The 111,209-nt window shown below is 39.8% G+C and overlaps 4 protein-coding genes across 4 annotated transcripts; 3 read left to right on the top strand and 1 right to left on the bottom strand.

The window, feature by feature from the left end:
• Positions 1-14,029: 14,029 nt before the first annotated feature.
• bcl9l (bcl9 like) lies at positions 14,030-38,729 on the top strand. The gene is made up of 9 exons (XM_038693220.1): positions 14,030-14,660; positions 29,814-29,887; positions 30,146-30,558; positions 32,759-32,881; positions 33,235-33,409; positions 33,564-33,648; positions 33,989-36,398; positions 36,489-36,743; positions 36,981-38,729. The coding sequence occupies exons 3-9, from the start codon at positions 30,234-30,236 to the stop codon at positions 38,171-38,173; spliced, it is 4,566 nt and encodes a 1,521-aa protein (XP_038549148.1). The 5' UTR covers positions 14,030-14,660; positions 29,814-29,887; positions 30,146-30,233; the 3' UTR covers positions 38,174-38,729.
• A 62-nt stretch (positions 38,730-38,791) lies between these two features.
• On the bottom strand, positions 38,792-42,148 carry LOC119882892 (C-X-C chemokine receptor type 5). Its single transcript, XM_038693224.1, has 2 exons — positions 41,594-42,148; positions 38,792-40,120 (listed from the first exon to the last, which is right to left on the bottom strand). Exons 1-2 carry the CDS (start codon positions 41,753-41,755, stop codon positions 39,062-39,064), a joined length of 1,221 nt encoding a protein of 406 aa, XP_038549152.1. The 5' UTR covers positions 41,756-42,148; the 3' UTR covers positions 38,792-39,061.
• Positions 42,149-42,641: 493 nt separating this feature from the next.
• Positions 42,642-57,608, top strand: ddx6 (DEAD (Asp-Glu-Ala-Asp) box helicase 6). Its single transcript, XM_038693223.1, has 14 exons — positions 42,642-42,785; positions 43,576-44,153; positions 44,274-44,337; positions 44,861-44,965; positions 46,484-46,613; positions 47,732-47,878; positions 48,370-48,464; positions 48,795-48,917; positions 49,055-49,183; positions 49,458-49,574; positions 50,169-50,232; positions 51,680-51,781; positions 51,883-52,062; positions 54,434-57,608. The coding sequence occupies exons 2-13, from the start codon at positions 43,960-43,962 to the stop codon at positions 52,056-52,058; spliced, it is 1,446 nt and encodes a 481-aa protein (XP_038549151.1). The 5' UTR covers positions 42,642-42,785; positions 43,576-43,959; the 3' UTR covers positions 52,059-52,062; positions 54,434-57,608.
• Positions 57,609-57,644: 36 nt separating this feature from the next.
• treh (trehalase (brush-border membrane glycoprotein)) lies at positions 57,645-64,313 on the top strand. Its single transcript, XM_038693222.1, has 15 exons — positions 57,645-57,869; positions 58,225-58,325; positions 58,415-58,562; positions 58,652-58,739; positions 59,134-59,234; positions 59,375-59,467; positions 59,666-59,782; positions 60,052-60,174; positions 60,269-60,318; positions 60,899-61,099; positions 61,206-61,423; positions 62,002-62,113; positions 63,050-63,162; positions 63,252-63,305; positions 63,645-64,313. Exons 1-15 carry the CDS (start codon positions 57,787-57,789, stop codon positions 63,780-63,782), a joined length of 1,740 nt encoding a protein of 579 aa, XP_038549150.1. The 5' UTR covers positions 57,645-57,786; the 3' UTR covers positions 63,783-64,313.
• Positions 64,314-111,209: the final 46,896 nt, after the last annotated feature.

Below are 111,209 nucleotides of genomic sequence, written 5' to 3'. Positions count from 1 at the left end.
CCTAAAATCCTTAAATGCTTGGTCACGCAAGTATCTTTGTTGTAACAAAGAAAGGCTATATTTAGACTAGATTTAGGAGGAGACAAACAGTGGGGAGTCTCCCAGAGCCTCTGGCTGATGTTTGGGCCTGCAGCTGCAACAGAAGAGGCTGAAGCGGTACTGCCCTGCAAGCAGCCTATAAACCTGCTCTCACTGGAGGCAGCCCCAGACTGAGGAGAAGGCTCTAATTAGTAAGGACTTAGTGTTCAGCTCTTTTAGGGGAAGAGGAGGACTATATTTAGAAGACTGCTGGAAGACAGACAGATGTAATAAAAATGCAGTATAAAACAACATGGTTTCTGAGGGCAGAGTGGACTGGCAGATGAAGTTCAAAGATGTGTCTGAAAAACACTGACAAGCTAGTAAACATATTGCACAATGATGTAAATGATGAAATTGCCAAAAAAGTATTTTTCAATTGAAAATACTGACGATTATAAACAAAAGATCACATTGTTTGCAAATGAGCAGCAACAAGAGAAGAAGACAGGAAATGGGAGGTGGTCAGGAGTGTGCTGTATTATGTGCAGGCAAACAAGACATGATACACACTCTTTGGACTTCCACACTGGTATGAACTACTTTTAACCTCCTAACAAAGAAAGACATCATGTTTATGTTTTATTTTGGAAAGCGCTATCAATTTGTTGCATAGCAGTTTTAAGTAATTTGCACTGGACTGGCATGTACCCAGCCTACAGTCTGCCAGAAATCCATTAGAAATGCTTTAAAATAATGTCTCATCTTTATAACTTTAAAACAGTGTGAACAGTGTTTACAATCAAAATTAAGGGAAGTAACTTCTTCTTCTTTGTTACGTCTTATGGCGGGTGGCAACCAGCGTTAAGGAGCATTACCGCCACCTACTATGTTGGAGTGTGGACCAGAGTTTCTATCCCTTGATAAATAAATAAATAAAACAAACAAACAAAACAAAACACACCAAAGCAAAAAAAAAAAAAAACACATAAAAAAAAAGAAAGATGAATGGGAAGTAACTTTATACCACAACCACCTGTTATCATGTGGTCGAGGTCATGTGATGACACCTGAGCAAGTTCCATTCGCTGAAATGTGCTGTGGGATATGGTTGACCAAATTCTTTACCGGTGAAGCACAAGCTTTCTAAGAACTCCTGTCCTGCACACAACACACACATCTACTGGCTTCCTGTCTGATCTGCTGCCTGGCTGTTTGCAACATTTTTAAAAAAACTGGAAAGGACCAGGCGACTGGAAAATGTGAGTTGTTGAAAAACAAAATTTGAATCGTAGTTGGTGTGGAGGGAGTTGGCGACAAAGGGAAGGTTGAATCTTATCTGGACTCTTTTAGCCCTGTAAAAGCTTTCAGGTGCAGTGCCCCATTGAGGGGATCTGGCCAGGCCAAGCTTGAGCAACGTGTTTTTTTTGTTCTTGGCAGCAGATGAGAGAACAGAATCAGACCCAGATAGCTGGGACTATATAGGGATCTGGGTAACACATTACTGCCACCCCAACATGTGCCACCCGCCCAGACTGTGAGCGCTTGGCAACACTGCACTTTATGTGAGAGCAAAGCTGGCAAAACAGGTGGGTTCTGTGAGCGTGCCCTATGATTAGATCAGTCATTACCACTGGCATTGTTGAAAACAAAGCTAACCTCTCATTTCAGAGGACCACCTGCATTGGAATGTGTTACTTAAGCTTAACAGCAGATGATTCAATCTCTGGATGAGAAAAATAGTCTGTGTTGGCCCAAAGTGAGGATGTGTGTTTCTAATTATCCTCTAATGAGATTCTGACTTTTGTTTCTTTTGCTATTTTCACAGTGCTGTACAGCCACTGTGTGTTTTTCCTCAGGTTTGTTGACTTCCTCTTATTTGTACATAAGTGCAGCTGTCCTCTATGCCCCGCCATCCTTAGATTTGAGTCCCATTCATCTAATGCTTACTGCAACTGGGAGGTTTCCTCCTCCTCGCTCCTTTTTCTTCAGTTGACAGTTGTGTCAAGGACCACACATTGAGGAGGTGGAGCGATGCTGTTGTACTATTCTGGTGGACAGGCTAACATATATTAGCTAGCCTAACTGCTTGATCATCATTTATCTACCAGGCAGGCAGAACGGAGGTAAGCAAGGCTGTGAGAGGCTCATAAAGCACAGGGGCCCAACCCCATGACCTCCATTTCCCTCCTGGCTCACTCATCTCACAGCCTCAGACCTCGCCATGCTGGCCTGCTCTGCAGAGGGCTCCCTGTTGGGCCTCTACCTGAATCACAGAGCAGAGCACAGCCACAGCTGACTGGCCTTGGGACAAGGGAAGCAGGAAGGGGCCTCTCTCCTCAACTGAGCCCCAGGAGCCCACAGGCACAAAATATTGCTTTACAGCAAAACTATGGATAACCTTTGCAGTCCTGCAGAAATGCAGAAATAGTTTTCTTTATAATATAGGTTTAATGTTCTGCTAGAACCAAGTTTTCTTACAAGTGACAAAAAGGACAGTGGTGGTGAGATAATTCCATTTTGTACTTACTACGTTTTCAAATACATAGAAAATGTTGAATTAATATTATGTAATAATGATTACCTAATAATGATTTGCCTCAGAAACAAGTATCAAAAGTAGAGCAGACATTACACACCCATTACATTTTAAGCAATAGAAAGACATTTTGGGAAATACACTTAATCACTTTCTTGTTTAGAGTTAAGTTAAGAGTTTAATGAAAAGATTGATACCTCTTTCTGGTTAGCTTAGCTTTGCCAAGACTGGAAACGAGGACACAGCACGCCTGGCTCTGTCCAAAAGTAAAAACTTATTGCTTTAAGGCAAAAAAAAGATGGGTGTGTGAGTGCTTTATGTTTCGAATGAGGAAATGCATAATTCTTCTTTTAATTAGTCCCCAAAACTAGTGTGTTGAGATGGACAAACTTAAATGAAAAGCCAAAAATTTTACAGACTTCAAACAATCTTCAGTGCTGTGGATAGACAAAGTGAACGAATGATGGACATTGCCATCCTAAGTAGAAGATTCAACTCTTAATAATCTCTAAATAAACTCTTCATCTATTACATGCCTTTGTGATAACCAAGACTTGTTCTGCTTTTAATGGATGGGCTGAAAGGGCTGTAGAACAATTACTTTGCTCTCATAGCCAAACTGGAATGGATTTGATGATCATTTGCGCTGCATAAAACTTACATCATAGCAAGTCCTTTAGTTTAATATTTAGTGGTGACATCTTGTTTTTCCTCCAAACAAGAAGGAAAGTCTGTCATTGGGGTAAGATTATTTAACTTGTTCCCAATTAAAATCAACTTGTGTAAACAATTCACTTGAATCAAGTGTTATTCTCTTGAGACTAGTGGAAAGATCTGCTTATGCTGCCATGTTTCAAGATGTTTACACTCACAGGGTCCTCTAACAAGAGAACCCACACTGGATCGAACAGGAGTTGTCTCACCCCACTGACAGAAGGTTTATTTTGGTTTCGGAAGGATACAATGTTAAGACTTAGTGTAATGCTAAATAGAGTCTGGCTGTGGTCATTTTTTACAGCGTGCTGGTTCTGAGTGGAGCTTGCGACATGCTAGGTTGCGTACGTAAACCACAGGAGTGCAGAGGGCCTGGCACTCTCTCCTCTTGTTAAGCAGAAAGCATGTCCACGTCAGGGAACGTGTGTGAAGTCCAGGGCGAGCTGACCTGGAAAGAGCCTGATGGGGATTGGGGTTTAAGCACCATAAAGGACTTCTGCAAATAACACATGGAAAGGCTTTGGCGGCTAATGTAGCGTGGAGTATTTATGTACTGAGCGCAGATTTGACCACTGTCCATCAGGATTCGGGAAGCAGATATGCTACATACAGCCACAACCAAGACCAACTCAAGACCCTGCCCCCACCGCCCCTTTCTCCAGCCCTTCTCCCCACGGGACCCTCACACTGCTCCTGGTTCAGCTGTTTAGTGTACAGTAGCTGATATCCCACAATCCTCTCTGGGCAGGTGGTCTGTCACAGGCCTCTTTGTTTTCCAGAGTCTCACATGGCAGCTGAGGGCAAAGAACAAGAGGAAGATGCCATTATCCAGCCCTTTGGGCCTTCTTTGGCTGCATTGTCTCTAGTTTATTTCATTTAGTCTGAATATCATATCAGACTGGGAGAGTGAGTTTGTCACAGTGCTTTGCTCAATGAATGTTCATGTGGTTGTTTTACAAACTGTTTTAGCCTATAGGGCCGTATTGAAGGCAACAGTGACTGCAGCAAGTTCTACTTTGATGTTACTACAACAAAATGAATTGTTATATTGTAAAAATATAACTTATTTAATCATGTTCCTGTTGATCTTTAAAACTGCTGAGCATGTAACCATCAAGTCGGTGAGAAGTTCTAAAAACTCAGAAACCAAATACCTGTGCATGTTCACAAGATTTTAAGAATCAGACGAATGCATGATTTAGATGATTAGGCCTACCTGTCAGTTGTGTTTTTTTCTTTTTTTGTCATAAATGTTTTCATATGTTAATGTTATGTGTTTGTGCCAAACCAGAACCTGTATGAATACTGCCCATGAAGACTTATTTTGTGAAAAATGAAATGCCTACGTGTAATCTCAATGACAAGAAATGCGCAGGTTGACACAAAAAGTACTCATTATTGCTAATTTATAGCAGTTTATGGTGAAGCACATTGACAGGGAACTGTCTTGAGACTGGTGGACATGTGAAGGACCATACTATTGTTGTTGTATGTTTTAAAGGAAGAATTCAACATTTTGGGAAATATACATACACTTTCGATACCTCTCAAGTACGCGCAGCTGGTTAGCCTAGATTAGCATAAAGACTGGAAATGGGGAAACAACTAACCTGTGTCTATCCAAAGGTAAAACAAATACCTACTAGCACCTCTAAAGCACAGTAATGAGGCTAACATGTTATATCTTGTTTGTTTTAGTCTGTAGGATATAAAAGCCGAAGTGTAAAAAACAACATTGTTTTACGGGTTTATCTGCTGGAATGGTTCTTTTTGTCTTTCCAGACATTCATTGCCATACTTCATGAAAGTCTACACAGATTGAGAATAACACTATTGACACAAGAGACTTGAATCTTTCCCAACAATAACATTTTTGATGTCATCCAACTCTTGTCCCTAGAATGAAAAATGCTGTTAGGCCTACTGTGAGTCCCTTTTACAACAGCGTCTGCTAAATGAATGTGATGTAATCTATAAGGTTTTGTTTTGGGGGTTTTTAAGTGATTGTGATGATCAGGGACGTGCGCAGGGGGGTTGCTCTGGTTGCCCGGGCAACTGCCCGTTTGCCTTTCCTGACTCAAGTTGCCCTTCCGACTCGCCCTTCCGAGAAAAAAAAAAAAAATTAAAAAATAATCGCTATCGCAAAGCCTCATTCACTTCCATTCGGGCACCGAAAGTGAAAGTCAGTAGGGGAAGGGCAAACTCTGTTTAAGTGGCTGCACTGCTGCAGCGCTGCCTGCACGTCAGTCGATTCTGTTCCCTACCGGAATTCCTGTTTCCTTCCTTTATGCAATCATACTACAACAAATCATGCGTAGTTTTGCCCAGTTACCATACGTGATACGTACCAACAGAAGTGAATACGAGCTAGAAGCGCAACTGAATGTACGGGAAGCCAAAAGGTTAAAAAAGGATTGTATTTTTTTCCGAAATCTAAGCGTTTTTTTATTTAATATTTTATTAGAAGCGAGTTTTCCCCATCTGTCAATTCAATCTAGATTATTTATTTTCAAATAAAAAAAAAAAAGGAAAAAAAATAAAAAATAATAATGATTAAAAAAAACAATAAACAATAATATAAGGAACTCTTTTTCTCATATGTATTTTGGTGACATTTATATTGTTAATACATTTTGGATACTGTGTTTAGTGCCTTTTTTCAGGTCAGAGCAACTGCCCTTCAAAATTCCTGTGCACGTCCCTGGTGATGATGTGTGTAATGCAGTGGTTTTCAGTCAGTCTGCCTTTACCCCAGCATTTACCCCAGCATTAACATCCAACAGTGTGACAATATAAATTGACATATTGTTCACTATGATGGATTAAAACAAAGTGAATGACTGTGCTCTGATATGAATGGAACTAATGGGAATACCTGGAAGTTGGTAAAAACACAGTTCAAAAACGTGGTTTGTAGTGATATTAAGTGTGTGGTGTGTAGTAAACTGGCTATACCATGCGGAAAGAACACAGGTGTTTAATTAGCTTTGGGCACAAGCAAACTTCATTTTTTTTCCTTCAGTGTTTGGCGACATATTTCAGTGTCACTGTGACCCTTGTTTTCTTGTTCAAATTGTTTATACTGCAGCATTTGAGGAACACTTTGTATTATTATCCAATTTATCACCAGATGTACGGCAGTAAATTATCAGACTCCCTCACCAGAAGCCAAGGCTGTGGCATGTTGACAATTTAAATGTTGAGACATTTCCCTAAAACCAAAAATTAGCTTCAAAAATGCTTCAAACATGACAGTGAAATTACTATTTTGTTTCCACTGGTGTAATGGAGTTGTCAAACATGTTTTAACTCCTTCGTCGAGGAGAAAAATACATCCTGTGTGTAATTTAGGAGCGAACCACTAATTTGTGCAAGTGGGATTGTGAACATGCGTGTTGCTGGTTGGCACTCGTTGATTCAAGAGTGGCATCTGAAAATCGGAAATCTAAAAAGAGTTCATTCAAATAATGTGATGTTTATCATTTATAACAAAAAATAAGACTTCAAATGCAGCAAAAAAATAAAAATATTACTAACTTCTTCAATTCCCTCCAATGGAATTAGTGGGCTACCACTAATACCACTACCACTGTTCATTTCAATTTCTGGACCTAACAACATGTTTTCAGGCTTAATAAACATATCTCTATAAAGTAGTGACTACATAGGACCAATGATCTCAGCTAACCTCAATTCAGTTCATAGCAGCCAATATCTAATCTCTCCAGCATTCTGGATATGAGGAGCTTGTGTTCCATTGATTTCATTTCAAACTGATACATAATGTAGAAAAACATTATTCTATTCTATTTAAGCAGTGTTGGAGTTTCAGATTGGCGTGTTTTTAACACTGGCCAACAGGGGTGCTCAACTTGTTAGTGACTCAGGCAGACAAATTACATGGAGGTGCCCATAATTGTGGTGCTGTGCTTTATAATTGTACTGTAGCTAACATTATAAACTATGAAATTATAAAAAAAGAGGCTGCATGGCTTATTGCAGTATTTTATCAATTTGCATGCTTTATATATGCTAGCTTAAATGTAGCTAACAGCTTATCATTTTAAATTACAGTAAGATGCTAAAAGTTTCTATTTTTAATAAATATTGTCTATTTGTGTTTCACTTTTGCTCAAGACCAATACACAATGAAACATGTCTTAAAGTATAGGCCTGCACAGGCCTGTGAATAATTTTATGTATGCGTCCATGTATGGGTGTTTATACATTTTAATGAAGAAAAAACTTTATTGTAAACCTTAATGATTTGGCCCGACAGTTCCTTTCTTGTAATCTCAATGTAACATGTAACAAAGGTAAAACCCTCCTTCAGCGAGAGACTAATTCCTTTTGTCTTTCTGTTCCCTTCAGCTACTTTACAAGCTTCTAAATGGATACTTGCTCACGCTAAAGTGGTTTCTGCCATTTAAATGAAGGAGATCATGGGAGCTTTTTGGGTGGGAAAGGTGACTGTAAAGTGGGCAGTAATTTTAAAGCTGTTGTTTTTGTTCTCATTATTTGGACCCTATGAACATAGAAAGAGACTTGCATCATCACAGTTGGAAAATAAAATTTCTTGTATATTCTTTTATTTTGTACACTGGAAGAATAGGTGTGTGCAGAACAATTTTCAGGAACAACAGCATCTTACTTTTTTGTTTAATGTGCCCTAAAGATGAAAAAAAGGAAATCTGAATAGATGTGGAGATTGCGTACTCAGGAAATCTGTCCTGTTCCACAAGCTCATACCTTTTCCATGACATTAAACCACTGAGTCTGTCATCACTGGCGTACAATGGTATGCTTCCATTCCCACATACAGTAGCTGCATAAACAAACACCAACAAAGGTAAACAACAAACGATCTACAATACATGGCCTATGAATGAGTGACACAACTCTGTGACAAGCTGTATCACACTCATGTAGTTTTCTCCTCTTGCTGCATGGTTTTTGTAAGGTAAAGCCATTAAAGCATTACATTTTTTTAAAAAACAAACTTGAACCCTGGAGTGCCTTCCCCATCTGGAAGCAGTAGAGGGCTTGTCTAAAAGATAAAAACGATATGAATCGCTGCTGGCAACTCAAATGTCCAGTCTGGGATCAATTACACAGACAGGATTCAGAGAGAGAGGAGGGGAGCGCAGATTCTATATCATAGTCTGGTCCAGCATAGGCATGTAGTCCACTGACTCACAAACATACACACACACACACACACACACACACACACACACACACACACTAAACAAACTGCTCTGTGACCTGCAGCTTGTGAGCACAGTTCCCAGTGTCTGGTTATGGATTGGCTGAGACCGCATGCTGCCATTTCCCGCCCCACTCGTACACTGCATTTAACAAGCGACTGATGGCAGTTCCAGATGAGGCCACTCTCAGCCAGCTGCTCTGTCATGTGGGTTGGGTCAAGGATTTCTGCTAGGATCAATAAAATAAGCTGGTTGTCTCTTTTACGGCTCTGTATAGTTTTACTGAACAAAACAATCTCATACAAACATGTTGATTATTCAATTTTAAGCATTCATTTCCAGCTTTATATTCAATGTCCAAGTTTGTCTAACATTTCTGTGCCCATAATCCATATGGTTCAGCACCATGAAAACATCTGCCTAGCAGTCTCTGTGAAATGCATTGTGGGATGCTTAAGATGGAGGGGAGGAGGGTTGTAATGGAATGAATATGAATAACACAAAGTAAAAACAGACAGCACAACCAGGAGGGGAGAATGGGAGAAAGACAAAAGGATTTAATAGGATCCAGACTGTTATGAGCTCTCACTGTTTCAAAGGGAGATGCTGCCATATGTACGTTACACTCACTGTGTTTGTTGGCGACCTGAGCAGGCAGGGCTGGGGCATTTAGAGCTTTGCAAAGGTCACAGCAAAACCTCAAGTCCCCATAACCTTTTTAGGGTCAAGCTTAAATTCACAAATAGTGCAGGACCTCACCTCATGTGGCCCCATTAAACTGTATAGGCATGGCCTGCTCTGTGTCTCACATTACCCTTACAAATGTAAATACACACAGTTGCGACTGGTTGGACATCATTATATAGAGATATTTTGTTTTGTAGGGCTCTTACTTGTAGTTAAAATAAAACACAATTTGTTAGTGTAATTATTCAACATAAAACAAAATTATACTTACAAAGCAACTATTCACGCCATTAAATAGAGATTAAATAGCGAAGTCTTCTGTGCACTAATCAAGACTAAACAATTGTGTGCAGTTGGATTGTGTTGCAGAGGCTTAGGAATTCTAAGCCAACATGGCACCCAAATGTTTATATAAAATCTGAGAAAATTCTGGATTTGCCAGCTTTTGAAAGACATCTGGAGACTCATGTGAATATTCTTCATCTATTGCTTTTTCTTCTTTTGCTTTTCAGTGAGTCATAGGAGTGTTTGTGCTTGGCAAAGCTGTCACTAAAGGAAGGAACAGTGAATGACCATGACTGTGATTAAAATTCATCAGAGTAGCTCTGCTGCCATCTACTGTCTGCTCTGGTTTTCCACAATGAAGAGTGTACACATTTTCTATTGTGTAGTGGAGCTTCATGTCATAGCTTGAGCAGGAGGAGATTACTCCGACCACCAGTGTGATAAAAGAAGAGCAGCAGTTTTCTGAAACTATTTAATTATTTTGAATTGACTGCAATGATAATGAAGAGTGTAGTAGTTTTTGTCCAAACTTGGAGTAAACCTGAAATTTTCTGCAGTTCAACCAGAAGACAAACCTCTCTGAGAACAATGTGGTCGATAGGGACTTCCACTGATTCAAAGAACATCTGAAAACCATCTAAATTGTGTTAACCATCCCATTCAATCCTATTCCCAATGAGGGAGTCAAAATTTGAACCTTTGTGTTATTGATGACCATTCTGGGATCAGTGTGATTATCACTGAAATCAACTACCCAAACATTACCTTCTCAAGGGAAGTTTAAAAACAAAGGACTGGACATGATTGAGGATACATGAAGATGACTGAAGATGCTCAAGAAGCCTATTGGATGAGAGGAGGAACATGTCTTCAACAAAGTCCACCTGCCCTTGATTTTAACCTTCCTTGGATATTACCTGGATGACTGAGAATATTCACATTTCTACCTAATTCTCCTACCAATCCAAGAAAACATGGTAGCCATCTACTGCAGAAAATTTGCCACATGGATGTTTAGGTGTGCCAACAACCTTGATCAAAACACAAACATGACTGTGGAGATTAGATTGACGTCACCAAGAACCCAGGCGCTCATCACCCCTTGTTAATAATACAGTTATAATAAGCTGTGCACACAGTCGAGTCGATTAAATACATTAAAACCCTCAGATCGGACAAGGACATTTCCTGTCTCAACACTGGCTGCTCCAACACATCACAGCAAATTTGAGTCGAAATTCTTATCATTGAAAATCTGCTCAGCATCCATCACTGCTAGGTCTGTCTCCTCCTCTTCTGAGCAGTTTGTCATTTCTGTGTCTGCTGGCTGCTCTCCATCAAAGACCCGTGTGATTTTAAAGTAAGGGCAGGAGGAAAACATGATTGTTTTTGACTTTGCCCATCTGGGAAACCACCTGTTTGAGATACTGTTCCTGTGCATGAATGCCTGCACCAGCCACCACAGCAACCGCTTTAGTCCAATCACAATTACGCTCTCACCACACAAACACACACACCACTGTCAAACTGACTGAACAAACAAACAAATCTGCACATGGCTGCTAGTTATTAGATTATTCAAGCTATTTATCAATGTCAGCCACTGATGTATCATTGCCACTTTGTTTTGTGCTTCACTGCACTCTCAAGTTGATCCTTTTCTGTTTGCAGTATTTAGTTATTTAGGATTAAGATTGATCTATTATGGTCAAGTCCTGTATTTGATATGCACCTACTGTGTAATTTCTTTTCTTTGTTACATGTAATTTCTTGTATACATAAATTAACTAATAATAAATGCACAGCCCTATTATTGGTGACGATCAGCATGAAAATACAATGTACAATATTGTACCTTGTGCAGAAACACATGTACTGCATAAAGAATAGTTTAATTTATGTGAATTTAATGAGAAAACAATGTGAAGATGAATTATTCTTTTGTACAAGAGCACACACACGCTATTGTCTGTTGAGGACATGGTGTTCTCAGATGTACTCAGTGGTAGAGATTGTAGGTGACGGACTTCCTACATCTCTACACACAATGGCAGGGGTAGTGTTTGTCACCAAGGAAACCATCCGTTTCTTGGCAACATTTCTATCATCTCTAGCCGACTCTAAAATCAAATCTAATGATGGGATTCCAGCAGTCGAGTGAAAGAAGAATGTCTGAGAGCAAAGTGCTGGCAAAAGCTTTGGCAGTGTTAAAAAAACACATAGATGAGTGGGAAAATAATAATGAGGTACAGAAAACTTTAGTTTTTTTGGTCCCTACCCAATGGGTCCACACATACTTCTTGCAGCTGCTGACAGGTGGCTTTCTAAAGATGAAAACCAGACATTTAGGCATGAATCCTGTCCTCCACCAAATGTTTTTGAACAATAAGCACGAGAGGGCTAACATGCATCTCCATCACTAAATGTCAGCCTGTTAAAATAAAATAACATTCCCGGCATGCAGTTGTTAGCCATGCGTTGAGTTGTTTATTCACATTAGTAATTCACCCTCTCAGACTGACCTCTGCACCTCCCAAACTGTTAAATTTTTAATCAGTCATTTGTAAGTAACTGCTCAGCCTGAAGAGATGAGCGATGACCCTCTGAACTACCACAGTCTCCATCTACTATCTATAGATACCTGGAGTCAATACATTAAGCCTCTCCATTTAGATATTTTTGTCATCATCATTACTATTATAAATTTATTTTAGTTTAAAATCTCTTTATTTGCATATGATGCTACGAAAGGTCCTCTCTTAAATACATCTTGCTTATTTCTTCCCTGTAGCACCATCACATTCCCTAAGGGTAAACCAATTTACATTCTTGTTTTGCTCCTCAGATCCATGCCAGTTTCCATGACAACATAGTTTCACTTTCTCATCCTCTCTGTCTCACTCTCTCTATCTCCCTCCTCTCCCTCTCCTGTTCGTTCATCTCATTCCCCACTGCTTCTTTCTTATGTTCTCTTGACCTTCCTCCAATGTTTCATTTTCTTTCTCTACAAATACCGGGGTCCAAATTCCTCTTCTCCTCTCATTTCCTCACCTAATTGAGCTCATTCCTCTGCTTGCCATATACCAGCAGAGAATAATGGAGTCAGATAAAACATATCCCGGGGGGTGGCAGTGAGATAGAATTCACAGCATCTTTTTGCATTTTCATCATAAAATACAAATGCAGCATACTCTGTCTTCGGGCTGTTTTATTAATTCTTATATATCCCTGGGCTGGTCTATTTGGCAGGAGTGATGCCTAGAGCCTAAAATTATTGAATCACAACAATTTGCAGCAGAGTATTCGTCCCTTTGATTAAAACAACACTCTTTGTTTGGCAATTAGTGTGTCTACACAATTGCATACACAAGTCAAATTGGGAAAAGAACAATGAGAAAAACAATAATTAGATGCAATAATCATATGAGTATACATTTAATTTAGTTATTTAAACAGGAAGAAAAAAAAGCTTTCATCCTAAAACATGTCTGATCTCCATTCTAATTTGGCATATAACAACAGAGTGCAGATCTCTACTCAATGGCATAATTAAAATCTCAAGCTATTTAATTACTCAGTGATTAAAAAAGTCTGATGCCAACAGGTGTGATGGCACTTCCTCGGCTGATTAATGCGAGTCCTTTCTGTCTCGTCTGGAAGGAGAAGGTCATGAAGAAGGTGGTCGGTCTCCAGTACGACTTTGACCAGTCTGCCTGCTCTCACTCCACGTCTGCAGGTCAGGGAGTTGCAGCAGGCCACCTATGTGGTTTATGATTATTTTCACTGCTCCATTCTGACCCATTGCCACTGCAGATTTATGTTTTATTTATCTCCTTCTCATTAGAAATAATTGCATCTGCCTCCTCGTAAATTTAGCCTTTTACTGTATGTTTCCTTCTCTAATATTCAACTGGTAAGTAAGGTGTTTTATTCATACTTTCAGCAAAAAAAGAGAACAAAATCCCTGTAATGTGGGTGGTCTAGAAACTACACCCTAGAGGTTAGAGAAGCAGCTGTTGCAGGTGCAAATCCTTGTATCTGGACAATGAAAGAATATAAGGTGTGCTCTCCTCCTAAGCAATGTCTCTCATGTTCCCATGATTATGGCAATTACTGTAGTAGCCAGTAACTGGAAGGTATAACTGTCTTATGCTGCTCCTAGATATAGCCTACTGTACGTTTTAACTGTAGGCCTATAATTGTGAAACCAGGAATTGCTGCAGTAAACACATGTAGCCTACTGTGTCAGCCTTTCATATTTAACACATTGTATGAAACATTACTTGATCTCCCATCTCAATTTAAAAACACAATCTGTATTTTTGCAAGAAATGCTTTAATCCCAAGTTCACTTGGGGGTATATTGCCAAGCCTACTTCTGCTACCCATACCACCAGAGGGAGTATTCAACTGAAAAAAGAGCAAACAGTGCAACAACTGGATCTTCACTCTGAGTAACTTTATAATGGTTCCCCCAAACCTGAAGTGTCTGAGCTCAGTTTACAGTGTTTCTGATTTATTTCTACTTCAAAATCACACTGTCCTCTACCGCAGGGTGGTCTCCATTAGAAATGTGATCTGAGATGGAAAAGGTGATTTGCTGGATCAGATAGGCCTAATCAGATGGAAAGAAATGACGCACTATCCGCTGTTTGATTGATTGATTCTCCCACGTTTAGGGAAATGGAACCCACAGTGCATTTTTAGGTCTGCAAGAAAAAAATAATAATTTCAGGGTGTTGGCATCACCATCATCTGAAATTAAACAACTATGATTATTTTGAAGAGAATGAAAAAAAAAAAATCCGACTCTCAACCAGCACAAAAGTCCAGCATGACATATCAGTACAGTGACATACGGATGCCCGTGTGGCCACACTAATTATTGTCAGCGGCTGGGAGTGATATGGACTCGCTGAGAAATGCAACGTCCTGCCCTTCTACATCTTGAATAGTGGGAGTCATGAACCGCTGCAAGGTGACGCGTCTTCTGATTTCAACCGAAACTTCAACCTAGACACGCCGTGTTATTTATCACCCTCTAAACCTCCGTCAAACTGCACCAGCTCCTTTCTTATCAAACATCGGGATCATCTTGCGCAGTGGTACGGCGAACGGAGCAAGCGGTGGCGGCGGCGGCGGCGGCCACTCCGGGGAATGTCGACTGGCCGTCAGTCCTGACATCGGCCTCTTCTGATCTCAAACACCAGGTACAGTACACAGCATTTCAAAACACTGTCACTGCCCAAGCATGCTAGCTGTTCCGATATTTCGGAGCCGTCTTCCTTATGCGTGGACTCGCGTAACTTTCTCTTCTTTTTACGAAGTCTCCGGGCTCGCTAGCAAGCCGATAACAAAGTTCAAATCCCGTTAGCTAGCATAGGTTCGCTTGCAGATGTGTGCTACGGCAACGACAGTTTACAAGCAAGTAGCCTAGCGAAGACATGAATTAGCATGCTAAGTTAGCCCGCGGACCTGGCTGGCGCAGCAAGTCTCCACTCATGAGCGCTGGGGTTCACACCAGGGGCATGTGTCCTTAAATCCTCCTAACAAGAATGCGGTGCTTGCTCAACTTTGTGTTTTCGCGTTCTCAGTCTGCCGATAAGCACACCTCAGTCCAGATGTTTTAAATTACTAATATTAGCTTGTCAGTAAGCTAATCTGACAGACGCAGCCAAAGCAGCATTTGATTGGTTTTGTGCTAAGCGGCTAAACTGTGTTCAATAGGTGACAGACTGCGTAACGATACCTGTCACTTCAAAACAGACTCAGTGTAGAGACCAACATGCAGCTAATACTGCTGCTGCTTAACACCGTCTGCCACTGAACTGTTCACCGTGGTCAACGCTACCTTTTTAATGTAGAAAAAAAGATTTCTGTGTTGTACAAAATACTTTAATTTTAAGAGGCGCTTCCTGCCCCGCTGTGACTCAGTTACACACAGACAAGTTTTCTGTGTAGGTGCACGTCAAGCTGAATTTATTCCTGACAACTTAAACGTTAAGTTGGTTAAAGTTGTCGCAATTAAAATGTTGTAATAGTTCGTACCACATTGTAATCTAAAGCTAAATGCAGTCATATGGCCTGTGTAAATGGGTGTTCTGTCCCACGCACTAATTTCTCTGTGTGTGTGTGTGTGTGGTCTCAGTCGAGTAAACTTATACTGACCTATGACCCTGCTAGTTCAGCCTGTTGAATATGGTGTGATATTGCTGCACTTAAACCTGCTCAGGGAGTGAGATACTACAGCTTTTCTCTTTCCCTGTCTGTGTGTGTGCACACACAGGCACTTCATGCTGTTTGTGTATCTACAATATCCTGGTGAGCTATATATAGCACCTAACAGAGTTTGCAACTTGATCCGAATTGTCTTTCAGAGCCACAGTACACTGTGCGTTACTTTCCACTGGAAATTAAATATCTATTAGTTAAGAGCATCTTTTCCTTTACTGACTTTTTTCTAAGGTCAGTCTGCTGCCTACCTGTAGGCCTTCATGAAAGCCTGTTTTATTTTGTGCTTTTGTTTTTGTTTTTTGTTCCTCTAAGTGAGGATGCAGTAGATGATAATGGACACTTTGTGAGACAATTACAGTGACAATCTAGAGTGCTTGGACTTAATAGACCAGATATTTTTTTGTTTTTATTTCACAAACTCCATAAATATTTTAGTAAGTAATTGTGTACATTTCTGTACATTTACCTTGAATAATGAACAGGTGATGATGAAACAGTCTTCCTGTGACAAAAACAAGGCTAATGTATCTGTAATTGTACAGTAAGTCCCTGCCGGTTTTGTTTGTTGTTGAGCCACTGCATGTCCACACAGACTGCTCCAGTGCAAGCAGAGACAGATTTGGTGAGCTGCTGACAAAGTGTTTCTTATCTGGTTAGGTGATCTGAGAACTTTGGGGTGAGTTACAGGGAGCATTGCAAAGGTGAGCTATGAAAGAATAATGTGATACTGAGAACATTTCCACACGACAGAATATACTAAGATGCTTAAGTACTGGACTCTATAGGCCTAGTGAAGGTCCCAGTCTTATCCCTAAATAGAAAGCAATTAGGCTAAGCATTTTTATCACTCTTATAGTATAGTTCACATTAATGTTACAGCGTCTGTTGTGGTTCTTTACCTATCTGTGTCCTTGTCTTTTGCATATTTTTGCATACGGTCTTTGTAGACAAATGTACTCTATCCACACTGCTGCTGCTCCTCAACCTTTGAAATTACATTCATATATTTAGGCACACTTATGCCAGGCATAGTCAGAACAATGTGTTGAGGCTCTTTAACTGAAGTTTGTTAGGTCAAGTGAGAACAATGCCATTTGAACTCAGGTGTGCACCAGATAACCACACTCAGACCTTGTGAGCATGCAGGTCTTGGTCCTTTTTACAAGCAAACTGTGGATTGCTTGTTAGAAGTGAAAATGTAATATGAACCAACCACAGGATTTAACCTGAAGAGGACAGATGTTCACATTTGTTCAGCACTTCTGCTTTGAAAGTATTGTGTAACAAATTGAGTGTCAGTGGATGCTTAAATTATTTCTTATATTAATATTTCTTCATGCCGTGTTCAAAATTGATGTGAACACAAGAAAAATGTAAAATTTTTGTAAAGAGCACAGCGTGTATTCTGCATGGTTACAGTTACAGGGAGGTGAATCAGCCAAACTGTCCTAATGTCCAGTATATTTTTGGGTCTGTGTGACTTTTTTTCTTTTTGAGCATAGCAAAGACATGAATTGGTATGCTGTGTTAAACTAGATGACTCAAACAGGAAAATGCATCAGAGTAAAACTTTACAGCTATAATAAAGCAACTGCAGTTGTGATCACAGGTTTGATGACCAATGAGCCCACTTTCCTCCTTCACCATGAGGCCTGAACACTGATCAGATATAACCAATCATCAAAGCTTCTTAGCAATATTACAAACAGAGTAAATGAGCGACGTAAAGCTAAGTCTGCTCTATGAAAGAAAAATGTGGGAACTAAGGACTGCATCTCTCATGTTTGAGATAATAAACACAAGAATTATTGAGGATGTAGCAGATCTCATGCTTTCTGTGACTGCATGTCAAATTGTGCTTTAAAGTGATAAGGCACTTTAATGTCAAAATACTTAAATAAGGTTACATAAATTTAGTGTTGAATCATTATAACATAATATCACTTAGATTTCCATCACCTAGTCTTAAAATCATGATTGAAATCAAAAGCTGATTGGAAGCAGACATATTTTACAAATATTTTAGGCCCCATTGGGCGTGTTTGCTCTGTGCAAACCCCAGTGTTTGCACAGAGCAACTGACAGCGCCGTTCATATAATCCTTAGCAGGGTTAAAATGCTTGTAGCAAAGAAATTGACACATTCTGGTGATAAAAGTGTGCAGGACCTCTCGGGGTGAAGGGGCGGGGTTTGTCCAAGTTTTGTACAAGAGTGTTTGATACTAGTTTGACTTTGCCAATTTTTTGGTTAAAAAAAGGATAACAAAGTGCTGTTGGCGAATTGATGCGCAACATTTTAATTCATGCGCTGCAGAAAATCACCTGGTTACTTCCTGGTATGTGAATGCTGAACTCTTCATGAGTTGGTAGATGATTGTTTGACGGCCTGGTGTTTGAATTCAGTTAGTATTTTATTATTTCTGCGGGTCTCATGGAGCTCTGTGTGGCTTTATCACTGTGTACACCGTTATTCCCTTTTAAGTAATGTGTATTGCAAATAACATTTTTTACAAATGCACAGAAAACAGGCTGTAACTGATTCTGCATCCGGATGCTGTGTCTGTCGCCACCTCTGGGGGTTTGCAGTGAGTAAAATAAAAAAAACAAAAACAGTTTTATTCACTGGGTCTATCGTAAAGCTTAGATTTCTGTCTTTTCAGCAGTATTCGCTATTTTACGATATGTGTTACGACATAGCAAAAGGCATTTCCGGCCAGGAGAAGTAGGGTAGGTTTTATTTTGTGTGATTGTTACAACAAAATGTGGCAATTAAACAAAATGTTCTCAATAAATATGAATGTTTAAAGTTTATACAGCTAGGCGGACTCCGTACGCTCACGTACAATACACCATTCTAAGAAAACTGAGACTATAATGTACAAAAACAATTTTATAAAATTTTTTGCATACATCTATTTAAGGAAACTTACAATATACTATACTGAAAAACTTTCTCCCCTTCAGTTCAGGATATGTTTAGGCTAAAGTTTGGTCACTGTTCATGGGTATTTCACTGTTGTCGGCAAAACCGTTGTTTTCCTATGGTACGGCATGCTGGGCTCCTCTCTAGCGTGTCATATTTTTCTAGCGGCTCGTCAGTGTCACACATCAAATCCAGCAAGACGCGGGCTTTAGTACTTAACCGCTTTCTTCCTGTTTTGATGCCGGTCGATGTGGAACAGCAGGACAATGGTAAATGCAAACGAGAGGTTGAGATTGGCTGTATTTAATTACAATTAACTATATAATTCAAGGTCACTGCCAATATTCAAATACTAGTCATCAAACATATGCATGGAGTTGCTTGAGCAGTCAGGTGAATCTGGTTAGTAGGGATGGGCATTTCAAGCAAAAGTACTATTTAATGGTCACAAGGAACTCATGTACACACAAAGAAAAGTACAGTGAGGGTGCTTTGCTTTCAAATTACTGTGAGTAGTTGTTGTAGACTTGAAATATGCTAGGTTTTTTTGCCTGTAGTTGGGAGCTCACTGGTTTAGCCTGGCTTGTAGCTGGTAATCTCCACACTTCGTTTTAGCGCTGTGACAGCGCCGGAGAGAGTAGCAAAGTACATAGTTGGTAAATGCTGATAAAGGATGGTTGCGAGACATTGTGGTGGCTCTCTGTATACTGTAAACAGAAACTCTATTTCCTCTGCAGCAGAACACAATGCACGACCTTAACACTATTAGGCTGCAACCTGAGCATACAGCCCATCTCACAGCGCTGTAGCCTAACTGAAAGTGCCATACACACGTTTTACAGACACCTGATAGTGACTCGTTACTACCAGGCGCCCTAAAAATCAAAGGAAAATGTATTTTTTTAAGACCAGACAATAATTACATAAACTATTAGATTTTCTATAATGACAATTTGTAAATCATTACCCATCCCTTCTGGTGATTATAATATTCTTTACTATACAATAAATAGGCTAGCTGTTGGACTAAAGAGCAAGGCCGCACGCAGCCATCGCTCCAAAGTCACAACAGCTGTTTTAGCCCAACCTGAACAGCCCCTTACATTTCTATTTGGGTAATTCACCAAATCTGAAAAAGGTCAGATGTAAAAAAATGTATTTGACAAACCCTCAATTTGTGTGAACCATGTGTGGAGTGCATTCTTACTCATTTTCAATCATGATCTTTGACTTGTGGGGAAAACTAGACACTGTATCTGATTGGATGGACTGGTCGTCCTGTCTTGTGCAGACTGGTAGGTGTTTGTTCAGCTTGACAGTGAATGGCTTCTGTCCATCAGCCTTCCGTTTTCGAACTGCTTCTGTGCCGTAATGCTCGCCTTCTGTCTGTACTGAGGCTGCTTTTGGTCTTTTTCTTACTCTAGTTGGCTTTTTTCCCAGAATGTGTTGGAAAGGATACAACCCTTGACCCTCTGTACAAAATGAGCCCAGTACTTCGCTGTCCCTGAGCTGAGGCTAAACCATGGACTAGGTGCCTACAGTCTGTCTTACCACTTAATTTCCAGCATGTTACGAAGATCTTTATCAGTGTTTGTCTGGAATAGCAAACAAATCCTGTGTAGATTTCCATTCCACATTTCCATGCCTTCTGCAAAATTCCCCCAGTCCAGCACACACATGAGACAAATGTGTGCACAACCCACCCTGATTGTAGCACACATAAATCAGAGGAAATCCTGGCTTCATTTAATCAGTTAATATTTTAGCTAAAATATCCTTTTACTTTTTGTACGGTTCATAATATTTTCCCTTGGTGTAAAAAGGAAGGTACATCTTAGGTCATCTCTTTTGTCACCGTTGCGCAGTGAGGCCTGTTTACATCAAAAGACAGCGATGCTTTGAGATCTTCACAAATGTCTCTGTTTTCCTCTTTTCCCGTGGCCTTTCCTGTGTTGCAGGCCCTTCTCTCTGCACATCGCATACTGGTTAGCCTATATTTACTCAGCCCTGTGACATGTTATGTTGTCACAGCAACCTGCCACAACCCCCCTAGTGTGCTGATTTTTTTTATTTTTTTGTTGGCTGTCACCTGTGTACTGTCCCACAATGCACTGCAGTTTACCCCCAACAAGTACTGTGAGCAGACTCAGAACTGAGAGTGCAGAGAGGGAAGCTATTCAGATCACAGACATCACATTAACTTACCCAAATACCTTTTTTTTTTAATTTTTTTTTTTTTTTTTTTTAAATCTAAGGTTTAACATGATAGATCATTGTACCAACTGAATCCTTCAAATTTTTAGATGTTTATTCAAATGGATGCTGACCTGCAGTAACCTCTCGTTATGCTTCTGGACTAATCCATTCCTACAACACCAAGCTGCACAAAAACAAAGTGCATTTTGGGAAAAGCATGTGATCTAAGAAAAGAGGGAGGAAAAAGGACAAAAAATAAATATGGTCAATAATCTATGAACAGGGTTTCCCCGCCTGTAAGACTTTTAGCAAGCCCACTTGAGTGCTCTGACCAAAAAATGCCAAACATGCAGTATGCTTTATTTTTATTTTTTTCCTCCTGCAAGACTTTTTGTTCCAGTTCCAGTTGTGTCCTTTCCTTGCCTACAGCCTCTGACAGCTTACAAATATAGTCTCCTCTCTACTTAAAAGTTATGAGTTTTGAATCTACTGCTTCTGTTTAAGAAACATTCACACTGGCTGCATCAACACCAAATCATTTCTCCAAGATGGGTAGTTTCTCAGTTGATAATTTGGAATCAATCGTGTGTCCGATGAGGGAAATGTTTTTCACACATTGGTTGTCCATGATTCCAAAAGAAGAATGCAAAATCTAAAACTTCATTCATGAGAGAGAGTTTAAAGGCTGTATTTTAATGGGTGCTGGCACCAATAATCATTCAAAATGTACTGATGGCTGTCCCTTGGAAGCAGTTTTATGTCATTGGTCTGAGTCTGTTTTCCATGACTGAAAGTTGGCAGGGTCTTGATAGATGATTCAACATATTTTAAACGGGCAGAGCTTGCCTGTCATCATCCTTGTTGATATTTCTAAAATTACATGGCTTGCAAATCATTCTGTTTGTCTTCAATTTCAACTTTGTGACAGGGGCTCTACCCGTGGACCATGTTTCAAGGCTGAGTCCTCCTTACAGGTCCGTGTCCGGGCCCTTTGCCGAATGTCATTCCCTCTGTCTCACTCGTCTTTCCTGTCTCCCTCCAGCTGTCACTATGATAATAAAGCAGAAATGCAAAAAAAAGTTGACTTTGCGTTTTTCCTCCTTGTTTGAAATGTACCAGCAGATCTTTTTTCTATGTTGAGATGATTCTCACTGAGTCGAGTTATTTTTAAATGGCGTTGTATAGTTTTATGGACTCTCTGTCCCAACAAAAAAGCCTTCAAAGCTGTCCATGTCCTATTTCATATAATTATTCACAGTCCATTGTAGAGTAGATACATTTATTTAAGAAGGCCCACAAGTAGATTCCCCAGGAGAAACTCTGTCACATACAGCATGTATAACTCAGAGGAAAGTGGTAAAGGGGACAATTGTGGGCTTGTTTGAAACCATTGTGTGTAGACATCAAGGGAGTCCTTATACCAGCCACATAGCCCACATTACGTGTGTGTAACAAAAGCAGAAGAGGGGTGATGAATACTTCATTTGAGCAGGTTGTAATAAACCAACGTTTTTAAGAAGCCGCACCTGAGCTAGAGAGGTTGAATGTTTGGTGGCACAAACAAAACTTGTGTAGCACACTGAAAAAGAAAAAGATACGTTAGAACTTTTTTGGATAAACAAAATCTATTCTTAAAAGATTGTACCTGTAAAAAAAACAAAACAGAAGAAAAGAGTTTCAAACTATTAAGTTTAATGCGCTAGCAAGTAACAATTTAAAAAAAAAAATTATTTGTTAATATTTGTTTGCGCGTGTACTGCACATTTTCAGTCATTTGAGGATGGCGGCTAGACATTTAGATGAAGTATGGAAATATTTTATAACATAAAAATTAACATTTTCATGATATGGTTGAGTGAAAGTTATGCCTTTGGTGGTGAGAACTAATTAGTAAAACCTATAATTATTAAAATTCACAGCTGAGAACTTTTACTCTCGTTGATGCTCTTGAACTTTTATCAAGGTTAAAGGGTTGAACCATCAAGTTGAACCTTTTATCAAAAAGACAGATAACACACACTGGTCGACCTGACATGAATGTTGTCCCGTTAGATCACCATAATAATAGATAACAACAACTGAAGAAGAACTTGGTGGACTCCGCAAGGACAGGCTTTAACTTAGAATAGTCCTTCAGAGAGGATTTATTTTGTTAACAGTCATACATGTTGTGTTAGCTATGGCCTTGTCCTAAGTTAGAGCACAGCATGGCCAAAAACATTTAACTTGTTTTCCTAGGCAACATTTCGACTGGCGCCATGTGCAAATGCAGTTTGTTAACCAGTTGATGTCAAAAAAGTCTCAACTGTGCATCTCTGTGTAACTTTGTGCGCTCCTGCGTCATACACATTATTCATTCATCAGTACTGTTAAACACTTTGGCCTCAGTGTTTACTGGTGTTGGTCCACAGAGCTGCTCTGTGGCATCTGTGTTTTGGACTTGGCTTCGTATTTTGTTCGCTCTGTTGGCCCTGACTTCCCAGGGCTTTCTGGGTCTATTAATACCAGCACGCTCTAAAAATACAGAGTACTGTGTGACCCAGTGGGACTAAATAGGAGCTCGACCTCTTATCGTAGGTGTGTGCACACACGCACGCACGCACGCACGCACGCACGCACGCGCAAATTCTGATTGTCTTAGAAAACACATTCCTGGATGGTCAGCTGGAAAAAAGTATATTCCACACTCAACGGCAAATACCTTTTTGGCAATTTAAATTAAATCATTCATCAAACCTTCAGGCCTAACTGAAAACAGGGATGATTGTTTCCACTAATGCTGAAGGAATGTAGGGGTGTGTTTTGGCCTGCTTTGTGTGTATTTGTACTTATCATCATAGCCCTAAATGAACTGGCATTATACCTAAAGACCACGCGCTATAGAATTTAAAACTCATTGAATTATTTCCCTGATTTGTTTGGAGCAGTGATGTGACGCATCTGGAAAAGGTCCAACTGTTAAATTGAATTTGTTTCCCAAACAACTTGTGAAAATGTCAGATAAGGAGAACATTTTATGCTCTAACACATTTGTTGATTGGATAACGGCTCAACTTTGTGTAAACAAATGCCCAGCTGATATCTGCTTTAACAGGAGAAACTCCAGCAACACGTTTGATTAAGAGGCTTAATAAATATCTCACATACTTAAAAGGAGGCAATAACACAAACTAATGCACATCAGGGTATGAACATAATAATGCCAGCCCTCATATTTTTGTTTTTATATTTCTCTACCGGTCTTCAGTTTCTACTCATGGACAGTCAGGGAGGAGCACCGAGAGTGTTAGCAGCAAGCTAGCAACTATGTTTTCGTGAGGTGATGACTTCAAAATACTTGATTATTATTATTACTTAACTCCATTTGTCTTTGTCCCCTTGACACACTCTTTTTCTTGATGCTACATGTTTACTCTTGGTGTGCCAGCTTTGGCTGCTGGGTGCACACATGCCATCACTGAATAATGCAGTGCAAAAACAGTGAATGTTGTCAAGTCATGGACAATCTAAATGGGTTTAATACAGTTTAATTTTCTGTGATACATGGGTATGGGTGGTAAGCGAATCTGGGCAAATCGAATACCATGATATAGAGCTAACAACGACAGAACAAGTAAACGTTCGCTAAGTTGAGGATTAGCAAACGGTCGTCACAGTTGCTGCTGCATAGCAAACATGCAGAGATGAGTCCCAAAGCCAGTACACCAGCTCCAAAAAGCAATCCTACACTCCTGCTACTATAGCTAACATCACAACAACAGTATGTCTTGGTGAACTGGGATGTAAGCTCAATCTCCGTGGTCAAGTCATTGATTAATGATGATTAATTTGTGAGCAAAATACTTCTTAAAGATGGGTTAGGCAATTTATTTCAGATGCATTTGTGTTATATTTGTTGAACTTCTCTTTACATACCGACTGCAATCAATAAATCAAATGCTCTGACAAAAAAAGTCTGGCATCTGTGGCTGTTGCAGGACTGTAATAAGCAATTTTGAGGGATGCCTGAAGGGAGGGGTAGGATTTTTCTCAGTTGGTTACTTGCTAGTTTCTCCAACGCCACCTACCCTAGCTGTAGAAAACCAGAACAGCTCTTTTGTGCCCTCTGGCACATGAACTGAAGAGGGCATCCAGGTTTTACCTACAGTAGCAAACTAGACTTTGTGTACACTGAGCCCCCTAAATTTTAAAACAGTTTTCACGTGAAAACGATTTGCGTCCACATTTGTGTTTCCAGGTTGTTTTGGTAGACATCACTGTCCAACGTGAAACCTTAAAACATGACATGTCCGAATCTCTTCTTCTTCACCCTCTTTTCATTTGTTGACCAAATCATTACTTCATGGCCGGGACATCGTCTGAAAAAAATCAACATGAAAACAGGTATATGACAACAGTTGTGTTGTATGATTGGCTGTATTAATGTTTAAAATGCATGATTACAGAAGAAGTTAAACAACAGAAAAAGAACTAAACGAATTGAACTGACGAATTAACCTTGCTGCAATACAGTCCAGTACCTGTTACACACACACACACACACAGCCGGTGACTCTGCTGAGTGACAGCCCATTACATGTCTATTCAATGTCCTCCTGCTCTTTGTGTTTACCTGTACTGTGGTTTAATATAGCCAAATTAACAATATAGTTGTTCTCAGTTTTTTAATCTTGTTAACCAGCAGTCATTCCCAAGCTGCTGCACTGCTGCGATATTATTTGATACAAACAAAATAATTCTGATTAATGACAACAGCTCTGCAGTGTATGTGGCTGTTTTGGAAAAGCTTTGGGGGGGGCATTCATTAATTTAACTGGCTTAATTTGGACGTAACTGATCTCTTCTACACACCATGATCACCTGTTAACGTGGCCTTGGAGTAGATGTGGCCATATATTGTTATTGGCATTTGATGGTAGATAGTATGCTCTGGTCTGCGGCTGCCCAGAGGTTTCCCAGTGACATTTCTCAGACTTTCAACACATGATGTGTGTCTTTTTTTTTTTTTTTTTGTTGGTTCTGATTTTATTTCTTCTCTGGAGGACTGTTGAGTTGGTTCAGCATTATTCAGCATCTCATCCATACATTTCCTGGTGCTCTGGGCAAATACTGCTGGTCCTTAAATCTTGGATCTACCACTGTTGTTACTTAAGCCAGGGGACTTTTTCACAGGCCCAGCTTTGGTGACCTCAATCATGAAATAGTGCTGGCACATAATAAAACAACTTGAAAAGAGGAATAGGAATTTCTGAATTATTGGTCACTGCTAAATCTATCAACTATAATACAAACTATTTTCTCATACTTACAATGAACCAATAAGGTCCTTGGTACTCCTGCATCTTTTTATTAATTCTGTACTTATCTAGCTAGAGTGAGCTTGCATGTGGGCATGCTAAATACTGAGAAATGTATATTTGACTAAATCTGAGAGTCAAATGTCACGCTACTTTAGCAATAAATAGCTTTTAGCAGTGTCAGAGATAATTAAAAAGTTTTCCTTTTCTCAGTAATTGGTCAGCTGCTTGTGTCAGTATGGGTAATTTCACAGCCTTGATTAGTCAGTCTCTGTACACACCAGGTATGTGTGATTAGTCATAGGAGGCAGTACCCTTTACGTAACAAGGTAAACTGGGGTTTGTACATATCCAAACTGTGTTGCATGCTCTTTTGCACAGTGAGACTTAGGTCTTAATCAGGCCTCACCTATCCATCCATTCATTATCTCTTGCCGTTTATCATTTTCAGGTCAATACTTTCATGTTTAGTGTCAGATGTTTGTCATTTACCCTGTATTCGTATCTATCTTATATATTGGTTAAAGGGCTTCAGTGGTTAGGTGAAGAAGTGCAATTCGCATTTTGGACAGATCCAAGAAACAAATGTATGAGAGCAACATATTTTCTTGCCATTGAAAAGCATAACCATTAAAAAAAGGACTACAGGAGACCCTGTTTGATCAGGAAAGCTACAGTCTGTGAGGCCAGATGGAGAGCTGCAACCTTGTCAACATGAACACAAAAGCTAGACTGAAAATGACCGTTAAAACCTGCTTTGGCAGAAATGGATTGAATAAGCAGGAGAGCAGGCAACGGCTCCCTTAAGGGGCATTAACTCTGATTTTACAGCCTTGACTTTATTGCAAATTAATTGCATAGCAGCCAGGTTGATTTGATTTAATTCCATCATTCAAATGTCACCATAATTAAGTACTAATCACTTCTTCAAGCTTAGCTGTTAACTGTCTTGTTATGTTCATGTATTGAGGTCAGGATGTAATGAATGCAGATGACACCAATTAAGTTTAGTTTTGGTACTTAAGGTGTGTCTGATTAGTGGATGCCTTTTTTATAAACAAATGAGAGCTGATAGCAGAATGTGCAAGTCAGATTTTGCTTGTATCTGTACTGCTGTTCAATACATAGTACAATACCTTTTTTAAAAAGTGGCATTCTTATATTTTCTATATTTTTCTATTTGTAGTTTTTTTTTTTTTTTTTAATGACATGAATCACTTTTTTTATTGCCTCTGTGTGAAAGGGTTGTAACCTCACATAAAAGCGATCCACTTTCCAGGTTTTTGTTTTACCTCTGACGGCTGTATGCCTAATCCTACCTGAAGACTCTGGGTCAGATTTTCTGGGAAATCCAGTCGATATTGACTAGCAATCATGTACAGCATGCTAACCTGGACAACCCGGAAAGAATATCTGCCAGGATGCCACATTCTTTCCTGAACCAGTGGCGTAGAAAAACACTGTTACATGTAATACAATACTGGTATATTGGCTTAGGCTTTTCACACAGAAATCGTTCCATCTCTGTTACTACCAGCATTCCTGGCTCAGAGGCGGATCACATCTGATCCCCCTTTCCAGCTCCGTATCTTTCATAAAGCGCAGTGGGAGAAATCATATGTGGCAGTCAGCGTTGATATTGTGGCGGGTCACCACAAATAAATCAATGTATGGGAAACTGCTTCACCAGCTAACATGATTCAATAAATAAAGATTTGCAAGACTAATATTACTACAGTAGAGAATAGAATTTTAGTATTAATAGGCCTTAAATTAATTTCTTGTACCGTCACAATATTTATTTCTTTTTTTAAAATTGTACTCTGAAATTATTATTTGTTTAAGCCAGACCTTCAATGTCACAGATCTAATCTAAAAACTTTGTAAATAACTATTTATGCATGCAATGCACTGAAGCACTTTTCTCCAGATGTTGCAACACAAACTGGGTCTTGAGACTCATCCAGATAAAATAATTTTTGAAGCCTGTAAACAGCACTGTACAAATAGAAGTTACCTTCTTTGTTTAAGACCTATTGCCGCTTTTTTAAATCTGAGACAAGACAAAAGGCTTTAGCTGCTCTAACATTACTGTAATGTTCCTTCTTTCTGAGTACTTATATATAGGCTTCATACACGTGGCAAGGAGTAAGGATAATGGTATAACTCCAGGTTTACAAAATGTTCAAGTGAGACACAATAATTACTAGACCTCACTTGAACTTGTACCTGCTTCAGAGTTCTTTTACAGTCCAAACTGGACCCTTCTTCAGGCTTTTCCCTTGCTAACTTGATGATCACTACAAGTTAGCAATTAGACATTACTGGGAGTCTCCTTGATATGTACTAGACTGGTATTCACTTTAGATAGGCCTATCTTTTCTCAACTGTCCACTCGAAGGTCAGCGCCTCACCATATGATTAGTCTGCCTCCACTTTGTGTTGCACAAAGCAGGTGAGTCACACTTTGTCAACAGTTGCGACGTCTGACTGTCCCTATTTGAGTTAATGAGTGATGAAGTCCTCAGCTAGCAAACAAGGCACCTTTTTGTGCTGACTTGAGCCTGTGTTAGTTAATGACTAATTACAGCATTGTGTTTACCATTACCTGTCAAGGTGAGTGAGTTGTACAGATGGTTCTGTTAAAGCGAGACAGCTGACCTGACTGACCATGCCGTGTGCATCAGTGGGATTGTGTCATCGGCCAATAAAGGAAACCAATGGAAACGTTTACATGAGATCTACATTATGTCAGCCAAAGATCTTGTCTAGATGTCTTTGAACATGCTGTGATGACTGTTTTGACCAACTATTGTTCACCAGCAACAGGTGTGGAACGGTCTTGTTGAGACCTGCAAATACTGAAGAACGGTTTAATGCTCTGTGCACAAGAATCTATTGTGGGATAGAAAGAAAGAAAATGTGTGTACAACTAGTTTGTAGACTGCACACACATTCTTCGACACACCCCAGTTGCAAATGTTAAAATCAGAAGCTTTGGGTTATGGACAGGGGGTAGCTATGGTGCTTCAGCTTGCAGCTATGGACTTGAACTCAGAATGATGCCTCATGTGCTGGTCAGTGTTGCTATTGAATCCTGCTGAGTTTAAGGCTGTTTTTATCCCCTAACATTACCAGTAAAGCTTGTAAAGTGGATATCTAAGAGCTGAGGCATAGGCCTCATTGTGTGGGCTCTCAGGTCACACTAAAATAGATTAAAAACAATGGTGATAAACTCTTGAGGTTTGGTGGTGTGCCTAAATAGACCATAAGTAAAATCTGTAAAAAGCAGGTAATGGGTTTTTGCCTGTTTGTGCTTTAACTCAAAGTGTGAAATTGAGATAATGAGTTTCTGAGTTAGGGAGGGAGAGACAGGTATTGCTACAGACAGTGTTGTGGAATGTGTGGTGGAGTTTTTGTGGTTTGTAAAGTGTTGGGTAGGGGGAGGGACCTAAAACACTGCTGAGCTACTTCTGAGTTGCAGGTCCCTCCCCCGGCTGAAACTCAGTCTTTGCTCTGTTTCTCTTAAAGGAACAGTTACCTCACAGTGTCTCTTTGGCCTTGGTCTCCTATCAATCTTTTAGCTCCTCTCTTTTCTGTCTTTGCTTGCAAAGTTGATGTTGACCCACAGGCTGAGGACAGTGACAGATAGCAACATTTACAGTCAGTACTATCTGTCTCCACTGATGATATTACTCTCTTGGTGTCCCCCAGGTCCATGTGTGGTCAGTGAAGTGTCCTGGAGAACAGCATGGCAGTGCATCAGTTGAGTGTCTGGGTGAGATGAGGTGAGTGAAGAGGCTGACATGTTTGCTTGAAAGGCCTAACCTGGAACCCACTCTGTACAGGCTCATTATAATAATTTTTGAAAGTTTAAGATGCATTATTTTACATTTTCAAATTACTGGTTGTGTAGCAGTCAGATTTGTATTACTCCCATATCAATCCTTGTAGAAAAATAATCCGAATTTGTTTTTCATCTCAAGGGCCCAGTACAGAATTTTGTCTGAAATACTGATAATCGTGATTTTTCTTTTCTCCATCAGTGTCTCCTGTAAGCAATGTGAGTGCCATTGACAAACCGGCACAGCTATTCTCCATATCAGACCTCCACCTCAATCACCAGCCAGTCAAATGCACCCAGACAATAAACTGGCCAATCATGGCAAGCAGGTCACCAGTGACAGCCGATCCCAAATACCCAGTGTAAATCAGCAGGCTCAGCAGCAGCAGGGAGCTGCTGGCCACCTGGGTCCAAAGGGCGTTGGTGCCGGGAGCCATGGAGTCAAAACCAACCAGATTTCCCCTGGCAATCCTGGACTGAAGACTGTCAGCCAATCAGTGAGCAGCGTTGGAGGGATGCTGAAAACCAAATCCAAGCGGGAGCGAAGTGTCTCCATTGACTCCGGTGAATCAAGAAATGCCATTCCTTCAGCCCTGGAAACGGATGCCAGAGGAGGTAAGGCATGCATGCACAGAGGAAACTGTGTCAGCATCTAGGACGTATACAGTGCGTTTCTGTACTAAGTATGCAGAAGTTCACTTCCTTTACCTTCCTATCAGCCAAATCTTAACCCGAAATACCAGATTACGTGCATTCACCTCCTCCACAGCAGGAAGTGAATGTAAGGACTGAGAGGACAGAAGAACTTGTTTTCTCTCTTGCTGAAATGCCCTGACCTTTCAGTGAAGCGTCAGAATTTCCCCCTGGCTTTTGATAGTTTGTGCCATGCCTGCGCTGCAGTGACGTGTCCCAGATGAAAAAGCATCTGGGCTTTCAGTAGAGCTCAGAAACGGAGAGAGAGACAGGTTATGAGGTAGCAAAAATTTTGTAAGCCTAGAGAGGTTATTAAATTAGGGGACAATGAGCAGGTGGGAAAACTTTAAAATTCTTTTTTGTGAGTGTCTGTAAACACGTGTTCAGGTGCTTCAGTACAAAGTGTTTGATTTGCATTTGTTTGCTGTTGCTTATTTAAGTGTGCTGTTGCTTATGTAAGTGTTTGTGCAGTCACGTGAGCTTTTGACTGCAGATGACGAGATGCAGATGTGATTTTGTGAAACTCATCTGGGCTTCCTGTACATGACTTGAACGTCCTCTTCAAAAACATAACACACATTAAAGCACACAGACATACTTGCACGCACCTTGACACACACACAAGGAGAGGCATAGTTCCAACACAAAAGAACGACAGAGGCTGAAAGTGAGAGAGAATGAAGGAAAGGGTGGATCATTTGAAGGGAAATACCTTCTGGCTTAATTTGACCTACCCCCTCCACCCGCACAGACATACATACACACCATCCACACAACTTTGGTCTCTTGCTTTCTGTCTCATTCCCTGTGATATAACTGCATGTAGAAAAACAAAAGTGCATTTAAATGAAACACAAGCCTCCCTCCTCTACTCAGATCACTCCGCCACCAAACCTGGAAACCTGTAGAGAGCCAGAGACAAATAGTCTGTAAACGGAAGCTGACAACAAAAATGTATAAAAACATTCACAGAAGACTAGAGTTCAGCTCTTTTCATATTGCTTCTCTGTATCATGGTAGCAGTTCTCCCTCTGCTGTTCTTTTCTCTGTATTGTCACTCCAAACTTATTTACTGTACATTCACAGACTTTAGTGGTTATCCAAGCTCATCTGATGTCTTTATTGGCATATGGATGTTGAGTAATGAACCTTGAAAAAGCTTATCTAAATATGTGACAGTAATCAGGGACATTGCCCGTGTACTTTTCTTTTCTGTCACCATTTTCCATTTGACTGTTTAAAACCGACCGTTTTATTTCTTGTCAGAAGTTGGTTCCGCCTCTTCTACTGCAGTTTACCTTCTGGAAATGTTAAAGCTGCTACGTATTTGTTGCAGCCGTTTTCACACACTGGCGCACAGCAGCCTGTGCATCCACAAAATCGTAATTGCACCATGTGAGAAGGCTCAGCACATGCTTTTCAAAACATTGCATCTGCAAATGTGATTAGTAAGCATGGTATATTGTTGCGAAAAGAAAACCAATACAGAGATGAACAGAACTGCAAATAATTGCTGTGTTTAATTTTACCTCTATATTGATAATTCTGTTTTGTAATGTTTTAGATATTTAAGTAAATTTAAGAAACATTTAAAGTCAACTCAGTTTATTTCACTATTTTCTAATGTTTCATCTTTTGCAGAGGCAAAAAGAGAAAATTTGCATGTATGTCAATTTTGATTGTTGTTGTTTAGGGCTTTATATCAGCTTGTCCTATGACAGGACAAGAATGAGAATGCATGTGTGGTCACAGCAGCAGGGGATGGTTTAAGCATGGTCTCACTAACCTGAGTTTCACCTTTTTATAAGCTTCCAGAATTTGGCTCACAAACATGCTGTAGCTCTGGTTAACATAATCCCTAATTTTACATGACATGACTATGGTACATTTGGATAATATGACTTTATGATGTAGCTTTTAACAAAGACCATTTGATTATTGTTTTGAAGTGATTCTGCTATCAGACTGTTCAGATTTTAGGCAAACCACATTAAAACAGTGTGTGTAGTGAATGATACAACATTGGTAATACCGTTTAAAGGGACAATACTATGATAGTGGTGTGTGTGTGTGTGTGTGTGTGTGTGTGTGTGTGTGTGTGTGTGTGTGTATTCTCCTCTAGAGGGTGTTATGCGCAGTAAGCGGCGCTGTGTTCTGGAGAAGAAACAGCCATATAGTGGAGATGAATGGTGTTCTGGACCCGACACAGAAGAAGATGAAGACAAGCCACACGCTGCAACCCACCGTGAGTCTGTCAGGGAAATAAGTTGCCACTTGCTGTTGTCTGAATGTAGCACAGTCCTCAGTAACAGTAGTGTCATTGTGACCCCAACTGTGAAGGCTGCATGAATTACATATAGAAATCCCCTGCCATGCCTCAGTTTGGTTAAAGGTATATTTACATATTCTGCACACGCACTGAAAGGAAAAGGATGCCAGTTTTGGGTAACTTTTCCAGTCAATTGACTTTATACTGTATGTGTTTTAGCTCCATCTAGTGTTTAGATGTTGTAGCCAAAATGATGTACTGGTATTATAATTACAAACCAGGATACCACTTTAGACAAATTAAAACAGTGTGCTGCTCATTTTTGTCAGGAGAGCGTGGGCTGGCAGGTCCTATCCAGGGCCTCTCTGATCGCCTGTCTACAGGTTCCATGACTGAACCTGGAGGTCCTGTGATGGGATGTGGTGTGGGACCAGGGCTAAAGGCAGAGCCACCTCAGCCGTCACAGCAAGTGGTGTATGTTTTCACAACCAGCCTAGCCAACAGGTGAGAACTATTTATAGGCCTGCCATGCAAGTGAATTTTTCACATTAGAAGTGGAGAATCAAAATTAAGTCTCTTTTTAGATTTTGATTAGCTCTGCAGTTTAACACTTTATTATGTAACTGCATTTAATTTGTAATATTGCTTTGTTTGACAGTGCTGCAGAGGCAGTAATGAAAGGACAGGCTGATTCCATCCTTCTATTTCACCAGCAAAATGTACCACGCACCAAGTTGGAGCAGGTCAGACATCCACAGCTCAGTGGCAAATTAAACAAAATGTCAGGTTTGTCTTAAACCTGTTAAACCTCAGGGGAGTAAAAGTGTTTCCACAGCTGCAAAGTATGTGGGAACGATGATTTGTATAGCTATTTTTGTCTCCTTTTTGTTCCGGTTTTCATTCTACTGTGAATACTTACTGAGAAAGCGAAGTGCACAATGTGTTTTGGTGAATTAAAAAATAGACAATATACTGTACTATATAATGTAACTACAACTATTGCTACAAAAAATAAGAATAATGTAGTAGTAGTAGTATTTTAATAGCCTGAACATGTTTCTTTTTCTCCTTTGGCTGCCACAGGGCCACCCATCAGGGAAGCTTCCTAACCTATCTGAGAAGATAAACTCCAGCAGCTCTCCACCCACAGGTACCCCTAAATCCCAAAGTGGAACTCCACGCCCAGCCTCTGTAGGAGTTGGAGGCCCACTGCATCCTGCAGGGACACCGTCATCAACAGGACACTCCGATAATGAATCCTCTCAGACCAGACCTGGCGGAGCCTCCAGCAATAACAGCATTGTTGCCCATAGGTCAGAGGGAGGAGGCATGGCCACACCTGCGGTCCCAGTCACAGGAAATGGAGATAGAGAGGGTGCAGGGGGTATGACTCTTCCTGTTGCTACTGTTTCCCCCTCAGGGAGTCCCTCAATCCTATCTGCACACCTACAGAGTGATGCAGGCCAGAGGAGTGGCCCAGGGAACACAGATGGTCTTTCCAAAGAGCAGCTGGAACACAGGGAGCGCTCTTTACAGACACTGAGAGACATAGAGAGGCTGCTTCTACGCAGTGGGGCAAGTGGAGGCAATGTAGACACAGGAGGCTCCAACAACAATGCTAGTAATAACTCCTCCAACCTAAATAATAACAACAATACTGATAGGAGTGGTATTCATGACGACAGTGACAGTGGTACTAATAACTGTGGAAATTGCAGTAGCAGTAATATGCTATCGTCAGCCTTGGCTCCGATGGGTGGGATGAAGAAATATGAAGAACCCCTTCAGTCCATAATTTCTCAGACACAGTCCCTTGGTGGACCTGCCCTTGAAAGCCCTCAAATGGACTCTCACCATAACCTACCACAACACCCTCATCACCAGCTGTCTTCACCTGTGGTTGACATGGGTCACTTACTTGGACCAGACGGGCTGACCCCAGAGCAAATGGCGTGGAGGAAACTTCAAGAAGAATACTACCTAGAGAAGAGACGACAACAAGATATGCAACCCCCCACACATCCCCAGCACTTTAGAATGATGACTGAGATGAGCATGCATGGCGGTCCCATGATGATGAGAGGACCCCCTCCTCCCTACCACAGCAAGCCTGGAGACCAGCAGTGGGGTCCTGGCAATATGATGGGCGGAGGAATGGGTGGAAATGCACGAATGATAGACATGCATCAAGAGGGACCCCGTGGCCCAAGGTTCCTGGGACAGATGCAAAGAGGGCCACCTGGCGGAGGGGGTTTTCCTGGTAGTACAGGCGGTGTTTTATCAGTGGAGGGTCTAGGAGCCCAAAGGCCCACCAGGCCAGGAATGATTTGGCTAGATGATATGCCCAACAACATAGGTGGTGGAGGTCCTTTTCATGGTTGCTACCCCAGTGGACCTCCTCAGCACTTGCAAGGTGACCCAGAGCATCTGTTAACACGTGAGGAAATGTTTCGCATCATGGAGAAACGGCAGATGCAGGGGCTTCCTAGGTTTGAACATGACAGATTAGGTAAACAGCAGCAGCAGGGCAACCTTGGTTCAAGAATTATGGATAATCCTGGGGGCCCAGACTTTCCCAATTTGGGAATGGGTAGGGGTCCACCCTCCACTCGAGGTGATCCTATGGATTTTCCTGGCTCAAGGGATATTATGGGTTCTCCTGGAGGGGGTCCTCAGATGAGAGACTTGGTGGATTCTCCTCTGGGGAGCCACCTCACATTGAACATGAACCAGATGAATGTTCAGCAACAACAGCAGATGATGCTATCTCAGAAGCTCCGAGGAGGTCCTTCTGGAGGGGGGCCTTTGGGTGAGATGTTTAGCCCAGGAGAGATTTCACGAATCAGGGCTTCACACAATGGAAGAGGAGTAAGTAAGGGAATGATCCCAGTACCTGATGGCCCCTTCCAGTTTCCTAATCAAGGTCCCTTCTCTGGAGGACAGTTGGAAAGGTCCTATCTTCAACAGTCTGGCCCTGAGATGTTTGGGCCTGACCAAGGTCCTAATCAAATGGGAAGTACATCACGGCTTAGTCATATGCCAATGACTGGAAGCCTCAGGGGACCAGACCTCGGTCCTAGGCACTCCTCTGACCTGTCAATCAATGTTAACCCTCTACCGTCTCCTTCCGTGCTTCCTCCTCATCAGCTCAAATCTCCATCCCTCAACCAAGAGCCATCTCCTCTTCTACCTTCCCCCTCTGCTCCTGGACTGAAGTCACCCTCACAGATCTCATCTGCAGGGCATCACCCCCCTCTTCCCCCTACTTCTGGTGCTGGGACTCCTTCCTCTTCTTCCATGAAGTCTCCCCAGGTAATGGGGTCTTCCAACCTTGTGTTGCACTCTCCATCTGCCTCTCCTGGACGACTCAAGTCCCCAGCCATGGCTGTGGGCTCTCCGGGGTGGGCGTCTCCTAAAACAGCTCTTCCAAGTCCAGGTGGTCCAACCAGTGGGAAGGTAGTAGGCAACGGAGGAAGTAGTTCTACTGAGACAGGTACACTCAGAAGATAAAATCATCTTAGCTCATCATTAATTCTGTTCTTTTACTGCTATGACATTAATGTATTTTTTGTATTCTTTGCAGGCCAGTCACTTCCCCCAAGAAGTTCCAGCTCTACTCCAATTAGCCAGCCAGGATCTATGAATCCTAGTATGCCATTCACTTCCTCCCCTGATGCCCCTCCATCTCAGAATCCTTTATCTCTCATCATGTCTCAGATGTCAAAGTATGCCATGCCCAGTTCTACTCCTCTCTACCACGATGCAATCAAAACAATTGCCACTTCCGATGATGAGATGCTGCCAGATCGACCGCTTCTATCTGGTGTCAGCATTGGAGGTATGTAAACAACAAACACCTTATACAGTTCGGCAGAATGCAAAAAGGAAGTAGTAGAATGGCTCCGGTTCAGTGATATCCCATTGCTATCGGTGAATAAATGAAGTTTGTTAATTTTTAGATCTATGTTGCTTTGCCTATGAAAAACCTCTCAGCCTAAACCCTCATATTAAAGTAGTGCTATTTGAAAATATTAATAGATGTCCAATTAACATTCTTACCTTCTTTTGTCACCAGGAAACATGGGGAACCCCCAGACCTCCCAGATACTTGTCTCCCAGGGCTCCATTGGTCCCCACAGTGATCCACAAAGCCCAATGGGTTTAGTAAGCCAAGGTCAGCAGCACCTATCCCATGATGCCTCAGGATCTGTGCTTTCTTCCCCAAACCACATGGGCATGCCTGTCATGAATTCTGCCATGATGGGAGTAGGTGCACCTGATGGGATGGGGCCCTGCAATGTCTCACCTATATCTCAGAACCAGATGGCTGGTTTTCCTCGCATCCAGCCACCACCACATGGGCCCATGCACTCACCTATTGGAGGAATGTCACAGAATTTCTCTCAGTCTAATGAAGATATTTTGCCACCTCAGCAATTACACATGCTTGGCAAAGGTCATCCTCACCAACGCCCCTCTCACCCCTCAGACTCATTTGCCTCTTTGCCCATGGGGGATGGCCCAGATCTAAGTGAAGTCATACGACCCACTCACACAGGGATCCCCGAGTTTGATCTCTCCCGCATCATTCCTTCTGACAAGCCCAGTAGCACTCTTCAATATTTTCCCAAGAGTGAGCCACATCAGAATCCACATCAGGGGCCACCATCCCAGCAGCCTACTCCACAGCAGCTCCTCAAACATCTGTCTTCTTCTGGCCCTCCCCACAGCAGCGGTCCTTCATCCAACCCCCACTTAGCAAACCTACAGAATATGATGGCTGAACAGCAGCTGCCACCTCACCCTTCACATGGTGGAATACGTCAAAGCATGGGCATTCATCAGGGGGGCACTAGGGGAATGGTTTCTACTGGTGGCATGGGCCCCATGTGTCCCCCTGGACATATGATGGGAAGGACAAGCATGGTGCCCCAGCAGCAACTCCAGCAACAGCAAGCCATGATGGCGAACAGCCTTCTTCACCATCCTTCCAATCCATACCCAGGCATGATGTCCTCCCAGCAGCACCCACACAATCTGATGGCACAGCAAAACATTATGATGATGCAGGCTAAGCAGCGAAGCATGTCAATTCCAGGGGATCCCTTTGGCCCCCAGGGTCCTTTAATGTCTCCTCAGGGACCCATGATGGCCCCTTCCCACCCACAGTCTGGTATGATGGGCCCCCAGTCTCTCAGACAGCGTGGAATGTCTTTGGACAGTCCCATTGGCTATGGCCCCGGAGGTATGGCCAATATGCCATTCTGAATCCAGCTCACATAAACTGTAAAAAAGAAAAAAAAAAAAAAAAAAAAAAAGGAAAACAATCCGGTCCACTAGGTTCTCATTGTTTCCAAGTTTTGTTATGTTATTCTTGCAGTTTGAAAGGAGTAACTGTAAAAATAATAAATCAGTGATACTCTTTAAACTTTGGATTACAACTGACTTGAAAAATGTAATATTTAAAAGCACTGCAACACAGTTCAATAACAAATCTCAAGCCATTTTCTAAAAATACTGTAAAATATGTATATTTCAAAGATGTGTGTATTTGTTGTGGGAACAGAGTGGCAGTCAGGAGAGGAGTGCCTCAAATTTCTATTTGTTTTAAAATCATAATGGTTTAATTTCATGCTAAGGGGTGTATATATATATATATATATGTGTGTGTGTGTGTGTGTATGTGTGTGCGTATTTATATATACATACATGCATGCACACACACTACACTTGCTGTATATAAGATGCAATTTGTGATTGTTTGCAGTTGTTCTGTATAACCGTTTTAATAGAAGTCTAAAAATAGAATAATATTGATCTCTAATGTGGTTTTGGTTATTGTGTTGTCCATCATTGTTGTGCAGTGACAAGGGGACACAGTTGATGTATGATATATGGAAAGCTTTATTTAAAATAAAAAAATAAATGAAATTCAGTTAACAGTTGCTAAAATACAAGCTAAAACAGATTTTGGCCAACAATAAAAAAAGATTTGACTGGGTAAATAAAACACATTTTAAATGCAATCAAAGTAGCAATGGGTACTGTATTGTAAGAACATCTAATCAAATTATAACATTTTCCATCAGTACAAACAAAATAGTGTAGAACAGCATAGAAGCATTTTAATTACAGCTGACACTGTGTAACAGTTTATTAGATGAGAATATTGCTGGTGGTTGTTGCTCCATCTGAAATGGAGGGGCGACTGTGACCCTGACCTCTGATGAAAGGCATACAAACACGGCCGCAGCCCAAATGACAAAGTAGCCGTATTAGCTCATTGCGAAACCGCATCCCAACAAAGGCATATAAGAAAGGGTTCAGGCAACAGTGTGAGAAACCCAGACTCTTTGTCACATCATAGGCTACTATCAGTTGACTGTAGGATCTGCAGCTGTTAAGTGTGAGAAATTTCAGGTCTACGATAGTTGTTACCACTAAGGTGACATTATATGGTAGCCAACAGAAGCAAAATACAAGAGTGACTAGTAAAGCCAGTCGAATTGCTCCTTGCTTTGCTTGGCTTTTCTGACTGTGGCACAAAGTTACAACCACTGCTGTGTAACAATAGCTCATGACAGCCAGAGGTAGGAAAAAGCACATATGATCAAATAATCTCATGGTCAAAACCCAGTTGTTTGCATGAATACCAAAATGATGATATGAGCAGGCACCCTTTATCTCGCTCAGAAACACAACATTGGGAATTGATAAACCTAGACAGACCAGCCATAATAAAATGCATGTTAGGTGAACTGTTCTCGGACGTCGACTTTGCATACTAGGTATAGCATGAACAATAGCCAAATACCGATCAAACCCAATGCAAGCTAAAAGGAAACTCCCACAAAGGAGGTTAAGATGTTTCATCACTTGTATCAGCTTGCAGAGAATCTCCCCGAACACCCAACCAATGGCACTGTCAACTGCTTCGAAAGGAAATGTAAAAAGGAGCATGAGGTCAGCCAGGGCAAGGTGCAGTAGGTAGATCTCAGTGATACGCAGGAGGTGCCGACGTCTCAGGAGGACTGTTATCATCAGGCCATTCCCTGCCACACCCAGCAGGAAGATCAAGCTATAAAGCACTGGCTTGAACACATCATAAAAGGTCTGGAGGCCCATCTCATTTTGAGGACAATCAAACTCTACTGTAGAATCGTCTGTATAGTTCTCGTAGTCTGTCAAGTTCACAGGTCCTTCGCTGCCTGACGGCTGTAAAAATATAGAACGGGGAAATGTTAATTTAATTTACCTCATCACAGTTCGAGAATCACTTTGTGTGCTGTGGAATATAACACAATTGTACACACTAGATTTGGCTGATATATAAAATAGTATTTCACAATGAAAAGAGAAATGAAATATTACATAAGCTTGAGTAGCTTTTTGTTATTTATTCTCTACGGTTTTCTGATTCATATTGTTAAGCAGGAAACACTGAATAGACCAGATGTTTTTCACTTCCCCATTATAATAACTAGGAGATGTTTTGGGGCAAAACATCCTATTTTAGCTGTAAATTAATGAATAAATAGTAATCACACTTCCCCCTAATCACTGAGTCTGTCTGGGACTACATGAAGAGAAATAAGTAACTGAGGCCGAATAGTAAACTAAATAGTATTAGCAGCAGCTACTCCCGTATATTCACGTAACTTGTCTGCATAATATAGAGTACATTTTTATTGATTTAGATATTTTCATGAAACTTTTCCTATATGTCAATTTCCATTCTTATAAACATAAATGTTAATTCACTGTAAATTCTGTTCCATGAAACAAAACTTTAAAGTTTAAATTATATAAACTAGTTTACATGAAATTTACATGTATTCAATAACCTGTTTTTATATCACAATGTTTTAACATGATTTTGTAATGTAATTTCCTCTACAATGATCAATTTCATTCATTTGAAAAAAAATTTCAAGCAATGTAGATAATCAGATAATAATTTGTGCTTAAGGACATGAAAATAATCACAGATATTGCATTAGTGTTCTGTTAAATTAAATTATTTTTACCCATTATATCAGTGACGATAAATTAATTGCAAGCTATTTGAAGCATGTTATTAGAAAAATGGAATATATCATGCTAGTGTACTCTCCTATCATTTTAAAACTTACAGTAGGATGTGTTACAGTAATTTTCTTCCTTGCTTATTTCCCTAGTGAGTCAAAAGGAAAGAAGCAGCAGACACCCAATGTAACTAAACCACATCTGTTTACAGTTCAGTAATTCAAGCCATTGTAGTTTATGAATTATGTTTCTCAACTTTGTAACAATTTAAACATTGTTGAATCATAGGAAGCAGCTACGTGTTGCTTGTAATCTTAAAATTTCTTGCTTTAAAATGCCAACATGATGCAGCTGAGATTTAGAAAATAGAAAATTTAAGAGTTATCCTATACTGACTTAAACAGTAGATTGTAGCTACTTAAACATGTCCAGTAGCAGTTAAAATTGTTTTTACTACAGACTAAATGACAGTAAGAATTTATTTTAAGGTTATAGAACAACAGACAAATTAAACACATATAGGTGCCACATTTGAATATCTAAAATTTAATTTAGAGCATAATGTGACTCGTTATATATACTGACAAAGACCCATCGGAGATAGTAGTCCTACAGAACATCTAAAGCAATTAACCATTCACTTCAACAATTAGTATGTCTTACCTCAAACACCAAGTATGTTATAGCCATTCCGGTGAATCTTGCTTGCTTGAATGTATAGCTTACACTGTCATAGAGAAATGTGCTTGTACTTCCTGTTAGTGCTTGTTCTTCTATATTTGTCTTGACTGATTTCTTTGTTGGGGGTGCGCTTGATGGAAACATGAAGTCAAAACAGTCAAAAGCTCCATTACCAGACTTTCAACAGTAAGCATGCAAGAGCACTCATGCAAGCCTAAGTAACTGCAGTCCACAATTTATTCTAGCTTTTGACAAGCATAAGGCAATTATACTGAATTGGTCAGACTTATTTGGGTATGCCTAGCAACAACCACACCCTTGCAAATCTTATCTGAATATAACATTCAGCCATGACATGGTTTGAATATGTGAACTGGTCATTCCTGAAAAAAAATCAGTGATATGACCTCTGGTTAAATGGTTAAAGGTTCAAAACAACTTTATATAGATATATATATATACGGCTGTATATGTTTCATAGGCCTACTGATTCCAGTGTTCCATCTGACCCATAGTGTCAATAAATCTGCTATTTCACTTTTTGAAAGCATTCCCATTATAAAACTACAAAAAAACAACCCCCCTAATTGTTCACATGTGCTTGATGCAGAGCTACTCTGCTGTTGAAAATATCGAAATGCTTTACCATTGTAATTTTTATGTAGGCCTTATAAGCCTAGTTATGGTATGATATGGAGCAGTTGAGTGATAAAGTACGTTTCTGTAATATTTATTATCTTGCAGCAATACAAACCCAGCCTACTTCAGCCAAATTGAGGTGTGGGTGCTGCACATGTAGGCACTGGGCCTATATTTCTTGTGGTTTTGCAAGAAATTTCACCTTCTTTTCTAGTCTAAGTAGTTGAATGTGCGTACATTTGAGTCAAGAGAACACAGACGGCACACAATACCGAGAAAGACACGGGCTCCACAGATGCAGTGGCCTGGATGTAGTAACTTTAGATATTCTGAAAGTATTATTTTGAGAGGACACCCTGGTAAGGTAAACCCTTGATTTGAAATGAAATCAGCTGATTAGTTAGATGGGGGCGGGTTCAAATACGACTGGAAGCCATCTTGAACGTTTGGTTGACAAGACTGTTTCGCAGTCAGCTAAAAATTGAGTACACCTCACTAACACCGCACAGGGAACCGGTTATTTCAGGCATTCAAGGTAAACGCATGCACATCTAATATATTTCTAATTATGGGTAGTTCTTCGCTAGATACTCCATTATTTCGTGGTGACTTTTACAATTAGCGCTAACTGTTAACGTTATTTCGTCATCGATTGCCAGTTAATGTTAGCTTGCTAGCAGACCTAGCACGGCAATCACCTCGGCTAAGTTAGCTAACTTAATATTGGCTGATGCTGGATATCTAGTTTTGTCTTAATGCGAACATTGGAAAGGTTGCAAATAACGTTATGTGTATTGGCGTTAAAACATATCGAGTGGGTTAAAACGGTCTGAATCCGGCATCGGAACGATGATTACCGAAACAGCACAACATTAGCATGAAGCTAAAGCTTCATGTGCTTGTTAGTCAGATGTCGGTGGCTAGCAGAAGGGTATTATAGTTTCTTCTAGTTGTTGGGTTAAACGGACATAAATTCCCCGTGTCAGTCAGGTATTTTCACACTAGACTTCTCGAGCGGCACAGTCTTGGGTAACCGTAACGTTACAGAAAATCTGCGGATGTGCTTGACTTTCAGTTTATCAACGCTGTTTCCATAGTCTTAGCAAGGGTTACCTCAATACTATTAACGTTACCATCCGCCGCTGTGTCGGCTAACTTTTGACGTTAGGCCAGTCATCTACAATTATCGATCCGCTAGTTATCGACTTGATAAGCGTCACCACCCTGCAAATACAGCATATTGTCTTTTGTCACACATCGTCATTCAATTGTAATGTGTTTTTGTCGTCTTTGCTAAATGTAACAATGTGTCTTGTATGTTTCAGGGTTGGAAAAACCAGAGAAAGGACGCAGCGGCTCAGTTAAGCGACACAAGATGGCTAGCTAAACAGTCGGCCAGTACTTGAAAGCTAGCTAAATTCTCCTGGTGTGTGATTTTCCAGATAACAATGGCACATCTATCCTAAGCCCTAATTTAGAAAAGAAATAGGAGCCTAGAAAGTATCTAAACAGTGAAGAGGAATTTATCAAACAACAATATTGTTGAGGAACCTACTGAGACAAAGCATTTGAACAATTTATGTATGGATAAATATTGAAGTCTCAAGAGTGAAGGACAATCTTGAGTAGTCCAGAGAGAGGACTGGCTTCATCTAGAGGCTGTTGGAGATTTCACTGCTGTTGGGACAGAAAAGTTAAACCAAGTAAACATGAGTACAGTCAGGACAGAGAACCCAGTGATTTTGGGCTTGTCAAACCAGAATGGACAGCTCAGAGGCTCAGTAAAGCCTGCTGGAGCACCAGGTGGAGGTGGAGGAGGCCCTCAACAGCAGCAGCTTAACCAGATGAAAGGTGCAATCAATGGTAATTCTCAGCTGGCCCCTACAACTAACGCTGTCATCAAGTAAGTTATTTCATTCTAGAAATCCAAGAATTTGGATTTGATGTTTTCTGCATGTTCAAACTATTATTACTGTCAATTCTTTGTTATGCTTATTGCTTACAAGAACTTTACCCTCCTCAGACCTGGAGATGACTGGAAGAAAAATTTGAAATTGCCCCCAAAAGACATGAGGATGAAAACTTCGGTTGGTACAAAATAGTTTTGTTTTTACTGAGCTGGAAGTCATCCAGTTTGGAAATAGAAATGGCAAAAAATTGTTTTTACTTGTGCTTTTGCTAGTTATGTCACTGTTCATAATGTTACCATAAAGTGTAGACTATTATGTTGTAACATAATATTTTGCTGCTATGCCTTGGAAGGTGAGAATCTGATAAGTGTTAACATTGCATAGTTTAAAAAAAAAAAATGTTTCTACATTCTTTTTGTAGCTGACAGATCTACTACTGTGCTGTTAAACAGTAACATCATGGTTACAACTTATTTTTACAGTCTGTGGTCTACACACAGCAACCACTGTAACATTGTCACTGTCCATGCTGCTTTCTGCTGTTTACTGACGCTGTACACAAATGTGACACATTGGGTGGGGGAGAATACCTCCAGAAAAGGCAAACTCATCTACTGTCATGGTCAGGGATATAATCCATGATCTGTTTAAATCTGGTGAACCAAATGTTCATTAATCTATTGTTTTTCGACTATTTCAGGATGTGACTTCAACTAAAGGCAACGAGTTTGAAGATTATTGCCTAAAGAGGGAGCTGCTTATGGGAATCTTTGAGATGGGCTGGGAAAAGCCATCTCCAATCCAGGTACATTCAGTCAACTCAGATTTTATCCCTTTTGACATCTTGACAAGAAGGTGAATTTGTGATGAAGTACATCTCTTGATGATTAAAGAGACAGTAAATGTAGTACCTACAACATTGCAAATTTTTTTTGATACATATATTCCTATATTAACATGTGACATACGACTCTTACTAAACAGTCAACAATTGCAGTCTACCTTTTTATTAAATGACTTTACTAGCCATGTTTCCATCCAATTGTCAAGTGAATTTTAAGCAAACTTTTGAAATGTCGCAAAACAGACTGCAAATCATGCACATTTCCATCAGCTGGTTTGGAGTGAATAAACCAGGCTACACCACGCATAGTTGATGTTATGCATGGCTGTAATATACAAGAAGTAGAGTTAGCCAACCATAAACTAAACCAATCGCAAGGACCTAAAGGTCAAGCATCTGAGAAAAATTGATTTTTTTTTGTCTTTGAATTTTGCAGTTTCCATCAACCTTTTCTAATGCAATACTTAAAAATGCGCATAAAAAAACGTTAATGGTAACACAGCTACGGTCTCATTCAAATAAAAATGTACAGGGTTTTCATAAGATAGGATTAACCTTGAGCCCTGGCTCCTCCAGTCTGCATGTTGAAGCGTCTTTGGGCAAGATACTGAACCCCAAGTTGCTTCAGTAAATGTATATGAATGTTACTTTGTGTTTCTGATGAGCAGTTGGCATCTTAACCTCTGCCGTCAGTGTATGAATGTGACATAGTGTAAACATTTAAAATCTAGTTAGTATTCAAGGGTTAAAAATTTGTCGGGTTTAAAATTGGCTATGATCTTATGGTATATGCCCCATCACTCCTGTGCACGAGCACTAACGTTGCTGATTTGCTGGAACAATGTTGTGTGGCAAAGTCCACACCACTTTTGTTTTCCCATTTACAGTGCCAGGCCTGTGTAGGAGTTTTTTTTTTTTTTTTTTCCCTCCCCTCAAGACCACACACACAATGGAGAGCAAGCAGACCATGAGGGAATATTTGCTGAACTTAACAAAGTGTATTGAATTACAATCAAATACTATCATTTAAGTTAGACTGAGGCAACGCAGCAAATAAGAAATGAAACTATTTTTAGCTCTGTGAGAGGCATGGCTCTGTCAGTTGATCCACTGCTTTGGTCTTGACAGAAATATCTCCCATCTCGGCATGATAAATTGCCATGCAATGTTTGTATAGACATTCATGACCCCTAAAGTATAAATTTTAATAATTTTGGGCATCCCCTGACCTTTCCCCGAGCACCACCAGCTGATCAAAGTTTTCACTTATTTCATTAAAGATATCCATATCTTGATCAGCTGGACCCATATATCACTCAGCAGCCTGAATGGGGTATTTGTGAGCCAATGAGCAGGGTCTATATATCAATAATTTTCTTTTCATACAGTTGCTCTACATGTGAACAAACTTTTGTTAGATCAGGTACCCACCCAGAAAAGCAGTATTGTGTATTAATCTATTGCTCCTTCCCCCCTCAGGAGGAAAGCATTCCCATTGCACTGTCAGGAAGGGATATCTTGGCCAGAGCCAAGAATGGCACGGGAAAGAGTGGAGCCTACCTCATTCCCTTACTTGAACGCATTGACTTGAAGAAGGACTGCATACAAGGTGACTTTGTTGCTCACAGTAAATGTCAGATTGACGCTTAACTCACTCTCAGTCGTAATGGAATGTAACATGACAGAATGCGAATAAAATCAATATCTACCACTGATAATGATTTACAGCTATTGTTGTGGTACTTAGTCACACCATTAGTTGAATGTAGAGATGAAATACTGCATAAATTAATCAGTTAATAGACAGAAAATTAACAGGCTATTTTAAGCTTTTAGTCTTTAATAAGTTTTTCAAGCAAAATGTCAATTCTGTTTTCAGCCTCTTAAATTTAAATATTTGCTGGTGTTCTTTGCCTTCTGTGACCATAAATAGAATATTAAGATGAAAATAAGAGTAATTGAACATTTATTAAACAGATTTCTGTTGGCACTGTATTTAATTCCTAAATAAAAACCTAACCCCTAACACTAATCAATGCGTCTTTAGCCACGTTTCTGCCAATGAGTTCAGTTTGTTTCACATTAAAATGGTTATTTTTGTTTCCATTGGCAATGTTGTGGATGGTACCAATAGAACCACTCTGTTTGTCTTGTTTTTTTTTTTGTGACCTCTGAAGTAACTAGCACACTGGCCCAGGACAGGTGGCGCTTGAAACACTGCAGTCCATTGATAGGTCGACAGAATCGTCACTTTTCTGTGCACAAACCTGCCATTTTTAAATATCCATCGATGGCGACAGACTCTAAAAACACTCCACGCAAAATAATTTCTATTTACTTCTTAAAATAAATGTGCACAAGTCGGCTCCATGAAGGATCGAGGCTCAGGCGTTCCTTTTGTTCACTGTCATTAGTACACACACGTATTGCCATCCGGTAACAACCCCTCCTACATGTAAGAGTCTTGTCTGCAGTGGAAACGCAAAAAAAAGATTTAGGGTTTAGGTACGGGTTTCAAGGGTACTAGACTGAAAAGTGTTTTGTTGGAAATGTGTCTTTTGGAACATGGTGTGACTCTTCCATGCAGTTCCGATCTCCAATTCTTATGATTTGATTGTTTTATTGGTTTGGAAAAGTTTTGTTCATGTGTCCAAATTAAGCCTAAACTGGCTCAGCTTTAAAAAATGTGCGAGTACTCTTATCACAAGATTGTGTTTGGTTTTCCAGCTGTGGTCATTGTGCCCACCAGAGAACTGGCTCTGCAAGTAAGCCAAATATGTATCCAGGTCAGCAAACACATGGGTGGAGTGAAGGTAATGGCAACCACAGGTGGAACCAACCTACGTGATGACATCATGAGACTTGATGAAACAGGTAAACTTTAAAAATTTAGATGCATTATTGCTGCCTTTCTATAACTTAATATAATTTATAACTTATTAACCTCATCACAAAACCACAATGAGGTGAATTTTCATTTCTTGTCTAAAGTACTAAAGTAACTACTTTGTTTAATATGGACTATCAGAAATGTGTCCTGATGACTATCTAATGAATACCATCAGTTTGTTCTTTCCAATCCCTCTCATTATACAGCTAAATTATTGGCAGACAAGGGGGGGTTGATGGTTTAAACATGGCAGCAAATCAAAACATTTCTCTGTGACTGAGTAAAGTATTGGATACAGCTTTCTATGCTGCAGTCATCAGCAACTGTATATTGCCAGAATGATAGACATGATCCTTTTACATTGTCACACTACACCTAAAGCTATGCATTTTGTTAGTGGTCAGCCAAGACCGCCTTCTATTTAGGGTAAATCCTGTATGTTACATTTATTTATTAAATATAATTTATTTTACAGTACACGTGATCATTGCCACTCCTGGGAGGATTTTAGACCTCATCAAGAAAGGAGTGGCCAAAGTCAGTCAAGTGCAGATGATTGTGCTTGATGAAGTGAGTTAATTTTTTAATTCCATTTGATCCATGTTGCCTTTTCTAAATAAACATAGGGTTGGGCGATTATGATTGAATTGACTAAGATAGATGGGGAAATATTCTGGCTCTACATGCTGTTGCTGCTGCTGGGTTATCTCGCTGAATGAGTCTGTTGCTGAGCAGCTGCTCTCACGTTCTTCGGAGGTAGACTCTTAAATTAGCATAATAAAATGAGAACTTGGCCAATAAAACTATTGCAGATATATTCGCCCAACCCTGTTCAGAATTTAAGCAGCCACTTGAGACAGCCCTCAATGTGTCTTTCCCCCATGTCACTCTGCTCAACAGGCTGACAAGCTCCTGTCTCAGGACTTTGTGGTTATGATGGAGGAGATGTTGGGTTTCCTGGCCAAACAGAGGCAGATTCTACTTTATTCTGCAACCTTTCCTCTCAGCGTGCAGAAGTTTATGGTACGCTTTTTCTCCATATTTGATTTAAGTACTTGTTTCCTTTTTTTTATTTTTTTTATTAGCTGATAAACAAATAGTGCTTGATAAATCTATAGAATAACTTGATATAACAACTTGTGTCTTCACCCACTTTGTAGAATGCACACCTGCAGAAACCCTATGAGATCAACCTGATGGAGGAGCTTACACTGAAGGGTGTGACTCAATATTACGCTTACGTAACTGAAAGGCAAAAAGTCCATTGCCTTAACACCTTGTTCTCTAGGGTAAGTGTTGCCTTTCTGAACTTCATTATCCTGTTTTAATTAATTTCAGTTGAAAACAGCACTGTAACTTGACTGCAGGCTTTTAAAACTAATGGTGGCTTTCCAAACTTTGAGCAGGGATGGTGTCATAAATACTGTTGTATAAAGGGTATTAACATTTCGTGTTGCGTTTGGTATTAGAAATGTCTTATTGGATACAAATGGCTGGATACCTCACAACTTAAACATTTCACCGGGATTTACTGATGTTGGTATTCACAATTTTATTCTCCAGCTCCAGATCAACCAGTCTATCATCTTCTGCAACTCGTCTCAGAGAGTTGAGCTCCTTGCCAAGAAGATCTCCCAGCTTGGTTATTCATGTTTCTACATTCATGCCAAGATGAGACAGGTCAGCTCAAAGTACTGCCTCCAGAAATACCAACTTTAAGACCAAAATATACAGGTGGCGATGGATGCATGCCAGAACAGCTGCTACTATTACTTTCGGTGTGCATTAAAGTGGCACATGGAGTAGACGTGCATGTGCCTCTACTTGATGTGCTGCAACAGGTCACGCCAATGCTCTATTTCTGGAGTGTTGCTGTCACTGCCAGTTTTTCCTTGATGAGAAACAGTCCTGTTGACACCTGGATAACTGGACAACATGTACAAACGGTGTTTGCACTATACTTTATTTATCATCTACAGTTATAGGCTGCCTTGAATACATTCAATATTTTCACATTATAGCCTGGTTTTGTGGCTTGGCTTATAACTTAAGCTTAACTTAACTTATGGTATAAAATATTGTTTCACAGACCATATTATTAGAGCTACATACTCATAACATGGTGGTTTTCTAAAGCAAATATATTTTACTGCAGAATCTACTTCATACGTTAACATTACATGCTACTGTAAATTGTTGTCTTTATGTGAAGTAGATGCTTACATGTACGCAAATGTAGCGTGTGAATGCCGTTTTGTCTTTTCTGCTCTTCAGGAGCATCGCAACCGTGTGTTCCACGACTTCAGAAACGGCCTCTGCCGGAATCTCGTCTGCACTGGTAAGTGGAAGAGCCATGAGCATGTGTGTCTGCTAAATATAACAAAGCAAACTGTGAAATACTCAGGAAGCTGGTCTGTTGAAAACGGCAGCTTTGTGAGAAACCTCACACCACCAGACTTACTCTGCTCCAGCTTAAGCCATTGTTTCCAATGTAGAATGGTGATGCACACTACTCAGATTTTGAAACTTTACCATTGAGCTTATAGTTAAAATGATTTGAATGTCAACCCTATTAGCTACTGACTTTTCGAAGGGTGTCCAGTCAAATTAAAGCCCTTATAAATTAAAGAAGCCCTTATTGGCTCCTTCAGGGTGAATCTGAGTTCTTGCTTAAAAGTTACATTGTGATACATCACCATTGAGCTGAGCTTATGGTACTGACTCTGTTTAGCGCAGCAGTGAGTATGGCTCATGTGTGAAGCCTAAGTCACTCAGGTGGTTAGTCAGTGTCTACTCAAAGACCTGAGAGCCTTTAGTGTGCATTTACAGAATCAGCTTTTTTGCCAGGTATGTGTACACAAATGAGGAATTTGACTCTGGATTGTGCATTGCTCACGATGTGCTTACTCATACAAAAATATAAAATTGGACACAGACTTTAGTGTAGACAACACAAATATACACACTATGCTCACTGCACTATTTGTCAATATGCCCATTTTGTTTTTGGTCAGAGTGCAAAGGATGCAGGAGTATGTACATGTCAGAGGTGGATGTGATATACATGTGCAATGAAGCATAGTTCAAAAGATGCTGGAATAAATAAGTATTTTGTGCAGGAGTAATGACTTGAGGTAGGTATACAGTGTATATACAATATGACTAACTGTATGAACAGCACTGTTGTCATATTGGCAGCTGTTATATTACAGCTTGGCAGGTAAATCTCTAACTGAAAGATTAGAGAGATCTTATCGAAATCTGGTGACTTTACTGGAATTACCCACCTAATGATGGAACAGTGGAAACATTTTTATAAGTTTAGCTTATCAGTCTGACGACGCTGATTAAAGGAAAAATAAATGAGGTGCCACAGTTAAACACAACAAGCTCATGTTGCCTGTGGGAGCACACCAAACGGCTTTCATTTAGTGTGCACTCTTGGTTTTAGTAATGGGATGTTTTTGTTCCCATGATGTGAGTTTTAAAGAGTGAAATGAAAGTGAGACTCACACTCTGCATAATTGTGATGGCACATACTTGCACCTACTTTTGTGGTGCTTTGCTGGTTAGACTTGATTTGCTCCACAGACAAGTCCATGTTTTTTGTGTGGGTGGTGACGAACAGAACTCTGTATATATAATTTTCCACATCTTTTAGTTTTTAGTGACTCATGTGGGTTGTAAATAAATTAAAGCTTGTGTTCTTGCAGTTCTTATTCTGCAAATAGTTAACATTTTGTTTCAGATGTATAGGTTTTGATGTCTTGCTTTATTTTCTCTAGACCTCTTCACAAGAGGAATTGACATTCAAGCTGTGAATGTTGTGATCAATTTTGACTTTCCCAAGCTGGGAGAAACATACCTTCATCGCATTGGTAGATCTGGTAAGAGCCCATATTCAGCCTGTTTTCTTGTACACAGACTTATTTTAGGTAGCAAACAACGATGAAACCTTAATTGTAACCTTCACATCCTCAATATCCAGGCCGCTTTGGACACTTGGGTCTTGCCATCAACCTCATCACTTACGATGATCGCTTCAACCTGAAGGGGATTGAGGAGCAGCTTGGAACAGAGATCAAGCCCATCCCTGGCATCATTGACAAGAGCCTATATGTGGCAGAGTACCACAGTGAGAGTGGTGAAGAAGTCAAGCCATGAGCCAGTGAGTAAACACAAGATGGCCAATGTGCACAAGTACTTCCTATTTCAGGATGACTTAACTATTTTCTTTTTGATGTAAATATAACCAATATCTTAACACAGTGTGCAATGCAAGAAATGTTAAAATTATGCTAATGGCAGGCATTACATTTTGCTGTGCTAGTGCTCGGTTATTGGGCATGCTAGGTCACTGGTATAGCTTACTGTAACAACTAAATGCCATTACTTAAATGGTGCTTTTCCTCCTTAGTTAAGTTGCCCATGTGTGTCTGTTGGCTTAAAAATATATATATAGCTCTATTTTTATATCTATCAAAAGCAGTCTTCAGTGCTGTAAGACAGGAAAGATAATAGACCTAAGATAATGAGCAATAACTCCAGCCAATCTAATACAGCTGTTACAAAGCTGCAGTTTTTCAGCTTGAAAGGTTGTGTTCAAGCCTTGCCCAATAGAAGCTGTTTGACCTCAAGGGTCCTTGAGCCAGACACTCAATCACTACAAACTGCAAGAGGGACATCATTTGTCACTTTGAAGAGTGTTCTGTTTGACTGTTTACTTTAGGCAGTTGTGATTAGGGCTGAAAGGTCAATAGTTTTCAAATTGAAATTGCGATTTGAAAGAACCTGATTAGCTGATTAAAAATGTAGGTGAATTATACAGGCATCTGACTAGTTTTAAACAGCAGTTACAAATTCATTCAGTTGTCCTTGTGTGACAGACTTGCTCGCCAACCACAAGCGCCATGTGCCTCCTGTTACTGCTCACAAGAGTTGGCACAGGGCATGTACACTTAACAACAACAAACGAAACTAGAGGAAAATGTGTGGGATAATGGTGTCAGCCAAACCGACACAGGCGGCGGTTTTGTCCAGCGTCAACTCGCACTGAAGTGTTTCAGCAGTGGAGCGCTTAGTCTGACCTATGTTGTCGACGTGTTGCTGACTTGTCATTTTGTGTGCTTCATCTACGGATAACGGCTCTCTGTGAACCAGTTATGTCCTGCTCTCTGCACGGCTACACATCCCACATCGAGCATTTCAGAATAAGTTATTCAGACATTGTTGATTTGTTCAGTTGTCCTTGATTTGTACCATGGTTAAGTAGCCTTTTGTCAAGTCTGTTTTAACTGTTGATATACGATCAGGAGTCTTCACAGGGTATTTTATTTTGAAATTCGACCGGATTCTCTCTGTTCATCTGCTCTGTGCTGCTTGATGAAGCTTCTGTCAATAATAGACTGGCAGTAAACATTGAACTAGCTAAACATATAATAAATAAATAATAATAATAATCGCAGTATCTGGCAGAAAAATCACAAGATTTTCCCCCCAAAATGTTCAGCCCTAGTTGTGGTGATGCTTGGACCGGCATTTCTAGAGACATCTCTAGACCAACTTAAATGTAGTTGGATAAGTTAGGTGGTTATTGGGTAATGTAGCAGATGCTGAAAAGTGTAACATTAAGTAAAATACTGTACCTGTGTTGAGCTTCAATAGTACTTTTTGTCTTGACACATGTCGTCATACCAATCTTGAATTAACCTAAATAGAAAATTTATGTATGTGTGTGTATATAGTAGTGTTGTAGTACTCGAGACCGGTCTTGGTCTTAAGACCACTTTTTGATGATCTTGGTCTCATCTCAGACTCGACCGCCTTTGTACTCGGTCTTGTCTCGGACATTGAGGACTTGGGATTTTATATCAAGACCATAACTTTGGGAATATCAATAAATTGCTCTTGCATTGTCTGATTTCTTAACATCCTAACTTTGATTTGAAGTAAAACTTATTGCTTTAAATGCAACCAATAACCCTAATTAAAGACTGTCACCCCTACCTGCGATGCTTACGTTGATTTCAGCTCTTAGTGTTTATGTGGGTGTTTTTTAATGGGAAAGTAGCTCTTTCAGATCACTTTGAGAATTACCTATGATCTCGTTTCACATTTTATTGCGTGCCATGCAATGCAGGGAACTGGTCTTGGTCTTGACTGCTCTCAGCCCCTAAAAGTCTTGGTCTGGTCTTGGTCTCGGTTTTCAAGTGTTAATTTTTCTGGGAAGTTTGGTTTTAGTCCGTTATTTGACGCTATAGAAAGGGGATTTCACGTCATGATGGACAGCTGAGCACTGCTCAGTTGAGTTGGCCCAGGTTTATGGGTGAGACCTTGATACCACGGCTCCAGCCCTGTTCGCTGCTGCGTGTACTTTGGAGGAAGCAGAGACTCGTCTATCTTTATAAATGGTCTATGATTTGAATACTTTTGACAATTCTGTAATAACAATTAGGAGTACTAATGTAAAAGGAGCTTGAGCTAATTGGCTACTTGAATACAATCTGGTCTAACTTAATTTCATTCTTCTCTCTCCCCAGATCAGTCCATCCTCCATTCCCCTTTGTACCTTTTTGTACCCCACCCCGCCCATCTTGGAGTTTTTTTTTTTTTTCTTCTTTTTTTTATGTACAGTTTGTCTGTCCTTCCTTTTTTTTGGATGCCACCATAAGGAATTTGTATTTAATGGACGCGTTTCGGAAGAACTCATTTGCCTTGTTTATAAGGCTCTGTGCTGCACCACCCCACCCTGAAGACATAAGCACCGGGAGGAAAGCATGGGACCAAGTGGAAAATATATCAGTGCACATCGTGACTATTCATATCCCACAATGAAACAAAGCCAGCACCAACAGACCGCTATATATGTCCCCCCTCCATTCTTCTCGTTTTATTTTGGAAATTTTAACAAATTTGTATCAAGTGCCTTAACAAGCAGTTCAACTCGTTCTAAAGTAATAACCCTTCATTATCAGCCATCTTGCTCACTTCATACCACACACGTTCACCTAATTGAAAACTTGTCACACTAATTTATTTTAACAACCACATAGGTGAATTCATAACTGTTTTTTGGTTGGGTCATCAGTTTGCAAGGAATGGAGATAATTAGGAGGGAGGCTGGTTGCTGGCTTAGCTGCACTTGATTCTGGCTGATAAATGAGGACAAACTTGGATTTTCCATGGACAGAGATGCTGGATTTTTTCCAAGAGACAGCCAGACTGTCCTGTTGCTCGTGAAGAAGCGTGTGCTTCTAAAAGACCCAAACCCTTTCCTCTGTCTTCAGCATCAGAACACTAAAAATGAATTAGCAGCCTCTCAACACCATGAGTCATGAGGATTCCTGTTTCGGTGGAGTTTAAGTGTAGAGAATGCTTTTTTCTTTTTGTCCTGTGTTTCACCTTCCTATGGTTGGCCATACTTAATTTTGCAAGATGTGCAGCCGACATGTAGGGTGCACCTTTCACCTTGTGTATATACCTTCATTTTAAGATTGTTTTAAACAAGTTCAAAAGGCTGGCTGACAAATTGAAAAGCTTTTTTCACCCCTTCTCTCTTGTTAGCACTGGAGACTGTTTCCTTAACTGCCAGTTTGTTTGATCTGCAATATTGGCTTGTGAATTTATTTATAATTTTAGAAATTGCAGAATTTATTAGAATCTAAAACATTTAAATGACCTTGTGCATGAAATGTTTTTGGAGGCAGAGTTCATCACTGATAATCTTTAAGCCCCTGCGAATTCGTTGGTGAGTGAAATTCTTAAAAGCCGCACTTATACAAAGATTGTTTAAATTTTTGCCCTTATTCTCCTGCTACCAGTGTTAACAAGTGTTCAGTCTAGACAGATGGCTTTGTTAAGCTTATGCATTTGAGTAATGAATTCTTTGTCGCCAGCCTTAACTTGTGAAACTGACTCTTGGGACACTCTCTAAAATCTCCAGTTAAAGGGAGTGTTGTAATTGGAAGAGCACATAATATTCTATCATGTAGTAGTACTACGTGCTGCAGTGCAGCTGAATTGGCAGAGAATTTGTTTTCTGGGGGAAGTATTAGCTGTTACGTTGATCTATGTGCTCTTTAGGCACAGCTACATTATTTCACAAATGTTGAGGAAGCGGTGGATTTATTTCCCCCCCCTTTTGAACAATGTCTGCCGAATGCATCAAAATGAAACATCTGACTTAAAATGTAGCAGGAATTCATTGTCTGTGCATTGCAAGTTAGCCGTCTTTAGTAAAGCCAGCTAACAAAAGATGCCTCACTTAAAACAACCTGAGCAGGTTGGGCTGCACCTAAGGCACAGAGACCTGGGTTCAGGCAATAACACTGACTGCACTGCTTTTGTACACTCATGATGCCCAGATGAGAGAAGTGTATATGGTGGTGCAGAACATTAAAAAAATATATATTGGCACGTAGGGGGAATGGGCATGAAGGATTACGAAATTACTGTTAGTCGGACTGCTTGTTTAAAAAAAAACGAAACATGGGCACCTCAAACTGAGTTTATGGCTTATTTCTCTGCCCTTTATTGCTTTGATGTCTTGGGGTTACGTTTTCTTTTTTGTGCATATTTATGCAACATGACAACCTTATTTTGCGTTAAGGTCCCCTGACCACTTGTTCAGCGGAAACCTTTATGCAAATGAGGTCCCCTTTGTTATGGTGAGATGCTCTCTTAACTGTTCTAATCAATGAGAAGTGTTATTGAACATTTACTTTAAGCTCTTTTAAAAAGAATAACTGGCAATGTTGACAGGTTGAAGACTTCCATTTTATTTCTCATTGGTAAGAACTGTGATCCCTGTTCACTCAGTTCTATTGTTGTCCCCTAAATACTTGCACATCTAATTTGGCTGTTTTGGCTTAATGTTTGGGTAGGAGGGCTGTTTGTTAAAAATATCCAAATTAAATTAAGCATTAGTTGAGTGAACAGGGATCTCATTGTACAGGCACTTGGCAGCTGTCTGTTTCTTGTCAGCCCACTGGCAGTAATCGCCACAGCAATTGCTTTCAAGGCTAAAATCAAGAATTCTTCAAGATTTAGTGCATTGCTACCTTTGATGCCAGTGGCTGCCATTTTGAGAATCTTAAAGGCTGAGACAAGAGCATCTTGCCCAAGATTGGGTGACTAATTGGATAGTTTGTGAAACTAAATTGTCTCATTCTTTAAGGTCTTTTTTTAAAAACTTGTTGGGTGGGAAAATTAGTGATATTGCTGCCCTGATGCACATGTCCATCCTCAATAGTTCTAACACATTTATGATAACACATCTTATGTGAACAATTTGGCCGTCCCATCTGAAGGAGGATGTGAGAGGAGTCCGTTAGGGATTTCTTTCAAAACTTGTGCATCAGTAAAATAAACATGGGGAAAGGAGCCTTTGGGCATTACGAAAACAGGAAGATATGATCTAAAAATCCAAAGTTATGGTAATGGGTATAAAAAGGTTTGAAAAAAAGTTGTCCTTAAATTTGGATTTTTTTTTTCTCCAAATGTTCAAGTGGAGTACACCTTTATTTAAAAAGTTGCCAAATTTAAGTGAAGAATTTAAAGCCTGAGTTTATATTTTTATTTGATGGAAATTTGGTCGTTATTTAATTGGCAGATTTTTCAGTGGAGCTAATTTTACAACGGACTTAAGTTTAAAGGATGTCATGATTATTGGATACGATTTGGAAAATTGTGTTAAATAAAGCTCACTGAAATTTATTGTCTGAAGTTTGTTTTTCTTGGCCACCACTGCAGTGTCCTGTTAAATGCTCTTTTGAAAGCTAGGTGTCAGTATGTTGCTGCTGTTCCGGCTTGATATAAACTTTGACCTGGAAGCAATCCTCAGATTGCAGACTTGGTCATACTCTAGGTTCAGTTTATACAGTCTTTGCTCAAGATGCATAACTTGATGGTCTTTTGCTTTTCATCATTGGCTTTTTTCACCTGTGTAAAGACTGCTTTTCCACCACCATGTGACAGGTGAGATAAAATGACTGGAAGTGGTGTTTTTGGTATGCAGGACTGACTGTATCGAGAGCACTTTCTTTGTTCTGGAACTGTTTAACTAGAAGATTCTGGTTGATTTGTGGCTGTAAAGGTGACCAGTTAAACTGAAACATGTCTCTAGGCAATAGAATTAAACTGAATCCACCACCTGCAGCAGCCAGGTTTCTTAAATTGATGTTTAAACTCCTAGCGTATGTATTTGTCAGCAGACCTTTGGTCATGCTTATTTTTTAGTGACTAATTTGGACTCTGTAACATGATGATTTATTGTGCTACACATGACCTTTTATCATATTATTTAATAATTAACTGTATAAATTAATTTCAGTGAAATATACTGCACTGGGCCCATCTTGCATCAGATACAGAAAGCTAAACTGTTTGATGATGACAAACACTTTGTTGACATGAAGCTGAGGGAAACTCCTGGTAAGTCAAAAGTCAGTAAAGTGTCTTTTTTTTTTTTTTTTTTTTTTTTTTTTTTGGTCAACTTTGTGGCTACTTGTCTTTTTCTGCAGATGTTGTTTTGTCAGCTTTTCGCAACCTTTCACATGAATCCCCAAACATGACTGTCACACCTGCCAAACTGCAGGAGTTCCTTAATAAATACTTTGAGGAACCAGGGACAGAGTTGGAGACGTGGACACCACCAGACTGGCATGACAAGTGAGGTCCAGTTATTAGAGGTCTCCTGCTCCGCTAGTATTGTTTCCTTTGGAATTCTTTAAATTTTTAATTTTTTTTTTTAAATGCAGGCCAAAGTTCCTGGGACGAATAGTGGACCAAGAACTACGTGCCTGGGCTGAGAAGATACACAGTCTGTGGAAGTCTCTTGGCAGAAAGGTGAGTTGATTAGTCAAATGGCAGAAAATTAATTGCCAACTATTTGATAATTTAATAATTGAAATCAGTGAATTTTTGCAATTTTTTCTTCAAAAAAAAAAAAGGTTAAACAGTGTCTCCAATGTGAATTTCTATCATGGTTGAATATCTCTTTGTTTTGGTTGGAGTAAACAAGCTATGTGAATGTCAAATTGGGCTTTAGGAAATTGTGATGCTCATTATTCCTGAAATTTTGTACACCAAATGATCAAAACAAATCTGACTTATCAATGAAAATAATCATCAGTTGCTGGCCTTATAATTCAAATTCACATTCCTGTTGCAGTATATATTTCCAACCACCCACGTGCATATATAGAGTCCAAAGACTTGAAATGAGAAAATTCTCCTCTAGATCCGCCCTGGTGTTAAAGATCACCCAGAGCTTTACTCGCTCATATACACGCCATATCCTGTTGTCGTGCCTGGGGGGCGCTTCAGGGAACTCTATTATTGGTGAGTGAACAATGACGCCTGTCTCTCAGCTGTCTGGCTGAGTCTCACTGGGTCAGAGTGAGATCACAGCTAGCTCCAGCCTGCTACAGCCCACTGAGGTGCTGTGTGCAGACAATGACGTGAGGCCCTCTGCCCAACAGGGATTCCTACTGGGTCATCAACGGGCTCCTGCTGTCAGAGATGACAGACACGGCCTATGGGATGATTCAAAACTTTATCTACCTTGTCAACAGGTGAGCCCTTAAAGCACCTTTCATCTTTTATAGCACAAAAAGTCAGCTCACTGCATGTAAATCAGGGGGCTCATTTTGAATGAGTCATTAAGCAACCTAAGTTTATCCCTTTTTTTTTTTTTTTTTTTTTAGATATTGAGCTTTCTTGTTGGTTTCAAGATTTGTGGAATAAGATTTTTTTTACTTTAACTCCTACAGATATGGCTTCATTCCAAATGGTGGGCGGATTTACTATGAAAGGCGCAGTCAGCCGCCATTTCTCACTCTAATGGTGGAGAGCTACTATCAAGCAACCAAGGATAAAGAGTTCCTCAGGTGATATTTAGACCCGAGCTGATGTCCTGCCAGAAAAATTATCGTTCTTCAGCTGCCTCTTGTCTCTTCCACAGTAGGAAAAAGGGCATATTAAACATCAAAACCTCAGTGCTCGTGTCTCTCTGTGCCTCTGGTGTTTTGTTTTTTCCTAACGTGCTTAATATCATTACACACAAAAGTTGGGGTGTCACATTCTAATTAAGGACTGTGGAAAGTAGTCTATATGAAAACATTACTCTCTGATGTCTGTACAAACTTGCATGGTTTAGAGCAGCTTTACCAGTTCTGGAGCAGGAGTACCGATTTTGGATGCAGAACCGTTCTGTGGTAGTGAAAGTAAATGGGGCAGAGCATGTACTGAACCGGTATCATGTGCAGGTGGGCTTACCCAGGTATGTCTGAAATCTAGTGAATTATAAAAGCACAATTCATATATGTGGGTTTTGCAGGGTGGGCTTTCACCAACAAGTCTTCTGTTCTTTCTAGGCCTGAATCCTACTCAGACGATCTGGAATTAGCTGAAGGACTCACTGATGGTAATAGCTTATTAGCCTTCATATTCTTGGTGGCTGAATGAATTTGCCTTTTATGAGCAGGAGAATTACCCTGCTATGGCCATTTCATTCCCATAGAGAGAAAATTGCTCCTAAGCAGAAAAATAAGAGATTCCTCTGAATTCAGGGATCATCTGTGCAAAACAAATTTGCTCTGAAAATACCTCAGTACCACGTAATGAATATTTAATGTGGAACACATCTATTCTTTCACATCCCTGCTAAACAATTTGACTGCACATTGTAAGAAAGGCTGTTGGAAGGAAAAATACTCACTAAAATGTTGAATTCCCTTTATGTAAGGATATATTTTCTTAATAACAAATAGTCATGTACATAAAGTTATTTCTTCCTCTTTGGAAAATAAATTTAATTGTCTCAAGCTTTTGGAAAATTTTATAAACTGAACAAATGTTGTTCAGAAGCTGCATATCTTTTATTTTTTCCACATCCAATTAACAAACAGAACGTACATGAATAACGATTACATTTTAAATGCCGATTTGTTGTGGCTGTACTTGCAAATTCATGTTTGTTTTTTTTTTTTTACCCTTGCCCCCAGACCTTAAGGAGCAGCTATGGGAGGATCTCAAAGCGGGTGCAGAGTCTGGTTGGGACTTCACATCACGCTGGTATATAGATGGTGACAGCCACAAAAACAGCACCCTCAGAGAGACCCGCACCAGTCAGATCCTGCCTACTGACCTCAATGCTCTGCTGTGCCTCAATGAGAACACTCTTGCTTCATTTCACAGGATCCTGGGTTGAGTATATGAGCAGCCTTCGACCTTGGAACTAACTTTGGTCTGCACACTGCTTTTAGCTCCTAAACTGGTGTTACATAACAGTGATGTGCTGTTTCCTGACAGGTGATGGTGACTCAGCTGCACTGTATGACCACGCTGCAGCCCGCAGACAGGAGGCAATAGAGTCTGTGCTGTGGGATGCTGAGAGGGGAGCCTGGTTTGACTACAGCCTGGTTACACGCTCCAAACACTTTGAGTTTTACCCCTCCAACCTGGCACCTGTTTGGGCACAGTGCTATTCTCGGCCAGAGATGGGCGAGAAGGCAGTACAGTATCTGAAGGTGGGTGTTTCATTGTGTCTCAATTCACACACTCAAAGAAAATCAGAGAATAGATGATGTTTATTTAAAGGGTTGGTTCAAGCAAAAGTTTCAACAAATAGGAGGGGCTTAATATTACATTTAATGGTATCTAGGCATGCAGATACTGTAAGTTTGGTTTTATTTTAGCAGGAGGTATTTTTCTGCCTCAAACCCAATACAGTGGAGGTTTACAGACTTTTGACTGAGATAATCCAAGCATTGAGAAAAAAAGCTGTAGTTCCAATGAAAAAGCCAAATTTCCCTTCACCCCCATTGTTTTGGAGTAGCAGCAGAATGTCAGACAAATATCTCAAAACCTGGACAAATAAACCCAGAATTGTTAAGGGATAGTGAGAAAATACAACCAGCGACCACTTCATTAGGTACACCTGCACAATCTACTACAATTCAATACATGCCATAAATTCTACCTTTTACAAAGATCTAGTAGGATGTCACATGTGTTTTATGAACTGCTACTTTGCTCCAGCAGATGGCACACGCACTACACTGGTTTCATACATGCATGCTCTTGCTTTTCGCATCTCCCCCTCCAGAGGAGTGGTGCTCTCCAGTTCACCAACGGAGTTCCAACGTCGCTGAGAGAATCTGGGCAGCAGTGGGACTATCCTAATGCATGGCCTCCTTTACAGCACATGCTCATTGATGGTAGGTGGGGGGGGGGGAAGCAATTACGTAGTGGTAGAAGGTTGGTGCTTTCTTTTGCTCTAGTTTTGTTCTCTAGCACATGTATTTGAAATGAAACAAAGCAGGGTAAACTACTGACCTTCAGGTTTCATTCAAGGTTGTTTGCATCCATGCCCTTAACTGTTCCCTAAGGAGTTTTCTTGAAAACAAAAGTTACATGTACATTGAGTGTTACTCACCAAAATTTGTGTGTATCCTTGAAGTAAAACAGACATGCTTAATGAATTTCTTCTCATAAAATGCATGCAAAGACAATTTTCCTAAACTTTCACACCAGCATTGTGATCATCCACAGTTACTCACAAGCAGTCAGTTGTCAGTCAGTGGAATAGTGTGAACCCTTGGCAGGTTTGTTGTGGGTCCTTATACAGTACAAACAGACTTGTTCCACAAAGCATAGTGCAGCCAGTGGTCAAAAACAAGATGAAGGGGGAATAAAGTAATTATACAAGCTACATAAAGTCGTCATTTTTCGTATTTGACTTCAAATTCAACCTTTCACTGACATCAGCAGACACGTGATATCTGCACTGGTGACGCTCGGCCAGGCCCATGGTGCAGCCAGCTTCACTTCTTGTTTATTTTGAGGGATTTTTGCCTTTGTGTGGTCTTTTGCAAGTGTGACACATGATCAGAGAAAAACTGACTGACTGGCCCTAAAAACTGGCGGGCTGTTTATTGGCAGCAATCGCACCTAAAAAGGCAGTGATGTCACCGAATCTGCTTAAGGCAGAGAATCAGCAGCACCTCAAACTCTGTAGATTTATAATTAAACAATTACTAATCTGCAGAGCCAACACAATTTAAAAACCTAATAGTTTTGCTTTGAGCAGCCTCGTGTTTAAAAAGATGTTCTTCCGTTTGTTTAATGAATTGAAGTCCTCTTGTATTTCCCAGGTTTATCCAAACTGCCTTCAGAGAATGCTAAACAACTAGCATTTCATTTGGCCCAGCGTTGGATCAAGACAAACTGGTTGGCATACAAGACGTATGAAGCCATGTTTGAAAAGGTGACTCTAAGGTTTCAGTATTTCAGAGCTTGTGTTGCACAGTGATAACACAGCTGGCTCAGAAGGTGTAATTTTCTTCCTCCTGACAGTATGATGTCAACGGAGATGGCAAACCTGGTGGTGGAGGAGAATATCAAGTTCAGGTATTTTCTTTCATGTGTTGATGGTGTAAAACTAATGTGCTTATAGTCACAAGTCTTTCTGATTTCATGCAGAGCCCTGTTAATTCTTTCCACTTCACTTCTGCTTCTTAAGACATTTGCATGCTCTGCACACATACACTCACTCCTCCTCACTTCATTGTCATTATTTATCTTTCTTTTTTTGTAAGATTTTCTACCCTGTTTGGTCTTTGTCTACTTTTCTCTTTGGTTTTCTTACTATTTCCATCAGCACAAATAAATCATGTGTTTTATTGTTGTGATTTTATTGGTGCTAAATAAAAACATTCCTTATGCTCTGCTGTATTGCTCTTTCTGTAGCTGGGTTTTGGTTGGACCAATGGCGTGGCCCTGCAGCTCCTGGACCAGTATGGCGCAACTCTCACCTCAGAAAGCAGACTTGTGTCTTCTGGCCTCCTGCTGCCTCTGGTCATTTCAGCTGCTTACATGCTTCAGTGAATCAAATGTGGCAAAATAGCCTGACTGATTATTTTATTATTCCTGGTTTCACTGCACTACATCACTGTCCACTGACAGACTTCAAACAAGCACAAATGGACATCAAAAATCAGACTAAATTGTGCATATTTTAACAAGCTCTGGTATTTTTCTATATCACACATGATCAGGATCACTTCATTGCATAAACAGGATATGATTTATCATAAGTAGTAATTCCTTTGATTAATATTTTAGTATTTATCCTCGGAGGTAAATGATCTCTGGCGATATTAGAAGATGCAGATCATGTAGGCTCTTCTGGACTCTCCAGTAATGCAGGCTGTTAGTGCTTGCTGTTGCTTGGATCACAACATTAACTTGTCCCCAATATTGAACTGACATTACAAACAGCTATTCAGCTAATTCAGTTGTAAAGTTTATTGCTGAACTGTAGCTTAACTCCCTCTGAGGCCTTCTATTTGCGATCAAATTGATGTTGGAATGTAAACGTGCTTGTGTGAGAAATTAAATGTGAAGTGAAAACATTAATGTTTAAAACATAGCAGTCTTCATTATGACTCCTCAAGACACTTTTAGTCAGTTTTGACAAGTCAACCAAGCAATTGTAGATGACAATGCTGGTATAAAATCATATAATATAGTGATGAATTCCGGCACACAATCAGCACTGTTTATTTAAAATGCAATGTTTCAGTCATAGACCTTCATCAGGCAAGGCTGATCTATGACCGCAACACTGCATCTTCAGTAAACTAAGTTCTGACCGTGTGCAGGAATTCATTGGTTTCTTTGGCATGATTTCATCTTCCATCCCACCCCTCTACCAAGTGCGCATTGACAACACTCAACATATTAAATGTTAAAATTAACTTTTTTTTTTTCCCTTTAAAAGTTGCATAGTACAGGTGTATATGGTGCCAGTTTCAAGAGAAAACACCACACTGCTAACCATGGTGACAAATACATTGCCTTTGATGTGGCTGCTTCACAGTAAAGGCCACCCTGTATTCCTGCCCTTGGAAAAGTTTTTGAATGTTTAGCAGTAGGGTGTTCGGAGAAAATTTTGCTGAATTACATACACACATTGTTTGTTTTTGTCCCCCCCCCCCCCCCAAAGTAATCTGAATCCAGCATGGGAATGGCGGCAGTAGCAATGAAAACTGCTTTATAGAGGTAATGAATGTACATTGAATGGCTATTAGAGAAAAAAATACAACCATTGATTTCATAAAAATCTTCAGGTGGTCCCCAACAAAAAAGGGGAATGATTTTTCTCTGTCATCCCTAAGTAACAGTGACAGAATGTGACTATTTTCATCCTGGATTTTTATACATTTTCTGTAATAAAACATCAAAAAGCTAAAATTCTGTCAGATGGAAGACTCTGACAAAATCAAATGGGGGTCTGTGGTCCTTGATGTGGAAAAAGCTTGAGAACCACTGGTTTAGATGACTGACTGGTCTCACTCCAGTTTGAACACACCACAGAGTGGAAAAAAAGTCAGGGTAAACACTTGACACACAAACATAATGTAAAAAGTGACAGTCAAAAAAATTGCCATTTCAGATTGTTCCAAGCAAGTCATTCTGTTACTGCCATTTCTGCTTACATCTATAGTAAAATGCAGGTCAAGCATGAAATTAAGTCCATATGGATATTCAAATGGTTGTTAAAAAAAAAAAAGTAATGACAAATTTGCTTCTTAAAGAAGAGCTCGCATATCTCTTGGCTAAAGATAAGGCCCAACAAGGATTTCACTGCATCTCTCTCCTTAGCATGACTGCACACAACAGATTGACTGAGCAACTTATATGAGCAAAAGGCCAATAGATGCAGCAGTCCGTGCAACCACAAAGATCATACTCCAGTAATGTGCAATTGTGACTTTCCATCTAAAAGCCATATTACTGGCAATTTATTATTTTTTTTGTTTACCCCAACACATAACTGTAATACCCATCCAGTAGCAGCTGTGTGTATTATACTGTTATTTTGAGAGGTTTAAGAAGCAGGCAGCAGTCATTATGTTCAGCCCTCGTCGACAGCAGTAACTCAAGTAGAACCTGCTCCTTTTGATAATTCACACATTACCATGTTGTTTTAGCAGAAATGTGTTGTGTTCAGTTAGTGAGATGAAGCTGTAATGTGTGGGAGAAGTTGTCCGGCAGTTAAGTGACTACGAGGTGAAACGACAATGTGTTTGTGTGCACGACGTGCTTGTGCCTTTTTTGATTACACAAATCTGAGGACGTTATTCTGAGAAGCACGTTCCAGTGGCGGCCCATGAATTGTTAAGCAGCAGTAACAAGTGCATTACATGTTGTTGTGGAAGTAAAGGTCAGGGTGTCTTGTCCTCACCAGTCATCCAGTAACTGCCACTGCATACAAACTAGCATGGAAAAGTTCTTCACATCTTTAATAAAGCCCATATTCGTTATTCTTTATGGTAAATTTACTTGACAGTTTACAGACAAGAAGTTAGATTCGAAGGAGACAGAGCATTTCATTTATTCAATTGTCTTTAAAATTCTACATGCATCTCAACCGGTCTTCTTTACTGTATGTACCTTTGGCCTTAAATGTGTGTATTAAATTAAATATTTTTTCCATAACAAGAATGAGCTACAGGATGATGGGTGAAATTTTATCAAACAGCTGCTAAAGTGAAAAAAGGTAGGCGAAGAGCACAATAGGTGGATTCATAACTCTATGTGGCGTTAGACAGAAGCCTGTGCTTCATTACTGTTCCCTGGCTCAACCTTCACTAGCCCCTGTTGCACATATTGGAGAGACTGCTCATTATCCACCGTGTCCTCGTGGTGCTGCTGAGTCCTGCTTGGTGCTGAGGGAACCCTGCTCTGCACTGCCAGGATAATCCTCACCTCACCCACCCACATTCCTGAAGTCTGAAGACCCATGATGGGGATGTGCAGGTAGGCTGTCTGTCTGTCCTGTGATGGTGAATCAGAGAGCCAGAGATTGTTTCTCAGCTACCACAATGACTCATTCAATATGCTCAAATCGATAACTCATTGAGGCACTGTGCTTGTCTTCCTGTGTAATGTATTTCACTAATTATGACAGTGATTTCCCACAAAAATTGGTTTGTGTCTGGCTTAGTAGCTAAATAGTTTGGAGATTAGGCCAACTCCTTGACCTCTAAACTGGAAGGATTGGCTAACTGGAGGCATTATACAGATAGATATGAGATAGGTTAGTAATATTGATTCTGCACTGTCCGGAGATATCAGGCTTTTTATAATCAATAACTCTTGAGGAATCGTTCCTATAGAATTTCTTCTGCTTAAGAGGAGATTTTAAAATCCAATCTAATGGACGGAAGAGCTATCAATGACAGAAAATATAATATTGTCTCCGCTGATATGCACCCTTGAACTCAAGACTGGGAGGAATCTTAAAAAAAATAATAAATAACTGCTTCAAAAGCAATTCACCTTTCGTATGCAGTTCACAAGTTTTAGGCCCTAGCTGGCTCTTACATATTTCTCTATGATATTGTCAAGTGCAGCTGTGGATATATTCTGGCTTTATGTTTTGAATAAATGGATCAACTTTGCACATACACAGCATATCTGATTCAAAGAGACACAACTTATAAACCTTAATATATTTTTATATTAAGATTGTGAGATGCTTGTTCTGGTAATATCTAAGTATTCATCTAATATTCTATTTGAGGTGCTGTTGAATAATACTCCATCATACTGAGGTGTTTCTAATATTTAGTCTCTCTGTATTATAAACGTCAACATGTTTTATCTCTACAGCAGAAAATATTTTAATTATGAGCAATAGGACTTAGACTCTGATCACCTGCTTATTTATTGTAATTAAATGACTAAGCACAACATTGTTGTGCCTTAAATAAAATTAAAAAAAAAAGCTTTAAAGCCTCTGCAAACTTGGTTTTAAAGTAAGTTTAAGTTTGACTAAATATGCAACATTTAAAGTTCAGCAAAATATCCAAAGTTATTAAGAGTTTAACATTCACACTTTAATTGACAGTGCTTGCACCACAAGCACATAACTCGACATCTGTCATCGCATTTTGACTCCGCTGTAGCTCAAAGCCCCAGTGCACAGAAGAATGTAACATGACCTTATCACAACTGAACTTTGCCCACATCAGTGAGAAAAGCACAGACACACAAATAAGGTGATATTTTGTGTGAATTAAACAAAACCTTTCTTACTTTGGCAGACTATAGTGTGTTCATGTAGAAGCATACACTAAAAGTAGGAGGCTGATTGAGCAAATATGTTTTCAGGGCATTTAAGGTATGTTTTTAAGTTCCCCTTTATTTGACAATTAAGTGAATATACCTATGCTATAAGAAAGGAAAACAGAAATTCTCAATTACTGGTTTTACATGGTCATTTTTTGTTGACTGTTTCCAGACATCTACAAGGATGAACACAGTTTTATTTGATGTCCCTTCTCCGATCCAAAACGTCTAGGACTGTTGCCCAAATGTGCCACTGTGAGGCGGTAGAGCTCTTTGTTGTATTGGATGATCAGCCTCGTCTACCAAGTCATGCTATTTCGTTCTGGTGGGCATACAATCAATATGGCCACAAAAGCCTATCACCATTTGCAGTGTGGCACAATGTCCTTGTCTGCTGAAGCCTTTTACCAGGTACTTTACATCGTTAAAGAAAAACGAATCACATTCTCCAAGTTTGTTTCTGAAGACTGTTTTGTTGTGTTTGAACCATAAGCCAAGAGAATCACACACAATATTTCACACTGATTTTTCCATTATCCAGCTGAGTGGGATGTCAGTATGATGACTGGCTCAGATCAATAGTGTGCTGTTGGTGAAGACTTGAACTGTTAGATCTAGATCGGCACAGTCTTCACCATGACAGGGAGAGGGTTTTGTGTTGTTGTAGTAACTGAGAGTGATCACGCATCTTGTACGTGCCACAGAGAGAGTATGTGTAAGGTTATCACGTTTACGCTTGCAGCATGCTTACACTGAAAGATGAAAGCAGTGTTGTGTTAACTGGCCGGGCTTGCTGTGGGAAGGCAGGACTTAGTGTGTGACAAGCGCCTGAGCCATTTTTGCGCACAGAGAGTCTGACTGCATGGTAGCTCCGTCGTGGGACACAAACAAGTCAGTCAAACAGCCATGCAGGGAAGGCCGTGCCTGGAGAGAGGGATGAGCCAGAATCAAGAGGGAAGAGCAAGCAGGGGAGTGAAAGAGAGCACACGAGGAGTCCTGCTTATTACAGCTGCACAGATGGTGCAGCAGATGAGATGGGAGGGATAGATGGATAGAAAAGGAGTGAGAGTAAGATGGGGAAAGAGAGAAATGGCACGAGAGCACGTGTTTGACAGTGTACATAAGGAGCGCCGGATTGGAAAACTTCCTAGGGAAACACTTTAATATTTATTGTTCTGTGGCTGGTTGGAAACCGTCTTTCCACCTCCAATTCGTCAGCAAGAAAAATGGCTGAGGAGACGGCTGTGAAATATTAATTCCATTGCAAAGAAGTAGGAAGGTTGGAAGGATAGCAGGGCATATGGTGGGAGGTCCTGAGGGAAAGAACACTGACGAGTGGGGTTGGAGTAGTGAGGACACAAGGAGGAGTGCAGGAGAAGGAGGGAAATTAAATTATTGGGAGGAGGATTCAGTGGAGCTCATGAGTCTGCATTTGCAAGGGAGCAATATCTGAATAGCCCAGACTTTGTGCTTTGTAAGCTTTTATTCCAGGCATAGTCAATATTCATTCAGTCTGTCTACCAGTGATACATGCAGAAGTAATAAGAGGGAGATGACATTTCTCACATGTACTGAAAAGGCAACATTAGCCGACACGGAAGCTTCACTGTTCTCCTCTAGTTTTAATTAATATGTTTGATGATCATAGTCTTCAAACTGGAAAAGAGAGGATTATACAGGGCTAAGTGACTGCGCTTTTGACATTATTGCAGAAACATAAACAGATACTTGTCAGTAATCAGACCCAATCGAGAATTAATGAATTAATCCCACTGGAATCTACACACTGGTGGTGGTGGGGGGAAAAAATTAGCCTATGACTTCTAGGAGTGTATCTGCTGCATGGTAAATGCGCTGCACTTATATAGCGCCCTTCAAGTCTTCTGACCATTCAAAGCGCTTTACATTACATGTCAGACTCGCACACCTCACTCACTTCTGATTAGAAGATGACCTGCTCTACCTGCTGAGCCACAGCTGCCCCCGCATGATTCTGTATTCAAACTGAAAACAGCCCCATGTTCCCTAAACATACAGTGCAAAGAGTGATAACAGTACTACCAGGCACCAGTAAAAACAAAAGGGAAGATTATTTAAGACAAGATGATGGCTGCATAAACTATTCAATTTAATGACTACTGTGTAGTGTTGCATACAGTAATAGCTGACTTGTTCATGTTTTTTAATCATCCAAAGTGTGTTTGTATAAGGCTATCTTTGTCAGCACATTATGCATTTCACGATACACAGGTAATCAAATATACCACATTTAACATTTTAGTTTTACCAGAATAAAAGTGCTATATAAGTACAGTCCATTTACATATCACAACCTAACTGGATTCATTCACGGAAGATATTTATATAACAACACTCTCAAGCTATGCGGTATAACACCATGTAAAGCAGGGCAGCAAAGAAATAATATATAATTCCGATGAAGAAAAGGCATTTGACGGAGTCCAGTAGATAGGTTGAGGCTGCTATAGAACTCACAAATCACCACAATGAAGGAGCTTATCGCTATGCTTTACTTTGCACAGGCAGATGAGACAGACCCACTTTTTTCATCCTTCTCTTTTATCCAACTGCTGCTGCTGAGTGCCAGAATAATCACACAATTTGAGCACAGATTACCAATAAACTGTATATAACACAAAATAAGTCTTTATGCAGAGGATGTTGTACTTTGTTTACAATATCAACAAAACTCAGCACAAAGAAAATCTATTTAATACCTTTTCCAAAGTCTTAATCTACTCTATTTATTGGCCCAGATATACAAACCTACTAGTTATAAAAAGTTTGCAAGAGCTGCAATCAAAACACCACCTATCCTACTAAATAAAAAAAACATGGTGGCCATCAGTGTTGGCAATGTCACCTTTGAAGTACAATAGCCATAGTTAAATAAAAATAAGAGTTGTTGTAACCAGCATTTTACTGTACCTGAACTTTGCACGTTGTAGGAATAATTGATTTTTGAAAAGTGTTTGCAGTAAACAATCAAAGACGTTAAAGTCAAAGAATGTAATACCGCTGTGCGGTATCTTCCAATATTAATATTCTGTTGGTTGAGTGGATGTTTTTATTTTTTCTCTCCTCCTCGACACTCCTCCTAATGTTGATGAGCATGTTGAACAGCACATGCTGTGGGAGGTAACTGCAGCCTGAGCTGAAACCTAGAAACGGCAGACATAGTAAGGAACATTTTTAAAATCTGACAACAGAATTTGTTGACAACAGACTTGGCAAAACCTCACTGGTGGAGAGGTGAATAATGAGAACATAAACAGACAACAGGATAGAGTAATTGTACAGAATTTATATGCATAAACATGGAAAAGCATGAATAAGAACAGTTGTCTTCCTTATTTTGATTTCCTGCCATATGATTTAGTATTCCAACATGTCTGAGCTTACAGTCTACCTGCACATAGAGCAGAATGCTCTGTCCCTATCTTTTATATTACAGGGAGAAAAATAAATCAATGTGCAGTATAAGACAAATGATTTCTATTTCAGTTGAGGTAATCAATACACAATCAGTGTTCTGGTTCTTGTGTACCTGTTTATGAACAAATTTGGTTTTCTGTGTTTGAGTACATGCCCCATTACAAAATCTGTATTGGATAAAAAAGAAAATTTATTCTCTCTCCAGAAAGATGCCAAAGGATGTGCTTAGGTGATTTCTGTCACTCTTCCTCTTTGTTTCATGTCCCTCACTAGGAATGCACAACATGTGAGAATTTATGAAGGTCAGGTCAAGACCATCTTTGTCCATTGGAGACCTGTTGTGTCCCAGTGGAATAGAATAATGAAGAAACCAATTTCCTCTTTTGTCAAAGCTATGTGAACCATGTAATCAGCAAACCCTGCCAAAACACCCTTCAAGAGGAAAGAACGGGGGGATTTCTTTTTAAGGAAATATTGGAGCTTCACAGCTTTTATTGCCTTTGATTGTCATCTATTCTAAATGAAAATTTGCTGGGTCTTTTCACATATTATAACCCAGCATGTTATTCATTGCTGAACCTTTGTGATTTTTGCATTGGCCACAAGGAAATGGCTCTCGATTCCTTTCATCCACTTTAATATCTGATATCAGATCTCAGATAAAAGAAGCAAAAAAAAAAGCCATTTTCCCATCAGATGTCAGCTTTACTCTACACCTCTGGAAGACGGTGAAAAGAAGGTGCATGAAAATGAATATCAATGATTACCAACCTATGATGACAGAGAGATTCTGTATTAGTGTTGGAGGGCAAGAGTTTCCCTCCTGGTGTGGGCTTGAGAATAAGTGAAAACGCCCTCCCAGGTGTTGCTCCACCAGATGGGCTCGGGATGTGATGATAATATATTCCCCAAGCATTGGTTCTGCCTTTGAAAAATGTTGGTGCTGGGAGAAGATGGTCTTGCACTGTTTGAAAGGCAAGCCGCAGGGGGGACAGATGCTCTGATATTCCAGCAAGGGTATAGCTGCGGGGCCTCATGGCTGTTCTCTGCCTAGCAGGGAGAAGTTGTGTTGAGTCACGCCTACGCAGCTCAGCAGGAGAAGCTGGGAAATGGCAGGAAATGAGCAGCGGCATGCTCCTCAGGTCACGTTGCTACATTTACCAATGAGGGAAAGAGGGAAGATCTGATCAGACTGTACTAATTTATAGTCAGGGAGTCAGTGTCTTGCTACTGTTCAAATATATGCAAAAAGCTAAAGTTTTTCGGATTGTGACCCTTACAAAACAACAAAAATAAGTTATATAAGAGGGACCTGATAGTCAGAACTAAAGAGAAACTTAAACTTTATCTTGCCATTGCTGCCATTTTGTAGTCCAACCGATAAATCTGTTATTGCACATAAAAGCATTGTCATACTGCACATTGCTGCAAGCACCTCTTCACCCTGTGTTAAATGCTCCATTTTAGCTGTGGAGTGATACATCTCATCTCTACAAGATCTTTGTTGGGAGTAGGACATGCACAGTACCAAGTTATGGACTACTAGCTAACCAGAGGCAGAGTAGGGTGGGTCCTGATAAGCTGGGCTGAGTTCAGCACAGACAAAATGTAGCAAAATGTATTTTTTCAACGGAAATGGTGGTTCCCTGAACACCCTGCCGTGTACGCAAGTGCACTGAATTTTCTTGCCTTTTACAAACTTTTTGCAGCTGATTGGGTAACACCTGAGACACGCCCACCAAACGGGAGAAAACATACCTCGAAGCCCGTTGCAGACCGTTGCGCAACTTTGCAAGGAAACATGTCATTCAATCCGAAAATGTTGCAAACCGGTGCAAAACGTTTTTGAGATTGAACTTGCCCCTGGTAAACACGGCTGTGGTTCAGCTGTTTATGTTCCCCTTACCAGTGGTTGTAAGCATTGTTGTTACTATGGTAGCAACTTCCTTGATTGGAACTATACAGTTGTGATGCAACTGTTTCCCAAAACCCTAATTCGAACTATGGAGGTAACTAAGTTGGTAACGACGAACGTTCGCACCAGCTGTCGTTTAGTTCATGGTGACTACATCACAGATAGCAGAAACAGTCGTTCTTCAGATGTTTGTTAGTTTAACGATGCATCATACCAAGATAGTTCAATTCTACCTTCCGTGGTTGTTCAGGAAACGCACCCCAGCTTAGCAACATGGACTAGAGCAAGAGTTTCAGAGTGGTGAGTTATTACTTTGTAACAAATTTTCATCCATAAAGTTTTAACTGAGCACTGCCTCTACATCACGGTAACAACTTTGTCCATTGACTGCCTGGATGGAAGCTAATGTTTGGAAGGGAGAGGGAAGGCTGCATGCAGATATCTTGTCAACGTGTGCTGCAGATCAGTGTGTTTTTGAAGGCGTGTTTGACTAGCCGGCCGCTATGCGAGCATTATGACTCATATTTTCTTGTGAAGTCACAAGAAATGGGAAGAAAAGGCTATAAACGAGCTGTTTTCAGGCAGTTTAGAGCAGTGTTTTCTGTGGGAGAGGGGAACTCCTTTTGGAGTTGGACAGAGGGCTTTTTCACTTTGCCAAACCTATTACATGCATAAAACAGGTATTTAACTCAATAAAGGAGAGGGGAAAAGCCAAAAAGCATAATTTGACCTCTTCAAATAATCCATATTACAGATGAATCAGATAAAACCATCCAGGGTGAGGTTATCTCACATAGCATCATTACACTAAGATGAAAGAGATTTCATAGTCTCTTCCACTGTAATAGTTGCATCATATTATTCCCAGTCCATCACTTTGTCTCTTCTGAAGTATAAGTTTACATTATGTTAGAATAGATAGAAAAAGTTTGGCAAAGTACAAAACACAACGACATCATATGACTGTTGCTGAGCTCTATCTTAGTGCACTGATGGATTTTCCTGGTGTCCCCATACAAGGCAGCATCGTTGGTGTCTGTAAATCTCTGTCTCTGAGGAACATGACTAATTGTGGCTGTGGACTTGCTTACAGCTGCTTAGCCGGACATAAGCAATAGAGAGAGACAATTTTCTGAAACACCTATATACAGGGTGTAGACACAAAAATGTATTCACCTTATTGAAAATGAGGCTCAAAGGTTGGCTGTATTAGGTTGAATGCCCATTAGTAACATTTATTATCTATAAATGAAAGATCTGGCAGTCAGTACATTGATATGTGAATTTTCAAAACCCACAATATGCATGTTGGAACTGGATAGGCATCTTGCTTCTTGGCTGCATATGGCTTTTCTGTTCAGTCGCGTTAGCCAGATGCTGAAAAGGTGCATTTGTGTTGTATTGCAATCCCTTCTAAAATGACATCTGCCTGTGCTGTATGTGTTTTGTGTTAGCTGTGTGTTATCTTTATTTAGCCGACTCAGCCACTTATACAGCTCCTCTCAGCTCTATGGAATTATCTTTCAGCTAATTGTTTCAGTTTTACGGCCCACAACTTTCCTGTCTTCATTGACTGTCTTAGCGTTTACATTGAAAAAGCCCTAAAAGCTCACTATACACTACCTGCTCAGCACTGAACAGCAGACCAACAAAGTTGGTGGCTAGCTGGTTAACATAGCAGAACATTTAGCAGCTAGAAAATGCAGAGGTGGACTCACATTTGCCAGGTGGCCAGAAACGCTCTAAATTAATGCTAATGTTGCTCTGTATCTGCTGGATGTTTAAAGAGGCAATGCACACCAACAAGTTCACCAAATCAACTCAAAATTTAATTCATATGTTGGAGTATAAGTTATTTCAGGTTTAGGTTTATTGCAGATAAGTAATTTATCTCCAGAAAATGAAGAGGTTTACAGTAATATTTCTTATTTTCTAATTGACAGTTCATACATCTAGAAATGACATGTCCAAATTAGGCTTAAGGCTTTCAAAGAAGCCAAATCATATCAGAAAGCAAAGTATCGCAGTATGGCAAAAGTCTCAAATGGTTTCTAATGGGGATTTAGTTGCTTCACATATGCCTTTGAATGTTACTGGGGAATGTTTTGCCTCCAGTGGCCATTTCCAGACTATATTGTGAGTCCTTGAAGTAGGCAAAAGCTGGCATTGTTCAATTAATTTCATTTCAAGGTTAAAGCCTGGCAATTGCAGTTACACTCGCTATAATCCAGGAGCAAATAGCAGTAGTTCTTTGAGAAGACCTGTCCCTATGCCTTGCCTTTCCTGGCCTCACTGAGTTGTGGAGAGGCCTTGGATGCAACGGCTGAGTTTATCACTCTTAATGAGAGACACTGCAGTAGGCCACACTCCATTACGCATGAGCCAGATGATAAATTACATCGCCTTCCATGACTCCCCGACCCCAAGGGATGTTTAATTAATCAGAGGCTGGACATTGCCACCATTAGTCGAAGGAACAGCGGCCAGGGCTGCCCTGGACACATTTTCACTCCCACACATCATTATTTGGCTATCTTTCCAGCTCCCTCACTTTGGCAGCCAGGTGTGAATATACAGAATCAGAACAGGGAAAAGGAGAGAGACAGAGTAACATCTTCACGACCTCATGGGAGCTGTTACCAACACTAACTGCTATTTGAATGTGAAACAACCTCAGCTTGTAATTAGGTTAGAATATGAATAATTGATTGTCACAGATAACCTGAGAGGAGGGAGGAAATTAGGTGAAAGTGTTATTGTACAGGTAGAACAGCAGTTCCCAAAATGGAATCTAGGGACCCCCAGGAGGGACCCTGGAGGGGCATACTGGAAGTTCCTGACAAAACGAGGAGTAGTTTAACTTGAATTAAATTCAATTCACTAGAAATGATCACAGTTAATGTAATGTATTCTAATGAGGTTCAATTCTCACCACTATTGACCTGACAGCATCACGCAGTTGCTGCAGATTTGTGGACTGCAAATGATGCAAATCTTCTGTTCCACCACATCCCAAAGGTGCTCTACGGGATTGAGATCTGGTGAATGTGGAGGCCATTGGAGTACATTGAACTCACAAGAAACCAGCTTGAGATGATTTGAGCTTTGTGACATGATGCATTATCCTGCTGGAAGTAGCCATCAGGAGATAGGTAGGCAGTCGCATTTAAACAATGCTCAATTGGTTCTAAGGGTCCCAAAGTGCGCCAAGAAAATATACCCCACACCATTACACTATCACCACCCAGACCCGTTGATACAAGGCAGGATGGATCCATGCTTTCATGTTGTTTCCACCAAATTCTGACCCTACAATCTGAATGTCGCAGCCGAAATTGAGACTCATGAGACGGGGCTACATTTGTCCAATCTTTCTATTGTCCAATTTTGGTGAACCTGTGCGAATTGTAGCCTCAGTTTCCCGTTCTTAGCTGACAGGAGTGGCACACGGTGTGGTCTTCTGCTGCTGTAGCCCATCTGCTTCAAGGTTCGACATGTTGTGCGTGGGTATTTGAGTTACTGTTGCCTTTCTGTTATCTCGAATGCACCTCTGACATCAACAACCACACAACTGCCGCTAACTGTATATTTTCTCTTTTTCAGACCATTCCCTTTAAACCCTAGAGATGGTTGTGTGGGAAAAATGACATTTCTCCTGTTTTAGCTTCTCTGCATTGGCTTCCAGTAAAATCCAGAATAGAATTTAAAATAATTCTTCTCACTTACAAAGCCCTTAATGGTCAGGCACCATCTTAGCTTAAATAACTCATAGTACCTTACTACCCCACCAGAGCTCTGCGCTCCCAAAATGCAGGGTTACTTGTGGTTCCTAGAGTCTCCAAAAGTAGAATGGGAGCCAGAGCGTTCAGCTATCAAGCTCCTCTCCTGTGGAACCAGGTTCCAGTTTGGGTTCAGGAGGCAGACACCATCTCTACATTGAAAAGTAGGCTTAAGACTTTCCTCTTTGATAAAGCTTGTAGTTAGGGCTGGCTCAGGTGATTCCTGAACCATCCCTTAGTTATGCTGCTGTAGGCCTAGACTGCCAAGGGACTTCCCATTATGCACTGAGCTCCTCTCTCCTCTACTTCCTCTCCCTCTGTATGCAACCTCATCCCATTAATGCATGTTACTAACTCGACTTCTTCCCTTTCCCGTAGTCTTGTGCTTTCTCGTCCCTCTCCTCTCTTCTATCACTTCCTGCAGGTGTTTCAGGCTCTGGAGCTGTGGAGTCTGTATCTGTGGTTGTCAGTCACCTGCTGCCCCCGTGTTCCTGCTCTACACCCTCTGCTACAACAACTATTGTTACTAGTCCTATTATTATCATTATTATCTTTAACACTTTGATTATTATCATTAACACTACTATAAATATCTGTACCGTTATTCATTCAGTCTGTACCTACATTACCTTTCCTGTCTGTACCTCTATGTGTGTATATTGTGTAGTCTCTCTCTCTCTCTCTCTCACACTCACATCCACACACACACACACACACACACACACACACACACACACACACACACACACACACACAGCACACCAACCAGTCGAGGCAGACGGCCGCCCACCCAGGTTTCTGCCTCTTAAAAGGAAGTCTTTCCTTGCCTCTGTCGCCTAGTGCTTGCTCTTGGTGGGAATTGTTGGGCTTCTGTAAATAACATCACAAAGTACAATCTAGACCTGCATGAAAAGCGCTCTGAGATAACTGTTTTGGGGATTTGGCGCTATATAAATAAAATTGAAATCGAAAATCTCAGCAGATCAGCAGTTTCTGAAATACTCAGACCAGCCCGTCTGGGACCAACAACCATGCCACATTCAAAGTCACTTAAATCCCCTTTCTTCCCCATTCTGATGCTCAGTTTGAACTTCAGCATGTTGTCTTGACCACGTCTACATGTCTAAATGCATTGAGCTGCTGCCATGTGCTTGACTGATTGGCTATTTGTGTTAACAAGCAATTGAACAGGTGTAGCTAAAATATAGTGTATATTGTTGTAAACCACCACATGGTACCAATTTTTATTTGACTAATGTTTTACATTGATTGTTGTAAAACACTTTGTTAAATGTATTAAAAGTGCTAAACAAATAAAGCTATTATTGAAATCGAACAAGAATCTTTGTTGATCTCAAGTTCCCACAGTGCCTTTAAATTGCTTTATGTGAATAATTGCAATATGTGTGACCCACCAGCAATAAACACTACTGGTTATACAATTTCCTTGAACCACAAACTCTGTATTCACACTGTGGCTATTAGCAAGGTTGTGCGGCAAAGGGTTGCAAAGGGTTGGGTTTATTTGTGCTTTAAAAGGTAACCACTGTGAAAGAATCAGAAAATGTTTTGTTTCAGATTCTCTGTCTAGCTTGCTCAACCACTGCTGCTTCAGCAATATTCCAGGCTGACTGGAGCAGTTTGACTGGTCTGATCGCTGGCTTATGTGACTGGCTACAGCAGCGTGACAGACGTCGGGTTGCACTTCTCCAAAAGTTGATTCCGTTTCAATTTGTCACCGCTGCGTTTTTCCTCCCCCCGCCATCTCCTAAACCGCCACAGCATAAACACAGTTACTCCTTTCAAATGAATGGGAGGACTGCAGGTTTTGCTACAATGTTCTTATACTGCCCAAGATCTAAAGTTACAAAGGTAATATTAGCTGGGAGACAAAAGCATCAAATTGTAGATGCAGTTACAAAGTAGCACCCTGGTAATGCTCTGTTGACTGGGTTTACTTTCAGCCGGACTCAGAGACAACAGTGATTCATATAAAAATCATGTTGTTGCGTTCAAGGTCTAAGGGCAACCTGGGCGCAACATATCGTGTGGCTTCCCAATCCTCCCACTCCCAAGCAAGCCAAGCAAGCAAGCAAGCAACAACAAATGGAATTTACAAATTAGCAGGTTTATATTACTCAGAGTTGAGCAGTGCCCAAAAATACAAAACCTAAAACTTCCCTAAGCAAAAACAAAATGTATAGAAATGAATGCACTAACCTAGACTTCTATTACCAAAAACAAGAGAAAAGGGCTTCTCACTCTTACTTGTACTGCTAATTGTATGGACAATATATACACATTTCTAACTACAACAAAGGGAGACTATTTACACCAAACAGTGGCTAAGGCCAGCAAAACAAGGTTGTCACATTAAATATTCAGAATCACTAAGCTGCTGTTTCTCTACTCACAAAGACTGATACATACAATACACAGGCAGCACTAGCACATGTTGGGAACAAGGGGGTAAGAGAGAGATCGAACCGTGAAGCCAACCAAAGTCTGCATGAAGGGTTCCATGTAGGCCCAAAAATGACGTCAAAACCACTACCACTACCAGCTACCAGCATTACGGTGTTTCTGCCGTTGCTCTACGTCAGTAAACCACGCTTATTCGCAATCATGGGCAGTAGACGCTGGTGCCAACAGGAAGTAGCCCTGTAGTAGTATTTCATAGGACCAAAACTGGCTTCACTGCTCTCCATTCAAATCCGCAGGGTGACTTCGTCCAGTAATATACTGTCTTTGGTTGGGAACGGCAGAGTGAAGAAAGAGAGTTCTTGCCCGCTGGGGTTTAAAATGGCTGCTGTCATCCCAACTCTAAGGGAGGACAACAGCTGAAAGTGGAAGGTGAGAGAAAACAAATAGCAAATATGACCCCAGGGTCATAACAATGTTTATTTGGAAAGCTGTAGGCTTGTGCAGCTTGTTTTGTGTCCTCATTTTCCAGATTCTCTACAACGGCGTGAAGTTAGCACAACCCATTGTCACAATGGCCCCATATATGGGAAATAACAGTGTACAGCAGGTTGACACATACTGGAAGTGTGTGTTATCTCATGATAATGTGATAAATTAATGCAGACTGTGATGGATATAGTTAAAACAAGTTTCAAAAGTTGCAATTGATTAGGTAAGGTTTTTTTATAAGGTAAAAAATACTTAAACACTACAGCATGGTTTAGGAAATGGTTAGCACTAATATGAAGTATACATTATCTGTAGTAAATGGGGCAAAATATGCTAAATTACTGATTTGGTCCATTAACTTCTACTAATTATTCCTAGATTCTCTCAGTGACCATATGCCCTTACCATTGCAGCAATATCTTACACACTTGGCTCTGATGCTTGTGACAAAAATCCTGTGTTGTGTTATTTACTCAGTCTGAATGGAAAGCTCATTCAGACTTCCATCTCCTTCCAAGCGCAGTGTTCGGCTTCTGAGTGCTTAAAGACACTGGGTAGGTTTATGATAAAGTTGTGCTTAGCTTGGGCTATAACGACTGTAGTTTCATGACTGCTTGGCAGATCAAGGTCTTTCTTTATCCATCTTCTAATGCATTTACACTGAATACAGATTGCAACTATGTTACAAAGAGAAATATTCCTTTGAATAATTGTCAAGATTTTTCTCCATTCTTTTCTTTGCAGGAATCAAAACAGCACTTTATATTACATGTAGATTGTGATCTGCCAAGCTTTAACACAGCACAAAAAATTCAACAGATTGAAACAACTTGAGTGACATGTTTTCCTCTTTTTGCCCGCAGACCCTCACTATCTCCTGATGCTGTTGTCTGACGTTGTCTGTGTCTATTCTTCTACCTGTTCTATACTTTTGTCTGTACCAAACTCTGACTTGTATTCCCATGACTCAGGAATACTTGGCTGTGATTTGACATTGATAGGGCCAAATGGCTGTGTGCGTATTCCTCCATCCCATTTATACTAAAATGACAGAATTGTGGATAGAGTAGAGAAAAGAACTAGACATGAATTTGGCCTCAGACTTTCCCTTTGAAAGTGTGAACTTGCTTATTATTGAAATTTAAATGTAAATTCTGCTGTGAAAGGTTTTAAAAGACTTGACTGAAATATGCAAGCTGCAGGCTGCCTATTTGATGCTGCATTTCAAATGGGGATCCATTAAAAGCTAAGTTACGCACTTATATCACCTTTGATATCAGATAAAGGTGACAGTCATTTCTGCAGACCTGCATTAAACTGAAATCACTATTCATCTTGGCTGTATGGTGTCTCTGCTTGCATATGATCCATTTAGCTGTTTAATTATTAGGTATCTAATTTCTGCATGACATGGAAAAAGAGTGACCAAAGGTTTAGTTGCGGGCTGATCTTTGAGTTACAGCCTCTGTGTGGCAGTGTGAGCTCACAGTGTCCCTTTCAGACATGTCAGGCTTAGCCAGCTCTGCACAAACAGCCCTCCTGGCTCCTCTGTTTTGTCTCATCTGCTCTCTGCATGCTGAGCATCTTCCAATCTGGCCGCAAGCGACGGAGAGACTGGCGCTCTCGGTGTCAGCTCTCCTCAGGATTGTCAGAAGTCCTCTGTCAAATCCCCCTACCGGCTGGCCCTGCAGGCTCCAAGGAAATTAACCAGGAGGAGAGACTGGGGAGGGGCTGACACTATTTATGCTGCAACAGTATTACTCTTTCACAAAAGACATCCTCCGTGATCCATGCCAGTGGTCATTTAATTTGGGGGAGTGTGAGGGGCAGCTGAGGGGTGCAAAAAATGAAATGGACTTCACTGTGTGGCTCTCTGGCAACTGACCAGCATGTCTTTGTACTGCTTAGTCTTATTTCCTGGTGCACTTTTCCTCAAAGTAACTCAACTTGAACGTTCCATGACTCATCTGCACAAATATATGAACATTCACATCAGGCACGAAATTAAAATATTTTGCTCACAGGCCTCAAAGGCTTCCAGATTCCCAATTTCATGAGCAATGTTTGACCTTCTGGATTAAAAATAACCAAACCATCGCTGGATACCTGCCAAAGTGGCTGTGAGGTAAATAAACTTCAGCCAATACCAGACTTAACCCGCATTTGCCTTGAGTTTATGTCTCACCCTGATTAACAGCAAAACAACATTCTGAATACAATTGGATCTTGTGAGAGATAAAGATAAAAGAAAATACAGTTCAACATGCTTTTAAATTAAAATTAAATGTTGAATCAGCGTAACCAGGATACAATTTGGACACACAGCTGTTTTTTAAAGGATTTGTGGAATTAAAACAACTGTGAAATGAAAGTAAACAGCTGCATCACATCCAATGAAGGTATTGTTAAAGTTGCATATTTTAATTAACATACCTGCCCAGAAACTGCGGTTTGTAATTATATAAAAGAAGGAGGCAAGCTTTCTGTCTAAACAAAAAACCTAACAGATCTGATCCAGAATGGCTAAACATTCTTTAAGTTGATAGTAGGTTGCTGTCTCTTTAATATCATTTGCTTTGTAAGGCCATAGCAGGCGATAAGCAAATGAACTCACTATTTTATGTTAATCTTGGATTTTTGCATCAACGTGATGAAGTCTCTTAATGTTTCAGCCTGTTTCCAGTTAACCTATATACTAGAAAAAGAAGTGGATATAGCCACTGTGACGTCACCCATTGTTTTGTGGACTACCGTTTTGAAGCCTTGACTTTGGCTGTCACCATCTTGTTTTTTTAGAACTAGAAATTACCATATTTGGACAAGAGGGTGGGGCGGGGGGAGGGATACACAGGTTAGTGAATATGATAACATAATTACATGGCCTCAATAAGTTAAACAAGTGTGATTTGAAGTGTGACGGCAAACATTTTGAGTTTGACGAGGAAATTGAGGGGAATGTTAACGGTTTAAATTGGCTTTAGCTTTTTTACCTTGTGGCAAACATCTCTATATGCAAACAAAACATTCACACTAATGTTAACTTTACCTTAAATTGTGAGCTGCTAAAAATCAGGCAGTATGCAGATCAACAACAGCAGTATGTGATACATTTATGCTCAAAACAATACTGGTAATGGTGATCATGGCATGTACATTCTTGTCAATTATTTCTATTAATAGATGCTCTCAGTAGAGTGCAGACCTCTGCCAAGGAGATGTATTGAGTCATAAGGCTGTTTTATAAGTAATATCTGGTTGCAAATATAAAGTTAACTACCAAAACAATCCCATACAATCAAGTATTGGGGACATCAGATTACTGCATACCATGTAAAAGCTTTAATAACAATGACATTGATCTACTTATTTACAGTAATCCAGTTATTAATCAGAACTTTCGCATGAAAATAATAAAAATAAATGACACTAACTTTAAGTCTGTCACTTGGTAGCCATAATGATGAAGCCCAAACCCAGGATTATTAGTCTGCACAGTACAGTAATGCACTAAAGTAGCCTGAACACACATGACTCTGTAAGTGGAGGTCTACTGAGTGCATTTTCTAGTTTTCTATTTAGCCTAGTCAAATTTGATTTACAGTAGATATGTTGGTTTATTTTTTTTTTATCAATAAAAAACCTCAATTTTAAGTTGTTTGTTGTGTCTTATATTATTCCATTACTTATCCTGATGTTTTAGATTTTAGCCGCAGTAACGTTTTAGTATCCGTATCGAGATATTTAGGCAGGTATCGTATCAAAGTAATAATTTTGGTATCGTGACAACACTATTCCCCACTGAACAGGGGAAAAACATTTCTTTACGACCCTGGCTTTGTGAAGGGGGGGACTGTCATGATGAAACACTGTTGTCTAAAATAGGCTTCCCTTAAAGGAATAGTTTGACATTTTGGGACTTATTTGCTTTTTTGCAGAGTTAGGAGAGAAGGTTGATACCTCTCTCATAGGTGTCCAGCTAGTTAGACTTTTGTAACAAAACATGCCTACTAACACATCTAAAGCTCACTAATTATCATGTGATATCTCTTTTTGTTAATCTATACAAAGAGCGTAAAAAGTTTTAGTTTCACAAAGAATTATGTGGTGGACTATGACATGGCCGGGATCAGTAACTTCCTAGGGTCTTGTCATTGTGAGGTTTCCAGTTTTTATGCTAAGCTAAGTGTCTGCCGGCTGTAGTCTCATCTTTAACGGACACACGACAGAGTGGTATCAATCTTCTCATCTAACTCTTGAAAAGAAAGCATATTTCCCAAATTTCAGACTATTCCATTCCTAAACCATGAAAAAAAGCCCAAAACTGAAACAATGCACAATGGCTTAGTCAAGATACATACAGAATCACAAACACTCAATGAAGTCTTAGAAGAAGGAGAGGAGCTGCATGAGCATAACAACTAAATACATTAGAATTGTTTTTACTGTATTCTTGCCCTATTAGACATATTATTAGAAGCGAATGTATGCACTTTAAAAAGGTAGCGAAGTAATGGGAGCATATGAGTAAGAGGAAATAATTTCTGTAAGACTCTCATTCCATCTAATCACTCTCATCTTTGCTTAATGGTGTCCCTACTATAGAAGACATGTGATCTAACAGTATTACATTTTATTTCAAATTGCTTGACAGTTGTGGAATACACTGGAAAGGCCTAACAGAGCAAAAGAATACACCACACACCATAACGGTCATAAAATGTTAATTGACAGAGATTTTCTAAAAGATAATTACAATGGAAGATCTATGATAATACACATTTTTCACCAGACTTCAGCTTAACAATAGCAGTTGCTCATGCATTTGTACAAAACATTCTCTCGTCTGCCAGTGTCTATTCTTTATTTTCCACCGTGCCCCCCTGTGACTTCAGAATTAATTTTGAATAGAATTCTGTCCATATGTTTCTTAATGCTTGACTTTTATTTCCTGCTGTTAAGAGGTTCTTTGTCTACTGATTATAATGAAGAGGAATTTTGATAAAGAAGATGAGGGGAGGCTAAAGAGATGGAGGAGAAATGGGTTTGATCTTGAAGCGGAGAAAGGGCGTAGGAGTCCTCAGGGCCTCGGCTTCTTAAAAGGTGCTTGTAGCCTCCAGGGAAGATGCTCGCTCTCTGCCTCTCTTCTCTGTCTCGCTCTCTGCATGTCTTCATCCTCATCTCCCACCACCCCCGCTACTCAAGATCAATTATGATTGACAAGCGCTCTGGTTCAGAACTCGTTTAAGTTGCTTGATCTGTGGGAAAATATGAGCTCCCCCAACCTGCACACCTCACCCCCTCCTACCTTCTTACTCCTAGATCCCATCGTTAGCCCAATCTGGGATCATGCATGAGTATGAGTATGAGTACCTGAGGGATCTATACTTTCACTGAAGTCCTTGCAGCATGTTGAGCACTGTTATCTCAAAACGACTTGTGCACTTGTGTTTGCCAGGTTAAGTGAGGGAGCTATGTTAGTTTGACAAAAGAGGAAAAGAGATTTTTCACATTGCAATGTGGTTCTTTATGGTGTGTTATGCAGAGCTGTAAACTGAAGTCTTGAGCTTAAAGAATTACTTCAAGCTTGTTGTTTGTTGTAATGTTTTTGAAATCAGACCAAACCAGAAAATGGATTATCCCCACTATCTCCCCTTAGCTAGTACAGAAGTTAAACAGAGCAACATAACATCTCTATTATTATTCAGTAAACAACTGTTTCTGCCTGGAGTTTGCCTTCCTTACCACAAAATGAGCATGATGATGAGATTTGTGTACAAAGTGCTGCGCAAACCTTCAGGTCTCACACAATGTCCAGGTTGGATTCCCATCAACTCAAGACGAGCAGCAACTCCCACTGAGGACTGTGTTTGAGTGACTTGTTCAGCTATATTACAAATGTGTATGCTTTTAGACAATTACTGGATGGACTGCCATGAAAGTTAGTATAGATTTTAAGGTCCCTACATTATTAAAAGTTTTTAACTAGTGACATCAGCAGGTTTAAATTTGTGTTTGCCTAATATTTTGGTTCATGACCAAAAATCTGCAAACTAATGAAGTTCTCACAAGCCTCAGTTGTGGTGAATATTAATGCTTAAGCAGGTTACCATTGTCACCGTGAGCATGTTAGCATACTGATCATACTCCGGCAAGAAACTGGGAGAGGGCAATGAAAAAGGGGAGTCTCCCGGGAAAATTTGGAGGGTTGGCAAGTTTGGCTACCAGACATCTTTGACAAAAAATATAATTTTACCTCGCAGAACACAAGAGTTGCTGACCTATTGCTGCCTTGATCCGCAGCACCTATTTTGGATCCAAACCAATGTTAATTTGGATCCAAAAAACACCAAAGTCACACAATAACAAACAAACTAACAAATCAAGGCAGCAGCTCCCGCATTCTGGACAGTAAAATTAAATTTTTGATCAGTGATGTCTAGTATGGACTGCTTCAGTTTTGCGTACTAAATATAGTGTACACTTAAACTGATGTAGATTTTTTTGAGGTTCCTAAAATGCGTTTTGTTGCCGTCCACACTCCTGTCTGCTTTCTTCAAGCTGAGGGTGTGCCTATTGTATTGCATCTACAGTAGGTAATACACTGACTATGGATAGATACTCATACAACTCCATGTCAAAAAACCTGAACGGTCTCTTTAAAGTTATAATTTCTTTGCAGTTGTGTTGTGACCATCCTATTTTTAATGGATTAAAAATAACTCCCCTAGACAAATACATTTTCAATTTAAATGTCATGCCTTTTCACTTCAGTAAGATCCTCTTATCACTGACTCTTCCCAATTGTGCTTATGTTATTCAGTTTAAAGTAATTCCATATTACCTTTTTGTAAAATAGGCTGTTAAGCTCCAACTAATACATTACAAGCAGAATTGCTTACACTAGCTTGTTGTTCTCGTCTGTAAACCAACTTTCTGCCCTCCACTCAATGCACAGTAATGACCTACGGTAATGAGCCAAATATTGACCATCATGCAATTTAAGTCATGCGGAATTTTCTCTGAACTGATCACTGTGAAATTAACTGTGATAACCACTACTAATGCCACATTCTGAAGCCCCCTGACTGGCTTTTTGTCCATACACTTCATTATTTCCCCTTCTTACTGCTTTGAATGTGTGCTCATGTTACTGGAAGGGATTTCATGGGGAAATAAGCCTGAGAACTCCCAAATTAGGCCAAACAAAAGCACAAAGCTCACCATTGGGGATATAGTTAAACATGCAGGCAGTTTTGTTCTTTCTGAAATGAGACTCATCACAGCTATTTCAATGAGAACAATCCACCCAAAGCTTTGCAATTAGGGCATTTCTTGGTTTACAGAGGATCTGGTTACTTTTGACATTAAATTCACAAATTTGAAGAATACTGATGTTTTAAACTTCAGCGCAGGGATTTGTATTTATTCGGTTTCACAATACTCATTTGCCTGTTAAGTATGGCTAATATCCAAATTTTGTAAAATACCCATGAATCCATCAAGTTTAAACTCTTTTGTCAATGAGAAAACTACATCTTATCAGTACAGTTGCAAGTGACCCCATAGCGTCAGACCCCAAAAGGACAGTGCATTTGTTAATACTAATATCAATATTCCTCACAATCTTTGTGGAGCTGTGAGTGTGAATTGAGGTCTGGCTGATTGGTTTTCATTCTTAACAAGAACTGTGGAGAGGCAATTTAATTTCTTCTCCGCCTTGCCTCCTGGGAGACTATTTTTATTTTATTTTTGTGCTTTCCTCTCCAAAAATGTCAACATGACTTTGTCAGCACTAAGCACATTCTCTGCTGTGACAGATATCACCTGACCCCAATTTATGAAAGGCACAGAAGAGACACATCCTTGTAGCACAATATGAATATATTATCATCTCAAAATGTCCTGTATTCAGCAATTGAGAATTATAGTGAAGGATGTGCTGGAAAATCAAACATCCTTCACTTAAATAAGACAAAAGTAAATTTTTTGGATGCAAAAAAAGGAACCTCATGAATAGTCTTAACATGCAGTAGTCCCTCAGTCTGGTCACAGAAACGGTGATGGGACTGTCAAGCTTAGATCAAATGAAAGTATCAATCAAAAAGGTGTAAAAAAGTGCATTCAAAAATAAATAAATACAAAATTTCCAGACCGCTGAACTGCGAGATCCCATCTCTCTGCTGATGGTCCTGACATGTCTGTATGGAGTTCCTGTCTCTCAACACAACAGTCAGCCACAAATGCAGCTTATCTTCTTCATAGTGCAATGCCATTACAGCACCGATATTAGCTTTGTGAGGAAGGATGTCTGCCTTTCTCAGCTAAGCAAACAGCAGTTATAGAGCAACCGTCTTTCTCCCTCTAATGGTGTTTTCTGCCACTCAGAGAGTGCCTGGGTAATGTTTATTGAATTCTATTCTCAACAACAGCCATAAAAGCAGACAACATTGCATGTGGACTGAAACCTCAACTAGGCAAATCTATAGATTACATAAACACACACTGCACTTGCGCACAGATAAAGATGTGCACACACATACCATCTGAAACATCTGCGGAGGATTGACTGCATGTGTATACATGTGCACATATATACGCACACAGACGCACACAGATGCACACAGATGCACACAAATTGTATTCAAAAGACATCTGCCATCATGTGACCACGAGGCATTCAGATGGTACCCTCCAATGAATATAAAGTATAAACACTCCTCTAAATTCTCCACCCCTGGCCTCTATTTCATGCCATTATCTTGGCATAATAAACACATTAGCTTCTCCCTACCCAATTCTGCTCCTAAGATGAATCTTTCCCCACTATATAAAATAATTTGCCAACATTATATGTGCTGATGAATAATTCATGAGGGTTCATGGAGAGTTTCAGTCCCATCTGAGTCCTAGAGAAGGCAGAGCTGACAGACACCCAGGTTCTACAGTTGGACTCAGGGAAGAAAGTGGAGGATTTAGTGAAAAATCTTCCTTTGAAAATGATATACAGTCCCTTATATTTACTCTGAATGGTATTTATTCATAGAAGCATGAGGGCAGTTCAAATGAAGATGCAGGATCATCTGATCTCTATTGAATTGTCATAATTGGTTCAAGTGAAATGATTTCTAAGCTGCTCTGTCTGGACTTGTGTTTCCTGTACCCTATAAACTATACTGCAGACTTTACCATTTTTGTGAGAATAAATAAATTCAACTGTCTAAATAACGTAAGCATTCTGTATGATGTTCCCAACAAGTCATAGTACATTAATAAACTAGGTTGTTTGTCAATACATTCCAAAAATATCTACATGACCGTTCCTTAAGGAGTAACTTGTAACACACCAGTAGCTCTTACCTTCGCTGACCACCAATGGTTTAACTTTTCACTTTGTTGCAGTGAAGTACAGGTTACAGGTTCAATAGAGACGTCTACATCCACTCTTTTAGTCAGGATGTAGTTGCTTGCTGGCAATCATATTGTAATTAATTAAGTTCATGTTGTAGCTCATGCCACATTTATGTTTTGCTGAGGATGATTAATTTTCAAGTTTACAATAACCAGATGTCAAAACAACTGGGACAGAGCACTTCACTGTGCAAACACTGCAGATTCAGGTAAGATTTTACATGAACCCCAATTTATTAAACATTTATCCCATCTGAGCACATTTCCTAACAGCTGCTGTACACTGCTCTCTTTTATTGAGTACTGATTGAATAAATACATCAGCTTAAACCCACTTTGGTGTTCTGTAAGCCTGAGGCGTGCTCTCTCATAAAAAGTGGCAATAAGATCAGAGGGTGTAAACCCATGCACAAAAAGGATCTACAGACAAATTTCCTCACTATGTCTGGTATTTATAAAATGCATATCTGACATGTGAATACCCCAACGACCCCTTGTACATTCTCAACAGCATTTGTAGTCCTTTTAATAAGAATTAAGATGTGTGTCAGGTTTTCCTATTCTGATTCAAAGTGAGCAATGCTCAGAAAGAATGCTAGAATTCTAGGTAGATATTTATTGTTAGAAATAGGTTTATCCAGCACAGTGTCCGGTGTTTCTACAGTGGCAATATTAAGTAAATGTTATGCTGATATAAAGGTACAATATCATTTAAAATTATGACAGTAAATCATATTCCATTCCATTCCAATTTTTCTTAAAATCAATTATTCAAGCATTACAGTGTCGTGTGCTTTGGTGTCTTCAATATAAAGATCCACATTGACGCTATTGATTGTAAGGTTTGTATTTTAGCCACACTAGCAGCATGGCTTTACAGATGGCAATGTCAGACATATCTCAACAGGTTTTGGATGGATTGCCGTGACATTTTGTACATGCAGACATGGTTCTCAGACAATGTAACCTACTGACTTTTTTGATCCGCTGACTTTTCCTCTAATGCCATCATGAGGTTGACATTTGTTGTTCTGAGTGAAATTTCTCAACACTGTTGTATGGATTGTCATGAAATTACGTGCACATTCATGTCCCCCTCAGATTGAATTGTATTAACTGTGGTGATCCCTGACTTTTCATCTAGCAACACTTGCAGGTCAAAATCCCAACTAATGATCCCATCAGCCTCAGTGTACATTGTATTTAGTGCTGATTGCTAAATGTTAGCATGCTAACAAACTAAACTAAGATGGTGAACACAATAAACATACCGGCAGAAGAACAGCATGTTAGAATTATTATTGTGAGCATGTTAGCATGCTGATTGCTTATAGCATCAACAAAGAACATTTTTTTCTTGAGCTTTACAGTTTTCAGTTGTTGCAGCTACCGCAAAACAGTTATCCATCCTTGTTTTTGGGGGATTTGATCTCTGGACCTACAGAAGAGTGACTGCCTGAAATAAGTACTGTCTCGTTGTTGCTCTCTGTGAATACAAATGAATAAATGAAAGACTTGTCAGTGTCAAAACATTCATGTATTATTAGACTACGCACATACTGTGAGGTAAAACCAACGTCTCAGATAATAGTAGACACATAGAGAGTGACAGAGACCAAGAGTAAAACTGGCTGAAGATCTCGGCTTAAATTGCCCACTTTACTCTCTGCAAGCCTTCAAAGGGCAACCTTCACACTCTCCAGATTCACTGATATGCTGTTTCTGCCTCAGTAACAATAACCTTCAGGTCAACCTCTTCTCTTATTCCTTCATGGCAGCACGCAACTGTGCTACCCTCATCGTTACAACCACAGAATTTGCCGTTATCAGAAACGTAAGACACTTAAAACATATTGCTTCCTTAATGCTATGGTCTCTGATATAGAAGAGAAATTTTCTTTACTGATCAATAAACACCCTAAAATTAATCAAATTAGTCTACATGTGGGCCCCAATGATATTTGCAGACACCAGTCAGAAGTGCTAAAGCAGGATTTCGTTGAAGCGTTTAATTGTCTGGACAAACTGGAACCCCGTTTTTTTATTAGTGAACCACCAATTGTCAACAGAGGGATCGACAGGCTCAGCAGACTCTTAGGACTTAAAACACACACACAAACACACACACACACACACACACACACACACACACACACACACAGCACACCTGTGGTCTGAAAGGTATCAAGTACATTGTCCAACGAAGGTTGAAATCAAGGGCAACTGGACTTGGTTGAAGATGTCCAAGTTGCCCTTGATTTCAACCTTCGTTGGATAACTATGACCTGGATGACTGAGAATCTTCATAGACATCAAGTACATTGATTACCTCAGTCTGTTCTAGGGGTGCAGATGGCCTCCACCCAAACAGATCTGGAGTTAAAGTATTTATGCACCATTTTTGGTTCAGTCTATGACACCCACTGACCAGACGATGATGATGATAAGATGATAAGATGACACAGCCTCTGAAGCACAAAGATAAAACTTCCCAGCTTCAATGTTAGCGTGTTGACAACCACATCTTGGACCTAATCTTCTCCTAATTCCTGCTCTCATCACTTTCCCCTCTTCCCTGCCTCACCCTTTTGGGATTCACTGATAAAATGGAAGTGCTAGTTCATGCTGGCATTTAAGCTGGGGTAGGCAACATTGAGAAGCAAGAGACAGCTAGATTTTTAAATTATCCAACTGAAAAAATCCCACCCCCTTCATTCAGGCCTCCCTCCAAAGACACTCCCCGAAAACATATTTTCACACACAATGAGTGCACGCACAGGTAGGCCAGCCAATCATCCAGGACCGAATGAAATGATTGGCTGTTCTTATTACAGTCCTTTCAATAATAATATGCTTCAGAAATAAATTCACCCACCAGTCACTGCCGTCTGTCTTGCCTGCCTCCAACCCGACCAATCACATTCTGTAACATCAACCTTGCTGATAACGGACGGACAACAAAAGAGAGAACATTCTCCTGCCTGAGCTGATGAGACGGATAAGGCCAGCAAGGTCACCAAAAGTTTGCCTTGTCAGTCTCCCCCCACCTCCGCTCTTAGGGATATCTCTAACAAAGCAACTGTGTGTGATGTTAATGGATGCCACTGCACTGCTGCATCTCAAGTCCCACCATTGAAATCAACACCAAGCAAATCTGCCTTCCATCAGTGCAGACAGAAATACAATATAAGATCCATAACTATGTTTTCAGTGGTGTGTAAAGACCTACATAATACATAACATAATAAACCGTTATGTTTTTATTACCTTGGAATGAGACATTTATATCCACATAGCCGCTGGCACCCCCTGCTGTGGAGGTCGCTGTATTTTGACGTCATGTTTCTATCGTAGCCGTCAACGAACAAACAGCGCTACAGAGCGTGTTTCGTCATCACGGCGTTCTTCTTCTGCTTGTTTAATTCCGGTAGTATAGACGCTCGTCACTACATTGAATACGTACAAAGAAGAAGGATAGGGACTAATAATAATAGTAATGTCTCCCAGTAGTCTTCTGGTTTATTAGAAGTAAGAAGAGAAGTGACAACTGGAGCACACATGTTATTTAGCACGAGAGCCGACAGCCAGACGGAGTCGGGACATACAGCTGACTGCAAAAATCACGGATTTGTGGATTTTCCCAAATGGAAGGCTATAACGTTAATGTGAGACAGATGTTTTCAAAGCGGTGCTGAAGTTGTCTGTTTTCTGCTGGACAGGTAATTAAATTTGTTTGTCAGACTTTAGCGATGTAAATGAATACTGTTGTCTGATAGCTTTAGCTAGAAGCTGGCCATAATCACAGAGAGCCATGTTTCCCCTGTCAGTGGTGTGAAATATGGATTAATTTCATGGCGCCTACTTCTCCAGGCTGTGGTTTGGTTACTTAGCGAGACAATCAGCTGATCAGTAATGTTAATTGACAATAAAACCATAACGTTAGCTTAGAGCATGGAAGCATCAGCCAGCTAAACTTTTACTGACTGGTAGAAAAACATTTATTGTTAGTTGGATTGGTTTATTCTCCGGCTCTGTGCTTTGGCTTGTGGTGTTATGTTAGTTATCCAACGGAGGTTAAAGTCAAGGGCAACTGGAGTCTTGACTTGAGTCTTGACCTGAGGAGTTGGCCCTTCTGTGTTGAGCCATGCGTTTGTGTAGTGGTTGTTTAGTCTCCCCAATATACAAGTCTATGCATTCCTCACTGCATTGGACCACATACACTTGCTTTTCTTGTGTTTGGGTGTGCGGTCTTTGGGGTGTACCAGTATCTGTCTTGTGTTCTTGGGTTTAAAAAACACAGGGATGTTGTGTTTGTTGAAAATCCTCCTGAGTTTCTCTGATACTTCAGACACGTATGGAATCACAATGTTGTTGCGTTTGACCTTCTTTTCCTCCTCCCCTGTAGTTTTGTTCTTCTTGGATCTTGTGGCTGTTTTCACAAAGGTCCATTTAGGGTATCCACAGGCTGTAAGTGCCCCCTTCAGGTGGTTTTGTTCCTTCTCTCTGGCTCGGGCGCTTGTTGGTATGTATTCCGCTCTGTGGTGCAGTGTTCTCATGAACCCAAGCTTGTGTTCCAGTGGATGGTGGGAATCGAAGAGTAGGTATTGGTCTGTGTGTGTGGGTTTTCTGTAAACACCAATTTCCAGGCTCCAGTCCTCTTCAATGTGTACAGCGTGTGAGAAATACATTTATAAGTTGCTGATTTTTAGGATTTCACTGCAATTAACTTGTGAGAAATTAGCATTGGTCACAGGGTTTTTATTCCTAAACAAAGGGTTGTCTGATTTACGATAAACGTCTGCTGGCATGTAGGTGAGAGATTTAACATAGACCAATCAAGAGACAGAGAAACATCTGATGCCACATATATTTGCATTTCCTTTCTTAGCTCAGGAAGAGTTTTTGAGTGTATGCTAAATACTCTGCTATTTGTTTATCCTTCATCTACCATTTGTTGGCTGTTGTTTGCTTTGTACTTGTTCTGTACTTAAGGAGAGGAAATGCTGAGTTCGGGAGAGTATCCGTGCGTTCTCTCCGTGGCCACGTTACATAAAGAAATGATTCAACACATCTATTTGACTCCGTATTCTTTGGGAAGGAATTATTTTCCCTGACAAGCGCAGTCCAGGAAGTCTTCCAGTATCTTCAACCAAGTCCAGTTCCTTTGACTTTTACCTCCGTTGGATAACTATGACCTGGATGACTGAGAATCTTCACAGACGTTATGTTAGTTGGATTAATTTCATGTAGTGACTCTCTCTCTCTCTCCAGCGCTCTGTTTTTGGCTTTGTATGTTATGTTGGTGAGAATCAGCTGATCGCTAATTGGCAATAAAACGGCAGCTTCCAGCATCGAAGCTCAGATCAGCCATCTAAACTTTTTCTGCGCTGGTAGAAAAAATATGTAATTGGATTGTAACTTCATGTAGTTCTTCTCCAGCCTCTGTTTTGGCTTTGTTATGTGGACAAAAATGCGCCATTACCTTCCTGAGACAAACAGCTGATGAATATTATTGGTAATGAAACGGTAACAGCAGGGAAGCTCAGATAAGCAGCTAAACTTTTTACATGTTTTACTGCCCTGGTGGAAAACATGTATTTCTTTTTACTGCTAACGGTGATATATAATAAGACCGTGTGCCTATCAAGTGACCAATAAAAAATACTTTCCAAATTTTCATTAAATAAACTTATTGGATATTGCTTCGCCACTGTGCACACAAATATGTAATTTGTACTTTCACATGCTAAATGCCCATTAAAATGTTCCACCGTTTTACCACAAGCTGAAATTATGGCTGTCAGTACTACTTAGTGTTTCTGTAGTATTTCAAAAAATTAGAAAATACATTTTGGTAATATTTGCAGATATAATTAAGCAAACTGAGAGGAGCCTTGATCCTCACCAGCCAATGCCTTTGTAAACTTCATGTATTATGTGGTTTATAGTGGACTGTGGTGCCGAAACAGTGAGGCTTACATTGTCCTGGTATCTGTCAGTGGTCATACTTGATGCACTAAATGTGATAGTGTTTGAGAATTTCTTCATTTACTTTGGTATATTAGTCCAGATGAGCCAACCCTTTATTTCAGGAGTATGAGACATCATGTAGCACTTCATTTCTTCATGTGGCTGTTGTTTATTAATGAAAAAGTAATGACAATGACATTTGGTTTTACATAATTTTTAAAAAATTTCTTAACACATCTATCTAAAGAAACCTAATTTCTTGAATGGCAAGCTCTTGTATCTTATAGATGACTTATTTGTCCTGTCTCAGGCACCGTAGCTATACTGCTCGCTTGGGTAGGGGAGGGGGGGTGCAATTCAGAACCCTCACCACTAGATTTCACTAGAACTTACACACTGAACCTTTAACTCATAATTTAATTATCAAGCAAAATCTTGATTTTATGTTTTTAACTGAGATTTGGCTAGACTAAGATAACAGTGCAGCAAGTTATTCTTATTTATTCCTCTCCCAACTTTGGTTTGATGAGCAAAGCTAGAGTGCATAAGAAAGGAGGTGGAGTTGCCATTTTGTTTAACTCTGTTCAGTGCAATCTTATGTCTTATGGAAAGAATATGGGAAGAATTCCTCATGTCGAGCTGCATTATTATTATCAATTAGTCACAGGGAAGTCTCATGGGGGTAAATTAGCTGTGGATCAGATGTGGTGGCCAAGTGTGGAGAGGTAGAAATGACAATAAGTCTGCATCGATTATGCTCGTAGTTTGTAACTTGCTGTTAAGAAATATGGTGCTAAACCTGTGGGAATATCACTTGTATTAACATGTAAGAGACATCTTAAACTCAAGAGTCTGATAGGAGATGTAATGTTTATTTTTTTAAATATTTTTTAGGATTTGTCTTAATCCGACAATAAGAATCTGTTTTCGAGATGGAAACAGAAAATGGGATTGTCAACCTAAAGCATTATTTCCACAGAGAAACCTTTATTAAATGATGTTATTTTTTGCACTGCTATGCTAGCTAATCTATGTCTTCGCTTTAAATCACTGGGAAAAGTATTGCTGTGAGCTGTTCTTTCTGTGCCTGAAGTAGATGATTGTTTGCTGTATTTTACAAAAATCAGTCATGAAAAACATTGTTTTCAAAGAGGACTGTCAGGACTTGCACACTTGCACTGTGTTCTAATGATGTGACAAAACTACTATCAGAAAAGGGATGCAATTTTATTATAAGATATTTTGATATGGCTATGACATCAGTGATTAAGGAGGATAGCATTGCGATAAGCCATAATGGGATGTCATGGTATTATCTATTGTCAGGAAAAGGTGATGTAGGAGTAGGAAGGAGCTGCAGGAGACAGAAGGGGAGAGAGAGGACAGTATCATATGGACAAGAAGTCCCGTTGACAGTTCAATCTTTTCTGAGGCCAATAATGTTATTTTGTAAAATAGATTTACAGGCACAAACCAGACAAAACAGAGAGCAGATATATTATTTTCCAAACCAAACTGAAGCTCCACTGAACCCTAAAAGACCAGTTACTTTTGATAATTTACTGAGGAAGAGAAGAAGTAGACAGAACGGAGAGTATATTTCTCTAAAGGTGACAACACTGAGCTAAATGCAGACTCTTATTTAACAGAGCACTTCTCTCTGGCTTCTGCTGTCTAACTGGATAAGTCCCTCAATTTTTCACATGCAGTGGGAGTGGACTCAAATCTTTCACTGCTTACATTTTAAAGATGATTTCCAGATGAGACCGTTTGCAAACCTTTCTGGAAACTTGTTTGCCAAGGGACTGCAAACAATTCATTTGGTTAATTCACAAATGGAGGAATAATTATTTTCTCTTTGAAGCCAAAATGCATGTTATATCCGAAGGGATGTTTGTGATCTCTCTGTTTATTATGTTTTATTACACGTATAACCCTGTAGCTATTAATTCAGCTGCAAACTAATGACTGTCATCTGTTTTTTTTACGAAATATTCTGTAATGGAAGATCATGAAAGTACAATTTAAAAGATTCTGTAACTTAATTAACATTACAGAAATGCTTATATGCAATATATTACTGGATCACATACTACATATTTCGAAACAAAATATGTTTTATTGTCAGTAGAAACTCATAATCTTTAAAGCAGCTGTTGAACACACACTGCTCTTGTGATCTTAAAGGGTAACTACACCCTCAAATTCTGCTTTGACAGTGACTAGAAGCGCATTTTTGGCCTTTTAGAGAGTCACTGTGTGGGATACCAGCTCTACTCCAAGAGGCTCTCTGGTGTGTATGCATGTGGTGCAGTGTCAGTACATTGTTCCTAAACCGGTGACTTTACACATATGTATCATTCATCCACCTGCCATACTGATGTCATCATCATCCCTTATAATGCATACTGTATGTTGTTTCATTGTTTCAGCTAGGCACCTCAGAATTTCACTACACATTATACCGTGTACGATTGTGTATGTGACAAATGACCTTGATTTGATGTGACAGATATCAGATCTTGATATCTGATCTCTATTAACAACATATGCCAACAAGAATCTATGTGATTATGTGTTATCAGTGGCAGGATGTTGAAGTATCTGGAAATGGGAATTGTGGGGGATTGAGTTACCTATTTAAGTAGACTTATTGTAAAGATAATAAACATTCCAGTCCTCCAGGTTGCAGCTACTATATGTTTTATTTCCAATAAACAAGATAAATAAATATACAGTTATTTAAAATGACTTGCATACCTGGATTAAGATTCATTCTTTATGACAAAACTTGTAATCAAGACAGAAATTTGCTCCAAGGAAGAAAACAAAGCTCTTGAAAGCACGTTATATTACAAGAACCTTGTGTTTCCATCTAAGAAGCAGAAAGGCTGTGAACACTTAGTGAAGTGAACATAATTTTACACAGATTGATACAACTGGTGATGTTTAGAGAAAGCAGGAGCTGTGCAAACAGGGAGGGCTTGCTAGCACTGTATAATCAGAATGTTTTCCAGTCTCCATCCCGAATGTGTGGTAATTAAAAATGAAAGTTGTGTTAAAATGTAAAAGAATCAAATTCTAAACCACCAATATGTGCACTCAATGTGAATAGGAATGCAATAGCTTCATGTTAAGTTTGGTAGCCCAGATGTAACATCCCCCAGCCCCTCCTGGAAGACCATAAGGAGCTTGTAAGACAGATTGGGTATAATCCATCAAGTGTGTTGTGGGTTTGCCCCTGAACCACCTCAACTGGCTCTTTTAAAAATAAAGGAGCAGCACTTCCAGTGGAGCTCCTCGTCACATTTCTAAGGCGATCGAAAACACCCTAAGAAGGAAACTCATGCTGGTCACTTGTATCCATCACATTCTTTTGATCGCTATCCAGAGCTCATGAAATGAGGGTTGGAAGTCATCTCACTCCTCACCATGACAGTCAAAGCTTTTATCGCTGATAATGTCACGCTAATCCTTCTGTCAATCTCCCACTCCATCTTACCCTTACTCGTGAACAAGGCCCCAAGAATTCCTTCACTTTCAGACAGCCAAACAAAAGTGGACCACCTTTTTTCCAGGAGAGTAGAATGGCCTCAGAATATAAAGTGCTTAGGCGCCAATCACCCTAGTGCCAATTGCCCCCAAGAATGTATTTGATTTGTTAAAGGAAATTAACACACAACTCTCAATAAGGGTATTCAAGGACTAGGTAGCTAGTCATAATACTTATGGATTGGGCATTTTTGCGTGAACACATACGCGGTCCAAACATGATGATCTACACAAGATGTTTTTCTGAAACCACAGGCGAAGTAGCTCAGCAATTAAATGCATTTTGACTCTGCAGTAGGAATGGCAACAGAGAGTGTGACTCGGCATAAGGGTGTCTGTATTGTTCTAGCAGTTTTGGAGGCTCTGTTTGTGTTTTCCCTAGAGGTATTGCCTCACAGAGTGTGGACCCAAAGTAGCTGAGAAAGTGCTATCTCCTTTTTAGTTGCTTGTACAGCACAAAACGCTGAACTGTAAGAGAATTTAGCACACCTTAGTTTAACCTCAAGCATCTAAGAAAATAAAAATTTTCTTTGTATTGTAGCAGTGTATGTTGCTGCACACTGACACTTGATCCCATATACTATTTGTGGTGATACAGTATTGGGCATATTTTGCAGGTCTTGGTACTCGCTACTGATTGCCTATAGGGCCGAGAATATTCAGCAATTTATTGTGAGTGTCATTTTTTTCAGAGAAGTTATGTGGTCAGTATAATACCATAATAATAATGAACTGACATTAAAACATAAAGCTTAGGACCATCTTTGGATTCAGTTCAGTTTTATTCATATATAACCACATCAAAACAGAAGTTATTTCAGGGCACTTTTCATTTAGAACAGTGGCCTGTACTACGAAGCGGGGTGACTGGCTTATCCAGGTATCTTCAGGAGTAACTTTGTGACGTCAGGTGTAACTTCCCGATTAACTTGTACTACGAAAGGTGGATAGGTGGTAACCGAGGTCTGTTGCCATGGCAATTTACGCCGCATCTCTAAACTGCTACGAGCAGGTTTTGTTCATGGTTAACTCAAGGTTACCCTGTATATGTGGACTACACACCACATCTGTACTCAGTGTTAATGATGAGAAGTAGATATTAATATAAACCGCTTCATAAAATATGTTTAGATTTCATCCTGATGAAGTGTTTTCACATATTTAGATAGACCGCAAAATAGGGAGCCAGGGTGGGGTTTAATATCCGAGAAAAAAAATCCTAGATGAAAGTTTGTAATTTACAAGAAGAAAAACTTTCTCCGAAATTATTGTCATAAAAAAATCGAAAATCACTCTGGTGTTGTCTTCTGAATACGCCCAATCCGAGGCAAAAGTCTCTAAGGTGCATGATAATATATTGTGGGCTAAACTCATGAGTAGCCTATTTCCTCACTGCTAAATCTGATTGCAAAGTTTAATTTTAACTTTCCAATGCATGCATAGGCCTACACGGCAGATGTGTGTGTGTGTGTGTGTGTGTGTGTGTGTGTGTGTGTGTGTGTGTGTGTGTGTGTGTGTGTGTGTGTGTGTGTGTGTGTGTGTGTGTGTGTGGGTGTGGGTGTGTGATGTTGCAGCCTTGCAAAGTGAAGTTTTTCTCATAAATGTGTGGCTATAATGTCAGAGAATATTCAAGTTTTTTACCTGCAGATTAATCTTGGAAATTAAATTTTCTCTCAGATTATTCCTCCTCTCCGCTGGCTCCTTTTTTTCTATTACTATTATTATTATTCAATGGACCTTATGTGCAGCTGTACCTTTACATCTTAATCATATTACACATAAAAGAAGAGCCCATAAATTCATAATAGAGATTTGAACTACAATAAGAACACTGTGAAGATAATTAGGCTACAAATTTACACCATGCGATGCCAACAAGCCTCCCTGGCTTTTTCGGCAGCCACGATATTAGATTTAGCCGTTAACTTGTCTTTATATTCATAATTTCCTGAGATTTTCCTCAACTAACCAATATCTTATCCACTGTCGTAGTAGGCTACTGTTTAACTCAAGTGTAGGCGGTCAGAGTTTGTCAACCCTGAGTTTGCCTGATAACCCCGAGTTAACTCTGAGTAGGTTGAACTCCCTCCGTAGTACAGGCCACAGGTCTAGACCATTCTCTAAATACATATCCTTAAACACATATCGGTGCAACCTGTTCAAAGAGAATAATACTCACCACTACAGAAGCAGATCAAGCCATCTGGCTTCAAACATAACAGCAAAGCAGAATGTTGTGAAATTGAAGAGATAAAGAAAGTAGTCCAGGTCCAAATAAGGTAACATCTACAATCCCCACAGTTGTTAATAATCTAGTTTAATCACAGTTGTTTCACAGTCATTTTTTTTTACTTGAGGCCAAGCACAGCTAACACAGGCTAATTCCTCCTCTGTTTGATCAAAGTCAGTGTGAAACAGGAAGGTAATATGGCTTAATGCCAAGAATGAGTTTTATGCTGTCAAAATGCAGGAATGCTATAGGTGTAGCTCTTACCAGTATGTGGTGCTTCTGTAAGGGTTTAGATTTTCAGTTTCATCAGCTGATTCTAATCTTCTTTCAGCCCAGTGGGTTTATCTTTATCTGTTTTGTAGAGTACGTCTTGGCATGTTTTGCGTCTTCATTTAAACTCTGCAAAGCACTTTTATTTCACATGGTGCAATACAAATAAAGTATACAGTTCTCTTACTTATCTGTATTTTGACATCCAATAATATTTCACCTGAAATCAATATTTTGTGTACTTTCAGGCCTAAAAGGTGACTGTTAAAAGTTTTTAGATTCTGTATGCTATATAACTTTTTTCAATAACAATATAACAAATGTTCAATAAATATTTTTTATTAAGTTGTTTATTTTGTTGAGGAAAAAGGACTGAACAAAGCTTTTACTTTTACTCATGCGTATTTGTTAACAAAGATTTTATCAGAATTGTTTTGAATGTTCTACCTCAGATTTGTGAAGTGATCCACTGTTTGGCATCAATCTTGACCACAAAGAGTTTAAACCACAATTAACCATTCACCATCACTCTGGAACAAAAATCAGTCTTTAAACTAAATAACGATTTGATACTTATCGTGATAATTAGCGATATCAAAAGATATGAAACTATTTATTGTGATATCATTTTTGGCCATTTTGTCCAGCCCTACCATCTGTATGTTCAGTGTGTTGCACTCATAAATTTGTAAAATTATGACTAAATATGCAATTTCTGGCTGAGCTTCTGATCTTTGATGAAAGCAATAGCTTGACATGGAAGCGGCGTATTTAGTCATATTTTGGCAACATGATGAATGATTGGAACATATTGAGTATACAGATGTACTACAGAGAAGTGGATTGTGAGTGATTTGAGAAGTTTGTAATGGACATACTACTGTTTTCCAACATAAAATCAATTGGAATACATTGTAACTGTCTGAATTCAAGCTAACCAAAGCTTCTGTTCTACCTCAGTGAGAAAAGGTCTGAAGCAAATTTCAAAATTGCAGGTAAAATAAACTGTGAATAGGCAAAGTTAGCAAAATAAAATGCAAACAAGTAATCTGTTTGTGTTTCAATCAATCAACAACTGTAGTTTGAGTAGTAAGACCTCTGGCACATCATGGCATTTAATTCTCTGAAAAGGCCATTTATGCAATTTTAATAAATTAATTAATCTTCTCTGTCAACATGCACAGTTTGATGTTTTTGTGAGTTGTCATGGGGATAAAGAGGGGAATGACATGTAAAGGTCATGGGGGTGTGATGATTCCATGGGTACACTGACCACTAGGTTATTTGAACATCCCTGTTATTTTTTATGTCTTTGTTGTGTCTTTCTGGTAAAGTGGAATCTCTGAAGCTTTGTGTACAGCAGAAGAAGCAGAAGAGAGGACCGCAACATTATTGTCTATATCATTTATAACTTTTTGCATCGCTCACATTTTGCAAAACGTTGTTTGCAATATTTGACATGCACAAATTCAAAATGTGCATTAAAACAGAAGATGTAATGCAGTACCAGGACCAAACCTGGTACACCAAAGGCAGCCCCATAAAAAACACACAAGATTAGTGTGTTTTGGCAGTCGGAGAAGTATTTTAAATTCATGCAGAGAGGGCCAGCATCAAACTAGCTTGACAGCTGCTATGGCAAACCCTTTACTATTACAAAGTTGAATATTTCCTCATATCCAATAAGCTTTGTGTGTCAATGAAATAACAGGTCTTACCAGTATCTGTCAGCCAGCTTGCAATAATGGTAGTACACACACTGCAAAATCCATTAAAACATTACATGAAGAAGGAGCTGAAAACAACCGAGCAAGCAGAATTGAAGAGTGTCTTACAAGACATGAAGTAAAATAAACCTTCAGTGTGTCTGAATGAGCTTGTTCTATGTCCCTTTGGGCATTATGTAGCAATTACAAACATTAGTGTAGTACGTCTGCTGGACATCACTGATCCTATTCACTGGAGTCATTTTGCTCTGTTTTTCCACAATTAGGTTTTCAAATCAGGCTACTCCAGAGACAGTGGACTGTCGGCCACTTGATTGCATAACAGAATGGAGCAGAGCTTGTTCTGTTCACTCAAAACTCTGTTTGGCTCTGTTCCTTTTTCCTATAAATACTGTGGTGTCAGAATCAATACTTACTGAACAGACAAAGATTGTTTTGATAAAAAAAGAAATAGTTGTACAAGGCTGTATGAGCTGGTCTTGCAACCTGCTTCTGTTCACTGTATTAACAGTGAATGTGCCTCCTCTCATATTGACTCCTGTGGCCTTGGTGGAAAGAGTGCAGAGGAGATGGACATGAGCAGGACAAAAACCTTGAAGTGAGCCCAGAGATCACCACTTAGAGACCCTGTTTAGCCTCTCTCTCTGAGCGTTTCTGTTCAAAAGCTTACAGTCCAGTGTACACAACTCGCATATAGTGTAGAATGAGTCACAGGGATAAACGGACTCTTTTGTAAGAAACAACATTTAAAAAAGTTCACTGAGTGTAACAAAAAAAAAAAGCAGAGACAGCTTAAAATAAAGTTCAGGACACATAAGTGGACGGATAGATGATCCACAGCCCTCATTGAAAAATAAGTCCCAGAGACAGCCCCCCCCCCCCCCCCCCCCCACCCCCCCCCCCCCCGTGATCACTAATGTGCACCAGAGGAGGCCGATCAACAGCATCACAGAGAATCTGCAGAAAATAGCTACAGATCACAAACAGCAATCAGTGGACTACATGTTGCGTGGAAACAAGCTCGGGGGGGCGGGGGGTGGTCGCTGATTACCTTCAGTTGGTTCCCCCTGGAAAACTGATGCCAAATCAATTCTTCAAGGTGCACCTTTCACAAACATGCTGCAATGGTTTTACCAATTGAAAGAAATTCATGGAGGTCTTCCAAAGCCAAGTATTTTGGCATTGAATTCTGATAACTCTGTCAGTGTGACAGCTGTGTCTGCAGAGACTGAGAAATTATTTTGTTTTTGTTTCAGGATTTGTCACTGTGACAAAATATTGTCTGATGTATCATTTCAGTTATGCAGCAAAATGAAGGCAAATAGAGTTCAAGAAAGCACAGAACAGCTTATATGCAACAAGATGGTAACATCTGGACAAACCTCAGCAGGTTTACAGACAAGACTTATAGATTTATAATCAATTCAACATTCTTATATGACTGAAAAGATGGAGAAGCTTGACAGAGTTAATAAGTATAGTTTTCCATAAAAAAGGGAAGATAATTTTTTTGTAGTTGTTTGAGGCAGTGAAAATTGAGGCGGTGGCTTTTAGTTGAGCTTTTCATTGGTTTGTCTATTTTTATAAAAATCAGATTTGACAAAATGCCTCACTTGAAGAAAAGGAAAAGTGCCTGTGTGGAATTCTATATTTAGACTGAAGTTGTGTGAATGACATGAAATTAACACTTTCAAACAAATCAGCGACAATCATGACAAATACTTCCCCCCGGTGTAGGAGGAGGTATTTTTTTGAGTTAAAGGTTTAACGATAATGAAAAACCTCTTTCACCAACATGTTTTGTAATATCTTGGCAAAACTTAAGTATGTTGTGATTGCTTTTAACCTCTGCTGTAAGTTCACCCATGCCAAGTGGAAGAAGGCTGAAAAGAGTGGAAGGGGCACAATACAGTGTGAGTTTGTATCGATGGAAACACTGCAGGGTCCAGCTGAGTTTAAGAGGTTAAGTAAGAAAGCGCCAAAACCTCTGCCCCTTCACTGACTACTCTGGTTTTCCAGCTGTACATGTAGTATTTGTAGTGTTCACACCAAAAGAGCTTGAGCACAATGCTTGACTGCTCAGATGTCTCTCTTTATGAGGCATTAGAATGTCTGGTTCCTGTTAATCAAATTTAAATCTGAAAAAGTTATGTCAGTATCGTAGTAAAAAGGAAAAGGGCAAATGTACTCAGGTGACTTCAGATGAATAAAGGATTATAAAAATGCATTAATTTATTGAATGATGAAAACAAGAACAATATAACATCTTAGCCGAAAGTCTGTTTGACAGGACCAAGTTAATTTATCTAAATCTGTAACAAATTTTTTGCCACTTGGGAAAAGTGGGAACAAGCTATGTACACAACACTATCATCTTTTATGTTATGTTATGATATGTTGACCTTGTTAGCAAACAGCTGCCTAATTTCAGTACACATCATGCAGACATGAAGCAACATTAGCATTCATAAATCTAATATTCTCTCTCTTTTAGCTTTGTACCACATAACTGTATCTGTTTGCCATTTGGTGCTGAACAGTGTACCATGAGATTTTAAAGCTTTTTCTGTGAATATAGCTGACTGCTGCAGCGGAAAATGATGATATGAGAGCGATGAGAGTGAACCAAAATAGTAAAGTTGTAGAAAAACAAAAAGTAAGAAATCTTGGTTTGATGTCAGACTAGAGCTAAACTTTAAAAGGCACAGTGAGTCGAAACAAAGTCTGCCACTAATATCATCTTTCAGACATAGCAGGAATCAGAAGGATCATGTCCAGGTATGACTTGGAGAAACTTGCCCACACTTTTTAATAGGTTTGACTGTTGTATCAGTCTGTTCTCTAGTCTGTGCACCTGCATGTCACAGAAAATAGATGCAAGTACTACTGCTACTTTCCTTTAAACCTTCTCCATGGTTTAGCACCAAAACAACATCTCTGAATGTAAACTCTCTTGGCGTCTTAGATCATCTAGCAGTGATCTGCTTCATCATTCCCAGAGTCAAAACTAAACAACTTGGAGAAGTGGTATTAAGATCCAAATACTCAAACCTTCAAAGACTACCGTCAGCTTTAAACACAATTAATAAAATCAGTGTGAGCCTGAAGTAGTAATGGGCGAAACGCATTAAAGTCATATCAGTGTGCAGTAGCTTGTTTTCAATTAAAATAATTATTCTCCACTGCCTTTGACTGAATCTTAAACACTCACCATGTGTCCTTAACTTGTACTTAAAACATGATTTTTTTCTCTTTTTTTATGTTTCTACAAACACTATTTTTCAATGTGGTTTTAATTTTTTATTCTTGCACTGTACTTTTATTTAATGTATTTCATGCATCATGTAAAACACTGAATTGATTGCATTGTTGATAATATACAGACATTCATTTTCCCAGCCTAAGATGACTCTCACCAAACTTGAGCCATTCACATAATGCTCACAATCTGTTCATTTTAGTTTATTCTACTGTTTCACTCATCATAAACTGCTGTTCACGGGGGGCAACAACCAAAGAACTAAAATCCAATTTTGCTCAAACTCCTGTTTTGCTGGAATGATGCACTGGGACAGCCTCTCTGTGCACCAGATGACTGATCTTGAAAAAACATTTTCTCGTTGACTGCGTCTGAAAAGTTCTCGCTATTAAAGGACTGTGATTACTGATTGACAGAAACAACTATTTTTCGCTCCAAACTCTGATAGAAAACACAGTGATTTCAAAAGTCCAAAGTTTGACTCCTGTGTATTTTTCAATTTTCTCTATAGCAAGTAAATATCAAGGGTGTCAAACTGGAAGTGTAAGGGTAACCTGAGGGCACGGCGGTCCTATCTGGCAACACACAGAGCCCAGCGTGACACTGTCTCAGTTCAAAGGAGCTAAAGGCTGATTGATGGTAAGAGTTTCTCTCTCGGTTGAGGGAAGAAGGAGAAGACCAGAGCGCATTAGAGAGAGGGAAAAAAGAAAAGTGCAGATATTAAGCAGAAAATGAGCATGGAAGTCTCATTAAAAATCTCCATGTGGCTTGCCGATGTTTAACTTCATGACGGACATTAGATCTCTGCAGCATGCAAATGTATTGAGGGTGGGGGCGGTGGCGGAGAAACACACCTCTAGCTAAATCAATTGGACAGGTATGAGATTAGGAGAGGCTGTAGCTCTTCTCTGTGTGAAAAGTTTCCCTGTAAACCATCCCCGGAGACAGAGGAGCAGCATGTGGCCCTGTGTGATACAGGTGGAGGCTGTCGGAGGTCCAGTAGCAAGTGACCTCAGCCTCCTCCCTCGGATGGGGCTTGTTTATGTATTGCTCCCTTTTTATCACACCTCACCACAGGCCTAATTAACAGGCTTTTCAACGGAGTTCAGGGCCTATCCTACAAGATGTGCTGTACATTAATACACTAACACCAGTAACTGGAGTCCCTCAGACCCCAGCCAATTAATCCTAATATAATTAGAAAGTGGTGAGGTTCAGGGAGGTAGATATTTATATCGAAATCACTAGCTTTCCTCTTCGTCATCACTGCCTCACAGTTATTTCCTGGAGGCTCCGTTTCATATGAAACTCACAGATTTGTCTTTGGCATCGATTAAAGGATATGTCCTCTATTAAATGATGAACCAGGCTTTTATCTAGCGGAGGTAGAATGAAACAGGGACTGGACAAGGTTGGAGGAGAATTACTGGGACACCGAACCAGCTGTGGATTACACTACTCACATAAATACTTGCATAAATTTCCCTGTTTATTTAGCATGTGCATACACTGTGCATTTTTATTCATCTCACAGTACACGTTTTAATCAGCCTTACTACAAAGCCGGAACCTGCAACTGACAGGCTACAATGTGGTGCTCACAATGAAAGTAAGCATGGAAACCCCATGTCAGTTTTTTCCATTAATAAAGTTTATTCAAACAATACGGCTCAACAATGTTGACAGAAAGAGAGACCTACTTTGGGTAATTCTAGGAAAGTAAGAGCAAGAAGATGCAGACAAATGCAGTCTTTCTGTGCTGCAGAACATTCAGTTTTTACAGTCTATTTTAATTTTGTTCCAATTCAATTTTATTTAGGCTATATAGTGCCAATTCAAGTAATCTCATTGCACATTTCATATAGAGAAGGTCTAGACCATACTACATTATATTATTTACAGAGACACAACTTTTCACACCGTGAGCAAGTTTGAGCTACAACATGTAAAATACTACTTCTGTGACATTAAAATAAGCTTAATACCATTTAGAACGGATATTTTGACAGCACCCATGTGGCTGCTCAAAATACTGACAGCTGATCAAAATTTCGGGCTTGCCAGAAATACAACTGATCGCCCGACAGCCAGATCGTTGATTGTTCAGGCAGTTAATCGGGCACTGTGAACCCCCTTCAATGTGCTCTTCAAACGACAACCAGTGTGGCAGAAATTCAGGCCAAAAAAAAAATATCCCAAGGATGACCATTCAAGGTAAAATTTTAACTTAATCTGTCCAGCGTCTGTCTAGCTTTACAGATGCCATCTCAGTCAGATGTTAAAGGTGGTGTGAATCAGATCAGTGAATAAATAATGTGCCTACAATAAGTGCTATATTGTTAGCATTTTTAGCAATTCACTTTTAACTGACAAAATCAATCAGTGCCAGTGCATCACTTTCAGATATACGGCTGTGCTACAAAAGTCATTCTTATCCTCTCCACTTTGAAATTTTATCACTAGTCTGGCCTTTTGTGCAATCACCAACCTTTTCATGTGACCTACATTGTGTCAAAGTTTAGAGTCGTCTCTGGAAAAGCGCTGGAGAAGCTACAACACATTTGTAAGAACAAGAAAGTTTTCTCCAAGATGCAGCTTAATGAAAGTGTCGAATAGCAGAAACAAAGTTCCAAAAAGTCTCCACAATTTTAGCAGTTATGCCCATCAGTCCTGTTAATCCCTCAGACTCTCTCTGTAGATCTGTTTGACACAAGCCTGCTCTGTTAGTCGGATTTTAAAGCCTGGACAGGCTGGTGGTTTAAGTACTGCACTCATTCTCTTCTTGCTTTCAGTAGAAAGCTTCACTGTGCTGGTGATGGTGGGTACCTATTTTGGCTCAATCAATGTAGGTCACAGAGTAAACTGCAAATACAGAGATATCTACTGGCACACATTTTCATTTGTAAAAAACAAATTTGGTAATTCCAGTGAAAATGTACAATCTATGTGTTGCTTTCTGTCGATTCACCATTCATTGTGTGTAGTTCCTGGCTATGGTCACTACGCAGTATGTCCTATTGAAAATAAGCTTCTTACGGTGACATAAGTGCTTACAAGTATGACCCAATGAAAATCAAAGTCCTAACCATACCAGCGCTTACTTTCAGAAATATAAACACATTTCACTCTTTTTTTCAACAAAAAAAGGTCAACTTCAACATGTTTAAATACAATTGGCAAAATCTCAATTTAAATCCAGAGCCATCTGATTATTGAAGACCACAAACATTTTACACACATTTTATGCACATTAAACACATTTTAGGACTTCAACAATGAATTTACATGAAATAATAATAACAATAAAAGTCACGAATTTAACCTTCCAGCTGGGAGCCCTGCAGGTTGCTTGATGACCTGACCTATATTTATAACTGAGGTCAGTCAGCTGTCAGCCTGTTCGTTGTGCTGATCCTGAACCTGTCTACCACACTGCCCTCACCCCAGTGTTGATAACAGCCCTTACAGCTCTTGAGGTGTGGTTTTGCACTTCAGCTGCAATCTCCTGCTCGCTTCAACCTGTTGTCTCACCTCCTGCCGCAACCAGAGCTGTCACCTAAATTTCACTCTCACCAACCCGTTTTCCCCCATCCTTCCAAAGCTCCTGTCCCACAAGTAATTTATCACCCTGTTTAGACAACTCAAGCCCTCCTCCCTCTTCCTGTAGCAAAAGCATGGTTTCTAATTAAACCTTCTAACTGTGAGGTTAAGAGCCAATTTCATGCACCTTACTCTTGATAAATAGGCAGCGGCCCCTTCACTCCTTCAGTCCTTTCCCTATCTGTTGTGCCCAGGCTACTCTGGCATTACCAGTCTTTAGCCTGCTCCATTCCTCTGAGTTTCATTTCTTCCAGATAAGTTTCATCAGTAATAACATCTATTATTCATCTGTCTTCAGAAATGTCATTAATGGAGAGTCAATGAGGGAGCAGTGAAGTGAAAAGACATGAATATGAACCATTTATTGGTGAAATAATTTTAATAGACAATAATAGGAAGCATATCAATTCAAACCCTTTCCAAACACATTTTTATGAGCTCCAGGGTCAAAGTTTTACAAAAGAAAACTGTTCTGTAGGAGCTCAGATTTTCTTATGGGATTGTGCTCAAGCATTAATTATTTGGCTCTTATAAGATTCATTGATTCTCCAAGATGGAATGTAAAACATGAGCCAAAAAATGGCTACTCATTTTCTGAAAGTAGAAGAAAAGGCAGAGGCATTGATTAGGGTCTTTGACAAATAGTCATGCCTGAAGGCTCTGTTGGACTGTGGATTAATTACTATCTTTGCTCTGGAAAAGGAAACATTGATCTGAGTGAGTGAAGAAAAAGAGGATTAATGACAGGCAGATTTATGTTGATTAAGATTAACTGAGAGAAAAAAATGTCAGATTTGAATGTCTGACACCTCAGAGTGGTTAGGCCTTTCACTTTGAAGACTGTACGCAAGTTAGATACTGAGGTGGCTACTTGAAATTGACCTGATATCTCCTATGGTTTAATTCTTCTCCATTTCGCTCATTCGTGCCTAAGTCTACATTTATGTATACATATGTGACTCCTAGTAACATTACATCTGTAATTTCTACACATGCATGATATCAATCCATCCATATATCCCATATTTCTAGACAGGATAGTGTCACACCATCCAATGAAAAACCATGTATCTAAAATTCAAGGGACTGGATCTTGA

This window comes from Micropterus salmoides, unplaced genomic scaffold, assembly GCF_014851395.1.
Source record: "Micropterus salmoides isolate LMB-PRFRI ecotype aquatic unplaced genomic scaffold, ASM1485139v1 Ms_hic_scaffold_3, whole genome shotgun sequence".
Taxonomy (NCBI): Eukaryota; Metazoa; Chordata; class Actinopteri; order Centrarchiformes; family Centrarchidae; genus Micropterus; species Micropterus salmoides.
This window is presented reverse-complemented; position numbering and strand designations above follow the sequence as displayed.

Excerpts from the sequence above, each read along its gene's own strand:
- bcl9l (XM_038693220.1), top strand. The coding sequence starts at position 30,234 with ATGCACCCAGACAATAAACTGGCCAATCATGGCAAGCAGGTCACCAGT. Across the intron at positions 36,399-36,488 it reads AAGTAGTTCTACTGAGACAG|GCCAGTCACTTCCCCCAAGA; the intron begins GTACACTCAGAA and ends TATTCTTTGCAG. Across the intron at positions 36,744-36,980 it reads ATCTGGTGTCAGCATTGGAG|GAAACATGGGGAACCCCCAG; the intron begins GTATGTAAACAA and ends TTTTGTCACCAG.
- ddx6 (XM_038693223.1), top strand. The coding sequence starts at position 43,960 with ATGAGTACAGTCAGGACAGAGAACCCAGTGATTTTGGGCTTGTCAAAC. Across the intron at positions 44,338-44,860 it reads ACATGAGGATGAAAACTTCG|GATGTGACTTCAACTAAAGG; the intron begins GTTGGTACAAAA and ends CGACTATTTCAG. Across the intron at positions 48,465-48,794 it reads AGATGATTGTGCTTGATGAA|GCTGACAAGCTCCTGTCTCA; the intron begins GTGAGTTAATTT and ends TCTGCTCAACAG.
- LOC119882892 (XM_038693224.1), bottom strand. The coding sequence starts at position 41,755 with ATGTTTCCATCAAGCGCACCCCCAACAAAGAAATCAGTCAAGACAAAT. Across the intron at positions 40,121-41,593 it reads TAACATACTTGGTGTTTGAG|CCGTCAGGCAGCGAAGGACC; the intron begins GTAAGACATACT and ends ATATTTTTACAG.
- treh (XM_038693222.1), top strand. The coding sequence starts at position 57,787 with ATGCATAACTTGATGGTCTTTTGCTTTTCATCATTGGCTTTTTTCACC. Across the intron at positions 59,235-59,374 it reads TTCAGGGAACTCTATTATTG|GGATTCCTACTGGGTCATCA; the intron begins GTGAGTGAACAA and ends TCTGCCCAACAG. Across the intron at positions 61,100-61,205 it reads TTCATTTCACAGGATCCTGG|GTGATGGTGACTCAGCTGCA; the intron begins GTTGAGTATATG and ends GTTTCCTGACAG.